We start from the raw sequence: 144,179 nt of genomic DNA, 5'->3' as shown, positions 1-144,179 counted from the left end.
GCTGCTCCCCTCAGCAGTGTCCTTCGGTCCTTCTGCCTGCTCTGCTCCCCGCTCTGGCTCTGGTGAATTCTCTCACCCTCCCGCGCTTCTGACTGTACCCAGTGCATGTATAAACAAAACAAACAAACAAAAAACCAGCAAACAAATAAATAAAGCATGCCTCTATTAAAAAAAAAAAAAAAGGAAAGATACATTTTGTAATTACTCCTATAAATCCCCATTATTGGGGTCTTGGTTCGAAGAGGGACATTTTACCTCCTGAAATGAATCTAGATATTGGACCAAAAAAAAACCCAAAAAACAAAACCCAAAACCCTATGTATTTTGACTTTACTTGACCAACAAGAATCTTAACATGCTTTCCAACCAGGACCAGGAGGCTGTTTCAAATGTCTATTTTTATTGAAGGCAAAGAATGGAAACACAGGCATCTTCTGCCTTCCCTTTCTCTTTTCCCCCAAAGATGGGTGACTTGTGCAAACTTAAAAAAAAATGTTGTCTTTAGCAGCTTTCCTATATGAGAATAGTACTTGCATGGACAATCCCCAGAATTCTTGTGTCCCTTCTTTAGGCTATGGTTTCCTAATTGGTGTGCTTGGTTTCCTCACATCTCTCTCTCTCTCTTTTTTTTTTTTTTTTTAAGATTTAGTTATTTATGCATACAAGAACTGGGTTACAGGCCAGAGGTGTGGGGGGGTGAGAGGATTCACCAGAGACAGCGGGGAACAGAACAGGCAGACTGACTGAAATGCACTGTGGAGGGGAGCAGCGGGCAAGACTGGAAAAGTCTGCTGCACCATGTGGGCAGCAACATGGTAGGGGTTTGAACTCACACTGCAGTGGCTGCAGAGTGCTTCATAGGTTGTGTCTTACCCCCTTGTGTCCCGAGGACGCCCTTCCTCACATCTCTTATATAATACATTACTGCTGACACAAAATTGTAAGTTGAACTTTTCAAGACCCTGTGCTACCTGGACTCTGTTGCTGACTCACTTATTAACTATTTTGTTCTTTCAGGCACAGAACAAGGATTCTTTCCTCCATAACAGCACAGACTCGAATTGAAGAGGCCTGTGATTGATCTTGGGATCCAATAAAAATGAAGATTCTGATTCAAGACCTGGTTGAGGCCTGAAATTATGCATTTATCACTAGATTTTAGATGATGCTTGGCACTGACCATTTGGACCACATTTTGAGTGTCAAATCACTATAAGGATTTATTAAAAGTCTCTAATGCAATTTAACCTCATTTCTCCAGATTATGCAAATTAAGGTTTGCAAAATTGTCTTTGGTTGTCTGTTCTTAACACAGTCCACTCATTTGAACTTGTTTTCTAGTGTTATAATTTATTTATTTATTTTTTAAAACATTTACTTATTTATTTTTAAAGATTCATTTATTTATTTATACAAGCGTTGGGTACAGTCAGAAGAACTGGAGGGTGAGAGAATTCACCAGAGCCAGAGCAGGGAGCAGAACAGGCAGAAGGACCGAAGTACACTGCTGAGGGGAGCAGCGTGCGGCAGGAGAGGTCTGCGTGCCATGTGGGACCCTCGCTAGTGGCCGGGGATCGAACTGGCACTGTGGAGGCTGCAGGCAGCTTCGCAACCCAGCACTCAACCGCTGCACCACTGGGGAGGCCCTTTAGTGTTATAATTTAAATGTTTTTTTCTCATATGCTGTCCTCCCAGTAGACAGAAAGCTTTTTTTTTTTTTTAACTTTTTAAAATTCTAATATCTCAAATAGTGATTAGTTTATTACAGAATATGATTTGGTGAATAATATTTTTGTTTTTGCTCTTGTCATGGATTTCTTTTTATTGTGGTAACATTAATTTATAAGAATGTCTGTGATTGACAGACATAGTTTCACATCTTTCAGGTGTGTATTACCATACCACATACCGTCAGGGCACCCAAGTTTTAAAGGATTTCAAAAGTTTGGCAACCTACAGAGTTAACATGCTTTGAAAAAGTGTTGGAAACTGCCCACAGATATTAGGATATAACAGTTCATAGAAAAACTGGGGAACATTTTAGAACAAAAAAGGTAATAAAAAAGGTCATAAATCCTGACTACAGACTTAGGATCTCAGTTTTCAAATGAATATATTGGCTGAGACGTCTCTTAACACTCCTGAAGGAAGTCAAGTGCTCCTGAGTACATTTTATGGATATATATGTTTCAACGTATGTGCTTTGCCAAGGGTTTGCATTTGCCTTCAATAGAACAAATATGTGTCTGTAGTAACTTTAAGCTTTTCCTCATGAAAATATCATCACTTCTTAAGGATTTCAGAGTCCAGGAAACAAATTGGAAGGATCATACATTTTCACATCATATACACATCATTCTCTATGAGATTTTTGTTCAATTTTGCTTCATTTTTAAATTAATGAAATGTTCTGACCAGCATTCAATTTCTATTTCTCCACTCATACCCTATTTGGTAGCACTGTTAAGAAAGAAATGTTCTTATCCAGATGTTCCTAGAGATAATAGTGAAATTCTTGTAGAAGATTTAATCATTTGTCTTCAGCAACACTTGGAGCCATTGTCATAACTGGATATTAAGTACAACTAAGAGTGGGAGAATTAAATTAAGGTTGATTCTCAAGTAGATTAAAAATAACTGATATTAATGTAGAAAATAGTTGTTTGGTAGGACTAGTAAGTGTCATCCTTTTAGGTAAGACTGCTGATTAAACTGGGAAAAAACTGGTTGCTTAAGTGCTTATGACTTCAAGCAGTTTATAAATTACTAAGAAAACCTCACTGGTGTGCAAAACATCAAGGAGTCAGACATTAGCATTTCACATCTGCTATCCTATGATAGTTATCACGGGAGCTGAGATTCGGCTCTGCATTTCATAGCACATGTTTCAGTCCCTACCCACCCTTTCAGAACCTCAGATTGCAGATTGTGACTTGACTCAAGTGGTTATGTAGAAGACTTATACAGTGAATAAAATGCCAGGGCTTTCCAAATGAAGTCTCTCTCATAAACAGAGCAAGGTCCTTAGTGAGCTAAATAATATACTCATTTTAAGAAACAGAAAATGTTTAAGATTTTTTTGAGAATAGGAAATCAAATTAAAGTCCTCATATAAATACACGCTTTTGATTCTATTTAAGTGCCAGTGAGGAAGCATTAAAATGGTAAATTTTATTTACTTATTTATTTTTAAATATTTATTTATGCATACAAGAGCTGGGATACAGGTCAGAGGTGTGGGGCTGAGAGGGTGAGAGGATTCACCAGAGACAGAATGGGGAACAGAATGGGCAGATTGACCAAAACACACTGCTGAGGGGAGCAGTGGGCATGACAAGAAAGGTCTGCTGTGCCATGTGGTTCACCTCCCTGGTGAGGAATTGAACTCGTGATGCAGTGGCTGGGGACAGCTTCATACTAGTGCTGACGCTTAACCCCTTCTGCCACGAGGGAGGCCCCTAAAATGGTATATTTTAAAGGACCACATATAAATTAGGAAATGTTAGTTCATTCTCGTTAAACATGCAAACTGGGGCCTCCCCTTGTGGCGCAGGCGGTTGAGCACAGCACTGTGAAGCTCTCCGCAGCCTCTGCAGCATGGGTTCAATCCCGGCCTGCCGCAAGCCTCTCACATGGCACAGCAGACCTCTCCTGCCTTGCCTGCTGCTCTCCTCAGCAGTGTATTTCAGTCAGTCTGCCTGTTCTGCTCCCCGCTCTGTCTCTGGTGAATCCTTTCACTCTCCCACGCATCTGGCCTGTACCCTGGTACTTCTGTGCATGAATAAATAAATCTTAAAAAAAAAAAGCTTTAAAAAAAATAAACATGTAACCTGAACATTTACATGTACATCCTAATATGTTAGGAGCTCTGAGGTAGAAAATGCTTTTTATGTCATAAATCAGACATTGTATAGATTCAAATACCTTTATAAATCTTTATCTACCACATATATACATACATACATACCAATATCTCTATATATAACAATTATATATCTTGATCTATGTTATATATATTGATCTCTCTATCTTGAGTGTTTTGGGCTTGTATGCAGTGATAACTAGCTTTAGATTAAATGGAGTCTTGGAAAAAAGCTGTCATCTTGCTATTTTTGACTAGTTGTTTTGTCTGAGGGCTTTGTCTGTTCTTGGTCCATTACGCACATTATTGCAATAAGTTGACTTTTCTGTGTTTGAATTTCTAACAGCTTTGGTTAAGGGGGCATTCTGTCGGTGGAATATTTAATAAACTGGTCTGTGCTTGTCTCTTAGTTCCTAAAGGCACCTTGCCAGGAAAAAGACTAATTATAATAAAGTAAAAATCAAAATCAACAAGCAACTATAAACCGGAGACACACTACAGGGCAGGGGTGAGGGTGGGGGTGGGGGTGGGGGTGGGGGTGGGGGTGGGGAGGCGGGAATGGCGTCAAAACAAGGGGGTTGGGAATTGTATGGGGACTATAACCAAGATGCAAATGCACACATTGTGCAAAAAAATGAAAAATGATGTAAAATATATAAAATTTTTAAAAAAAGCATTAAAAGAAACCAATAACCCATAGATGGAAGGCAATGAAATTTCTCCCTAAACTGGCCTCAGTCAATTCCTTGGTATGAGAAAAAGGTGCAGTTCTGTTACCAAGCTTGATGGAATAGAAATGAATAAAATTCATCTGATACCTATCCACCTTCAGTTACTTAACAGAGTCCAGGACTGTTCCTTGGCTCTCCTATTCCATGTAACTTCCAGTTCAGGATTTGGAACTTTGAATACATAGAAATAAACTGAATTCCCTTTTGGGGAGATACAAGATCTTTTACAAGACCTGTTGATTTGAGGAGCAAAACTCTGATGTTTCTGAACTTTTTACATATTCAATTAGACTGTCTCCGGGGGGTGAATAACTAAGGAGTGACACTAGCTTTCCATTTATGACTTAATCTACTTATTGGGTATCCCTTGAGAATGTGGCTTTGTGTTCACTTTAAGAACAATTGAATATGTAATTCCTGTCTATTTATTTAACTACTCAAATAGAAATTCCCTTACCTGATTCTCTATTTCTGAAAGGAGAACATTCTTTTGGTGCCTCTACCTAGCAGGCACATCTTGGATTTTGAGTTGTGCAGTCAGAGTGTGGCAGAAGCGATTAACTTGTTCTGATTTTCTTTTTTCTATACCTTTTGGTTTGTGCAAAAAAATTTACTCCATTCCATTATATTTTCAAGTTAGCTAATTCTTCCACTTTAGCTTGTCTTCCCCAAACGACAAGAAATATATGCAAGTAAAGTTTGACTGAGTATTGGAAATCAAAATCTTTTTTTTCTCCCCACCACTGAGAAAATTAGGATAGTTCTAACAGAAACAGGGCCATTTCCTTGAAGAAACTGAATACACCTGACTTATTTGTATTTAATTCTTGTTGACTTTTTATGGGATGTGTGTCTGCTGGGGAATTCTAAGTCTTAGAGCTTAAGGGAGACACCTACTTCCTTTTATTTTGTGATCTGGATATGATTAGGGGAAAGGATTGGTTGTTGCAGAGATTTTTTTTTTTAAAGATTTATTTATTTAGGCATACAAGAGCTAGGGTACAGGCCAGAGATGCGGGGGCTGAGAGGACTCACCAGAGACAGTGGGGAGCAGAACAGGTAGACTGATTGAAACATACTGCTGAGGGGAGCAGTGTGTGAAACAGGAGAGGTTTACTTCGCCATGTGGGTTGTTCCCTGGCCAGCCTGGGATCAAACTCGTGCTGCAGAGGCTGCGATTGCTTCATAGTGCGGTGCTTAACCCCTTGCCCCACCACGGAGGCCCTGTTGCAGAGATTTTAAAGGAAGCCTTTACCATGGTCAGTGAGATTAGTATCCATGTAAATTTCTCATAAGGAAGGACAGTTTTTACGGATCAAAAAAAGTTCATAAAAACAACAGGTAAAGGTGATTTAATGCTAGAAAAATTAATAATCAAGATATGCCATGGTTTAAAGGGTTCTATGCACTCTACATTTTCTAGAGGCTTATAATTGTACTGTCATAGCTGGTATAACAAAGAAAAGTACAAATCTGCTGCTACTGGTATTCAACTCAGTACTTCTAAGGAGCTCACACAACTACTTATATCTCCTAAACGTGTCCTTTTAGAAGGTCTTTGGTGCTTCTGTACTTCAGACCAACAATAAAAGTTGTCATGATGTGCAATTTGCAGCAACATGGATGGCGCTGGAAGGGATCATGCTCAGCGAAATAAGCCAAAAAGAAAAAGAAAAATACCGGATGGTCTCACTCATAGCAGGAATCTAGAAAACTTAAATAAGGGATCAGGAAAATGAATAACTATAAGAAAGTGAAAATCAAAATCAACAAAAAACTATGAACAGAGACACTTTTTGGGGGGTGGGGGCCGGGAGGGGAGGGATTGGGGTCAGAATGGGGCATGTGCAGTTGTATGGGGGAATATAAAAATAAAATTTATAAAAAAAAAAAAAGTTGTCATGATGCCTTTGGGATAGAGAGATGGGAATTTGGACAGTGATGATCACAGAAGTGCAGGACTCACTGCTGCCTAGTCTTGCTCATTTTCTTCTGGTTACCAAGGCTATAAAGAAGGGGGAACAGGAATGACTTGAAAATCAATTTGCGGAATATTAAAAAGGTCACCATGTATAGAATAGCTGCTGCATTACATGCAACAGAGATGAGTCATACCGCTAATGTCCATTGTGATGCAAGAGAGAAACATGTCACCAATGTGCTGTTAATTGTTTCAGAGCAGACAGCAGTCCCACTTTCAAGACCCTCATTTTAAGCTTTTCTTACATTTTGCCTATAACTTTGTTGTAATCTTATTAATCTCTTCTTTTAAAAATTAACTTAGTATTTTATTTTTTGAAAAATTTAATCCTGGAAAAAAGTTATGATTCTCCAAATACTTTTTTCATTAACATTTGACATTCTCTTTCTCTATATATTTATATGTATATGGAGACATTTATTCTCATTTAAGAATGAGAAACAAACACATTCTGATTCTGTAACAGCATTTTTTGGTAGTCATTTCAGTGTAAGTTCAGCTGAAATCTCAGAACGGGGATGGATATTCTCTTAGGTAACCTCAGTGCTATTTTCAAATTCAGGAAGTAATCTATTTTTACGAGACCTCTGATTAGAAAATTTAGCTTTTTATTATTTTTTTCAAGGAGATAATTCATAATAAAACAACCTCAGATGTCTGTCTATAACCAACACTCTCCAAATGAAGGATCCCTGAGCACTCATGGCAGCTCTCTTCAATTTTTCTTATTCGCCCTTTCTTTTCATTTTTATGTACTTTTTGGCCCTCTTGCATTTTCCCTTTACAACTGCTATTTTTAAAGGCCACTTAGTGCTGATCTCTATTCACCTAAGCAACTTAATTACATTTCTTGGAGCTGCATTGCTTATTTAAGTGTATATGCCTAAAAAAAGAAATCCAGGTGACATTTTATATTTTGGTGGTGACTGTTACTCCTCCAACTTGGTAGAAGGAGACTTCACTTGAATTTAAGACCTTTGCAGACTAAGAAGTTATGTAGCTGATGTAGTAATTACATTGTGGCTATTTGAAAAACCACAGGTAAACAAACACAGGCTGATCGATACTCTTAGAAGCTTTTTCTCTTGTCGGCAAATCGGCACCTGATGTTTTGGCTAGTAACTCAGAGCTCTTTTAGGATCTTCTCCTTGGAGCTCTCATCTGTTAAAGTGGAGAAATGCCATTGATCCTAAAGAAGTCTCAGAAAGAAAATGCAGTTTAACAGTCTATTTCAGAACTTTTCGAAAGCAATTGCCAAGTAGAGACTGGGTCTCATACTATGAAAAAAGAACTTATCCCTGAAAGATCCTCCCTCAAGGATCCAGGTTAGTAGCCTGAAATCAATTCAAGCAGCTAAAAGGATGAAAGCAGATTTCATGGTTTGGGGTGTCTTCTTTTGAGTGCAGTGGTCAGGGGGTTTGTTTGGATGCCTGACTAGAGGCAAAGATTAATGCCACAGTGCTTACTTTCAGTGATCCGGGCTTCAGTGCTTTTTCCCTGGCAGGGATCCGGGCCTGCGAGAACCAGAGTTTCTTTTAATGTCTTTAGGTTAGGATGGACAGGGTTTACGTACCTACATTCACACCAAGGCACCAAGAAGAACCACATCTGCATTTTGAGAATCACCAGGTTTTTATTTCTTACATTAACTACAGGAAGAGAATAGTAATGGCAAGCTTTTCATCAGCTCTTGTCTTTTTTTTTTTTTTTTTGGGAAAGATTTATTTATTTATGCATACAAGAGCTGGGGTATAGGCCAGAGGTGGGGGAGGGGGAGAGGATTCACCAGAGACAGTGGGGAACAGAACGGCAGAATGACTGAAGTACACTGCTGAGGGGAGCAGCGGGCGAGTCAGGAGAGGTCTGCTGTGCCATGTGGGTTGCTCCCTGGCTGGCTGGGGATGGAACTCGTGCTGCAGATGCTGTGGATTGCTTCACAGTGTGGTGCTTAACCTGTTGCGCCACCAGGGAGGCCCCTCACAGCCCTTTTCTTATGCTCAAGAGCTGGTGGTTCTTGCAAGGAAGATGGGTGATTTTTTTTCTTCTAAGATTTTTCCAAAAGCTAGTTCAGTGAAGGAACTCTTTACAAGTAAAGAGTAGGCATTAGATCTGAATGGCAATGGTGGTTTTTTGTTTTTTTTTTTTTGGATCAAGTATGTCCAAGTAGGTAAAAAAGTATATTACATACAACCCATCCTTAACTTTAGGGAACTAGGTAAAAGAATTTTTTTTAGGTACAGGCCAGAAGTCAGAGGTGTAGCGGGTGAGAGGATTCATGAGAGTGGGGAACAGAACAGGCAGATTGACTGAAGTACACTGCTGAGGAGATCAGCGGGCAAGTCAGAAGAGGTCTGCTGTGCCATGTGGGTCACCTCCCTGGCCAGGGATCGAACTCGTGCTGCAGTGGCTGCTGATAGCTTCATAGGTTGCGTCTTAACCCTTTGTGCCACCAGAGAGGCCCGGTAAAAGAATTTTTTTTGAACTATTTTCTTGATGGGGTCACAGCATAATGGTTTTATTTGGAGATATGTTTATTTTTGGAAACAAAAAATAAGTCATCTGAAAATTCTTAATACTTCACTTTCAGGACCTGGAACATGATACGACAATGGTTGTAAAACTGTGATTTCTATAGCGTCAGTATCACCTGGAACTTGTTGCAAATGATTGCCAGAACCATGTAGCAGGAATTCAGCAGATGTTTCTTAGAGATAATGCTGATTTCTTAATTCCGAAGAATGATGCCACTAACATCGTGCTGTATAGTTGTGATTCCCAAGTGTTAGTGCATATCAGAAGATCATGAAGACTTACTGAAATACAGATTGCTGGGCCCACCACCAATGTTTCTGATTCAGTTGATCTGGTAAGATCTAAGAGGGAGTGAGAATTTGTATTTTTTTTTTAAAGATTTTTTTTTTTAAGAGGCATGTATTTTTTTATTTGTTTGTTTGTACATGCACTGGGTACAGTTAGAAGCGCGGGAGGGTGAGAGAATTCGCCAGAGCCAGAGCGGGGAGCAGAGCAGGCAGAAGGACCGAAGTACACTGCTGAGGGGAGCAGCGGGCGGCAGGAGAGGTCTGCGCGCCATGTGGGACCCTCCTCCGGTGGCCGGGGAGCAGCCGGGGATCGAACCAGTGCTACAGAGGCTGCAGAGGCTTCACAACCCAGTGTTCAACCACTGCGCCACCTGGGAGGCCTGAGAATTTGTATTTTTAACAAGCTTCCTGCTCTTGGTTTAAATGGTGACTCTCAGGGCCTCCCTGATGGTGCAAGGGGTTAAAACGCAACCTACGAGAAGCTATCCGCAGCCTCTGCTGCACAAGTTCAAATCCCAGCAAGGGGTGTAGGGGCAGGAAGGACACTGAGCAGTTTTCCTGATCCAGCAGACGGGGTAAAGGAGGAGTCCTAGTCCTGGAGCCCATGGTGGCTTTTGCAGGCTTTTATTTGGATTACCAAGTACACAGCTGGCAGGCCTCCCAGCCCCCAGCAAGTCTTCACTCTATCTGGGCTCTCTGGCGTTTTCTTGTGGCCTTGCTTCTCTGCTCTCTCATGGTTCTCTCTCTCTCAGCTTCTCTTTTACGGTTCTGCTGGCGTCCCTGTGATGCCACCCTTAAAAGCCTTGTCTTAGCCCAGGTGAATCCCATCTACCTATGCCCACACCATACTCCAGGTGCCCGCCATCAGACATGCATTCTGGACCACAGGGTTCCGTCATCTATCCTAATGGTGGGAGGGCAGAAAAGCCTGATACTTTTTACCTTACCCTACAGGGAGCTACCCACATGGTGCAGCAGACCTCTCCTGACTTGCCTGCTGCTCCCCTCAGCGGTATATTTCATTCTATATGCCTGTTCTGTTCCCCAATCTGTCTCTGGTGAATCCCCTCACCCTCCCCCCGCACCTCTGGCCTGTACCCCAGTTCTTGTATGCATAAATAAATAAATCTTTAAAAAAATAAAATGGTGATTCTCAGCCCAGACCCAATGTTAGAATCACCTGTGGTATCTTTTCAAACTAGAAGGGACTTAGCCCATCACAGACCAAATAACACAGAACTCTGCAGGTGCACGTGGGCAGGGTAGCCGTTAAAATTTCCCAGGTGGGCCTCCCTGGTGGTTCAAGGGGTTAAGCACCACACTATGAAGCAATCCACAGCCTCTGCAGCATGAGTTCAATCTCCGGGCTGGCCAGGGAGAAACCCACATGGCACAGCAGACCTCTCCTGTCTCGCCCACTGCTCCCCTTAGCGGAGTATTTCAGTCCATCTATCTGCCTGTTCTGCTCCCCACTCTGTCTCTGGTGAATCCTCTCACCACCCGCACCTCTGGAATGTACCCCAGTTCTTGTATGCATAAATAAAAAAATCTTTAAAAAAAAATTTCCCAGGTGATTCTAATGAGCAGCCCCCTTTGAATTCCACAGCCCATAGTCTCAGAAGAAGGGCCCTTGAGTCTGGTTCTCATTGGAATTATCTGGTAGGCCTTAAAAACACAGATTCCTAGACGCTGATTCTAGATGTTCTGATATCATTGGTTTTAAGTGCAACATGGACTTTGTGATTTTGAGATTTTGTAGGGGCAGGAAGGCACAGAGCAGGATCTCTATGATCCAGGCAGACAGGTAAAGGAGAGTCCTGGAGCCCTTGGTGGCTTTTCAGGCTTTTAGTGAGTGCTTTTTACACGATTTGTAGTGCGGCAACCAGGTACATGGCAGGCAGGGATAGCTGGGGGGCCAGGAGGCTGGCAGGCTTCCTAGCCCCTGGCAAATCTTCACTCTTTCTGGCGTTCTCTCATGGTCTCTGCTTCTCCCTTGCTGCTCTGCTGGTTCTGCTCTCATTCTGTTGCTCTCCCTCATTCTACTTCTCTCTGCTTCTACTGTTTTGGCATTCCCGTGACACTGCCCTTATAAGCCCATTCTTAGCCCAGTTGTGCCCACCTATGCATGCCCACACCCTACTCCAGGTGCCCACCATCAGGCATGCACATAGGACCGCAGGTATCCATCATTAATGCTAATGGCAGGGCGGTGGAAAACGCCAGATAATTTTTCACTTACCCTACAGCTCTCCAAAAAGTGATTCTAATATATAACAAAAGTTAACTGCTGCCCTGAAGAGACACTCTAGCTACACACTCTAGCTATGTTGTTTTTAACATAATCCCCTGTAAAGAATACAACATGCAAGAAAAACAAACCTTCCTATAGAGAAATACCTATTCTAGAGTCATTATAGGGTTTCCATGTGTAAAGGCAGGAATGGACACAGTGCAGGTTTTCTGATCCCATGCAGACCGGGTAAAGGAGGAGTCAGAGTCCTCAGTGGCTTTTTTGCAGGTCTTTTATTGGGGTTCAGTGGGTACGTGGCAGGCAGGGGTGCTGGGGGCCTGAGAGGCTGACAGGCCTCCCAGCCCCCAGCAAATCTTCACTCTATCTGGGCTCTCTGGCGTTCTCTGCTTCTGCTTCAGGATTCTTCTCTTTCGGCTTCTACTGGCGTCCCTGTGACACCGCCCTTAAAAAACACAGTCTTAGCACAGGTGTACCCACTTCAGGTGCCCGCCATCAGGCATGCATTCAGGATCACAGGGTTCCCTCATCTATCCTGGTGGCGGGAGGGCAGAAAAGCCTGATTTTTTACCTTACCTTACACACCATGTTTATATGAGCTGCTTTCATAGGCAGAGTGGGTCTATTTACATCAAATTAACTAAATTTTGAATTGAAGTGATCCCAAATGTCCCTGTAGGGTAAATGCTATTAAGCTTTTCTGCCCTCCTACCATTAGGATTGATGATGGATCCCTGTGCCCCTGATTGCATGCCTGATGGCCCGGGTACCTGGAGCCAGGTATGGGCATATGTAGATGGGATTCACCTGGGCTGAGATACTGGGCTTATAAGGGCGGTGTCATGAGGAATGGAGCTACCAGAAGGAGAACAAGCGAGAGACGGGAAGAGAAGCAGCAGAGAAGCAGAGGCCACAAGAGAACATCAGAGAGCCTAGAAAGAGTAAAGATTTGCTGGGGGCTGGGAGGCCTGGCAGCCTCCTGTCCCCCACATTCCTGCTTGCTGTGCACCTGGAAAACTCAATAAAACCCTGGAAAGGACACCAAGGGCTCCAGAACTCCTTCTTCACCCAACTCCTCGGATCATAGAGATCCTGCTCTGTCTCATCCTGCCCCTACAGTCCCTAAAATCCAGGAACTTCCAAAAAGATTCACTTTCATTCAAAAACATAGCTATTTCTGTTTGGACACAAATCCACAGGGAGAACAAATAATGTTATTTATCATGCTTTTAATTTATTCACACGTGTTCTTGCCTCTTTTTTTTTTTTTGTGCTGTGGCTCATGTCTTTTTTAAAAATTTTATTTCACATATTTTTTACATCATTATTCATTTTTGTACAATGTATGCATTTTCATCTTGGTTATAGTCCCCCTCCATACAATTCCTACCCCCCCTTGGCTCGATCCCACTCCCCTCTCCCCCCTTCTTCCTGTTTGTTTTGATAAAATGTCTAGAGGAAATAATAGACAAAGGAAGGATTCTTGGTTCTATTATTATAACGATGTTGATGTGTCTTGTTTGGTTGATTGGGTTACATACTGATATAATATTGGGAAATTGGTACATTGGTAGAGTAGAACTGGACAGAGATGACACTCGGCGTCCAGAGAAGCCCACTGCACACCAGAGGACTATTGAGTCGGGGAGGCATCAGGACCTCTCAGAGGTCCCTTTCCCAGCCTGTGAGTCTGACCCCCAGCTGGAAGGGACAGGGGCCTGAGAAATCAAGTGACATTTATTAATGTAACAAAATTCTGGTGAATATTAACAGAAAATATGCAAAACTTATAAGTGTGGAAAACAGGCTTTGTGGTTCATCTAGTAAAGAATATCCTCCTTAGCTCTACAATAACCAGCCAACAGCTGTGTGATACCGAGCAAGCGGCTTCACTTTTTTTCATGCCTTAGATTTCTCACATGCCATGTAATACTTATCTTGCAGGGTTTCTTTGAGAAATAGATAAGGTAAAATTGTCTTTGTCTTTTCGGACTGCTCTAACAGAATACCAGAGGCTGGGTGGCTTCAACAACAAATATTTATTTCTCATAGGTTTGGAGTCTGGGAACTTCAAGATCAAGGTGTCTGCAGATTTGATATATGGTGAGGACAAGTTTCCTGATTCAGACACGATCATCTTCTCACCGTGTCCTCACCGGCCTCACATGGCAGAAGGGGGCTAGTAGCTCTCTGGGGGATCTTTTACAAGGGTGCTAAATCTCATCTATGCATGTTATACCTTCATGACCTAATCACCTCCCAAAGGCCCCACATTCACACACCATCACTCTGGGGATTAGATTTCAAAATAGATTTTTTTTTTTGGTGGGGGGAGGCACATTCATTCTAGAGTAGTCACAAAGCATTCAATCCAATATCTGATATATCCTGGGAGTATAGAAATAACAGCTTCCTTTTCTTCTTCTGTCTTTGCTGATAGTATTACTGCTTCTCTTATGTCTCTCCTTTGTCTTTGGTCATCATCACCTCATCAGCTACGAAAAATATCTCTTCTCCCTCTCCTCACCCCCTCCACATTTACTGAGCTATAACTTCTCAGCCAATGTGCTAGGTGTTTGGGGGATACAGGGGTAAATAAAACACAGTCCCTGCCCTTAGCACGCCCAGTATAGAGAGTAGAAAATGACAAATGGAGAACTCTGGAAGGATTTTAGATAAGATGATGATGATGATTTTTATTGTTTTGTAGACTTACTTTGGAAGCAAGGTAAAAGACAATGCAAGATGGATTCATAGAGCAGGTGTGAGAACTGGAGGTAAGTCTGTAGGGAGAAGTGTGGGAGAAATTTAAGATGAGTTAGAATGTGGTATCCTTTCTTCTTGGGCAGGGTTCATAAAAATATATAAGGTCCAAGATGGAGGTAATACATGGCTTCTGCCCACAAGGTGCTGATAATCTAGACGCTGATTTTTTCTGAGAATACTTCTGGCAACCTAATAGAGGACCATCTACATTTATGATCTACTACTCCATGCATGAGTGATAATTTGGCTTGGTTCATCTAGCTACACAAAACCACAGGGAAAGTCCCCTTACTGCCTCCCCAAACCAACCCCCCACGAAAATTTGAGTTGAACCAGTAACCACGAAAAGGCTGTTTAGGATATAAAGGTGTGAAAGGTGATGGTTAAAATGGCACCATGCTACATTATTGGATCATAATTTCTTGCACTCCGAATAAATACATGGTGGCATTAAACCATGTAAATTTATAAGCACATTCTGTTTGGGCTGTATGCTGGGAACAGCACACATCTGAGCCTTATTTGCAATAATAAAAACTGGTTTTCAGCTAGCGATGGAAAAGCGCCAGACCGAATGCTTCTTTCTGCTCAATTCCTTCTTACTCTCCGCATCACAAGCAGGCTTGCATTCATAGCTGTGTCGAAAAGGTGCCAGTGGTGGGAGAAGCGTAGGGGGGGCTGTGATCTGTCCGACACCGCTGGACGACAGGTTGGACTATACCTTCAAGCCTGTTCTCCAGAGCTGAGAGGGCAGAGAAAACGAGCTGATTCCTTGACAGTGGAAGCAGAGAAAAAGATTTTCCCAGCTACTTGACAGCTGTATCTTCCCGCCACCACCTTCCCTCCAAGCCCATGTCTACTTCTTTCTGACCGCAGGCGAGGAGCGAACCCCCATTTGTCTCACTGTGCTTTCAATGAAAAAAAAAAAAAAAGTCGGCGTCCAAGGACAGAAACGAGAGCGGCTGAAAATAGGTGCACGACTTGTTGAGCATACAAATCATTTCCCCCTCGTCTCCTAGGGAGGGAAAAAAAATCCCTCTTACTCTCTCCTTGCAGCCAGGGATCTGCACGCGGGAGAGGACGCTGGGGCTGGTCTGCACGCGCTCTTCCCGCGGGGCCTCCCCAGGAAACTTTCTCGCGGGGCCCGCTCGGTGCATGCGGTGCAGCCGGGGGCCGGGGGGCGTCCAGCGCGCGCCCCTCGCCGGCCAGGGCCCCAGAGCCGGGCGCGTCTGTCTCTTTAAATCCAGCTGCTGCGCAGCTGGGAAACAGCGCCGCTCGCCGCCCAGGCCGGCTGGCGGCGGCGGCGAGCTCGCCCGCGCTCTCGCTGCCGGCTGCGCGCCGCGGAGGGCTCGCTCGGCCCGCGGGCTGCTCGGCGGCGGCGGCGCGGGGCGGGGAGGCGCGGAGGCGCGGCCCGGCCGGGGAGGGAAGAAAGAGCGAGCCGGGCCGGGAGAGGCGCCGCGCCCGGTCCCGCGCCCGCGCTCGCAGCGCCAGCACTTTGCTTGGGGGTGGCGAGGATGTGCCTGGCTTGCGCTTTTGCATTTGCATCCCCTGAATGTCCTTAAGAAGATTTCCATAGTAACCTGCTCAAGTGGCTCAGGATCGCAAACCTGAGGATTTGCGCGGCGCGTCGCCTTGACCTCGGTCAGGTAAGGCTGCGAGCACGTTCTTTGCCCGTGCACACACCGCCGCGCTCCGTGCAAACTTCCTTTTGTGGAAAATCGCCCAAGGCAGCCTCGGGTATTTTGCAACAGCGAGTTCTTTTTCGTGCCACGGCTCCCCTCCCCTGCTGCGCCCCCACCCCCCCAGGACCCGTTGTCACGTTTATTAAATTTTTTTTTTTTTTTTTTTTTTTTTTTGGTTCTACTCCCTCACCTCCTTTTTTGCTGGTTTCCCCAGCTGTGCGCTCTTCTGGCTTTTTCGCGGAGACTAGGATGGGGGCGCGGGGAGAAGTCGGGGGCAGGGTGGCGAGCGCGGTCCAGGGAGTGGCGGGCTGCTTGGACTGGCTGCTGTGGGCTACTTTGGGCTTATCCGCTTTGACTGCGTGGGTCTGGGGTTTTCTGGGGGGGGGGGGTGGGCTGTCTGCGCCAGGGTGGCGGCACCCGAGAGAGCCCCGCGTCTCTAGATGAGCGAGCAAAGGATGCAGGTTTGGGGGTGATGGAGCGGTCGGCTGGGTGGCTGGCGAGTCCATACATCATTGCTTCCCTCCTTCTCCCCCCGCCCTCTTGGGTTTCTCTCTTTCCCGGTTCTCATTTCTTTCTTCCTTCCCTCATCACCAGCTCCATTCAATTTTCTTCCTTTATTTTGCTCCACATCGTTTCCTTTTCCTTATAAATAAAGGGGGGGGGGTCGTTTGTAACCCTTTCATTCAGCCAACATGGGAAATGCTGTCAGACCTGCAGCGAGGCCACCTCAACCTGGTCGTTTCCAGACGCGTCTTCATCCATCAACAGATTTGTTTCCTGAGTCTATTGATTTCCCTCGATTCTGCAGAAATGCATTCTAGGCTGGGCGTCTGTGTCAGAATCAGAGTTCCGCAGCTCGCTTCCTGGCTCCAAGTATGACATGTATTGTAAGGGCTGCATATGTTTTAAATCCACATGAGCCATGGGTATAAATATATCCGTCTTGAAAAAATTTAGTCTTGTTCTAGAGAAATTTCCCCCTTAAATTATTGATATACTCTTCCCCCTCTTTGATAATTAATTTTAGGGGACCTGGGAGACAGGTTCTTTCTTTTTCTTCTGCCAGTTTGTGAGGAACATGCAACTTCTATTGCCTTAACTATCTCCTCTGCACCTTGCTCAGTTTTGCACTTTCCAGTCGCTGGAATGAGTAGATCATAATTGAGGTGCAGAAGCCTGCTTTCCAAAGTCCAAACTGGCTAAGTGGCAACCTCTGGTGGAAGGTGCTAGGAGAAAGGGGGGGGTGGGGGGCAGACCTCACCAAAGAATAGAAAAGACATAGCAACTCTGTGAAATGCATAACTCCATTCAGAGTATAATCCTGAAGACATGAAAATACTATAAAATCAGACTTTTGGTTTTTGGCATTCCTGTAACTATACTAAGGAGCTGTAAGTTAATACTTAGTTAAAACTGAGTCGTTCTAGTGTAAAGCCTTTTCTGTCTTATTTGTATTGAGGCTTTTTCTCACTGTGGTTTTATTTTTCTTTGAAATGTAAGATATCTGTATCATGTGAAAACAAAAGGAAAACACAGAGGATGACTTCTATTTAACCTGAAATAGGATTTATATGGATTTTTTTCTTTCTCAAAATATCTGGTGGTTATGCGCTCAAGTTTTTAAGACAAAATATTTCATAGATGGAAATTATACTCATCAGTGATTTTCCTCCACTCTTTCAGAGGTGTACATAGTTTGTATTGAAAAAGGTCTCCAGTTTAGAATGCTTCCCTTGTTGTCTTTCCTTTGTCTGCACATGTTTTTAAATTAACTATTAATATAAAAATAAAGGTTCTTGGAACAGAGAATGGATCAGGAAGAAGAGAAACTACAGATATAATGGAAGATATACCCAGACCAATAAAAGATAGTTATTGTCATACTCCTCCACACTGTTATCTTTGTTTTTAGAAATATGAAGCTATAGATTTTAGTTGTATTTTCATCTTCTTCATGCTATAGCTAATACTTTTCATACCAGAGGTCATCCTTATCCAGTTCAGATGAATCTTTACACAAAATTCAAACAGCGTGTTTTTCCAGCATTTTCTTCTTGCCTTTGAACAGTGTGAGTAGTAATGTTCCTATATAATTGTTTTCACCTGACTTCTGATTTCTGGTGTTTCCTGCTTGGGTGGGTTTCTCCTGACACATTTATAAGACACTCCTGGAAGGCTGCATAATTGAATGTACAATTAATTGTTAATGCAATAAAATGTTCATTTTTCGGATTTGTTGTCTAAGAAATGTCATGCCCTTCTAGATATTTGCTATTGATATTTTGGTGTGACTGCTTCTTTTTGTCTGTGTTATAGGAAGTGTTTTATCATAAAGTCTGTTATATTTAAGCCTTCTATGATTTGAGGTTAAGACATGAATTAGTGACAAACGATGAATTACTCTTATTTATAGTACATTGATACTGAAATTATTTTCCTTTCTTATGACTACATTCATCTATGGCTCATTTAATGAAAGGTCGACAATGATGAATTATTTGTTTTATAATAGAAAAACATTCCTCAAGTTTACTTACCTCAGGGATTAGCAAATGTTTTTCCATGCATAGGGATTAGCAAATGTTTTTGATCTGATATTTTAATAGACTGTATTGCTGCACACTGCTGATCTTCAGGAATTTATTTTGTTAGTTTTGAAATTGATACAAGGTAAGGTGTCTCTCAAGTTGTCTGGAGACTCCCAGCGTCTCATTCTTGTAACCCCTGCAACAGGAAATGGTTGTCCTAAGTACAAGTCAAAGTGAGAACATAGATCCACACTTTGCGATCACCCAGGCACTTGATATGAAAAAAAATTAGTATGCCTGCTCCTTTGTATAGGTTAACTTTTTGACTTTAGAGAGAGCAGCAGTATACAGGCCTCATTTTCCAATTTCCCTTAGCTTATTTACTTGAATGTTATAAAATTCTCAGAAGACACATGTTGAAGGTTACTTTTTTTAAAAAAAAGAGTTGATGGAGAAGTGTGCATGTGTGTCTGATTATATGTGACTGAGATAATTAGCATGAGAATATCACTAAGTCAAACATGAGAGTCTATGTCAGTTTCAGAAATGTTGGAGGGTCAGGTAGTTGTGTAGAGAGTCAGAGGCCAAGGTTAGATACCTACTTTTTACTTCATCACAGAGTTATTCTTGTGCCCTTCTTAGTTGCAGATGTCGCAGATGTTACTTAGCTTTTTTTTCTCCCAGAAGAAAATGGGCATAGTAATCTTTTTCCGGTTTTTGATTTCTTATGAGTATATGTATCTAATGTATATATATGTACATGTGTAGCAGTAGTGGATACTAAAACACACACATACACAGAGGCAACCATCAGGACTTATAAATAGAGAAAGGAAATCTTTCCTGTACCATTGGTGGATGGGTAATGATGCCGATTTATTCCTTCCATTCTGGAAAAATCAAATATATCACTTTTTGTATTCTGCATAAGTACTAAATGCTCAGTGACTAGTCATATAACATAATATGTAGAATTGAATAATCCCAGCAGGTATCACCTTTTTTTATGTGAATGCAATTCAGGAATAATTTTCCTCCACTTTCTTTTTTAACCATTTAAGATCACCTCTACCTCCTCCCCCATTTTGTAAGGAAAAGTAATTTTCTGGAAGGTTAAGTGGACCTCAGGGTATGAAAAATCCCCCAGAGCAATCTTTCTGCTCAGACTTCATTTTTCCTCCCAAGTCTGACTGTCAACAATAATATCTTATATGAGCCTCTGGTGGTGATGTTTCCATAGGTCGTCATTATTCTCTGTCCCAGATGTAGTCTCAGGACAAGAATTTCAGTAGTATAGATTCTCAATGCAATACTCAAGTCTATTTTGTAACAAAGTGATATTGTGTGTGTGTGGGTGTGTGTGGGTGTGTGTGTATGTGTGTGTTTAAAGCCCCAGTTCTTTAAGATTAGATATATTTTTAATATATTTTATAATGTTCTCAGAATATAAGCCTGGTCACTATAATATACATTATAGCTGCTTGTTTTTGTTCATTACATTATACATTGTTTACACAAAGATGCTTTTGTTCCTAATCTGTGGTGCATTTTCATAAGAGTGATAGATTGAACAATTGTTAGTTGTGCTTGTTTGGTAAGTACTTGAGCTAACAGGGACCAAGAGATTTCAAGGTCTGGAAACACTACCAGTGACAGAGAGTCATAATTTTCTCGAGAATAGAAGGGAAAATCAGTGTTTTGAGAAGAAGTGATTTATAGTAGTTCAGGTAGTCAGGAAGATTTTAAAAACTTGGGTATTATATTTCTTTGTCCATGTTTTATATATATTTGTATTCAGCACTGTGGACTTTATATATCCATCTTTGTTTCTCTACTGGGAAAAATGCAAAGTTCTTAAGTATGTCTCACAGTAAATCCCCAGTTTTACTTGGTGGTTTTGGTAGGTTTGTCGGCAAAGCGTTGAGGAAGGAATGGTACCTTTTATATGCTAACCATGAAAATACAAATGTGGTCACACAATCATACCTCTCGGGAGCTTCCCCCCCCCCTCAAACAAAAGAGGTATTTATTTTATTGAACATTTTCTTACTCTACCTTATTAAAATGGCAACATCCATTAAAATCCAACATCATATCCATCCTTTTTTAAGGCAGTATTGCTTAGCATTGAAAAGATGTAACTTCTGAAGTAGAATATCTAAGTATGAATCCCAGTGCAGCCACTTGCTCAGTTTCCTCATCTGTAAAATAATTGGTAAGAAGGATTTTTTGTGATGATTAAATGATAGAATACATTTATATAATATTTAGGAGAACTTCTGGAATGTAGTAAATATTCATTGCATATTAACTGGCTCTTATTGCTGTTGTGTTGCTGTTCATGAAATATATCAGAAGGTCAGTTATTTTTCCATTTAGATCTTCTAATTCTCAGTGTGAACCATAGGAGTTATATCAATTCCTTCCTCCCTCCACACACACTCATACTTTAGTTTTCTCCTATATTCTCAAACTGAAATGATGACCAGGTGCTTGGCATATAAGAATACACCTTTATGGCAGGTGGCTTCTCTGTTAAATCTTAAAAAAAATACAAAAAAAGCTTATCTTAACCTCTTTAATATCTTAACCTCTTTAATATGTATGAAGATTGTTTATGAATTTTCCATTCAAAAATTGAAACTCAAAATTAGCACTAGCCCCAGTAATATGTCACTTAAAAAAAAAACCCTGACAAAATTCTATCTTCAGTGTTATAGTGCTGTTGATGCACAAGCTATAAGCTGCCCTATTACCTGCCCTAATGTAGTCTAAAACTACAAGTTTTTGCAAAAGAAGGTTGATGAATACTTTGAAGTCTCATGGATGAGAGGATGCCATTTGGTTTAAGATATGCTGCTTCATTCTTGGGTTTTTTTGGTGAGTTCAAATACTAAGATCTATATTAGATACCTTTATTTACATGTTGAGGGGCTATTCTATGCACAATCAATGTATTGGACTAGTACTTGTTGTTATCACTTTTTTAAATTATGGGAAGTTTCAAATAAACACAAAAATGGTGTAATGGATGCCCAAGGAAACTTCAACCAGCCTTGATAACTTAAATAATGTCTCAAAATCCTTCCTGATTCTGTGATTCTCTGACCAGGGAAATCCTTTCACTCTGGTTTTAGGATCTAAAATACCTCATTTTATTTTTTTTTAAAGATTTATTTATTTATGCATACAAGAACTGGAGTGTAAGCCAGACATGCGGGAGGTGAGAGGGTTCACTGAGACAGAGTGGGAAGCAGAACAGACAGATGTACTGAATTATACTGCTGAGAGGGAGCAGCGGGTGAGACAGGAGAGGTCTGCTGCGCCATGCCATGTGGGTTGCTCCCTGGCCGGCCCGGGGATCGAACTCATGCTGCTGTGGCTGGTGATAGCTTGATAGCTCTGTCTTTAATCCCTGCGCCATCAGGGAGGCCCTAAAATACCAGCATTTTAAATAATATTGATGATACTATCATGTCACTGATGATAATACCATCAATATTGAACTAAAATGATATAGTTACTAAAGTGTAACACTGAACATTTAATGGCAAGTTGATAAAATAATACAAAATGATACATGAGAAGTGTGTTAGAAGTGAGCAAATGTAATAGTTAAAATCTGGGTAGGTTCAGTTCAACAGACATTTATGAAATGCCTTCCTGAAAGAGTTATCAGACCATCTAGTAGCCTGATTGATACTATATGATCATAATTAAAAATCATTCTCAATAAATTAAATACAACAAATAGTTTTAAAACTATGTTGAACATTAATCTTTCTTTCATTTGTAAACTTATTTCAAGAACCTAATAGCCAGGTACCTCAAGATGTTCCCAGGTGATCCTTGCTTGTTGCTATTCATGTCATTGTGAAGTCCCCTCCCACATTGAATCAGCATTGTTCTGTGTTGTCAGTAGAATATGGTAGTTGTGATGGTATATGACTTCTGAGAATGTATGACTTTTGAGGCTGTTATAAAAACTTTACTTCTTTTGTCTTGCTGTCTTGGATGGTTCATTTTGGGAGAAGCCAACGGCCATGTTGTGACTACATTAAGAAATTCATAAGAGATTCATGTGGCAAGAATATGAAACCTCCTCCTAAAGTCCAGTTCCAATTTACCAGTCATATGAAGGAGCCACCTTGGAGGAGAGACTGCTAGCCCTGGTAAAAATCTTCAGATGACTGTAATCCTGGGTAACACACTATGCACCTAGATGGTCCACAGCAGGACGGTCTAGCTAAGATGCTCCTGAATTCCTAACCTACAGCAATTATGTAAATTATTAAATGTTTGAAACTGCTAAATTTTGGAGTAATTTTTTATGCAACAGCATTACAAGAACCTTAAATTATATCAGAGTTGTTGTAAATATAAGCCACTGCTGTATAGGTAGGTAGAAGTGCCAGTTAACCAAGTTCTTTTTGTTGGACAAAATGCTACTTAAATCTGCATTTACTGTAGTAAATTACTGGCATCCTAGCTGCCTTTTATTCTTCTGACTCCTCAAAGTGAATCTTTTGTGGACATAATAATTAAATGAGGGCACAAGACACAATGTTTCTTCTTTCATTACTTACTAAACTGGAACTTAGTTCCTACCTTTTTTGGAAATGTACATGTTTAATTTATTTGGAATTTTGAAGGAAAGGAAGTACGGGGGATATGAGCTGCTTGCTTGAATTGATATTTGGATAAACTTTGAGATAATGTATACTTTACCCTCAAAATGCCCACTCCCCATAAAGAACTTTCCCCAAACCCCCAAACATTCTTAGTGAATTTACGCTTCCATCTTTTGTGTATATTGCTTGGTTTCCCTTCTTAAGCATGATTCTGGATTGTACATATCAATCTGTTTTTCTCTTAAGGAAACCTAAGAATTGAATATTATCTTAGAATAGATTCTGTATGAGTACAAAGGTTTCCTTTGCATATAAAATAGTGTGGATCAGAAAACCTTAAAAAGACAATAACTTCAGGAATCTGTTCAATTTTATCTAAGTAAGTTATCACCTGATAAAAATGTGTAAGGGTCATGATCAAATTCTTCAGGTGTATGTGATCCAATACCTCTAAATCATATACAATGTTGTAGACCAATGTTACCTCAATTAAAAAAAGAATTGGGAATCTAGTAGGAAAAAAATGAATAAAGGGACTGAACCTTTAATGTATTTAGGTAGGTGCTAGGAACCTTAAAGAATATTTATTATTGGGTCCTCCCTTGTGGCCTATGGGGTTAAGTCTCAGTGCTATCACCTTTACAGCCTGAGTTAAATCCATGGCTAGGCAGCTAACCTCATCTGTCTTGCCTGCTGCTCCCCTGAGCGGTGTATTTCAGTAAATCTGCCTATTCTGTTCCCCATTCTGTTTCTGGTAAATCCTCTCACCCCCTGCACCTCTGGCCTATACCCCAGTTCTATGCAAAAACAAATTAATTAAACAAAAAAGAATACTTACTAAGAAGTAAATTTTTCGAATCTTTACGTATGTGAATGCTAGGTTATTTTCTTAAATTCGTCACCAGTCTTGTTTGGTTTGGAATGTAAGTTGTTAGTACTTTTGCTATTTAATTTGTTAGGTTGGATAACTAATAGGGATTCTTGCCCTAGCGAATTTTTTTGGAAACAAGGTTATTTTGGTATAAAACAGTGATCATGTTCAGTGACCTGTGCCAAAATCATGTTCTTTGGGAATTAAAATGGATTTTTTTTTTGGGGGGGTTTCTGGTATATACATTTGCTATTTGAACAATCATCCCTTGGGAGGACTCCGGAAAACCAAAAAACAGTCATTCAGAAATTATTTTTTGGGGCATCACGAATGAGTTGCAACACAAGCCTCAGGAGAAAGTTAATGAAGTCACTAGTTCTTCTTGATACTTTTATGTTAAAGCACAATGTTTAATAAGAACTACCTTTAAAATTGAGACTAAACAACACAGATCCAAGTTTGCAGTTCTACATGAAATATGTAGACATTAAACTGCTCCTAGTTACTGGTGAAAATAATATTTATGACAGTTGTGTACAAAGTCTAGGAGTGTTATCTTAGATTTCTTTTGATAAGCATGCTTTGGTTTATTTGCTGGATAATTTGTCCCATATTGTGTGATTTGCACATTTGGCATTGCATCAATGTATCCCATGAAGTAAGCATGATGTTTAAGTGAAAATACAGTTTATACAAATATAGTGGTGATGAGGATAACAGAGGTATAGTAGTAAGACAGGTACCTTTCCCTGGAGGAAGTTGGAATGTATCTAATTAAAACTAAAAAAAAAATTTTCAGAGTGTTTTTAGCTGCTTATTTATAGCTATACTTTATAATTTATTATGGCCAGTTTGTGCTCAACACAAGGTTGGATTGAATTATGGTACCATAATTGAGAGTTATCCTGAGTTCTACACCGCTAATGAATGCTAATGCTCTTTTGAAGGTCTACAATATATGGCTTCAATGATCACAAGGATTTTCTGCCTACTAAATGAAGTCATAGGGAGTTGCATTAGAAATTAAGCCATCACCTATAGTTTTTTCCCTTTTTTGCCAACAGACTGCTCAGGGTATTCCCTAATGGGCACATGGTTTGTGTCATACTTTAGAAATATATATATATATTTTAATCTTTCAGAGTAGAAATACATCTCACAAACTTTTAAATAAACTCTTAGAGTTTTCTAATTGCATATTTTAAAAATGGAGGTGGGGTTTTGATAATTGTATGTTAGGGTACCAGGAATACCTGAATCTGCCCTGTTAATTACTTTTATCTAGGTTCCAGGCAGGAACCCCAGGGAAGATGTTGCATGCAATGGCTGCCAAATGGTAATCAGAATACCACTTTATTAATAGTTTTGAGGTGGTGCCAGTTTCTCTTGATGCAGGGCTCTTTGGAAGAAGGTGGTTTGGAGTACTTATTTTAGGCTTGTGTCCAAATATATATATGCCTTCAGCCTTAATATGCTCTGGTCTAGCCACAGTTTAGGAAGTTAAAAAAATGGTCACACCCCAAGAGGGGTCCAAATTTCAGTTTAACAGTCTTATAAAACTAGAAAATTAAACAAGATTGAGGGGTAGACAGACCTTAACTTTGTGCTCTTTAAACTATAATTCACCCTGCCCATTAATCATTGTTTTTGGACTTGATCTATTTAGAAAAGCAAAGCAATTCCTCCTCGAAGGGAAGCGACAGCGGTAGCTCTGGATCCAGAGAAGGCAGAGATCTAACAGTGGGTAAATCATGGCAGGGGTCACAATCTCTTCTCTGAAAGTCTAGGGGGTAAGAAGTATTTCATGGCCTCCCGGCAAGGGGTTAAGACACAACCCATGAAGCTGTCCGCAGCCTCTGCAGCATGAATTTGATCCCTGCTTTGCCGGGGAGGAACCCACATGGTGCAGCAGACCTTTCCTGACTCACCCCCTGCTCCCCTCAGCAGTGTATTTCAGTCAGTCTGCCATTCTGCTCCCCACTCTGTCTCTGGTGAATCTTCTCACCCTCCATATCTCTGGCTTGTACCCCAGCAGTTGTATGCATAAATGAATACATCTTTAAAAAAAAGGAAGTATTTCAGAAGTTGGAATTTTCCATATTTTTAGAATGATGAAAGTGTGTGCGTGTGTGCTACATGCATGTGCACATCCACCCAAATCCTATTGTGGCCCAGGGCAAAAGCTGTTGATTAAATGTGATCTTGATTAAAAATATAGCTATGTAAGAAAATATATGAATATTCAGAAAAAAGTGGTAGTAGTAGACAGAATAATGCTTCCCTTCCAAAATGTTTACATCCCAGAACCTGTGAATATGTCACCTTCGATGGCAAAAGGGACTTTGTTTTATCTTTTTTAAAGATTTATTTGTGCATACAAAACTGGGGTACAGGCCACAGGTATGGGGGGGTGAGCGGATTCACCAGAGACAGAGTGGGGAACAGAACAGGCAGATTGACTGAAACACACTGCTGAGGGGAGCAGGGGGCGAGTCAGGAGAGGTCTGCTACGCCATGTGGGTTAGCTCCCTGGTGGGGGATTGAACTCCTGCTGCAGTGGCTGCGGACAGCTTCATAGATTGCGTCTTAACCCCTTGTGCCACCGCCACCAGTGAGGCCCCCACAAAAGGGACTTTGACTTGGGATTAGTTCAGGCATAAGGACTTTGAAATAGGGCCATTACCCTGGATTATCTGAATCTAGATACCCTAGATTATCTAGAGAATTTTTATCACTGGTGGTCAGAGGAGATGTAACAATGAAAGCAGAATCAGAGACATGATAGATAACTAGCAGTTTTTAAAAATGGAGGAAGGAGATCATGGGTGAAGAAATCCAGCTGGTCTGTAGAAGCTGAGCAAAGGCAAGGATGAAGATTCTCCCTTTGAGTCTCCAGAAAGGAATGCAGCCCTGCTAACATTTTGATGTTAGTCCAGTAGGACCCTTGTCAGACTTCTTACTTCCAGAACAGTAAGAAAATCAATTTGTGTTGGTTTGGGCCACTAAATTTGTGGTAATTTATTGCAGCAGCAATAGAAAACTGTTACAGTGAGATAAAGGCTGTAACCTGTACTTCAGGTCTGGTTATGAGAAATATTTGGATTTTTGAAAGTTTCTGGATTATAAATTACATTTGAGAATTGTGGACCTGTAAAAGGAATCGGGAATTTTGAAGTTTTATGTGGATGACCATATTTCATTTAATTTTTTTAATTAAATACTTTACCATGCTTTCAAATGTTTGTTTATTTATTTATTTATTTATACAAGCACTGGGTACAGTCAGAAGCATGGGAGGGTGAGAGAATTCACCAGAGCCAGAGCGGGGAACAGAACAGGCAGACTGATGAAATACACTACTGAGGGGAGCAGCGGGCGCGGCAGGAGAGGTCTGCTCACCATGTGGGACCCTTGCCGGTGGCCGGGATCGAACTGGTGCTGCAGAGGCTGCGGGCAGCTTTGCAGCCCAGCGCTCAACCACTGCATCTGCAGGGGAGGCCCTTTGTTTAAATTTTTAACCACAGAAGAAAGAGCTCCTTCGAAGAAAAACATTTAGTTTTCATCCTAATACTTGAGCCTTTGCTGATTTCTTTGCATTGTTTACCATTGCCTTTTTGGATCTTACACTGGTTGATGATGGTCTGGCCAACTTGGCTGACAATGCACCTTAGTTCATTCTAAGTCAGATTAAGGTAATGTATATGAAGGAGCTCAAGCTATTAAATATTATGCAAATGTTCATTGCTCCTTATCAATTGTGTTTATTATTGAGCATTTGCCTTCTGCCCCTCCTTCCTTCTAGTGTGGTGGTTGGGGCTGGATGATTTTGTGAATGTGGTAGCAGTACAGCCTTTTCGTTCTGGCTGCCACAAAAGGCTTTTTCTATACTCCGGTACTGTACAGTATGTGTTATGCCAAGGGAGGTGGCATCTGGAATGGCTGTCTCAGCACAGAAAGGCTATATACCTTTGGGTTCATCATCTCACTGTCAACTATTTAATTACATTAAAATTTTAAGGGAGAAACAAGTATTCATGTTCTATTCTTTGTCAAGGCAGAATCCAGGGAAAATTCTACATGTGGAAATTTTTTCCAGAAAATATCCCATAAAGCATAAACTGTATTTTAAGATACAGGGCAATGGTTCACATGAAAAAATGTGGTACTTGTTTTTCTTGTCATGCTGTGCCATTATAGTATATTCTATTGTTATGAACTGATTGTAGTTATCTGATTCATATTGGGAGGTTATATTTCAATGAAATATTACAGAGTGACAATACTAGCTCTGATTCAAATTACAGTGCTAACTCTGAGCATGCACCTTGCATTGCCCTTGATCTGTAGCTGAATCTTCAGGAACATCAATTGTCTTATTGATTCTTTTGATGTCCAGATTCTGGGAGAATGAGTCTTACTCTGCTTGGGAACTGTGTGTGTGTATTTTTGTGTGATTGTGTTATTGGTTTTCCTTTTTTGTCGAGATAATTGGTAGGTTTTGATCTTTAGGTTATGATCGAAGTTGTGAACGTAGACATTTTTCCTCACTGAAGACATATTTCCTCTTTGCCTAATACCCACGTTGCTGTTACCATAACATAGTGCCTTTCTTCATTAACATTTTCAGTATGATACAGTTGAGGTCTCTTCTTAGTTTTTGTCAAAAGTGATTATGATTTAAAGACAATTTTACAACTTGTTCTAGATAAGTGACTGTTTTGAGACCTCATCTCTGTGTTCTAAGAAACGAGGTGGCTATTTATGCAATGTTTCAAATTATTTTCTCTAGAGCAGGAACCCAAGTGAAAAATCTAGTTTGTTGGGCTGTCAGTAGAGAAATTTTATCACTTGAAATCTAAAATCTGTCTTGGAGTTGCTATGGTATATAATCATAAATTTGTTTTAATGCTTATTGATACTGCTGAATTTTAAGTATATGTTTATAATAGTTCCAGAACCTAGAGATGAATTTTTCTTCATAGTGCAGTGTTACTGGGTCCTGGGCTAGGTTCTTGGGTTGAATAGGATGAGAGAGAAGGAATGTATATTTTGACCTTAATGAGTTTATGTCCAGCTGGTAAGACTTTTGCAAAGGAAAATGTGGCAAGTTCTAGAGACATTACAGCATCTATATGGAGGAACAGATAAGAGGGAAGGCTGCTTCTGTGAGGGTTAAATATAGAATTCTTGGTGGAGAAAGTAACATCTGAACCATGAAGGTTAACATTTGGGCCTGTAGAGATAGAAGGACAGATGTTTTAACTGGGAAATGGGATAGAAAAGTATCAAGCAAAATTCAGTCTGTTTCCTGGCAAATGGACCTCTAGGATTTGTCCCTGCCTCTTTCTGCATCTGGCAATCTTCACCTTACAATTCAGCTGTGCTGCGGTATCTGTGGTGTCTTAGAGGTGTCATGCTCTTTTCAGTTTGGACTTGTGCTAACAGGTATAGTTTCTGTACAATGAGATTTCCATGTTGAGTATTTAAAATTCATTTTAAGTTGTAGAAATTGCTCTCTGTAAGTCACACATTCATAGTTGTTCAGTTTGCCTGCCTCAAAGTCCTAGAATTCCAGAGCTTGTTGGAATGTATTTTGGGGATATTTGTTATTTGTTGTTCAGCTCCACTTATGTCACTCAAACATTTGTTCCTTTCCTTGCTTATTTTTGAAACATGTTTGTTGCTGAAAGGAAAAGGAGGGCAGAAAGAATAGCTGCTTTTAAGGAGCTTAATGCTGGGGAGAGATGGACAAATTGTTTTAGTATGAAACTTTCATAATGGTACATGGTGTAGGAGAAGGTACTTGGGAAAGCAGAGGTGGGAGTGACCGTTCTGCCTGCTGGTTGGGCAGTGGGGGAGAATGCCCAGAGAGGAGATGCCTGATGTGAGTCATGAAAGATGAGTGGGAATCAGCCAGATGGACAAAATGGAGGAGGGCGTTCTAGGCTGTGATCTGCAAGTGTGCGAAGGCATAAGGGAACATGAAAAGTTTAGGAACAGTCAGTCCTGAGGAGCAAAAACATATGTGTGGGGCAGGTGCAGTATGAAAAAGCTGGAAGGGTAGTCAGCCCAGAGAGCTCCTACATTTTAGATGAGGAGATTATACTTTATTCTGGAGGTAGCAGTGATCATCGAATAATGTTCAACTGGGATGTCATTTATATATCTATAAATATAGATATGTATCTGTTGTCTGTCCATCTATCCATCCAATTATATGATTCCCTTTGGGAGCAGATATAATTTCATGATTATAACATCTTAATATGAAATTGGTCAATGTAGAAGCACACCATGTGTCAGCTAAGGGCCAGGTCTGCATAATATGTAATACTTCTTATCAGCTGTGTGAAAGTGGACAAATTATATAATTTCTCCAAATCTCAGTCCCTTCATCTGAAAATTTGGGGTGATAATAGCACTTACCTTAGAATTGACAAGTTGTTGCCAAAGAACTTGACTATTACAGTAAATGCACAATAATTAAGTACCTTTGCTATGCATTTTAATTTTATTAAGATTAATGAATAGGTGTATCTAATGAGAAGTTGGCAATGTGAGAGCTGAAAGGGTCCTTAAAAGTCAGTTGCAGTATGCATTGTTTTAATTTTGTCATGAACGGCCAAAACTATAAGCTGAATTTTAAATATTTCTGACAAATGGATTGTCTTGTTTACCTTCATGAGAAAGGATCATTAGAAAATGGGATATGGTAGACATTAAAAGTATGTGAGACCCTGTTTTTCATTAGTCAAATTTGGATGTGGTTAAGTTCTCCACAATAGTTAGCACTTTGTCTTGCTATCAGCAAAGGGAGAATCATCACATGAAGCAGTCTACCAAAAGCAGCACAATAAGGGATTAAAAGTTTCCTCTTCCATGACTCAGTGGGTCCAGAACAATGTGATCTGAAGCCTGGGGCAGCACAATATGTCAGATGTTGCTGTGGCTTCTGTTGGTCTTTTAAGGCTGAATAATTACCAGTGATATGTGGATAACTATGAAACTGTGTTTGGTTGACTATTTACTAGAAAATTACTAATGCAACATACACAGATATTGTGGTTCAGCTGATAGTAGCCACTTAAAAGTAATTTAAAAAATTTTTTCAGGAAAGAATGAGACACAGATATTATGGTTCAGCTGATTCTAACTACTTAAAAGTAATTAAAAAAATTTCAGGAAAGAATGGAGGCAGATATATATTTGTATGGTAAAAATGCATTAGTCACTGAGTGCAAATATTTCACAGAGAAAGAACATTTCAACAATATCACAACCCTTGCATACCAAGAGGTATTATACATATCACTGGCCTTTCCTTTAGGAAAAATTCCATCTATAAGATGGGAAGACTGATATTTCATAGCATAGCTATGGTTTTACTAATTGATAATTATACTTTCTTTAATATTTTTAAACCAGTTATTTGTATTACCTTCCTATTACTAGCAGGAATTGAAGTAATAACCATAATAATATTTGTGGTTTTGGAGTGATTTTATCCCACTGACTTTCCAGTTAATATTGAAACATTGCATTTCATCAGATCTAAACAGCAGAGCTTTTAAATATTTGTAACTTCACGAATAATCTCTTAAATGAAATGGAGGGTGAAATCAGACCTTTGTCCTTTTTGCTGAGTGGTTACATAGAGATTGAATGATGAGTAATTGTTAGTCCTCTAGTTATGTGAACCACAAGTAGCAAAGGAAGAGAAGTTTTTAATGATGAGCTGGTGCTGTTAATGAAAAGAAGTGGGTGGTAAATTATAGATCCAAGCCCTCGAAAATTAACCTCTAGCACATGTTATTCATTTCATTTTTTGCTTAGAGTTACAGTTTAATTTTTTGATAATGCAGTTTATAGCCCTCTAAAAGGTATTTAAATTAGAAAAATGCTTCTTTTTGTGTTATTTATCCAAAAGAAGCAATTTACCAGTGGTCATGTTATGGTTTTTTATTTGCATTTCAAACCTTGTCTTAGGTTTCCTATGAGGACATTGAGTAGGTATATTTCCAGAGGAAGAGACATTGAATTGGACCTTAGGTTTCAGTGATTCGCATGAATTAGAAGGATGACCTTGTATACAGAAAAAATATATTTTTTGAAATATTTATTTATTTATACAAGCACTAGGTACGTTCAGAAGTGCGGGAGGGTGAGAGAATTCACTAGAGCCAGAACGGGTAACAGAGCAGGCAGACTGACGAAATACACTGCTGAGGGGAGCAGTGGGTGTGGCAGGAGAGGTCTGCGCGCCATGTGGCCCTCGCTGGCGGCCGGTGATTGAACTGACACTGCAGAGGCTGTGGGCAGCTTCGCAGCCCAGAGCTCAACGCTGTGCCACCAGGGGAGGCCCCAGAAAAAATATTTTGTTACGTTTTCCCTTCTATCAGTGTGAGAGAATTTGTGTTTGTCACATGTTCAGCCTCTTTTTTTGTGCATGGCATGTGTGAGTTATAGAGGGAGAATGTATTGAAATTCACACCCAGGCAGCAGAAAATAAACTGCTTGAGTTCTAATTTTGAGGATTTTAGTGTTGTATTTTATTTTCCTTCCTGTCATGCTAAGCAAGTACATATTTGCCCTTTACATTTTAACCTCTAAAGATGATTGCACCTTTGTTTGGGCACCATTTTGGTATATGGTGTATACCATTTTGGCAAATAGCTTTATGGTCAGAATTCTAGTTATATGCAGTTTTATTTCTTGTGTGTGTAGCCAGATATTGTAATATCTAGTATTTTGTGCAGCCTTGCTGGACTGAGAGAGGATAAAATAGAGAGGGAAGAAAGACTTGAGCTGCCAATGTCTGTGGAAACACAGTTCACAGCTGTATGTGCGAGGGGAAGGCTTTGAAACTTTCAAAATGATCAAGCCAAATGGCAAAGTTCTAATGATTCAGTGATTCACTGCTAATTGATTAGTTTTATGTGTAAAGAGGTGCAATTACATGCTATTCCAGCCAACTGTTTTTTTTTTTTTTGTAAGTTTAACTGACTTTTAAAGCAGACTCATTCACTGCCTGTTCAAAGTGGTTTTATTCTGCACAAGGGCCTGATTGATTTGACCAAGGACTGAGTCTCCATGATAGCTAGCTGAGACGATGGGGGGTAAATTAAAATAGCCCATGGCCATGGTCAGACAATCTCTGAGAGGTAATAGAAGAGTCCCTAAGGCCTGGTGACAGAAAGTGCTCAAATTCTATTTTCTACTCTAGTTAAAAACAATTTTAAAAATGGTAGCATTTAGAGTACATGAGATACAATAAATCATTTCCTCCTTCTACAAATTGGTTGAGAGAAAATCTCTAGGGGGACTATAAAAGTATATTTTGCTGTTCCTATGGCAATTTAATGTTAATAGGAAATACCTACTTGGTATTCATTGCATGGTTGCATTTATATAATTATTTTGCTTTTTTCTGAACTGCTTTAGTTTATGGTAGTTTTAAGCTTAGAAGGTACATAGTATATGTATTTACCCCCAATACATAGGTAAATAAACTGAGGCTTGGAGTAAAGGTTGTGGTTGATTTGAATTTGGTATAGTACAATATGAATCCAATTCCACTGATGTCTTAGTTTGCCTCTGCAACACTGAGCAAAGGTAGGGAGGAACATGGTTCATTGAAGAGGTAGGGAGAAAACATGGTCCATATCTTTATTAGGAAGGCTCTATCCATCTGCAAAATACTTCTTTTCCATTTGTACATTGGGGTCCCTGTTTCTCATCTTTTTATATAAGCTTCTGCAGAGTCAATAGAGATGCATTACAGTTACACTTAGTTTCCTTCTATAAGTCATAAATGGATCAAGTATAATTTTTGTTTCCATTCTCATTGTGTATCATTTGCTCATTTTCCTCAGGAGCCTATGATTTAAAGTATCATTTTTTCATTCTTGAAAGGGATTAATAAAACCTGCCTCTGGAATGAGTAAATACATTATTGTAGGTATTGCACTTGTTTAAATAGGAATGTTTATCTCCTCCTTGAGTAAAAATATATTATCCCAAACACAAACATTGTCAATCGAAGGGTTTGAATGTGTCCTTCAATCAGTTCAAGTTCACTTTGTATAGCTAGGGTTCAATCAAATACCACTTTTAATCAGCTAATTGTGTAAAGCCGACCAGGTTTTCCTGCCAAATGAATGACTGGGGAGGAATAATTCTGTAAGCATACAGCCCCGAATGTTTTTTTTCCCCAACAAAACAGTCCTTTGAGAAAATCTTTAACAAGGTTAAAGTTGTGTGTGCCTTTTGTTTTGAAAGAGTTTCTCATTACTTTAGGGGGAATATGGAAACATTTGATTGTGTTTAGGAAAGAAATTAATTTGACATTTCCTTTTCCCACCCTACACCCTGCCATTAAATTCTCTAATTGCCCCCTTTTCCATTTTTGCATTGACCATTTGTCTCCAAGCCTTGCAGGTGTCCCTAAGCGCAGAAAGCTAAGAGCACAACCTGTTTCCTCAGTGTCATCATTGGTTTGACATAGAGACAGTTTCCTGGTGCTCTTAGAAAAGAGCATTCAGCCTTCCTTCTGTCCTTCTTTAAAGCCATATACTTTTAGATGTGTCTGAAATACCCGAACTTCCATTATCCTACAAAGTTAATAATATACATGTTCACCTCTTTGTGGCCTAGTGAGGCTTAGGGATTTGCATAAGCAGGTTAGTGTTAGAGCAGAGATACAAATGTAGGTCTGTTTCCTTCTAGATCTTTATACTTAACTGGGAAATTCACAAGTAAGGCAATTTTCAAGGTAAAATAATCTATTCATCTTCCTACTTACAGTACAGTCTCAGTTACAATAGGAAGTCATATCTCAGTTAGGCATCTATTACACTGAGCGCATGCAATAAATACTTTTTAAAGCTGCAAGAGTTGAGAATATAACATATTGTTCCAGTCCAGGACAACGGTGGTAGGTTTTCTCATCACTCTTCCATTGTTTATTGCTTACTTCTTGTATTTTGTTTTCCTTCTGCTATCAGTAGGGTTTGATTTTACTATTAGGAAAATGTCAGAGATTGGCAAGATTTTCTCATGTCAGCATCTTAGCATATTGCAGGGAACTTGGGTGCTACAATATTGGTAGCATACTGATAAGGATCTTGCCATAATCTTTGTTCTTTTCTCACTTCATTTGCATTTTCTGTACAGGCCTCTGGATGAGGAGGCAGCAGGCTATGCTGAAGTGATGTGCCTAGGTCAGCATTTGTAGGGCAAGAGAGAGTCTCCTTTAGTGAATTTCAGAAATTTAGCTGCAAGAAGTTCTGCACGGATGTTAATAGCTCAAGTGGTACTTGGTGCTAAGAGTTGTGGAAAAGGCAGTATCTGTTTAAGGGAGGTGCAAAATCAGGAAGGTTCCATAAACAGAATTCTCTGTATATCCTTCTGAAAGGCAATGGCAGGCCATCACAGGTGGGGTCATCAGACATAAAGACTTGTCAAGGAACTCCTATAGTAATGTTTATCAATTTTCAGTTCTGCTCTCTTAAAGATGGGAGAAGACTGTAAATACATGCCTAAGGCTCTTAGGGCAGGTTTAGGAAATAAGCTGGAAATTTCTCTTATATTTCATATGTCATACTAAAAATGAATGCATATTTTGTATTCAACTTTTTAATTTTTGTGTTAGTTTCTATATTAATCAAAAGACAAGTAAAGTCAAAAATATAGAAAGGATGACTCTTTATCTTAGGAATTCTCACATAGTCTGGTACATATCTCTGGGTCATTTTCAGAAGGTTTTTACACTTCAAGAGTTATGACTTTACATATTAAAAAAAATCCAACCATGTTATATATAACTTTTCAAAAGGTTGATACAAACAGACTCGTTGGCATTTGATTAATATTAAAGGTATAGGAATTGGTATAGTATAAAATACGGAAATATGTGAACATCTAGATTTTTCTCATAACTTTTGTTAGGTTGTGGAATTCTTTCCTCTGTTGATCAAACAGAAAAAACAGAAAGGAAATAAGCAAAACATAAGAGAATAGTACATAAGTGCATAGTAGAAAGAATTTTATAGGATGCCCTCTGGTACTATATTATGAATGTGGACCTCAGGGCATATTTTTAACATCTGTAACTGAGGTGACTACTAATTTGTTGTAACTTTTTAGAGATGCTCCACAAAAATACACTGGGTCATCAGACATAAACCCAGACTGTCCTGGGCAATCTGGTTACCCTTTCTTCAGTTTTTCATATTTGTTGTTGAAATATGGTTGAATCAGATTAGATGTTTTTAAGCATTGGTTTCTTCAAGAAGAAATGTGAAAAAAAGTTCAGTTTGAAGTCTGGATTAGGGCAGGATTCCAGTTCCCTACCCTCCCGTCTATCACATTCCACCCCAAGATTCTGAGGGATCCCTGGAACACACTGACATTCTGCAAATGTTTTCTACCCATCTTTTGCCCTCTTCTGGAATCCCATGCCACTTCTTCATATACAGAAGTTATTGGGGATATACACTTAATACGTATTTTGCAAATGCAAATCTTAGTAGGAGTAAAAGGATTTGATCTCACTGAAGATAACCTGGTGTTCTTTTTGAGCTTTACTTTCTTGTTTGTGTCTTTCCGTTTGAACTCATATGTTGGTTCTACCCAGAGTATGACCTTAGTGTATTTTATTTATTCTAACATTTTTACTATTTCTGTTTTTGAAAGACTGGAACATACATACTATAAATTTAGAGGGTGGAAACATAAATGTAGTCTTTAAAAACAAGTATCACATCAGAAATTCTTCTGTGTGTGCAGGAAAGTGATCATGTTGTTTCCTCCACAGTCATCAAGAAGAACATCCCAGTGTCAAGACTTCAGGTCTTATAGGATATAAAGTAAGGCTATTTTTGGGAAGGAATATAAAGCTACACAAGAGAGGAGCACCCCTGACTTGCCCATGTATTTCTGCGCGAATATCCAAGTAGCCCTTCATCTGTGCTCTGTCTCCTTGTTTCCCTGCTGTATTGCTTTCCTGTCCCAGACTCATTTATAGATGCTTGTCTTTTGCACATTATCTGGACTGTGTTCCTAAAACATCTAACCACTGTGTCTATGCAGTTCTCTCAGTTAAAGCTGCTTCTCCTCTTTTTTTTTTTTTTTTTTTAAGATTTATTTATTTATTTATACAAGCACTGGGTACAGTCAGAAGCGCGGGAGGGTGAGAGATCACCAGAGCCAGAGCGGGGAGCAGAGCAGGCAGAAGGACCGAAGTCCACTGCTAAGGGGAGTAGCGGGCGGCAGGAGAGGTCTGCGCGCTATGTTGGACCCTCGCCCGGAGGTCTGGGAGCAGCCGGGGATCGAACCAGCGCTGCAGGGGCTGCGGGCAGCTTCGTAATCCAGTGCTCCACCGCTGCACCACTGGGGAGGCTCTGCTTTTCCTCTTGATCTTTAACAACCAGGTAGGTTGTTAAAGAAGACATCCAGGCTTCTTGCAGAGGGAATCGAAAGAAGCCAACACTGCCCACCCATCTCAGTCATGTACCAGCAGATGTGAAAATCATCTTTTATGATTTGCCCAGTATTGTGTTTTCCCTCATTATTGACTGGGTAGGTTGACTCTTGAAATTTTGCATCTCATCCCTTTTCAATGACCATCTTGATGCTCTTCCTCATGGATAGCATCAGATTTGTAAGCTCAATAGTCTTTGACCTGACGTGAGGCATGTGGACATGCTTTTAGTTATTTCTTTTTTAACTATTTTTTTTTCCTTTCAGTTACAAGATTGTCTTGGGCTAATAATATTCCTGTCTGGTTTTCCTCATCTTTGGAATTTAACTGCTTCTTGGTTAATCGCACGTCCCTTTTTGGTTCATTTAGTTATCTGGGCTGTTTCAGGTGCAATTATCTGAGAATAAAAGGGTAAAGGGTAATATCTGTAAGTAACTGTTTGATATGTGGTAGGAGGCATACAATGGCTACAGGTAACAGATGTTTGCTGTAATGGATTCCTAGTGGACTGAGGTTTCTCTACGTGGAATGAAGTCTCCTTAGTCACTGTCATCTCTGAGATATAATTCAATATCCATCATTTATTCAGCGCTTACTATGTACCATGCATTTTTGATACTTTACCACTTAATATATTGTAAAATTAGTATCCTAATGTTGTGGTAACAGGTTACTGCCATTATGCTAGCTTAAAACAGCATAATACATTTGTTATAGTTGTAAATTAAAAATATATAGCAGGGCCTCCCCTCATGGTGCAGGCAGTTGAGCACCGCGCTGTGAAGCTGTCCGCAGCCTCTGCAGTGGCGGTTTGATCCTGGCCGGCCGGCCAGCAGACCTCTCCTGTCTCTCCCGCTGCTCCCCTCAGCAGTGTGTTTCGGTCCTTCTGCCTGTTCTGTTCCCCGCTCTGTCTCTGGTGAATACTATCACCCTCCCGCACATCTGGCCTATACCCTGGTTCTTGTATAAAATAAATAAATAAATCTTAAAAAAAAATTAAAAAATATATAACACATTTCTTGTATTTCTAGAGGTCCAAGTCCTAACATCAAAATTTTAGCAGCTGTGTTCCCTCAGCAGGTTCTGTGAAGGTATCTGTTTTTTTGCCTTTTCCAATTTTAAAGGCTGTCCACCTTCTTTGGCTTATGGTCACCTCCATCATCGGCATGATATCTTCAAATGTCTCTGACTTCTGCATTTGTTGTCATGTCTCTTCTCGACTCTCTCTTGCCTACCTCTTATCCTGATAAGAACCCTGGTGATTATGTCAATTCCAAGTTCCAGGATAGATGCAGCATCTTTTATATAATCACATCTGCAAAGTCTCTTTTGACATGTGAGGGTAATAGTCATAGGGATTAGGGATTAGGATGTGACTACTCGTGGGGTGCATTATACTGTATACCACTGATAGTAATAGCTCCCACCATCAGAACTGTAGCAATGGCCAACTGTACAAAATTCCTACTATTTTTCCAGTCAGGAGAAAGATCTTATTTAACCTTCAGAGCCTCTGTGAGATGTTAAGTAACTTGCCTGAAGTCAGGCAATTTAGGTGACTTGCAGACAAAGGGTTACTATCCAGGCTCTTGCTGCCAGTGCCTACAGTCTTAGCCAGTGCACAATTCCACGGTTATAACAGGCAGGCTTACGTGAAAGAGGGCACTTTCTCCTAGTCACACAGGTAGAGTCTGTAATACAGTCAATATTCAAACCAAAGCTCTTTGACTCCAAAGCCTCCATCTGAAATGCTTTTTGCAAAAAGTTGAGATCAAGTCCCTGTTCTACTCCCAATTTTTGCTTTCAGCTGTGATTTTTTGACCTTTGTTATATTTCCTTTTCTGAATAGTGTTTATTTGCCCGTGAAGTCAGGAGGACAACGTTGCCATTTAGGTCCTGGTGTCTGGGGCTGTGCATGAATAGGTGAAGACCTTTGACCTGGAGCAACTTTGCCACCTGCTCTGTGGCTGCTATTCTGCTCAGGTGGAGTTTAACCTTAGCATGGCTGGTGGTCGGTTGAGGTGATCACTGCTGCCTCCTTTGGAGCAGAGACCCTGACTCACACTGAATTTTAAACACAGTCCCTGCGATTGAAAACTAATGTTTTATGGAACCAGCTACAATTTAGTTACCATAACAACTTGGAAATACTCATTCAGTCTTGGCTTACTGCCTCAGAGTGTGAAGTACAGCAGTCATTCTGGCTAACTGAAATAGGCTCTCACCTTATTCTTGTCAGGCATATTGATAAATAGCTCTGTTTCATGACACACATTTCAAAGTCATCACTTTTTTTTTTTTTAATGCTGCTGACCTTCCCTTAAGCTGCAGGTTGTATAAAGAGAACAGCCAGAGTAACACTGCGACTGTGCTGCTTTTTTGATTCTGAGCTATTTTATCAGGAAATTATATATCTCTGTGTGTGTGTGTGTGTGTGTGTAAGTATGTGGGGGAGAGAAGATGATAAAAGACAGACATAAATAGACGATAAATCCATATTCTTGAAGCAGAATATTATTGTATCATAGTAGTATTCTTAGGTGATCCCATAAAAATGCTTGAAATAATTTTAAATTTAATCACATTCTTTATGTAGTAAATTTGACATAATCAGAAAGAGGTGTGGGGAATACAAGCAAAGAGGGAATTCCTTTCTTTCATTGAAACATTTTATATGCACTAATATAAATGGCTAATATTTCCTTAATGATAAATATCTTGCAGTAGAATTTAAGTTTGCATGTTGGGAAATGGTGATATGGGTTTTTGGGAATTTGAGGGAAGGCCAACATAAGGAATTTGTTTTGTATTTAGTAGCTAGGAGTGTGTTTTTCTCTGTTTCAGGAAGAGCCAGAAAAGGCAGGGTAATGATGCATTCTTTTTTTTTTTTTTTAATCTTAAAGAGGCATGTATTTTTATTTATTTATTTATTTGTTTATTTGTTTGTTTGTTTATACATGCACTGGGTAGTCAGAAGCGCGGGAGGGTGAGAGAATTCACCAGAGCCAGAGCGGGGAGCAGAGCAGGCAGAGGGACCGAAGTACACTGCTGAGGGGAGCAGCGGGTGGCAGGAGAGGTCTGCGCGCCATGTGGGACCCTCCTCCGGTGGCTGGGGAGCAGCCGGGGATCAAACCGGCGCGGCAGAGGCCGTGGGGAGCTTCGCAACCCAGCGCTCAACCACTGCGCCACCGGGGAGGCCCTAATGATGCATTCTTTATTCCACTCTAGAAGATACAGAATCTATATTCATATTCCAAGACTCTTGAAAAGTCCAGCAGCAGACTGTTTTATTTAGTCATTGGTGGTGGAGTGGGGTTTCAGTGGGGCATCTGTGAATATCCCGTAGAATGCTATTTAGGAATCGGTGCTTTAGAGCAATAATAATGAAGAAGAAAATGAAGTCAGGGTTACACCTTCTGTTCCCGTGTAGGTAGAGATTGAATTATGGGGTAGGCTCAATACTTTTATTATTTTTTGTGAGTTGGTGAATTTTCTCTGCTTCCCTCTCCAAATGTTAAAATGGCATTTTAAAAATTATTTATTTATTTATGCTTACAAGAGCTGGGGTACAGGCCAGAGATGCAGGGGGTGAGAGGATTCCCCAGAGACAGAGTAGGGAACGGAACAGACAGACTGACTGAAATACACCGCTGAGAGGAGCAGCGGATGAGACAGGAGTGGTCTGCCTCACCATGAGGGTTGCTCCCTAGCTGGCTGGATATCGAACTCATGCCGCAGAGTCTGCAAATTGCTTCTTAGTGTGGTGCTCAATCCCTTGCACCACCAGGGAGGCCCTAAAGTGGTGTTTTGAGAGATAGAGAGGGCAGGAGAAGGGGAAATTGGAGGAAGGTGGTAAAAAGGTATAAATTTCATTAATACGTACTGGGGATTTGCTCTTAGATGACTATACTTGCATTGCTCTACATGGTATATGCAAAAGCGAAGACTATATCCGAAGAGTTCTCTTAACAAGGAGACATCTTTCTTTTTATTTTATCTATATGAGAAGATGGATGTTCTCATGTTACAATAGCTGAACCTATTGTAATCATTTCACAATATATGTAAATCAAACCATCGTGCTATATGCCTTAAACTTAGAGTGATGTATGTCAATTACTTCTCAATAAAACTGGAAAGTGGCATTTCTTATGGTTTGTGCTATCCAAGATTTCATCTGTGCATTGGTTTTGAGCAATTTATGCAGCATTTTATTCAGCCTTTTTTCCTTCTTTAAATATGAATTTATTACTAAGGAAGATTATGAATTCTAAGGAAAAGTAATGACCATCATTTTTGTGGAGTGGCTAGAGCTCAGCCTTCCAGGGCAGAGGACATTTTTAAATCCCAATTATTTAATTTAAAAAATGTGGAGTCTAGTTCTTAATAATAAAGGATCTCTAAGCTCTTTATATATGTTGGAGAGAGTCTTAGACTGTTATACCCTCTTAAGGCTGAAGAGACTCCAGAAGTGAGTTACCCAAGGACAAAACTGGCTATAGAACCTGGGTCTTCTGACTCCTTATGAATACATTTCCTTGTTTTGTTTTCAGTAATTTAAAGATATTGATGTAAGCAAGAATATTTAGGAAAGGGATATTTAACCACCCTTGATGGCATCCCTGCTTTTGGCTTTCTAATATATTGACTATTTAAGTTACATACCTCTTACCTGGTGCTTTGGTGGTGTGTATCTTGCAGTGTCATACATTGCTGAAGAGTTATGAACTTGTACTCCTAAAACATATATAGTATTATTAATCATTGTTACCCCCACCAAAGAATACCAAATAAGATATATCTTATTGAAGAATGGAATTTGTAGGATGATTCCTACCATATATGCCTATTCAAAATTGTATACAGTGTTACACTATTTTCTTTCGATCCAAAAAGTTGAAAGAAAGCATATTTGAGTAACTGGGTATGCAGGAACAAAGTCCTGCTGTGGGTATGCGAGAACTAAGTTGACTACTGTTTACTTTGTAGACATTTTGAGACCCATTCCTGGCCCAGCTGGCTTACTGGATGTTTGACCACAATCCCTTAAGTGCCAGTGGTCAGTGTATTGTATGTAATTTAACGGAGTCAGTAACTTTTCTAATTCAGAACAGCCTTTGTATATTGTGCCATCTACTCATGGTTAGCATTATCCAAATAACAATACCACTTTATGATTTTTGAAACAATTGTTAATCTGTCCGATGAAACTTACTCAAATCCCATTTGTTAGAATTTAATATGTCTCTTTATTTTTTTTATTTTTTTCCCCTACAGCAGCATTGTCTGAAATTTTGAAGTAATTGATTTTTGTATTTACATTTTGGGTTTTTTTTTTAAGATTTATTTATTTTTATTTATACAAGCACTGGTTACAGTCAGAAGTGCAGGAGGGTGAGAGAATTCACCAGAGCCAGAGCGGGGAGCAGAGCAGGCAGAAGGACTGAAGTACACTGCTGAGGGGAGCAGCAGGCGGCAGGAGAGGTCTGCGCGCCATGTGGGACCCTCCTCCGGTGGCCAGGGAGCAGCCGGGGATTGAACCGGTGCTGCAGAGGCTGCGGGCAGCTTTGCAACCCAGCGCTCAACCGCTGCGCCACTGGGGATGCCCTGTATTTACATTTTGGCTAGAGAAATGGTGTGGTTCTAAGCAAGGGGGTTGGTTCATCCGGCATTGTCTGTATTGTTAGTCAGAAGAATTGTATGCAAATTTGAAAATGGAGCACCCAAATGTATGCTTTCATGTAAAATATTCGAGTGATTTCTCTTTTTGGGGCATAAAATGAGAGCTAATGTCAATCAACAGATAATAACCCAGAGTGTTAACCCAGGATGTTATTGAAATATTTGGATATTACTCACAGTTCAGGGAAAAGCCAGAGATACTCACGTGTATGGCTGCCGGAATGTTGAATTTATTTTCAATAAACATAATAACTAGTTTCATATGAGTACATAATTTCTTGGAAGAAATTGGAAGAGCTGGAGTAAAGTGGATCATATATAAGACATAGCTATTTACCCACTAAGAACCTTCTTCCTGCTATACACTAACTCATTTTCTGTTTTTAGAGGGAAATCAGATAAAGACAATGTGTTAAGAATCTTTCTCAGCTTCAGAAACATTAGTACTTTGCATATTTTCTTAGGTACTGTTATCATGGTTACTCATTTCCTGGCATGATGTGGTGAAAGTAGGTCTTTATGATGATTTAAATGAAAGGAGAAAGAGATATAAGGATTGGTCTGTTTGGAAATTATCTCCCAAGGCAGGACAGACAAAGCAATCATCTTCATCGCTTTAGTGATGCTGTAAAATTAAGACATGCTGCAGGCTTGACTAGGATCAGAACCCAGTGAAAATCAGTTAGATATAAAAAAGACAAGAAGAAATTTGTTGACACTGTAATTTCTCTCTCTCTCTCTCTCTCTCTCTCTCTCTCTCTCTCTCTCTCTCTCTCACACACACACACACACACACACACACACACACACAGAGCCCTGAGCCCTGATTAGGTATTAGGTGGTGGCCTACAGACTTCCTCTTTATGTCATTTAGTCTTTGGATAGTGAGGGTGAATTAGCTTCACTAGTGTGGTCTTCTTTACCAGTGCTGGAATTGAGCTATACAAGGAGCATATCTGAATTTTGGCATAATTCATTGGACTGAAACCAGGCCCTTTTCCTCTCTTGTTCAACATCCCAGTCTTTGACTGACTTCCTTGCACTGTGGGAGCATGAAGAGGAAATGCTTAAGTTTGGGTTGTCATTTCTTGATAGACAATGGTCAATGGGGCATGGATGATGGTTTATATCCTATAAGTCTTCACAGAGGAGAGGTTTGAGTTGAATCTTATAGGATCTGTAGAGTTTGCAGGAGGCATGGAGATGTGAAGCAGTATAGCATGTGTGAGGTACTACAAATATGCTTGTTGTACTACATGGTTGGAGCCTAGAACACTTGGTTGGCTGGGGCATTTGCTGGCTCTCCAAGGGCAGATGGGGACCCTACCATGATGGCCTCACATTGTAGGCTTAGAACCTGTGGCTCTGGAGAGATAATGATAAATTTGCATTTTGTGAAAGTAAGTACCGGAGCATGGGGGAGTGAGTCAGAAGAGGACTGAGGCTTGACAGGAGGGTTTTAGTAAGGAAATAACAATCAGCAACTTATGTTAAAGGAGGTGAGAGCTTAAATTACTATAGTGACCGTGGGGATGGAGAGAGGGAATGGTAAGGAGAAATTTAGGTACTAGGATTCTCAAGACGTGATAATGTAAAATGGGGAGTGAAGGAGTGAAAAGATTCTAGTGAGAATTAAATGAGATAATTTTATTCTCTAGTAGAATAAAATGAGAATTAAATATGATAATATAAAATGTTTTACACAATACATAGTAAGCAGTAGGAAATAGGAACTTCCAGTCTGTTGTTCCCCATGTTGACAATAGGAAACATCTGGGAGATTTCTGTTTGTAATAACAGTAGCATGAAACTTCACCTATGTTTAACCCTATTGCAAATGTACACCTTCCCAGATTTAATACACTTAGATTTTGTTTGTTATGAAGAATGTGGCCATCTATATTCACTTTAGGTGATCCTAATAGTACACTGATATATTTTATAGTTAACAGTGCTTAATTTTTGCATGCTTCATCCCATGTTCTGGCATGTGTTTTTTTTTTATTTATTATTTTTTATTTTTTATAGAGACATGTTTTATTTATTTATTTGTTTGTTTGTTTGTTTGTTTGTTTTTGTTTATACATGCACTGGGTATAGTCAGAAGCGCGGGAGGGTGAGAGAATTCACCAGAGCCAGAGCGAGGAGCAGAGCAGGCAGGAGGACCGAAGTACACTGCTGAGGGGAGCAGCGGGCGGCAGGAGAGTTCTGCCCTCCATGTGGGACCCTCCTCCAGTGGCAGGGGAGCAGCAGGGGATCGAACGGCGCCACAGAGGCTGCGGGCAGCTTCGCAACCCGGCGCTCAACTCTGCGCCACTGGGGAGGCCCTGGCATGTGTTTTAAATACAACTCAGATTGTATTTATTTTATCATCTATTTTGTGCTATCATTAAGGGAGAAATGCTCAACCTCCAACCCATATTTGATTATGTGTATATATATATATATATATATATATATAGGGTTTGATTGATTATATATATATATATATATATATGCTTGTTGTGCTCTCTCTCTCTCTCTCTTTCTCTCTCTCTCTATATATATATGATTTTATTCTCCAAGTATTTCCTTTCCTTCTTTGTCTTTAGAGCTGTATTTTAATTCTTGTTTCAGATAGTGTTTTTAACAATTTAGTAAGTTTGGCGATCAGGCTATTTATAACTCTCTTGTTGATACCTGCAAACCCTCTAACTTTTACATGAGTTTAAATTACATAGTTATTGAGGAAAATCCTTTCTCTTTGTATTTTCTAACGCTCTATATGGAATATAGTAGTTTTGTCTTCAGACTAGTAGGAGGATGGCTGAAATGACATGCATAGACTCCTGACCTCTTCCAGTTACTGTCTTCCCAGTTCCCCAGCTGGGATGCCTTAGCTCTTGTTGGAGGCTTATCTTCACCCCCGTTTCAGAGGATACTCTTTCTCAGTCAGGGGGAATATCAGAAAACCATATTATTAGCTTGATTGGCTTAGCATGCAATGAGCATGATTCTGGTCCTGTTCTTTACAATGTCTGAGTTCTGTTAACCTGGTTCTGTTGTGAATACACTTTGCACCTAGTATTACGAGCGGTGTTTGTGTTATCTTACTATGCCAGAGCCTCTATCATGTTTACTTGTTTTCCAGATCCCAGGCCTGCTGTCTTAATTCCCCACAATAGGACCTATATGTCCTCTATCTATACTTGCTCTCTGATGCTAGACGTTTGGATCCATGTCCTACCTTTCTTTGGGGACTTTGTTAGTTATCCCCACTGGTATTACCTGGCCCTGCCTGTTGCATAAGGGGTCTGGATCATGTTTGTGCTCTCAGTTCTCTGTTTCACTCTGGACTATGATTCAGACATTAGACACCTGTACTTGAACACTACCCTGCTCAGCCGTAGCCTGGCATTCAAACTCTCCAAAATTTGCTTCTAACTTTTCTTTCCAACAATTTTGCACTAACCAATACTATCAAACTTTCCATCTTATATGGTAAATTTCTTAAAAATCATATGATTTCTGTACTTGTGTATTTGTCTAATTTTCCCTAGTGTTCCCTGAGTCCTTAACCTTGGGACTGTGACTTTATTTTTATATTCCTTCATAGTACCTTACCCATAATAAACAGAAAGAATGGATGATCAAGTTAGCACCAATTTAAGTACTCAGGGGTTACTGATGATTAAGGATTCAAAGAGAAAAACACGCACAGGAAATGGTCCCTGATTATATGACCTGCACTTTGGAACAATGTTCTTTGGCTTTTGGTTATTTAACTTTCTGACACATCTATTGTGTGATACATCCATTAACATTTTGTTGAATTTTGTTTTTTCAGCTTCTAGGGTCATATTTAACATAAAATTTATACATAAGGGGCCTCTTTGGTGGCGAAGGGGTTAAGTGTCAGCACCAGGAACCAATCCTCAGCTACTGTAGCACGAGTTGGATTCCTGGCCAGGGAGGTGACCCACATGGCAAGGCAGACCTCTCCTATCTTGCCTGCTGCTCCCCTCAGCAGTGTATTTCAGTCAATCTGCCTGTTCTGCTCCCCACTCTGTCTCTGGTGAATCCTCTCACCACCCAGCACCTCTGGCCTACACCCCAGCTCTTGTATGTATAAATAAATAAATCTTTAAAAAAGTTTATACATGAAATACACACACACATATACATTGTATAGATTTTCAACATAATTTCATGTTAATAATTGTTTAAATTTTTCAATTTTAAGTATGTTCGAACTATGCAAATATGTTATTAGAATACTAGCTCAGGAGGGAGACTGGATATCTTTGTTTATGTACACTGGTTCCTAGAATGATGCATAGTGCATAGTGTGGGAATTCAATAAATGTTGAATAAATGAATAATTATAGTACTCTGCTTTTCTGGGGAGAGGGGAAAAATCAGTATTTCAAAATTTTCATATTTGGAGTATTGCTTACAATTTGGTTTAGCTTTACTTTCCAAATTGCAAGAATTTAGAGGCTCTTAGATTTGGAAGGGAATTTAAAGCTATATTGACCAGTTTCTCTACCACAAAACAACTAAGGAGTAAATATCATAGACACCAGTAAGAAGAATATTATTTCAGAAATTGTCACAGGGAGCATATGATTGTGAAACACCAGGGAGAAAAGATTGATTCCTCAAGCATGTTCCCCCTTAGCCTACCACTTAAGGGATTGTTTATATGGGAACTGCAGAAAATTACATTATAGTAAAGTGATTTGTGATGTCAGCTGAAGGGGCACAAAAGTGGCTTCTTGTTGATTCGAGGGATCAGAACCAATTCCTCTGTTGTGTTTATTCAGTCTGTTTCTATTCCATCTTCTCTGCCAGTGGAAAATGGCCTTGGGATTAGGAGAAGGAAAGGGAAATGAAATATTTTTGCTGTGTTTGGTGCCATATTGAAGGCTTACAACATTTTCTTGGTTCATTTGCTTAGATCTATTTTGATTAAAACCATACTTGTAGAAAAGGAAATAAATATCAATAATTTAAATTTTGTAGCGGACCATTTGGCATTGGCAGCAAGTAATGGGTGGTTAATTAGTCTTCAGAGTGTTTCAGGGGAAAGTATATAATTTTTATATTCTTGGTTAAGAACATTTCCAGTGATCAAATATCATAAGTTTTTTTGGTCTAGAAGGACCTGCAAAGTTATGGAGTTATTTTTTCTCAAGCTTGAATTTGTTCTGTTACTTTCCCAAGTGTTCTTTTTAGATAAACTTTACACATTAAATTACATAGCTCTTTCCATCTTTAAATAATGCTGATTTTTCAAAATAAAAATTTCCCCTTGTATTGATTATCATCTGTTTGCCTATAACTCTTACTCATTGTTTCTAGTTTGATATTTGGTAGCATCAAGAGGTCTTGTAATTTCCCCACATATGTATCCCTTCTTCAGCTGAGTCAGTTTCCCTAGGCTGAAGCACAGACTTTGAGCTGCTTCTCAGGTTCTGTGGCTGCATTTCTTTATTATCCTGATGTCTTTGGACTAGATGTATCTTGTTTGGTACCTGCTTTTTAAAAAAAAAATTTTGGACATGAGAACAGAGTAAGTTATATTCATGGGCATAATCATATATACAGTTATAATCTTATATATAACCTTATTGAAATAGTGAAGTTTTGTGCACTGTGAAGTAAAAATTTTACTTGAAATAAACCTCATTTCAATTTATAGTGTATTTGCAAATATGGTTACCATGTCTCTGTATCTGATATTGTCATCTTTGCAACAAACTCAATGTATTTGGGGATTTTCCTCAAATACAAACATTTACAAGGAGAAAGGATATAGATCTGTAATTGCTTTGCTGAGACTCAGTGCTAGAAAGATTGTTTAATAATGTATTTAGCATACATACATGAGATTAAAAATGAAAAGCTGTATCATGTGCACTTGCTTCAGCCCAATTCTTGTTCATGAAAATGAAAGACAGTTCATTCTGTTTTGGAGCATTGCCATTATAAAAATAAATGTCAATATGTTTCGTACTCGTAGAATTTTAGCACTTGTCTACAAAATGCCAAAGGATGACTACACCAGTCCTTCTGGATGTGGGCAGTGTATTCACAGTAGAATTACATCAATCGCTAAAATGTAAGAATGTGTTCTGTTTTAGAGAAATTTCCCAGTTGCAATGGTTATTTAATTAAATAAAATGCCTACTTGATAGGTATGAATGGTTTTAGGTGTAGAAGTATTTGGTGGTTTTCTATCTGCCACTTGCTCTCACCCAGTTCCTATTCTTTTTCCATTTTGCCAGTGGCTTTTCTAACTTTTTCTCTCTTCAATCATTTTCCCTCCTGGCCTTGTACAGAGCAGTGTGGGTATTACTTTGTCCCAATGGTGGCATAGGGATTTAATAAGATTGCTGACCTCTGGGCAAGAATGACTCTTGCTGGGCTGACAGTTGTTAACTCCTAGAGGGCCATGTAAGTAAGAAAAGTGAAATGATAAGAATTCACAGGAGCTGCTGAAACAGAAGGTGTTGAAGAAAGGAGACCTCTGTCAACACTTTTTTTTCTAGCTTTGGGTCTGGACGGGTGGTGATCTAATTGGTTCAGAATTAGGTGACAGGAAGGGGTTGATAGATTTGCATTTCATTTTCTTTTAATCACCTGTCTTCACTATTTTGAAAGCCATAGTGGGGCAGGGAGGAAAGAGAACAGATAAAAACACGCTGTCAGAACCATTGCATTTTCCTTCTGCTCCCCTGAGACAGTGGGTTCTGGTTGTGATGTGGAGGTGGAACCACTGTGTATTAGTGCTGAGGTTAGAACCTGGAAAAAGGTTTTCGATGACCACATTCTGGGAACATTGGGACTGATGCCATAGCTTCAAGGACATCAGCAGTCTAGAGACATGTTAAAAATACTAGTTCACTGCTAGCATAATAAGGTCAGCCACCCTTGCAAATTATGTGTTTGCCTTGTTTATTCCTGTTCACAGAACTGCTATAAGGCATATAAAAATTCCTTCTGTCTTTGGGACTTAATATCAGTACATGAATATAATTTTTTAAAGTAAAGAAATATATTCTGAGACTTTTTAAAACCTTCTTATATGATTTCCCTCTTTGTGTATCTGATTCCAAATAAAATATTAATCCCAGACTGGTCTCGTGTGAGGTGAATATCTGTACATTTCTACATGTGGGGACGCACAGATCAGATTCAATTAAATAGCCTGTTCTGCTTATTGATATGTAACCATTTGCTATGAAGAGCTGGGGGTGGGGAGCATAGTGAAGAGGTGGAGAGTTTTTTTTAATCTGATGGGTTTTCTTTACCTTGTACAAAATCATATATTATAGCTCGTCTAAAAGCAATGAATTTTTCCTTTCTGCCCCTCCCCCAAGCAACAACAACAGCAATGCAATTAGACTGGGGTATATGATTTGAAATTTGAAAATAGTTTCTGAAACTATTTTCAGAAAATATGTTTACTCATTATTTGAAAGTGAGAGATCTTTTTGACTTATTTGATCTTCTCCTCCTCCCACATCTAGCAATAACACAAACTAAGACTTACTATCAAGTAAATGTTTGGTTAAGTCAGCAATGATTTATGGGGAGCCCATTAAAGCATTGCACGGACAGGAATTGTACAGATTTGATGAATCAACAAAGCAGAAAATGGAAAATAGATTCCCACCTCTGGGTTTTGAGAGTCTGGAAGAGCATATCCCTAGCCATGGTTATGTTTTAATATCAATCCTGCAAAAGACAATGTAAACTGGTTTCATTTGTGCTGATCTGTTATGCTGTGAAAATCCTGTGTGTGTTTTTGTCCTTAAAAAATATTTCTGCAAATAGAACTCTAAGAACTGAACATAAATGATTGTGGAGATTGTTTTATTTATCCTAAAAGCAATATCCTTCCTGTCAAAGCAAGGGATTTAGATGGCTGAATCAATAACTTGGTTGCCGCTTGGGACTTGATAATACACAAATTAGTGCATGGTGTTTATGAGCTTGATAAGCCTGAAAGGCTATATTCTCTCAGTATTTATTGCCATGCTGTCAAATGAGAGAATAAAGAGAAACAATGTAAGGGAATGAAAAGATGTATGTCATAATCTTTCTAGGATCCTAATTCACGTGTGCATTGGCAACTGCTGACATCAATGTACTACCTAGTTGAGTGACAGGCTCTCTGTGACAAATCACTGGTATTGTGTGGGGTGTGTTTTCCTAAAGCAAAAATCAGATAAGGCCTGGTAATTTTTTTTTTTAATAAGAATTCAACATCCTTTGGCATGTATTACTAGAAGGCATTGGCAAATGGATACCTAATGATGAGATTTATTTCCTGAAATGCTCTTTTTAGAATTCCGTGTACAAATGTTAGCTGTGTCAGTTAGTTGAGATGAAATGACATAATATATTGACCGGTGGTGATAACTTTCTAAATACATTGAACATTTGGTACCGCCTAACTAAATGCCTTCCTAATTGCTCAGATGCATGCCTGCTTTTGTAATCAATGTGATACTAGGGCTAGCCTCAGCAGAATTTATTGCCTCATTTTCAATTTCAGACTGCTTAACTATTCACTGGGTGGCATCTCTGAAAATGACAGTCCCTAAGGAGAAGAATCCCTGTGTCACAGGGCAAAGGTCTCCCTTTTTCATGGCTTTGGAATCACTCTTTCATATTCCAAAAGGAAGGCAAATCTGGCAATTTGCATTTAAAGCATTGCTCTCCAAGGTTACATTGTGTTGAGTATGTCTTTCAGATAGTGGACATTTATCATATTGTAGCTCTCAAATCTGCAATAGCTGCTGAAGGTATAGCCAAAGAACCGTCACAGCCCTGAGGAACAAGGTAATAAATCAGAACCTGCCACATGATCACTATGGTAACCGTCAGGTCCTGTCACAGTGCAAGCATTGTTGAAGGGTAGGTACAGTGTTCAGCTCATCAAGTGTTTGTGATCATAAACCTGTTGACACTATAGATTTAATATGACCATATGATTGTCTTTGTGAATTGAAAGGGACTGCTATCAGAGCCAATTTATCAGGAAAACAATGTTGTATTTAAGGGAACATTTATGATTGTAGATTTGAACTTGTTAATGTCAGTTGGCATAATACAAGAGTGTAGCTTTTTTTTTTAAAGGTAATATGTAGTTTTTCAACACTAACACTAAACATTTTTTTCTAGTGACGCATTTTCTGTAGATGTGCAATTGTGTATCTGTATTGATTAAAGCCACTTAGTTATGATATCTTAACATTGTAACACTTAATTTTTTTTAAAGATTTATTTATTTTTATACAAGAACCGGGGTACAGGCCCTATGCGCGGGAGGGTGAGAGAGTTCACCAGAGACAGAGCGGGGAACAGAACAGGCAGACTGACGAAATACATTGCTGAGGGGAGCAGCGGGTGAGACAGGAGAGGTCTGCTGCGCCATGTGGGATTCTTGCCTGCTGGCCGGGATCAAACCAGCACTGCAGAGGCTGCAGACAGCTTCACAGAGCAGTGCTCAACCACCTGCGCCACCAGGGAGGGCCTGTAACACTTAATATTTAACACAACTTTTTGCATGATTTTCAGAAATAACAAATGAGTGATCTTGAAATGCTTTTTCCCCTATACATTTAAATACATGCATGTAATTGTGTTTTGAAACTTTATAACATGACATTTAGAATTAGTTATAAGTAGCATTTAGTGAAATTGTTGATGAATTATTGTGAAGCAATAGGCATATAAGCTAAGATTATGAGAGGTAATATATTTGATTATTAGAACTAACTGTGCATTGCCAAAGATACAATCACAACTGTAGCTAAGAAGAGTATATGCTACTTATGAACAAAAAACATGTGTGGTAGTATTTTTGCTATTTACTTTATTTACTATAAGTGTAAATTACATTTGCTCATAATAGAAGGTGGTTTAGCATATAATTATTTAGCATTTTATTAAAGCACATATTTAGAACTAATCAGCAGAAGAGAAAACTCTGCATTTATTATTGTAATAAAATTGTTAGTATTTTCATAATTATTATTGCATTTTAACATCTTTCTTCCAAATGACTGAAAGGACATTACTATCAATGGTGGTAACTATGGTAATCCTCTTGCATGAGAGGTATTAAACTCATTAAGAGCATAATAGTGTGTGTGTGTTGTGTGTGTGTGTAAAGATTGTAATGGAGGAGTCACTTCTATAAATTCTTTATACGGATTTGAATTTTCTTTCTTTTCCTCTCTTATTAAAAGAATGGTCCAACATTAAATTAGTAAGCAGATATCCATCATTATATCTTAAAATATCCAACTCTAGGCAGAGTTAATACAGTGTGAGGTTGCACTGAGCATAATATTGTGCTCTCAAGTGTTGAAGGCAGGAAAGAGTGAAGGATAGAGGGAAAGAGGAGAGTCCTTGAGCATTCCCTGTCTCCTTTCATGTACATTACATGAATTGATAATTAGCACTTTCAGTGACTAGCAGAGGAAGAAGCACAGCAAATATTTAGTAATCTTCAAAAAAAAAAAAAACAAAAACCTTCTTGTCTATCATCCTTCCTTTCGTTTGAATGACAGCCTCCAGCAGACTTTTACTGCTGAAATGTAGTGGAACTCAGTGATATGACTTGTGCAGTAGAGTCTGAACTGGATTGTGAGTGTTGCTGTTTCATGTAGGATGCTGAACAGATGTAAGATATGGAACTACTTTGCACCATTTTATGGACTAGAGTTAGAGCAGCAGGCTAGAGAGCAGCTAGCTCTGATTATTTTTAAAGCAAGTTAAATGTTACTTGCTACCTGCACTCAGTTTATTTTTGCTAGTCTCAGTTTCCATTATTCTTATTACATTAGATTCTTATACAGAGGCACTTACTCTAGTATCTTTATAAACTATGAAGAAGTTCAGGAAATTTGTATACTGTAATAAAGGGAGGGTACCAGTGTTTATTGCCCACTTTGTATAGGTTCTTTGGAAGGTATTTGCATGCATATATTAATCCTGAGCACAGTCCTAAGAAGTCCTGATAAGGGGGGTATGACTAAGGAATATTTGAATATCTAGGTAGCATCTGAGCTGGGTTTTCAGCTCTATTTTCTTTGACAGCAAATCTATGTTCCTTCTATTTTTTTCTCTACTTTTGTATGAATTTTTAAGAAGGCCTAACTTCTTCCAGTTTTCCTTTTTCTTTTTGTTGTGGTAAAAATACTTAACATGAGAGTTACCTCTTAACAAAGTTTTAAGTATATAATATGCTGTTGTTACCTAAGACATAATGTTGTATCTGATTAGCTTAGATCTAGCTTATCTCTTGAATTTATTCACCTTGTGTAATTGAAAAGTTATACCCACTAAGTAGCAATTCCCAATTTTTTCCTCCTCACAGTCCCTGGCAACCACTGTTTTGCTCTCTGCTTCTATGAGTTTGACTACTTTAAATAATTTGAAAAGAGGAATTTTGCAATATTTCTCCTTCTTTGACTGGCTTATTTCACTCAACATGGAGGCCTCCAGGTCCAGCTGTGTTGTGAGGTATGTAAGTAAGAATGTTCTTTTTTAAAGCTGGATAATAGTCCATTATATGTATATGCCATGTTTTCTTTGCCTATTCATCTATTAGTGGATACTTAGGTTGCTTCCATTCTTGACTTCTGTGAGTAATGCTCCAGTGAACACAGGAATGGAGGTATCTCAAGATCCTGATTTAAGTTCCTGTGAATATATACCAAGAAATGGGATTGCTTGGTTGTATGGTAGTTCTAATTTTAAGTTTTTGAGAATTCTCCATGCTGGTTTATAATGTCTATACCAGTTTACATTCCCACCAACATTACACAAGGGTTCCAGAATTATATCCTTACAAACACTTGTTTTCTCTTTTTTCCCCTTAATGTATTAACCATCCTAACAGGTATAAGAAGAGATCTAATTTTAATTTTGATTTGTATTTGCTGGGTGATTAGTGATGTTAAGCATCTTTTCATAAACCAGTTTGTCATTTGTATGACTTCTTTGGAAACATGTCTGTTCAAGTTCTTTGTCCATTTTCAATGACTTTGTTCCCCCTTTGCTTATGGGAGTTGTAGGAGCTGTTTTTATATTGTGGATATTAACCTTATCTATTCTCCATTTCTGTAGGTTGTTGTTTTACTATGCTAATTATTTGCATTGCTATGCAGAAATTTTAAATTTTGATGTAGTCTACACATCTGTTTTCACTTTATTGCTGCGCTTTTGGTATCATTGTCTAGACCAGTGTCATAAAATTTTCTCCCTGTCTTTCTTTAGGAGGTTTACAGTTTCATGTCTTATGTTTAAATCTTTAATCCAATCTAAAATTTAACATTTTGTGTATGGTTTGAAATAAGGATCAAATTTCATGCTTTTGTTTGTGGATATCCGGGTTTCTCAGCATCACTGTTGAAAAGACTAACCTTTCCTCATTTTGTATTGGTCGACTTATATGCCTGGTTTTAGTTTCAGGCATTCTTTTATGTTTCATTTGTCTCTGTGGTCATTCTGTTCTAATTACTGTAGCTTAGTAATATAGTTTGAAACTGAGAGGTTTGATGCCTAAAAATTTGTTCTTAAGATTTTTTTTATTTGGGGTCTTTTGTGGTTCTATATGTATTTTGGCAAATTTTTTTCTATTTTTATAACAAATACCTTTGGGATTTCGGGATTACATTGACTCTGTTGATCACTTTGGGTGGTATGAACATCATAACAATATTAAGTCTTCTAATCCATGAACATGGGAGATATAAAGGACATCCAAATTGAAAAGGGAGAGGTAAAATGATTTCTGTTTATAGATCACGTAATCTTATATATTGGAAACCCTAAGATTTCACAAAATTTGAGAATAATGAATTCAGTAATTACAGATACAAAACCAACATTAAAAAAATCTGTTTTTTTCCTCTAGACTAAAGATACATTTTTCAAAAAAGGAAAATAAGGAACAAGCTCATTTAAATAGTATTGAAAAGAATAAAATACTGAAGAGTATTATCCAATGATGTAAAAGACTCATACATTGTAAATGATATAACTTGGATGAAATTAAAGAAAGCATGACTAAATAGAAAACTTTTCAGTTCAATGGGTGTGTGTTTGGATGTTCTGTGCAGTTCATCATTTCCAAAAATTGCATGCAGACTCTGCATTTGGTGCTTGACAGATCTATTCAAGTTCAGGCCTTTGGAATTCCATTTGCTGTTACTGTAAAGAAAATTAAGGAAAAGTAACCTGTTTTCCTAAGAATGATAGGAAAGAAAGGAACCTATATTCTTAGTGCTAACAGAGGCAGATTAGAGTAAGAAAATCATATTCTAGTAATCATATTTGAGGTTTAATCTTAGACATTATCCTGTACTAACCCTCAAATTTTGTGCAAACAACTTGACTTTGGTCCAGTTTCCTTATCTGTGGGGGAGAGAGAATAGCACCTACTTGAGGCAATGAATGACAAGGACCTGGTGAAGAGTGGGTACAGTTTATCCCATTTTTACTTGCTGAAACTTCATTTATAGAACAACTAAAGGTGTTAGGATAGAGCAAGCCAGAAAATTTTAGGTCATGGTTTCTATTCAATTCCACACTTTTCAACTGTATGTAATTTATTCATTGATAGTGTATGTGACATTCATACTAAGGGTATTATATTTATTTTCTTACTTCTTACAGAGATTAATTTCTCTCTTGGTTTATACATTTGAATCTATTATCTTGACCACTGGAAGCAAATGTGGAGGAGAAAATGAGAAATACTATTCTCCCCAAATCTAATTCTGCAATGGAGCCCTGAGGGTCTATCTCTATAGACCCTGGAGCCTATGCAGAAGAGAATCCTGGTGATTAGGATCAGGAAGGCAAATGCTACTATGCTAATCCCTAGCATTTCTCCAGGAAGCTGCTCATACCTCCCTATCCGCTTCTGTTGATATGCCTGCCTTTGTTATCCTGTCATTCTCACTCCTCTGAGCAACATCCTAGGATTTCACCTTTTCTTACAGGGCAGTATAAACTTTGCTATGCAAGGGCAGCTGAGATGTTCATTTCATCTGGTTTGTTATTGTTGTGTTGCCTTTTAAATGGTAGGTCCTGATTCTGCACATCCTGGTGTCTGGGCACATCCAGGCAAAATGTAAATAAAGGTTCAGCCGTCCCTTGGTGGGAAGAGACAGCCAGTATGCTGCCGAGGGCCAGTACTTGGAGGTGGTGTGCAGCTTCATGTCCTTGCTGGACTGATGAGACTTCTTTTGCAATAATGACAATATGTGATTACCTGAAAAATATTTCTCATAAGAAAGGATTAGGTTTTTTTTTTAAAAGTTTAAATTTGTAATAATTTCTATTTGTTCAATACTGTCAATTGACTGTGATCTTCTGTGTTGTGGAGGTTTGTGTGCGTGTGTGTGTGTGTGTGTGTGCTTTTTATTTCAAAAGGTTATGGCGCTGTGTAGAAAGCAGATAAAATTCATAGGTTTTGTTATCTCAGGTAATGCTGAAAAGCACATTTGCCATGGTAAAGTGTGTTTGGGTAGAAATTCTGATGACATGACTTTTCCTCTATCATTCCTATTGATTCTGAACAATAGGCTGTAGTTTGATAGTCTTGTTTCTTCTGGATGAAAACTCACCCTTTACTGAAATGTTTTATTATCTTGGTTTTGCCTTTCCTGTGATAAAAACAAACAAACATTACTGTTTGCAGAGTCACACTAAAACAGGTCCTTTTATTTAGATGTCTTGATCTTAGCCAGATAGGCACATATATTTTGTTTTACTGCTTCCTAAGAACTTGAAATGGAAATATGCACAATTGATGAACCAGGGAATCTGAGGATTAAGTGCTAGATGTGTGTATGTGTGTGTGTGCGCGCGCGTGTGTGTGTGCGTGTATGTATGTGTGCATGTGCACTGCTTATTGGTTTTTTCATTTCATAAGTGATTGCTACATTTTCGTAGAAGATTTTGGAGAACTGTAACTGAATAAAAGACAGCAGGAAACTTATTGGACCTATAAAAGTTTTGTAGATAGCATATGGTTGGTTCTTTTTTTGTTGTCTCCTCTCTCACTTTATCTTTTAATTTGTGTCTATACCGTTTGTATTTGATGTAATTATTGGTATAACTAAATTTAGGTCTGTCATTTATTTTCTGTTTACATCTTGATTTTTCCTTTTTCTGGTAACCCTTCCTTTTTGTGTTATTTGAAATTTTAGTATCTTATCAATTGTATTTATGCCTATCTCTCTTTATATTATTCTATTAGTTGTTTTTGGAGGAGGGGCATAACAATATATGCAGCTGACTTTTTCAGTCTTTTAGAATATTTATACCATACAGTTCTTTATCCTCTTGAAATAGTGTTAGAATTTCTGCTTTTAGGTATCATGCATATTTTTAAAAATTTTGAGGAGAAAAATAACCCATTTTACTTTTCATTATTTCTAGTTATTTTATTATTCTAATTATATCTAATAATAGCTTTGATGATATTTCCCTTCAGTACAAAGAACTTTCTTTGAGCATTTCTTCCATTCCCAGTCTGCTGGTGGCAAATTCTGCTTGCTTTCCTTTATCTGAAAATGTCTCTATTTTGATTTAATTCTTAAGTATGTTTTTGCTGACTATGTAATACTGGGTTGATAATTCTTTTCCTTTAGTACTTGAAAAAGGTTTTTCTATTGTCTTCTCCCCCAGTTGTAACATTTTTTTTGTACTCTGGTTGCTTTTAGACATGTGTCTATAATGTATCTGGGGTTGAGTTTGTTATATTTGAGGTTCGCTAGGATAATTGAATTCATAAATTAATGTGTTTCATCAAATTTGGGATATTGTCAAGAAGAATTCCTCATACATGTTTTCTGTACCATTGTTATTCTCCTCTCTTTCTGGGAATGCAGTGACAGAAATATTTGCTTTTTATGGGACACCCATTAGACTGAAGTATAATAAAAATAGTCATAATAAGTCAACACATCCGAATGTAACCATTTAAGGCTTTTTTTTAGTATACTTTCCGTATTCAACATCTTTTACAAACACAAGGTCCCATTTGCTTTACCCCTAAATACTCCCTACAATGAATGTTCTGGCTAATACTTTTTATAAGTAGGGAAGAAAAATATGTATCATATCTTTTATCCACAGATATTTTACTTACCATATTTAATGGAATTGAATGTTCAGAAGACAAATTGATAGGGTTATCCTTTGCAAAAACTCAAATTCATTCATCATCATTTCACAGAAAAAACTGAAAGACATATTTATCTTTATTTTTCTTTTAAATTCAATTACCAATTACTCTGAAATGATCTTCAAAACATTTAATTTTTAATTTTTAATTAATGTTACATTGGTTTATAGCACTTTCTGATTTAGGGATATAAGTTCACACTTGTTCATATATATGTTACCACATTATTCCCTACACCAAGGTACCCAGAATCCTCCTCCTCAGTCCATTGGGTTCCCTTCTCACCTTTACTCCTTCACCCTTTTGGTAGCCTTGACTCTACAGTCAGATTTCTATGGTTTGTTTTGGTTTAGTTTTATTGCCTTTCTGATGCTGTCTCACATGTTCCTGAGATTTTGTTTACTTCACTGTCCTGTCTGTTGTTCAGATTGGATAATTTTTGTTGATCTATCTTCAAATATACAGACATCTCAATTGTCTATTGAGATAATCCACTGAATTTTTAAATTTCAGAATTTTTAATTTCAAGGATTTTGGGGGTGCATGTGTGTGTTTGTTTTTATTTTATATATTTTATTTTATTCTTAGGTTAAAATAAGGAAAAGAAGAAGAAAAATAAAACTAGTAAACTATAGTGGGCTTTCTCTTTTCATTCATTTCAAGAGCATGTTCATATTTACCACAGTTATAACTGCTTTTTAAAAATATTAATTTTAAGATCTGGGTCATCATGGGCTGCTCCCTCCCACCATTTTTTTGGCTTTCCTTGTGAATTGATCCCTTTGTGTGTGTGTGTTTGTGTGAGTTTGAATTATATCCTTTTTGGGTTTTTTAAAATGAGACTCTGAGTCTTGTTAAAATCCTCTTGAGAATACTGATTTCTTTTGTTTGTGTTTTAATGGACAACCAACCCATTTAGGATTGGATCATTACATTGTGTTGTTTGCCCAGTGTTGAGTTCTTTCCAAAGCTTTGCTGCCTTGGGTTTGGTTTGTAAATTCCCCATTCTGGAGTTCATTTGGGACTTCAGTGGTGGTTTGGATCAAAGCTTAGTTCTCAAAACTTTTTCTGGTTTTTTGAGTGTGTATCATGCCAGTGCAAGTCAAGGTGTTGTTTTATCCACAGCTTTAATGGGTCCTTTCTTCAGCTCTTTCCTCATTGAACTTTTCCTTAATACTTTTCTGACTCAGAAGTCTGTTTTACTGTTTCTCTGGCTTAAAAGACTGGTGGTTCTCTCAACTTAGCACCCTGCATTATTGTACACTTATGCCCATCTGAGGATGCCCTTGGGATGGAATGACAGGGTGGGGTTGATTTGGGGGAGAGACAAGGGCAGAGAGAGAAATGCTTAATTTTTCAGATTCTTTAGATCACTTGGGTTCCTTTGCCTGTTTCTTTCAATCAGGAGATGGTTTTCACTGAAGAATTTAAATGTCTTTGGCACAGCTGTGGCAGCAGTGCCACTGTGTGATTCCAAGTGGCCTATCAGCAAATGTGTAAAAAGAAAAGTTTTGCAAGTTCTTCCTCTGGAGGGAAGAAAAGGGGCTTTTCTCTAGAGTTTTCTCTGCTGTTTGTACCCACTATGTAGTTATGGGACTCAGGCACAATCTTGGGTCAAAGAAGGGGGATTAAAGGGGGGAACTTAAGAAACCACCATTGTACCAAAACTTACTTGTTAAGTTTTGACTTCTCTCCCTAAATCATATACTTTGGCTTATTTTTCAGAGTACTTGCATTTTTTGTTCTGTCTAGAATTTGTAATTATAATCAGTGGATTTACTCCATTTTAGCATTGGGAGCCTGAAATAATATTTTTGAAATTAAATATTATGCATTTGCTAATAAAAAGGACATATTATGGAAAATCTGGGAAATGCAAAATTATGAAAGAGCTATCCATATTCTTACCACTTATTGATAAAATGAAACGCTCATTGAATTTTTATGTATACCCAGTTTGCTCACTTTTTAATGTACAGGTAATAGCTGTTTTTTTGAGGTGATTATATTATATGCAACTTAGTATCTTTTGTCACTTATTTCCAAGAAAGTTCTTTTTAAGTGTTGTTAAAATTATACTTACAATGAGTATATAATGAGTGTGTAATAGTTCATTGAATAAATCCATTGTCATTTATTCAATTATTTCCCTATTGTTGGATTTCCCCCCCCCAAATACCATAAAATTGCTGTGATCAAAATCTTTGTGTATAAACATTTCTATAAATTTAGATGATTCCTTAGGCTATTTTTCCAGATGTATAATTAATCACTAAGTCAAAGGGTATGAATGTTTTTTAAGGGATCTGTTTGCATATTCTAAATCATATTATTACTGTCATCTTACCAACATGCCATCCTACTACTGGCATTGTGTCAGAGTGCCTTATTCTTGGCAATTGAGGTTGCTCCACACATCTTTTAAGGATTAGGAACCCTTATCTAATCAGGACTCTGTCTCTTCCCCTGGGACTCATGGATCTAATTAGGTCTCTTCTTACTACCCAAATCATTCACATTCAGAATGCAGTCTTGCTGCACTTCATGAGCTTTATCCCATGTTGACCTAGTGCTGTGACTTGTGTAAGAGTTGTCTTAGTCAAGCCATTCCACTTGAGAATTACAATTCTGATGCCTGCCTTCCACATTTAAAACTTCTTGCTAGCCCACTATTGCCTATGGGGAAAAAGTCCAAATTTCTAAACCTGACACATTAATGGCCCTTCATTATCAGCCTCATTCATTTGTAATGTTCGATTTATTTACCCTCTTGTCTCAATTTCTCCTTTCATCATACTCACTGTTTGTTTATATCATGCTGTTATGCACCTTCAGATCTTTATTCATGCCTTCCTTCCCTTTCCTCTGCCACATAATTCTCATCCCACCAAACAGAAGCAGACATATATACACAGTTGTGAGTGTGTATCCCTCCACTCATTGCGATAGTGTATGTGTTTGTTTTAGTTGTAACTCATAACAAAATTATTTGTTTGTAGTGTTTTCTTCTCTTCCGTAGATTATAAACCCTGAAAACTCAAAGTGTTTTCTATCCCCACAACCCAAAATAATGCTTGATGCATGCTACAATTTAAGAGACAGTGATTATTTGACTGAATGCCTATATTTATGAATGAATGAATATCTGTGAAGAGTCCTTACTTCTGTTCGATTTTAATGTGCTAGTGTCTTAGAGGAACATGTCATTTCTTTGTTTCCCAAGTGCAATTATTTGTTAGGGTGATGGCAGATGGCTTTTTAGCACTGCTACATAACAATAGTTCTTGATTTATAAGGTTAAAATGGATGTAGATTCATGTAGTTTGAGCGGTTATTTCCAGCTCTGGAATATGACGACAGGACACAAATCTTTGTACATTTCGTGTTAACTGATGGTGTGTGCCATGGAATAAATGCTATGTTTTTTTTTCTATACTTGTTTTTTCCTATTCTTTTAAGTTCTGCATTTTGTGAAAATGTAGAAAGCTATGAAAACTTCAGTTTGTATGCTTGGAATAATTTTACAGCTGGTCAGTTAAAGAACTCTGAGTACCATTTGGCTTTGCTCTTGTAAAGTAAAAACAGATTAAAAATGATAAAATACATAAGTGGTCATTTGGGGAATGGAATTTAAGACAGTAAAATTGTTCAGCAATAAAAAATATTGCCTAAGCTTCTGCTTTTTACCCCTAGTTTACTAGGGCATGCCCAAACTCAGTTAAATCCAGATTTCAATGATTTCCAAATAGTATGAAGTTTATGGTAAAGGCCATGGAATAAAATGTGGGCACATAAGTAAAGCAGAATATAAAGCAGAAATAAAGTGAGTCAAAATATTACATGATTATCTAGTTACACATATTCTCTTTGAATATTAACTCGATATTATCAACTAAAGGTGGTGAGGTTTGTCATCATCACTGTTCACCTTTTTTTCTGGCATTTCCTCTTTTTCCCTTATTATTATTCATTCTTCCATATTTTTCCACAAATGCCATCATGGGGCAAACATCCATCTTGTTTTTCCTCCCATTTCATAAGATATTTGTACTAATGTGGAATTGCCTGTAGGTGCTCAGAATTCTTTAGTAGTTGACTCCAGCTTATATTATCTTCGGAGCTCTAGATCCAAAGATCTTAGATTTATCATCTGCCAGTTGGTTTGATCTATATTATTCAGTAACTCAGAAAAAAAAAAAGAATCAAGTGCTCATTATGTGCCAGATACAGTACAGGCTTGGAAGATACATGGCTATAAATCACAGTCCAGTGTCTGTTCTTTGAGAGCTCACTAAGCAGCGGAGTGATAAAGTGACCAGACAGTTGTAGATTTTACTAATGTAAAATGTACCAGCATAAGGGTGAATGAAAGATTCTTTGAGACCACCAAGGATAAACTTGGTGGATCAGGAATAATTTCTTGGAGCCAGTAAGAGCTTACTATTGAGTTATTGATTATAATTTGGGATAGAAAAATCCTGTGATTTTGGATGTGGGTATTTAAGCTCTTACCACTAAGTTTCCAAGTATGTCCTTACTACTTTGTACTCGCTACTCAAACAATCTGTCCTTTCCTTTCCTGGCATTGCTTTTGTAGCACTATGAAGCATCCAAATGACTCTTTTTGGAATCTGTGATGAAATCCATAAGGCAGATTTATTCAGGGTACCTAGATTTTCCCCCTCCCCCCACACCAATATTCTTAGGCCAAGTGGGAACAGGGAACGATATTACCATCAATGTTTACCAGGAGAAATTGCCAAAAAGGCTATTATAGGAGGCAGATTGTTCAGGTGAGGTGAAGTGTGACCCAGCTAACTCTGGCTATTGACAAGTTTTAATTTAAATTACTTGAGGGGCAAAAGAAGGAACTTTTGTCAGCACTTCTGAAGAGAGGGAAATGTGTTGTCTCTAGAGAAATTATAATTTAAAACATGCTGTTTTCCATTTTGGAGCTGGTCCTAGTAGCTGTGTATATTTTCTCTTCCTAGCTGGGTGAATGGCACTCTGTAGCACTCCAGCAAATTGGGGTGAGTCTCTTGGATCCAGTCCCATGGTTGTAGCTGAGTAACTGCAAGTGCCATCTTGGCTCCCCTTGAACCAAACATGTGCAGTAGGAAGTCTCTTCATGAAACAAACAAAGGGGGGCTGTTGGTCCTGTGCATTACTTCTAAACTAGATTTTTAAATATATCCTTGGAGGTAAGGTGTATTTAAACAATTAAAATCTCTTTATTGTTGGCATAATCATTGTTATTGTAGACATTAGACATGGATTGCTTTAGTTCAAATTCTTGCTCTGTACATACTTGCTGTCAGTTGAACTCTCTTTGCTCCAGTTTTCTTTTATGTGAAGTAGGAAAAGTAATAACCATTGTCTATAAGAATTAAATTAGTTAACATTCATATATATATATAAAGTTTTTAAAGCAATATGGCATGGAAAATTGCTCAGCTGTATTAGAAACTATAAAAGTTAAAAAATACTAAATATATAATATTAGAGAATAAAATAAATAGGAATGATTAAGGTTTTTGATCGAGAACTGCCTAGCCATGGAAGATGACTTTGTGTTGGGGATTGTATATATATGAATTGAAAAGACGTGATTCTGATTAGCAATTTCCTTACCCAGTTTTTTTGTTCAATTTTTATCTGTACTCTTCTTGTTCCATTTACAAAGGTGCATTTTTGTCCCCTCAGAAATATCACATTTCTTTATCACAATCGGTAATCATATAAGTTGACTTAAATTACCCTTAATGTTGCATAGCCCACCAGTAGCCTGTAGTACCAGTTTTGAAAGCATCTAAGTTTAAGCAGTTATTATGAGTAAAACTTGTAGAATCTTGGTTTGTTTGTTCCTTCATGTTACTTTCTTGCTGTCCTTTCTTTGGAGTACCTTATTCTTTTTTCTTGAACTTTCTATGTTTTTTGAATTTGAGGTTCTTCCTTTGTACATTGCTTTGTGATGCTATTTGTCCTTCTCTGCTTTTTTCGTTTCATTTCTTACCAACTGGAGGAACATTAATTTTTCACTTACTAATGAAATGAAAGACTAAAAGTGAACTTTATTCAGTTTCTGTATTGTCTTGTTCTTGTGTTCACATGTGAGCAGTGAGTGAATCTTGGATTCAAGGACAATTGATGCATTGCTTACATTTTGCGTCTGTTAACGGTAGTAAAAGGGTAATTTTCATTTGGTGAAATTGACTGTAGTTCTCATCTCTACAAAAGTTCTTTAAAGCCACTAGGTTATGTTCTTTTCTGAGTGCTTTTCTATATATGTGGATTTTGAATCTATGATAAAGCTTTAAACATCTGCCTGTCTTATTGTATATATATAGATTGCCCAAACTAAAAGGAACTTTTTATTATGTCTTATTTTAGTCTCCAGGGAAGACCAGAAAATATACCCTGTGGTTGACTTAAATGTACCTCATGTCACAGTTAGTAAGCCTTCCCTGAAATGTGCTTCTAACAACATATATGGAAATTCTTACTTAAAACACAAAAAAATGCTTAGTAAGGGGAAAACATTATGTAGCAGCTTTTCTGAAACTCTTGGCAAATGGTTACTGTGTAGGTACAATGCAGTCTCCTTCTTTCATCATGTATAAAACACATTTTCCCGGTGTTTTCAGATATTTCCTTCTCCCCGCATATAAATATAATATTCTTATCTTTATCCTTTGGTGTGGACTTTTTCTGTTGAGTACCTTACCTTTACAAACCTCTTATTGACCTGGCATCTTGGGCACACAGATGCTTGATTTGTTGCTGGTGGTATGTGCAAAAGTTATGTTTTTTGAAAATTTACACTCAGGTAGTCACTTTTTGAATCTGTGTTTAGCGTTTAAAATTAAAATGGGCTTAAGGGGAATTAGGTGTTCTTTTCAATCATCTATTTAGAAAAATATTAGATTTTACCTATCTCTTATTTGATCATTTCATCATAATAGGTAGATGCTAATGTTTCCTGAACTTATAATATAATGTCACAGTGTTACATTTTTTACGTAGAGTATCTCTTTTCATCCTCATAATAGCCCTAGGAAGAAGATTTATTATTATCATTTTACACATAAGGCAACTGAGACTCAGAAAGTGAGGAGGTGACTTGTCCAAGGTCATATAGATTCCTGTTCAAGGTCACATGGTAAGAGTGTCCATAAAACCCTGGGGAGTTATTTCAGATTCTATTATAGGTATCTTGAGTTTGTATTGGTAAGAGTGAAGGATCCTGATATTTGGATAGTTTTCAAATGAGATCTGCCAGCAACTTAGTTTCTATACTTACGTACGAAAGTGTATCATTTTGTCACATAATATGTTGAACATTCATTCAGAATATTTTAATACTATTTGGAGAGAAATCTGCCAAATTTCCCATTCACATTTTTGTTAGCCTCTTTTTGTACTTAGCTAAACTTGGCTTATAGTGCTATCATAAATGGGGAAGGGGAAACAGACTTTTCCCAGTTTATACAGTCCTTAATGGTTATAGATTTCTCCCATCTATCTGTGAATAAAGTCCTAATATACATGTAGGGATGAGGGTGGAGACATACATGCAAGATAACTGAGAAATGTGCTCAGTAATTAAACTTGAGAGTTCATGACTGTAAATAAGTCAACTATGGGGTTTTATGTCTACAAGCAAACTAATAAATATGGAAATTGAAGATGAGGAAGTTTCACTGACATCTCATGGAGCTCACAAAGGCTGGTTCTGATGTTTAGTGCCCATGCTTCCTCTGGTGGCACCTGGTAATGAAGAATTATAACACAGATGAGGCCATTATGATGTGCTTGCTACTAATCACACCTGTGTTTCTAACCAAATGTTTGGCCCTTAACAATTAGAGATGGATGAAATTCGTTATTAAGCTTAATGGGTAACCTTGACAGATTATAGTGCTCTTCCATATGTATTATTTTATTTATTATATTTTTGTGAGGTAGGCAGAGAAACTATTATTTTCATTTAATAGGTGAGGAAATGGAGATTCTGAGAGGGTTAATTGACTTACCCAGGGTCACAACCAGTAAGTGATAAAGCTGTGACTTGAAATACAATCTTTTGTGTTCTAATCCAGGGTATTTTCCTGCTCTCCTGTCTTCTTCATAATGTATGAGACTGTTTCGTGTGCAGGCAGAAGCTGTTTCATCAGACAACTGCTTCTGCAGCCTGTTTTCTTTATTATTTTTTGTATTTCGATGCTGCTCATCATTCTCTCTCTGACTAAAGGTGTATAATCTTAGAACCTTGAATTCCTGTCCATTAGACCCTAGACCTATTTTCTCTAGAGGTTGGATGAATAGAAAATGGCAAGTCCTTTTATAGAATCTTTGGTATTTACCATCAAATGGTCTTTAGGAGAAGAGAGAGCCCTTTTTGTCTGAGATGGGTTTTATTTTGATTTTTAACAGCAGAGGACTCAGCACGTAATTAAGCTCTGCTTCATACTGTGCCTAGTTAAAGGGAATCAGAATCTCTTGAACAGAGAGGAAGCTATGGCCCTCTAGACTTCAAGGGTTGGTTGGAATCTGGTGATAGATTCTTATTCTGGGATTCTCTATCTCCACTTGCTTTCTAGTTTTCTGAGATCAAAGCACCTGCCTGTCTTCTTTGTTGCTTTGTCCTGAACTCACAGGAAACATTCAGATAATTAAGTGACACATTGAAGGAATGTTGTTTTTTCCTTTCTTTTGGATCAATCCTATAAATAATCAGGAAGTTTGTATGGCATAGGGGTTAAAGTTGGACTCTGGAGTCAGGCATACTTAGGTTTGATTCCAATATTTGGCTCTTTCTAATGATTTCTTTATCTCTGAGTTTCAATTTTCTTAACTGTAAAATGGATAATTTACAGTGGACCCCTGATGTGCATGTAGAGACTTTAGTGTACATTGGTCATGTATTTGCTATTATTATAATCATCATCACTGTTGTCATCATCTGGAGTCATTTGAACTTCCACCATTTTTATGGTTTGGGTCCAACTTCCCAAGGTTATAGTGTTTGCTTTTGTTTCATTATTAAATATGAATGCAGTTCATCAAGATTTTGGTATCTCCCAAGCCATTCCTCCATTTTATCAAATTACATTTTGTATTTGGGTGCCAATACACTGACTTTTGCTCATAACTTTGATCAGTTGGGAATGAAGCCTTGAATATCAACTAGACCCTTATTTTCATACTGGTACCCACACTGGTTTTAAAATTTGGAGAAAACATAGGTCTGATTCAGGGCTGCACAGATCAGCATAAACCAAGTGAAATCTTCTTTGAGGAACAATTTTGTACCTGGTTAGAGAGCTTTGCTTGACTTTTTCTGCAGTCATTTTTAATACTTTACAGAATTTTAGACTAGAGTTTCTGAACTTTAACACTACTGGCATTCTGGGCTGGATAACTGTTTGTTGTGGGGCTTGTCTGCGCACTGTAGGATGTGTAGCAGCATCCTTGGCCCCATCCACTGATGCTGGAAACATTCCTCCCCTCCTAGTTGTGACAATCAAAAGTTTATCTAATTTTCTCATATATCCCCTTGGGGAGAGGGCAAACTCACCCCTGATTGAGCCACTGTTGGAAACATTCCTAGGTTGTTTACTGCTGAACACTGCCTCCTTTCAATTAATCACTGATTTTTCTCATTTCCTTCTTTTTTGATACCTTTTCTTAACTCACTTTCTCTCTCTGAGAATACACATGTGCATAGATAGAAGGAATTGCTAAAGTGCTTGATGTGAATGCAAAGATTTAGAGTTTAACTATTTTAAAAGTTTGTCATGATTATGGGCCACAATTCTTAGAAAATAAAAACTGTTTATGTTCTTTCTAGCTAAGGAAATCCTTCTTTCTCAAAGTTTGATTGGATTTCCTCAACATTATGAGGCAAGTGGTATTTGTCTTGTTTTTAACTTTCTTTTATTATGTCCTTTTGTCTCATAATGCTGCCTTTCCAAAAACTTCAAACTTATTCCTTATTTTCCCTCTATAATGCAAACCATTTTTGCTGTCAGTCCTCACTTTATAAGAAGTCCCATATGCACTGACTCACAGTTAATAATTAGAAGAGCCAGATGATCAAATTTATTTGAAATTGGAAGTAATTCACAGTATCATTGTATTGCTCCTCTTAGCATTTGCATCTTGTTAAAAGTAAAACTTTTCCAATGTAATGAAAAAAAGCCTTGTGCTTTCTGTTACAGTGAAATGAAGGATTTTTAGTAGCTGAGCGTGATAGTTGTAGATGTAAGAGTCTTTGCTATTCTTAAGTTATGTTTCCCTTAGAACCACTTTTTTTATATTGTGAAAAACCAATATCCATTTCAGGAGCTTTTGGATAGAGGTTGCCCTATCTATTTGCTATCCTTGCAGCTTTTTGGCGTCTTCCCCTATTGAGCATAATCATTTATTCTAATTATACCAATTTTGTTGTTATTAGTATTGATGTGGTTTTTCCATATTCATGGTCTGTGAGTGGATAAGGAAACTGAACAAAGGGACCAGTTGTGCACTGATGCAAGTTCCTGGAAGATGGAAACTAAGTTTAAAAATTGTGTATAAACCATGGAAGAGGTTTTATAGGGGGTGGTAGTATGATTTTGGTTATGGGAAAAGTTAATTTATTCTGAAGATTTAAATAACTTTAGAGGGAAAAAAGGCAGCTGAAAAAAAGTTTATACATGGCAGAAGTAAGGACATTTATGAAGAAGATTGCAGGAAGATGAGTGAGACTGTAGAAACACATTTGATACTTTGCATATAAGAAGAGAGCTATGAAGATTTATTTGTTATCTGTAGAATGAGAGCATTGGCTTGCTTCCCTCCAAGTCTAATATTATGTTAGTACTAGATGAAACTAGTACTAGTGCAAAAATGCACTAAGAAGACTCTCCTTTCTGTGCATGCTTACAGTGAACATCAAGTAAAAAAGAAAAACAACTGCAGAACATGAGAGTTGCTTTATAGCAAGACTTGGGCATGGTTCCTCTTTTCCTTTGAAGCTTGACTATAGTCTATGTTCATAGGCCTATGACTCACAGGTATCTGAGTTGGATTACAAAATGAATGTCATTTTATTCATAGTGTTAATTGAGTTTCCTTAGGCCTTGCCTTCTTTCTTCATGCTATAAAGTATCAGAAACAATATAGCCAAATTTAGAAGATCAATACTTCCCCTTATTTTTTTTCCAGAATGCGTATGGGATAATAATTTAGGAATATGTCAACATAGCCAGTACAGATGCAGTCCAACAGGGCCTACAATCAGAAATAGAACATACCATAAAAAAAACAAACATAATTTTCAACAAGCCTTTATTAGATGGCTACAATATGTGAGGCATTTTGCTCTCTATTGGAGCTGTAAAAAAGGAAACAAACAATCAAACGAATACAACAGCAATGATTTCCAAATTGCAGTTTGCTTTTTCTCAGTTTGCAAAAGCCTGGAGATTAGAATGGAACCAATACACAATACTGGAGGCCTGGAATACAAATGGTATGAGAAGGCCCTTTACTCCAGACATCTCTCACCAGGGGTCAGTTGCAAAGGAAATTTTTGAAGGCAGGAGGAGAAGCAGACCTCCTACCACTTTGGGAAAATGGTATCTCCATGAGGGGGAGTGGCCCAGAGTCCTTGAGATTAATTTTATGTTGTTCTGGTTTGATTCTTAGAACACCCTGCTCCATTCAAGCTTTTCTGAAAGACTGAGTCTGGGTTCAGGTTACGTTTAGAGGTGGTGCAGTTCTTGTATCTTTTCTGTGGTATGGATTTGGTTAAAAAAAATAAAATTCTAAGACAGGCTTTACTTTCATAGAGGCTCCTCTTAACTGCAAGTAGTTCACTTGTATACTTGTGCTTTTGTTTGTTCTTCAGGGTAAACCCCACAATTCTCAATCTTCTCCAGGGAAATTCTGGCTGTCCCAAATGGCTCAAGGTTGAGAGGAAACATTCCGGAAAGGAAGATAAGAGTAGGTTGTTAACGGTGGTTTAATGGAATTATTCCTTATTCTAGAAGTGAATTGTCTATCTGCTGGTAGACAGATTGAATTCTACTCTGGCTTCCAGCTCCTGCTGTGACTTTGGGCAAGTCCTGTTTCTTTTCTGGGATTCCTGCTTCATTTCTATAAAGTGTGGCAACAGAAATTGTCTCTTTGTCTTTTGCTGTTTCTTTTTCAAGTTTACTTTTTTAAGAAAAAGAGAATTGATTCTGAAGCCATCTGATAGGATACTAATATTGTTCATAAAATTCTTACTTCTTTGCCTTAAAGCAGGAAACCTTTTGAGGATGAGAGTAAGCACCCATATTTCTTCTTCCAAGTATGACACCCCAATTAGTTGTACTCAAAGACCAACATGGATTCCTGAGTTTGCCTATAGCATCATAGAAAAGCAGCAATGGAATGAAATGGGAGAGAATGAGTTATTATTGTGACTTGAACAGACACAGGAGCAGGCACTTAAGAGTCGCTGGCTGCTATGTATTCCTATCTGTCATTCTTGCCACAGTTATAAGTAAAAAGCAACCAAGATAGGTGATGGAATCCCACATTAGAGTGGGATTACTCATACAATGAGTAACTTTCAAACAGGTATTATATTTGTGTAGACATGCAAGAGCAAAAATGGCGGATGATATCCAACTTCAGAAAAAACAAGATTGTTTTGAGATTAAAGCATCATGATGTCCAGAAAAATGATTATGTGTAAATGGCACATTCTGTGTGAATTTGTCATCAGCCAGTGTTTGATTCACACCTACTTCTTTTACAGAAAGAATAAAAGATAAGTACATATTGCTGTTAGCATCAAAGAAGCAATCCAAATTTGAGGAAAGAGTTGAGATTCCTTTTTGCATTATCTGTATAGCTGTCAGTGATGTAAATTATGATTGCAGAACTTTTATTTTGTGGCAGTATTACAAGCAGGAAGAATATAGCAGTATTTTCAGATCCCAGGTGGAATATATCTGACTGGCACCCACATACCAGATTTTGATTTATAAAGCAAGAACAAAATTATGAAGGGAGTATAAATGTTGCCACACCTAATCTGTCATTTTGTTGAGTTACATCCAATTTTGTAACTTCTTTCAGTAAAGTTTTTTCTCCTCTTTTATTTAGATGATTAAATGCAATGCTATCATTTATAGAAAGAAGATTCCAGATTTTATTGTATTTAGAAAGGATCACGAATGACTTATTTATATTAAATATGAGAGTTTCCAGAACAATGATTAAAAATGTTTCAAAATTCCATATTAGAAATGTGGACATTTCTTTTGGGCTAAATACTCTAAAAAGTTGCAATTATACAACCTAATAGAATACAATTAAAATTAGGTCATTTGTATTTATTCTCCTATTTGCAGAATGAACTTTACATGTTGTAATAATTTTTCTTACTGACAATCAAAATTCCAAACAGTTATGCTATTTACATTTGCTAATTCTTCCTGACTTAATATAGTTTATTTCGTTCCTGAGAGACATATCTCTATCCCCTGATTAAACTCAATTTTACTTCTATCTTTTTCAGACAGCTAAGTCACAAGTAGGAACGTTTAAATAGGAATGTGGTGTACAATGATCATGAGTAATCCTTTAATATTTTTTGCTGGAAACATCTGGAACATAACTAATGGTTTGGAAAATAGCCCATGTGAGTAAAAGTTCACAGAAATTGAAAAATTTCTAATGCAGATATTGATTTAAATGCAAATTTTAAGTTCATGAGGAACATGTTGGAAGGAGGACAGTAAGTGTCATTTATTCTTCTAAATACTAAAGAAGATCAGATGTAACAACAGGGAAAATTTGTGTTAGGAACAAGGATTCAACTTTGGGGTCCTCCCTGGTGGTGCAGGGGTTAAAGACAGCACTATCAAGCTTTCCCCAGCCACTAAAGCATGAGTTCAATTGCTCAATCCCTGGCCAGCCTGGGAGCTACCCACATGGCACAGCAGACCTCTCCTGTCTTGCCCGCTGCTCCCTTCAGCAGTGTATTTCAGTAGATCTGCCTGTTCTCCCTACTCTTTCTGGTGAATCCTCTTACCCTCTGCATCTCTGGCTTGCACCCCAGTTCTTGTATGCATAAATAAATCAATAAAAAATAAAGATTAGACTTGGGGGAGCAGCCCAAAGAGACTGCAAATTCTAGTGAATTAGAGAAAAGGAATAACAAGTTAACTATATATAAATATAAGGATTTTTGGCCCAGGTCAAATTTATTTCCAAGGTTGGATGCAATTTGATTTTCACCTATCATTGAAGTGGTAACTATACGCCTATATTCTTACCTCTTATACACATTATTCTGCAAATATGTGATGAGGACTAGATTTCTTGGATGCACAACTAAGATACATAACCTTGATTGTTTCAGACTCCAAATACCAGGAGCGAGACTCTGCTGGACTTTTTGCTGAGTATGTTGGCTAGAAGCAAACCCACAATTAATTGTTAATAATAGGAGTCACTAATGTCATGTGACATGGAAAAATGTGACTATATCATATTGTGATATGATATAGAAGTGTTGTGGGCAAAAAGAACTCCAAATATCATTGGATTTTTTGTTGTTGTGATCAGACTTCTAATGCTGAAAGTAAGGTCCATGTTAGGGTCTGAAAATGTAGCCAGAACAATGTGTTAGACACAATTTTCATATATTTTTGAGAAAGTGTTAAATATGTTAAATTCAGTAATTCTTGATTCAATTGCATTCTTTGTCTTTTTCTTGGAATGATATTTTATGATGCATTCTTTTACTTCATAAGCACCTCTTTTCTTCCTCTTGCTTTTGTCTGGGATTGAAATAAAATAAAAAATTTAGAGCTATACAGTGCTGTCAGGTCCATAATGAAATCTAGCTTTATTTATGTGTGCTTGGAGGGTTTCACACAGTCTGAGCTGCTAACTCTGGTGTTAAACATTGTTTGACACTCTCCTCCCTTAAATTCTTTGAAAAGAGCTGATTTTTTATGTTCATGCAAAATTGCCCTGAGGGGGATAGTGAAGGAGGTATGTGGCCTGCTTATACCTGGGATTATTTTATTACTGTGTAACCTGTGTGATTATTGAAGGAAGAAGCAGTGGTGGGGTAATACTGAGCTGCTTCCTATAGTGGGAAGCCCAGGTGCACTGCAACCTAGGAACTGTATTTGAAACCTTGATCATGCCTAGGGACTTCAGTGATGTGAATGCCTGACCAATGTATTATGACATAAATTAGATCATAGTATGAGAATGAGACCTGGATTATGTCTCTCAGTTTGTATATCTAACACAAATTATTTTAAATTAAATGACTGGGCAGTTTTATATTTTCAAATAGTTCTACCATAGATGATTAAGTTAATAATTCTTTTATGGGATTTCATGACCTAAAATATCTGAACTGACTTTTCTTTTGGTTTGCATCAGGATGTTGTTTCTAACTGCATGGGAAGGACCAGCGTGCCCTACATTTAGCAATGGGAATATCCATACTAAGAGCAAGTGAGGACTGATAACTAGTAATGATAAGATCCAGGAAACTAAGAGGATTTTAATAGCAATGAACTTTAAATTAAGCAGCACCTGGGAGTGTTCAAAATGCAATCGGGGGCATCATCCTTTACTTGCTGATTCAAAAACTCCATTTTTAGTGCATGCGCTATTGAAGTGAACACATAAAATCTGCATTTTCAAAAAGCTCCTGAGATTATTAGTGAAGATCAGCATCCCCAAGATGTTCAAAACAGGATTCCCCTAGATATTCAGAGTTGACCAAGATGTGGCACTTTGGCATGTGGATTATTTTAAACTGAATTCAAGCAAGGTTTTGCAATTTCATGAGAAGGTTTTACCACACACTTAACTACCTTGAAAAATGACTATTTGGGGGTGTTTACAGGAATTTAGGTTTCTTTGATGAAAAGGTTATTTTTGGCAAAAACCCTATCTCTATAACAAGGCAAACTTCTAATTACAGAGTATCTGGTCTCCATCATATCAATCATCCTTGCCTCCTAATATGTTTCCCTTCTCTCTTCTTTAAACCAGGCCCCTGTCCTAGCCCTTAGCCTGGGAAATATATTTCCTCATTTCTTGCCTCCCCCCCTACCCACCCATTGGCTTTAGAATGTACATGGGTATGGACACTCCATATGTATGTAATTAAAGTTGTTATTTTCTTCTACCAATCTGTCTGATGTTAATTTGATTGTTAACCAGCCCAGGAAGAACCTGTGGAGGTAGAGAGGAATTTTCTCTTACCCCTACATTGGTACATGGTAATGGTACATTACATAGTAATTGGTACATGGTACATGGAATGGTGTGTTTCATCCCTAAAGTATGTATGTTGAAGTTTACCCCACAATTTGATGGTGCTTGGAGATTGGCTTTTTTTTTTTTTTAAGATTTATTTTACTTATTTATGCATACAAGAGCTGTGGTATAGGCCAGAGGAGTAGGGGTTGGGGTGAGAGGATTCACCAGAGACAGAGTGGGGAGCAGAACACTGCTGAGGGGAGCAGTGAGGGAAACAGGAGAGGTCTGTTGCATCATATGGGTCAGCTCCCTGACCGGGGATTGAACTCAGGCCGCAGTGATGATAGTGCTGAACTTAACCACTAGGCCACCAGTTAGGCCCTGGAAGTTGGCTTTTAGAAGGTGATTCAGTCATGAGGCTGGGACCCTCATGAATGGGATTAGTGTCCTTTTAAAAGGGATCCCAGTGAGTTTCTTCACCTCTTCCTCCAAGTGAGAACTCAGTAAGAAAACAGCCATCTCTGACTAATTAGCTCTCACTAGTCACTGAATCTGCTGGTGCCTTGTTCTTAGACTTCCCAACCTACAGTACTGTGAGAAACAAATTTCTGTTGTTTATAAGCAACAGAGTCTATGATATTTTATCATAGAAACCTGACCTAAGATGATGTGCATATTAAAGGTTAAGAAACTAATCTTTAGAGTCCCTTGAATGGAATGGGCCAGAAATTGAAATATATGTGCACAGAGTAAGGGATCTTGAGGCTTGGAAACTTAAATAAATGAAGGGAGTCAGGATTAAAGGAGTTTTGGTTTGTTTGTTTTATTGATAGGAGGGTGAGATAAGGGAAATTGATTAGTATCTTGAGTGATTGCCATAGTTGAGGCCACCATTATTAGTTGGAGTTTGGTTTAATGGAATGTGTGTGAGATGACCTTGTTTTTCAAGTGAGGAGTGAAACACACATTGGATGACTAAGGAACCTGGCAGCTGTTAAATGTTGGAATAGATAAGAAATTTGGAAGACTGCTAAGAGTGAAAAACTCTGGCAGAGTTAAGTTTGGGAATATACTGGTTATTGATGGAAGGTGAATCTGCTTCCTGGAGGTGGAAAACCAATCAAATCCCAATTCCAAGAGGAAGAGCATTTTATTGGTGGGATGTTTGCTGAATTTGCTTTAGCTGTGTTCATTTCTCAGTGTGATGAGTGACTATTATGTGCCTGTTTTCTCCACAGACCTGAAATTTTGAGGGCAACCCTAAAGATGGAAACACTAGTGAAAAATAGGTTTTGCCCAGTTGAGATTTAAGATGCAGTTAGACATGTATTCTCTGTTAGAAATAACAGGAAGTCACCCATTTCTCAGTTGGAGAAATGTCAGTAATTATTTTTTATTAATTAAAAAATATTATTTTGTCATTAGTTCTTGTTAACTTTTATTTTTGTCTTATTTTTTGATGCAAGATTTTATTAAAAGGTCAATTTTATGTAACCCATTGCATTGCCTTGAAATTAACAAAACATCTAATTACCTTTAAACATATACTATATGCATGCTCATATACAAAATTCAAGGGAAAATCTGCATTATTATCAAACTTAAAAAGACTAAGTTTTTAATTTTTTCCCTCAATTGCCCTTCATACAAAGGCTATGGGTGTCTAATAGTTCAGATTAACAATGCACATATAAAATATAAAGAATTAAAAGAATATAGTGTAAAAATTTAAATCAATTTATATTATAGTATATGGATATTCAGAAGGCTGCACTTCATATATATGTGTGTGTGTGTATATATATATATATATATATATATATATATACATGTGTATCTCCACCTAATTTCATTTTATTTTCTTCTCCATTGTACCATATTTAAAGCTTGCTGTGTAGCTTTAGCTTTCCATATTTTAGGAGGGGAATAAAAGACTCCTTTTCATAATAATAGCACTTGAAATTTTAAGAGAACAAAGCATATTTTAGTAACAACAGATTTTCTGAATAAAAATTGTATAGCACTTTTTAAGACTATAAATAAAAACTGAAAGACAAGATCTTTCTTTGAACTACTAGCATTGTAGGCAGGAAATGATGAGATGGGTTGTAGTATATTTTGGTCTGTGCCAATTATGTCAATGAGATCAGAGGTATATATAAAATATATTTTTAGTGGTTGTACAGCACTTAAGCTGCGGCAGTCCTCATCCTACACTCTTGTGGTTTAGCTTGGCAGATCTGAGAAGGGACATAAGCCACAAAGTGCTTTGGGTCTTAAGACATAATGAAGTCATGCATTACAGTAAAGGGTAAGGAGAGGGAAAATCAACATTAGACAGTAGCCATACTTTTTGCACGTAGATGATTCAGATGTATTTTGCTATTTCTGTGTTTATAGCCTATTAAAACTTGCAAAAATTGCCTTAGTTTATCCACACACAAATTTATGGGACTCATTGACTTGCATGTTCATGGGGTCACTCAGTGCCATGTGGAGCCCTAAAAAGTATGATCTTAGAGTCTTCCCTATACTGTGGTTGTTGCATGTTAAATCCTTTGGTGAGTGTTTGATTGGGCACCCATAGTAGAACTTCTTGACATTGTTGCTAGTGAGGAATTACTGGAATCATTCAGTTGACTGAGTGTTAAGACTGACTTGAGAGGTAAATGCGGAAGAGTGAAGAGACAAAATACATCATTTGTGACCAGGCAGCCAATGACACAACCTCCCATTCCTCACTACTTGTGATGCTTCAACTGGGACAGGACAGCAGGTTCCCTGACCTATGAATATCTAGGAGACCTTTGCTCTAAGGAAATATTTCAAATTGGAAATTGCTACCAGGTGTAATCATCTCTGGTAAAAGGATACTTTGTTGAAATAAACTAATCTTGTGTGCTAGATATGTATCTAAATACAAGTGTTAAATTGAGAATACATGTAATAATATAAACACATAAGGAGATTTTCATCATCGGGTTGCTTCCTTTGCGTTTTCTGTTCATGATCATATTTATGTCTCGTGTCTGACATTCACCTATATTAAAAAAGGTCATAATTTGATCTCCTGTAGAAAATTGGCTACTTTTAATCATTTTTAAAAGATGTTAGAGCATATTATAACTTTTTAAAAGGGATAGTTTGACTGGCATAGAAAATGGCCATTTCATTTGAGATCTTTTTCTCCTTGAATATTTCTTGTTATTTTAGCTTCATTTTGACCCAGTTACCTGTGCTCTGTGTATTTATGTATTATTCCTTCTTACTTGGGATGTACTTCTAGGCCTAAATCAATCTCCATTGTACACATGAATTATGGACTCAGGAAGGAGAACTGGAAACTATCCACTGAGTAATCTTGAGTTTCTTTTGTTGCTTTTTTCCTAAGCCACTAAAGCATTTCCTGTATTATCTCCACTATGATCGATTTTGTTTTTAAATGTTCATAGGTAATTGCAAAGTAATTCAATTATTATTTAAAGATGGTTTAAGATTCACCTGGGGATGCATTTCAAGGAGAAAAAAAAAGTCAGCATTAAAATTTGCTGTTCAAGTAGCTATCATAAGATTCTACTGCATTATCAACTACTAAAATATATGTGTGTGTTAAAAATTTATAAAGTAAACTTGTATAAATGCTTAGTGGATGTACTATTATTTTATATTAACACCTCTGATTATTTTTGTTAATGTCAGAACACTTTTAAGTTAGTGAAATGTGTATTTGTTTTTTAGAGACAGATTTTTCATGGGAAGAGAGGTAGCCTTTTGTCTTTTGTTAGTAAATTATAGAATGCATGTTAGAAGTAGATTTTCTGTGGCAAGACTTTATTCCACACATTGTTGAAACTTTTATTAGTCAGGTTTTATCAAATTTACAATTAGTACTTTCCCCCCTCCATTTAAACAACAGGACATGAAGAGAATTTAATTAGCTTAGAAAATTTACATGTAGCTATGGAATCAGAATACTTTTTTTGAAACTTTTTACTTTGGCTCTGTAATGAAAATTATGTGGTAAAAGGTGATACTTGTTATTAGACAATGTGGAGTTATAGAACTATAAGACGCTGGTGCCTGGTAAAAAGAATAACAACGTGGATTTATATTTTGGAGGGGTAGTATTTAAGGTCCCATTTTAAAAATTGGCTTGACACTAGCTCTTAATTCAATTATATTTCTGCCTAAAAGCTCTTTGTGTGGTGTGATAATCAGTTTGCAAGCCATGCTGAAAGAAACTTCACTGTGTGTAAATACAAAGAGCTTGTGCCTGTATGGGTGTTGGTTTGCAAGTAAGGCTGAGGAGCGTGTGTGCATATGTGTTGCCAGTGTGTATTGTGTGTATGTGTGTGTTGTGGGGGGAGACGTAAGGTCTTTGCTCCTGAAGATGCTTTGTAAATGTCTTTTGTTTTCATGTATTTCTTTCCCCTTTGTCTGCAGTCAGTTGGATTCTCCTCTACACCAGTGCCCTAACTGACAGCCCCTGGCAGTAATGAGGCTGCACGCTCCACTGTAATTGAACCCTGTCAGCGCTACCCATTAAAGCTGTGGTGTGTATGCCAGCTCATTAATCCAAAGCCCATTTCTTCTCCTCCATCATTTCCCTTTTACATCATGGTACTGTTAGAAGTCCCGTTTCCCTCATTGTGCATGTGGAGGTTCAGGAAGGGAGAGTAATTTGTGTTGTTGCATCTGTCTTGAGGAATAACCCTTTTAAGAAAGACACGTTCACATCTGCAAACCAAGATCATTGTGTCATGATTGCACATTGTTTGGGGTTCTTGGATAGTCTATTTGCGGCCATCTTGCATCTCAAATTCTCACAGTTCCGTGATGAAAAGATAGGTCTTTATGATGAAAGACACACATGTTATATAATTTATTTTTATAATAAAACTAATTATGTTGTGATATTTCATTACAACATAAAAGTGCTAGTGAGTTTTAAACTTCTCCTATGTACCAGCACAGATACTTGTTTTAATTATTGTATTCTTGGTTAGTCAAAATTTAAGAGAAAAACTTCCTTTCTTCATATATTTTTAAGTGTAATGATATTAAAATAAAAATAATAGATTGATATTTAGCATGTTTTTCTTAATGCATTCAATTTTATAATTGTTTTCATTTTTTGTTCTGTGCACACATGAACCTTTTGCATGTACAAATTCTGTGTGTGATAGTATAAGCAACTCTGACTTAATTAACACATGGTAAAACCTTGCTAACATTATTATGTGTAACTATGCTTAGAGCCCTTCTTTCATCTCTTCATGCTAAATACACCCCTTTTTACACTCAAAAATGTAATTAAATGAAATCCTTTTTGAATAATTTTGAATCTGCAATCTAATTGACCTTATCTTTTAATGTGTCTTCTAAGTAGGAATCAAAGGAAATATACTTTTGACTTTAGTAGGAAGGCAGTTCAACTCAAGGTATCACCTAATTGTACTGCAGATATGTGAGAAAGTTTCTTCCCATAGCTAGTGGATGAGGGGGTGTGCAGGAGGGCATAGGGAATATTGACAAAAAAGGTTTAAAATTTGGGTCAGTCCCTAGAAATTAACAGCTCTAAATGAGCCAGTTTATCAATATCTTCATTTGCTTCTAGATAACTTTGAAGATTACAGTAATGAGGTGAGAACACTGTTTGAAAAACCCGAATGAATGGTAATTCTTGATCTTTGGTACTTAAATTATCTATTAAGGTATTTTGTTAGGCAGACTAATTTGGATTTAAATATTCTATGGTGCACAAATATAATAAAATTACAAGATTTTTATAAAAATCTTATAAGCAAGATTTATAAAAATCTTAAAAAACAAGAAAAATAAAGTTAGGAAAAAATGAGTGAACTGCAATTTCTTACTCATTGTCATATATTTGCTGTTTAGTACAATATTTGAATCCAGTAAGTTTTCAAACAAAATTTGATCCAAAGATGAAATTTCATGATGGCAGAGATATTTGGTTTCCAGATCCCCTCATTGTGCATGTGGAGGTTCAGGAATAGAGAATAATTTGTGTTGTGTTCTTCTACTACAGAAGTAGTACTCAATGAATATTTGAATCCATTAATTGATTCATTTTATAATCCAGAGAAAAAGATTACTGAAAACAGGGGTTTTCAACTTAACTTCTCAATGAAATTTAGGATGAAAACAAAAAGGAGGCTCTGGTGCAATAATCAAGTAAAATCTTTCAGTGTCAAGAAAAATATGTATTCAGGTTGATACTAAATCTTCAAAGTAATCTCTTAAACTTTTCTTAATGGTAGACTTTGTCATTCAGTTTCTCCTTATAATCCGTTGTCAAATTTATTTGATTTAAACTCTAAATTTTTTTGTTGCACTAAATGTTGTCAGGTAAAGTTTAAAAAACATCAGTGATATGAAATGAAAATCTAGTATTGTACTTTCTATGAAAGGCAATATAATACATTATCTTGATTTCTTTTCTTTTTAATATTTAAAGAAAAAGTTCAGAAAAGGCTCTTTGTGTTATGAAATTAGTTTGAGTTATATGAAATTGACATGTTCTTGGACCAAACCTATCAATTTATTTTTATTTTCAGGTTATAGGGTCAGAAGATACTTGAGTTTTTGAGTTTTTTCTCTTTTATTTCTCTCTGTGTCGGGGCTGTTGGAACATGGATAGAGAGCACATGCCATGTAGATCTGAGATAAACCCACCAAGAAACTAGAGTGCTTAATGCTGCCTTTATCCTGAAGATAAAGCGTTAAGGTGGGTGTTGGAGTCAAGTGGTCAAGTGGACCCCACCCTTTCATTTCAGGACTCTCATTGATTGTTGTGTCATTAACAATAGATCCTTGATCATAACCATATGACTGGGAATTTTCACTGATAAGTTGATCCACATTTTTAAAAAAAGTCCAATTATAGTGTAAGGAATATAAACATATGTTAGATGTCTTGAAAAATGCCAAAGAACTTATTATCATGGCAGTTTATGTAGTGTTTAAATGAAAATTCAGCATTTAAATTAGTTGGTGGTATTTTGAATATGTATGTGAAAGAGGACATCAGCAGATTATTTTCCTGATATTCCTTCTCCTTCACATTTCCACCAAATGTTTGAAATCAGCCACTATTGTACTTCCTGCAGATGTCACAGTTATACAAGTGTCTTCAAGTAAGTGGTGTTCAGACTGAGCCTGGGAGACATTGATCTCGTAAGAGTGGGTGTAGTCTGTGATGGGCAGAGGCCATGGCTCTTTCAGAAAGCATAATTGGGCTTTCAAACAACAACAAATATATTACCACCTTCCTCCTTTTCCCGCCATTCAGACACAAGCAGACTAATACCACCACTTTTATTGAATTCTGGATCCTAAACCTAACACATTCCTGTTAGACCCTCTTTAGACCTCCAAATTTGGTGGCCTAAAAATCAGTTAATGGTTGTATTTTTTAGCAAGTGTGTGGCCAGGTCTTGGATCTGTTAGAATGATTTTATAAATCAGAACATAATTGCTTGCAAGCAACTTAGCTGGAGGGGGTAGATTGAAAGCTAATGATAACTCTCCTAGAAGGTGACCGACGTTAGGTGCAATGGAGACCAATCGACAGATTTATGGATAGATGGAAATGTGTATATCATGCCCTAAAGAAGCATGATATATATATTGATACACATGTGTATATGGGTATATATATGCGTGTGTATATATTTGTGTGTGTATTGTGTAAATTTAATATTTAAAAACAGTTCAGAAAAGGCTCATACATACATACATACATACATACATACATACATACATACATAAGTATATATTTTAAATCCTTTCTGGAAAATTCGTACTGTCAGTTGATACACAATTGATATTGAGTATCTCTTGTTTCTTTGCCCCCTTGGTCCTGTTTCCATGACCATTTATCTTTTTCACTTGTTGGCAATTTATAACCTAAATCCACTTCAAGAAAATGATTACGTAGGTCTTGCATTCTAGAAATTGTTTTCTCAAATTTGATGAGAGGGTTAGTAAATTCAAAGCAATTGACCAAATAAATTATAAATCATAGCACTTTTCTGTATAATGTGGGACCACTTTGATTTACAATATTTTTGATTCCTGGCATCCAGGAAATACAGAACCTTGTTGTTCTTGGACAACAAAATAAAACTGCTACAGGATGCTGAGGTAATGCTGTACCTACCTAGATTTCACTCTCATAGATTGGAAAAGTTTGGTAGTTAAGACAGTTTCATAGCACGGAAGTGCAAAGGGCAAGTACTTAGAAGTTATTTTCTTCTAAGAGTGGTGATTTGGTTTTTTTAAAAATCAAGACAACATAAAAATATTTCCTGTACCATCTTGTAACTTAACCCCCACTGCTTCAACTCCTATGTTTAAGGTTAATCAAGTAAAAACTTTTATTCTAAGTATCTCTAAATAGAAAATCTTGAAGCTATCTATTGTTGTTCTCAGTCATCTACTGCTTGCCTTGTTTAGTGAAACCTCCCAACACAGCTGGTAGGGCAAATTCCAGAACTTTAATTAAGAACACATAGTATCTTGACTTAATGGGAATATAGTGGAATGAAAAACCATTGAACTGGGAAACCCAGGTTTTAACACTGGTTTTGTCTTAACCCAACTTCTATAAATTTCAGTTTCCTTATTTTTAAAAATAAGGATAATTTTAAACACCTAAGATTGTGTTAAGAAGAGTAAATGAAACAACATGTTTTAAGATACTTACGTTAAGTTGGGCCAATAACAACAAAAAAAATAATTACCCATCCTTTTCCCTGAGTAAGCCTATAGGGAAATTGAATTTTCACATAATGAGGCACAGAGCTTTAATCAGCACAAACTTATAGAAGGCAGTTAGACAATCTCCTAATCCAGCAGTACTGCCATTCCTGTGCTTGTGTAAGCAAAGGATAAATACCTAGAACTTATGAGCAAAGGTACTAAGGATAACATTGTTTGGTAAAACCTGAAGCTGAAGACACTGAGCTGCTCATCAACTAGGAACTGATTAAATTACGGTGATACATGCAGTGAGAGGTACAGACTTTATGAAGAATGACATAGATACCTTTGGGAAAATATCCAAGACAGATTAAGTGGGAAGAAAATTGCAAGAGGCTCTTCTTTGTACAGAAAATGTATAAAAGAATATGCAATAAATTAGGTTGGTCACCTTGAGAAGTGGAATTGGGGTCTGGAAAGAGGAGGATTTTCATTTTTCTCTCTTCTGTGTCATTTTCTGTCTGTAATTTTCATTATGATCAGGTATTACTTTTCCAAAGTATTTATATCAGTATTAAAATGGAGACTATTGCCTTCTAGTTAATTATTCTAGTTTTAAACAAAAAAAAATCAACTATAAAATCTACTCAAAAGTCTGCATACTCTGTTGCATTGGACTCAGTGTGTTAAGTATGGCCTAGAAGTTGATTGTTTTGGTACTTTTATCTTAAATTAAACAGTGTAGTCTTCTACATTGGGATTCAAACATTTTTATAATAAGTTAGTTTGATATTTTGCAATCAAAAGATTAAAATGAATATGAAAAATGCAGCCTTAAGAAAGTCACAATTATTTAGCTTCTTCCCCACCTATCAGTTTAATATAAACTAATTAGTTCTGATGTAATCTTTCTTCAGGGAAGTCAGTTTCTAACTCATTTTATTTGTAATGAATAAAAGAAAAATATGAAAGACAAAATAAATTCAAATTGATTTATTACAGGAGGGGCATATCCTGAATGAATTTAGCTAAGTCGTTACTAAAACAAATGGAGGTTCTAAAAAAAAAAAAGATAATGTAAGGATTTTTCTTAATACTGATTAGATTTTAAATTGTCCCTTCAGTAGTTTGCATAATTATAAGATTCTGCCATAGAGTGAATTACAATAGAAAATAACTCATTAATGCCTGTTTCTCTTTGGCGTGGTTCCAGGGCATGTGGCTTTATGTTTGCAGAGGAGACAGTCTGTAACATTTCCTTGTCTGATAGGGAACATCAAGGATTACTTGGATTTTTCTGTATTAAGACATTGCTGATTTTGTTTGAAGTGATCCTGAACAACAGCATGAAATACAATACAGCATGAAATTTGAAGTATTTTGGCATTTCCTATTTTTTGTTTTATTTTAAAATGCAAAAAAAAAAATAAAATGCAGTGATATTAGAGAAGTAGGTTGGAAATCTTGGCTTCTAAATAATGTGAACTCTTACAAAGTCTAGTTTTTGAAAGAGCCCAAGGTTATAAGGTCATTACAATGCTGGTGACCAAACTGATTGACTTCCAGAGCTAGGTTTTAAATGTCCACCACTAATAAGCCACAGCATTTGTGTCATTAATGGTAGTGCATTTTCAGTGTGGTACTGAGACATTAGATATGCATCCCAAATTAATAAATAATGAGCTGTTGACTCTAGAGTATTGGAATTTTGTTCTTCACTGTGAAATGTTTTTCAGTGCAGGTTGTGCCCAGCCATACAGTATCAGGAAGCTGATGACTTGAAAGTACATGCAGAGCATAGCAGTTCCTATATTAACATGATTAATTGATTAACTCTATGGATTTAGACTGATAAGTTTCACTTATAAAGAGAGGAACCCTTTGATATTTGGATGTGAATCTAAATGGAGATCCTGAAATATATATTCATTTTGGAGTAGACACTGTGGAACCAATAAAAACACTCCTAGTGGTTCATTACAAAGATATACCCTAGTACCCTCATTTTAACCCTAATTACAAATAATTTCACATTCTGATATATTGTGATTAAGACTTCAGCATATCTTCTTTCAAGGATGTAATTCCCCCCATAATACGGCCTAATGTGGAAATGTGGAAGATGTTTATTCATTTATATATTTACTTAGGAAAGATTTACGGAGGTCAAATTATGGGATATAGACAAATAGCTACAGAGTTGCATGCAAATCTCTTATCAATATTCATTACTTATTCAGTTGTTCAAAAAAATATAGAGACATCTCATGGGGTAAGGCAGCAGCACAATTAGAAGTGTGTGGTGTTTTAGGAACACTGGTGTCATGGGCAGTAATCATATGAGAACAGGTATCAGATGAGAAAAGGTTTCTGTGGCTCATAAATGTACAAAATGCTGTTCTTTGGGGGTTCTTTGCTACCAGACTTCTCAGAGCCTTGACTATATTGTACTTTGAGAATATCCACAGGAGGCCCCACAACTCACAACTTAAAGATAATCTCAAGGAGTTTTGTTCCAAGGAAAACATGAAATTAATTTTGTGTCAAACCATATGATCATATTTAAAATATTACTACAGAGTTACAGCAATCTAATGGTTATGAAGATAATTCATGACTTTTGGTAGTAGACCAAAAGTTTTCAGAAATTTATAAACTTCTCATATAGACTTTAGTAAAGCCTTCTCAAGAGAATGCAGTTTTCTTTCATGAGAGATGCCATAAGATATTTATAATGGATTGAATTTTATATTTCATCCAGAAAATTTGATTTATTTCAAAATGTAGTTAAAAGCAAATTGCCTGCTGTTGAAATAAAGCAAAGTAGCACATTTATTTTGCTTTATTAGTACATTATTTATTGCTATATTTGAGACACAGTAAGCATTTTACATGAGCAATACTAAATTCTGACACTCCCTGAGGAATCTTAAAGGATATTTTACTATTTATTTTTTGTTAATGTAATATTGCATTATAATGTATAAATTTTAGGTGGGTGTCATTAAAAATCAGTATCTGCTTATAGTATATTAAGTTCATTGCTAGAAGTTCTATATACAATTTCCCCCTTTACCTGATATCCCTAACCCCTCTTCTTCCTTACCTTGTGGTGATCACTAATTGGTCTTACAGTTGAAAATTTTATTTTATTTATTGGTTTTTCTATATAACACATAGGAGTGGAATCATATGATGTTTGTCTTTTTCCATCTGACTTATTTCACTAGTTCCATCCATTGTTACAAATGATGAAATTTCATCTTTTTTATTTAATAGATGAGTCTATATTCCATTGTGTATACATGTGGCATCTTTAACCATCTGTTAAAGGATACTTAGGTTGTTTCCAGCTCTTGACTATTGTAACTAATACTGCAATAAAAATTGGGTGCATATGCCCCTTCAAATTAGTGTTTTTGCTTTTTGGGGTTAACTACCCTGAGGAATTTTATCCCTTCCCCCATATGACTATGGTTAGAAGAATATGATATGATATGCAGATATTATTCTGCAGGTATACATGAGAACATGTATATCTTGCATACATTTTCAAAAATTAATAATTATGTCAATTTGAGTTGACATGAAGCCGTGTGCCAAATTATATTAAGGAAATCTTACAGTGAATCTGCTTGTGTTAGCAATTTAGGGCTGAAAAAGTATTTGAGCCTATCTTCACTATGAGAATACTGGAAAATGAGGTGGCTGAGTGGTAGTCTTAATAGAATTAAGAACACAGATAAGCTGAGAGATACTTCTTAAATAAGAAGTCTAGTGGGGCACCACTTAATTTGGATGGGATATGGGTTTGGGGAAGTTCTAACTCTTGTTGACAGGAACAGTATTTTTTTGTAAAGATTTATTTATTCATGCATACAAGAACCGGGGTACAGGCCAGATGCGTGGGAGGATGAGAGGACTCACCAGAGACAGAGTGGGGGAACTGAACAGGCAGACTGATTGAAATACATTGCTGAGGGAAGCAGAAGGCGAGACAAGCGAGGTCTGCAGCGCCATGTGGGTATCTTCCTGGCTGGCCAGGATCGAATCTGTGCTGCAGAGGCTGCAGACAGCTTCACAGCGCTGTGCTCAACTACCTGTGCCACCTGGGAGGCCCTGTTTTTGTTTTTTTTTTTTAAATAATCATTTGCCCTGCCTTTTGGAAACCATTTTGAGTCATAAAGTTATGGTCAATCTGAGGAGTTGTAGAGGCTCTTAAATCTGTACAAACTCTCCCAAAATATGGAAGTGGAAATCAAGATTTCCCACTGCTACCCAATGTTAGAATCCCCGGAGTCTCTAAATTTCACTGTAAATAGTGTCTTAATCTTAGTTTTATGCCCTGCCTAATTCTTTACCTTCAGTTTTCCATACCTACTGTAGGGTAAATAAAGTTTCTGCTCTCCCGCCATTAGGATTGATGATGGATCCTTGCGGTCCTGCGGTCCTGCATGCATGCCTGATGGTGGGCACCTGGAGTAGGGTGTGGGCATGCGTAAGTGGGTACACCTGGGCTAAGGCTGGGCTTGTAAGGGTGGCATCATGGGGATGCCAGTAGAGCAGAGAAACAGAATGAGGGCAAGAGAGAGCAAAAGAGAAGCAGAAAGAGTGAAGACTTGCTGGGGCCTGGGAGGCCTGCCAGCCTCTTGGCCCCTCAGCACCTTTGCCTGCCGTGTACCTGGTAAATCCCAATAAATGCTTGCAAAAGCCACTGAGGGCTCCAGGACTCTCTCTTCCTTTACCCCATCTGCTCGGGTCATAGAGAACCTCCACTGTGTCCATTCCTGCCCATTACAATTGGCATAATCGGCAGGATGATCTGAAGCAGATGGGTATGGAGCCCTCCGAAGACCTCTGGAGGGACTGAGGAGTAGCAGACCGAGAGCCTGTGACAATGCTGGAGGCATTGTCATGGCAGCACAGGAGATGGACAACGTTCGGGAGCTGTGGGACGAGACCTCGTCTGGAGGAGGGGATGCCCGAGAGGACCAGCCCAAGACCCCTGAGGCAGCAGAATTATCGGGGAAGAAAGGACCACGATTTGGAGCTCGCCAGTGCTGACAAAGGGAAAAGCCAGTGGATTTGGACTAATGGACTGTAGGGTAAGGTAAAAGTATCAGGCTTTTCTGCCCTCCCGCCATCAGGATAGATGAGGGAACCCTGTGGTCCTGAATGCATGCCTGATGGTGGGCACCTGAAGTGGGTACACCTGGGCTGAGAGACTGAGTTTATAAGGGCGGCATCACGGGAACGCCAGCAGAAGCCAAGAACGGACAGAAGCTGAGAGAAGCAGAGAGAATGCCAGAGAGCCCAGACAGAGTGAGGCTTTGCTGGGACCAGGAAATTCTGCCAGCCTCCGGCCCCCCAGCACCCCTGCCTGCCACATGCCTGGTAAATCTAAATAAAAGCCTGCCAAAACCACTGAGGACTCTGACTCCTCCTTTACCTGCTCTGCTGGATCAGAAAACCTGCCCTGTGGTCCTTCCTGCCCCTACATGGACTGACAATGCCGCCAGAAGGTGGAGGAAACTTGGCAGGTTGTTACATTTTGGGGACCCTGGGGTGGATGGTATGTTTTGTAAACTCCAGGAGATAAAAAATCAAGGCATGGCCAGTGGGCCTTGGTAGAAGAGCCCAAAATTGGCTAAGGGAGGAAGCCCTCACCAAGTTCTCTGCCGCCAGGTAGAGAAAAAGCCAACTTAAAAAGGCAAAAGCTGGTGCTGAGATTGGGAAGCCCTAAGCAGCTGTAAAGCAGCTTGAATATGTTGAAAAAGGCCAATGAGCCTCTTAAAATCACCTGTGGGTGATGCCCTGCTCATCGTTGTGTGAGAATGAGGAGCTGAGGAACTTGTCCTTGGGGCCGGGTGGGGAATGTGGCTTGTTGGGGAGCTCACAGCCAAAGAGGGGACCCAAGAGTGGCTGCATCTGGAGCTTGTATCCACGGATCCCTGACCCATATGCTTGTGCAATGGGTTGGCCTGAGTGCAGGAGTCTGCATGTCGCATTGGTGGCTATGAAGGCTGAGTGTTGGAGTGACCACAGACAGAAACCCTGAGGGTTGGGCAATTATCGCCAACAGTATAGAATCGCCAATCCAAGAGTGAGTTTATCCTGGGGGTGGATGCGGTGTGGCTTGTGTATTGTAGGGTAAGTAAATGATATCAGGCTTTTCTGCCCTCCTGCCTTTAGGATAAATGATGGATCCTTGTGGCCCTGCATGCATGCCTGATGGCGGACACCTGGAGTAGGGTGTGGGCACGCGTAAGTGGGTACACCTGGGCTAAGGTTGGGCTTATAAGGGTGGTGTCACGGGGACACCGTGAGAGCAGAGAACCACAAGAACAGCAGAGAACAAGGCCACCAGAGAACGCCGGAGAGCCCAAGTAGAGTGAAGACTTGCTGGGGGCTTGGAGGCTGGCAGGGAGGCTGGATCCCAGCACCCCCACCTGCCGTGTACCTGGTAAATCCCAATAGAAGCTTGAAAAGCCACTGAGGGTTCCAGGACGCTCTCCTCCTTTACCCTCTCTGCTCGGGTCATAGAAAACCTGCACTGTGCCCATTTCTGCTACTGCACTTACTCATGTAGCTTAGTGATGCCTCTCCACTCAGTGGTTCTTCAGAGGAGATGGCATTTCTTCTGTGTAAACATGGGTCAAATATGCAGGATTAAACATGAATTTTTTTGACTTCTAAGTCCTAGAATAATGATTTTCCAGACTCAAATATCTCATTAAATGTGTCTGTTTTGAGTTTTGTGAATGTTGTTGCTATTAAATAAAACAGGAGGATCGGCTCTCACTGACATTTGTTTTGCAGTTAACAGCATTATGCCGCAAATATTCAACGTGTCTGGCGCAGCTTTGGTTGAATTGAATGAAAAGTTCCTGATATAGAGATTCATAGGAAGCTAACTGAGTGCTCTGTGAATCCAGTAAATAGTTTGAAAAGTTGCAATGTTCTTTAAAACTTGAAAACCACAGCACTAGACAATAATTTTCAGTTTTCTACTTTGGGCCTCTGTTGAGTCATCCAGTTTGTGATAGTCTTTGCTTGCAGTGAATATGGAGACTTAATCAGTTCTTTTGTTCTACTTAATAATGGTTCCAAAATGGATGTCTCCTGGGTTTCTTCACAATACTTTAGTTTCTTCAGATAAACAGCAGAATAGAAATGTAAAGCATTGTATTATTGATTATCATCTACTTGAGGCTACTCCCAGCGAAGAGAGAAAGCCAGGAACTTTTTATTCAGTTAGGCTTATTAGGAAAAAAGCAGAATATTGGACAGCAGGAGATCTCTGGGATGGTTGCAAACTTCCCTTTGCAGTCGCCAACCTATGTTTCCCCTCAACTCAGCTCAACCGGCAGATGTTCTTAATATCTGGCTGAGAAATGGAAATGCAACTCTTCATTTCAAAAATGAACATTATAGACCATGTACAAGCAATAGTGTCTGGGTGGAACATTTTTATGGATTACAGGCATTTTATGACATTTTGGCAATGGTTAAAAAGAAGATTTAAAGGCTATACCATAAAGAATACTATTGTATTGTACATTCAACTTCTGGAGAAGTTAATTCATATAGTTGATTCAGTCCCAAGTATGAATTTGCAAGACACTATTGTTTTTATTGAGATCATATGCAAATGCTTTTGTTTACTTAAGTTATCCTTGTTTAATTGGAGCAGCTGTGGAAATGTGTTTAGTTCACTCATCTAAGCTTAGAACAAACGTTTCATTAGAAATCCCATTGAGGAATGAAATTGTACCTTTTTCCTTGATTAGGATTTGGAATTTTAAATATAAATAATTAAACTGATTTTTCAGAGTTTCAGGTCTCTTGTTTTATAGATGTAACTCACTTCTACCCAAGTTTCTTTAAGCAGCTGATGCAAGTGCTTATTATGAAGATCCTGATACACCTTGTGCCCAATTCAGAATGGTTTGAAGCATACCAGAATTACTTACGGTATAGGGTAGCAATCACAGTCATACCATATTGTGATGTAGCATTTTTTGTTTGGCAGAATTAAAACCATTTATATAATGTATTAAATGTAAATTTTATAAATTTATTAAATGGACAGGAGGCCTTGACATGACATTGAAATAATTTGTTTTCACTTCTGGTCTGTGAATTCCTCAATGGAGGACTGAGATGCCCCTAGCCAGCTGGTATTCAGACCTTAAACATCAGCCTCAGCAATTTTGAGGTGCTTTTTCAGTAATCAATGAAGTGAAGTTGTGTATCTGATTTATTACAGCCTTTAAACCTTACTTACAGATTTACAGAATATGAATATAATTTGATATCTGTTACAACTGTGTGAAGTTGGAAAGACATTTCCTCTTTTTTAAATCTATTTTGTAAGCAAAGATATTGCCTTTTTAAAAAAAAAGATTTATGCATATAAGAGCTGGGGTGCAGGCCAGAGGTGGGAGGGGTGAGAGGATTCACAAGAGACAGAGTAGGGAGCAGAACAGGCAGACTGACACTGCTGAGGGAAGGAGCGGGCAAGACAGGAGAGGTCTGCTGCACCGTGTGGGTGGCTCTCTGGCCAGGGCTCAAACTCATGCTGCAGTGGCTGTGGAGAGCTTCACAAGTTGTTTCTTAACCCCTTCCACCACCAGGGAAGCCCTCCTCTTTTTTTTTTTTTAAATAAGAGGAAAGAAACAGGAACAAAGAGGGTACAAGAATAGTCTAAAAGCTACAACTAGGATTTACTTATAAGGAGGAGGAATCTAAGATTCTGACTGATCATACACTGTCACAAATTTTCCAACAGCCTTTAATTTTTTAGAATTACATGTGAATTTTGGGAAGAAATGAATTCTGTTTCACTTTTAAATTTTAAGTGCACTAAATGATGAAAAGTGAGATAAGGTCTCACTCATAGCAGGAATCTAGAAAACTTAAATAAGGGACCAGGAAAATGAATAACTATAAGATAGTGAAAATCAAAATCAACAAAAAACTATGAACCAGAGACACTTTTAGGGGGGCGGGAGGGGAGGGATTGGGGTCAGAATGGGGGGGCTGCAATTGTATGGGGAATATAACAATAAAATTTATTTAAAAAAAAAAAAAAAAAAAGAAAAGTGAGATATGAATTCTATAGAATTTCATACAAATAGTTTAATTTTTATGTTTGCTTAATTTTATATGAATTTAGTTAATTGTCTTTATTTCTTCCTGCTTCTACTTATGAAATATTTGAATGATAATACAAATACTTCCTTTACAGAATTGAAGGAGATGAGATATAATGTATATGAAAATACAAAAATCAAAGACATGTTAACATGCCTTTTTTCCTGGGCGATCGGCATAGTGATGTCTCTTATTAGCTTTGTACTTCTTCGGATTTAAATATTATGCCTATTTTTTGTATAGCCTGAGAGCTAAGAAAGTTTTTTTTACAGATTTTGTCATAAAAATTAAATGGATTTCAAATTTTATTGGAACATAACAAACTTTCATTGGAATATAACAATAGGTATAGCCATGTAAGGCATTATTATTCTTATAAAAACGCATTTAGGTACACTCTACATGCTCTAAAACTCAGCTATTGCAGTGGTCAATGATTTTTAGTAAACTTAAAGAGCTGTGATATGATTATCACAATTCAGTTTTCAAAAATTTCCACTAACCTCCTAATTCCTCAGAGCTTTTTGCAGTCTCTCTCAGTTTAGGAAACACTGATATTCTTTTTTGTCTCTATAAATTTGCATTTCCTGGATATAATACAGATGTTACCATAGAGTATGTAGCTTTTTATGCCTTTTTTTCACTTAGCATAACATTGTTAAGGTTTATCCATGTTGTAGCACATAAGTATAGTTCATTTGTGTTTTATTGTTTAGGAGTGTTGTATCGGAAAACCATATTCACTTCTGTATAAACTTTAGTATTGTCTCCAAACTTTGGCCATTGTGAGTAATGTTGTTAGAGCATTCATGCAGGGGTCTTTGTGTGAATGTATGTTTTCATTCCTGTTAGGTTCCTGAAAGTGGAATTGCTGGGCCCTATGGTATGTTCATATTTAATCTTTAAGGAACTACCAGGCCAAACAAAGTGTTAAGACTGCTTCATGCAGAATGTGTAGATAACTGGGTTTCTCCATGTTCTCACCAATAATTAGCCTAGTCTATCTTTGTTTTAGCCATTCTAATGGATGTATAGTAAGTAGTATTTCATTGTGGGTTTCTCCATGTTTTCATATGTCTTTTTAGCCCCCTTTTGGTAAAATATCAAAGATTTTGCTAGTTTTTAAATTGGTTGTGTTTCTACTTATTATACATTTCACATACAATTTCTTTACCAGATTTATGATTTACAAATAATTTCTCACAGTCTGTGGTTTCTCTTTTCATTTTCTTATTGGTGTCTTTTGAGGTGGAAAGATTTTTAGCTTTAAGCTCAGTTTTTCAATTTTTTATTATATAACTTGTAATTTTGTTGTCAGGGTATTACTAAGTGGTGTTGTTACTATAGTTTTTTAATTCAGCATCCTCACTATCTTTTGTTTAGACAAATGAAAAATTAATAAACCAGGGTATGAAAATATCCTGGGAGACACTGCTTTATAGAAAATACTAATGTGAAGAAACTTGAACTGATTGTTAAAGTACATGACAAACTGTGTTGATACGTAGGATTAGTGGGCAACTTGTCAACAGTGGTGGTGACCAAGGACAATCTTGGCTTTTTGTAATGACTGAGTCCTTTTGTTAATTTTGGCTTATATGAGGAAAATAAAACTTCTGAGGGAGCAACTCTTCTATATATAGTTACTCATAGTATTAAACTCATGATTTACCTCTAACACATTTCAACTCACCTTCATAAAGAATATGGGGAATATAACCAAAATGAAAATGCATAAATTGTGCAAAGATGAAAAAGATGTAAGAATTATATAAAATTAAAAAAAAGTCTTTAAAAAATAAAAAAAAAAAGAATGAATACGGAGTTTAACACTCTGCATAGATGATTCTGGTAAGAATGCATTTGCAAGGAGTCTAAATTTTAAAAGTATTTAGGTTTTGTATTGTTTGCTAACTTATTTAAAAAAGGAGCAAAAGGGCCTCCCCGGTGGCACAGCAGTTGAGCGCTGGGTTGCGAAGCTGCCCGCAGCCTCTGCAGCGCCGGTTTGATCCCTAGCTGCTCCCTGGCCACCGGAGGAGGGTCCCACATGGCGCGCAGACCTCTCCTGCCACCCGCTGCTCCCCTCAGCAGTGTACTTCAGTCCTTCTGCCTGCTCTTCTCCCTGCTCTGGCTCTGGTGAATTCTCTCACCCTCCTGCGCTTCTGACTGTACCCAGTGCTTGTATAAATAAATAAATAAATCTTTAAAAAAAATTAAAAAGGAGCAAGATATCAAATGATCCCTGAAATAGGGTCTCATATAATTTAACTTTATTCTTGTACCAAGTGACTCTACATTGTAGATATTTTTCTCTTGCTTTTAAAGAGCACTCTCGTATTCATGCCAGGATTGACTGAAGCATAGAGCAGTCATGTTCATATAACTATTCAGTGTGCTATAGAGAATGCTGCTGCTGAAGAGAGTAGCATCAGGAAAGAGAAAACATCTGTCTTCTCATCACATCTTCTATTCCTTCCAGGATGCCTGTATCACACCTTGTTTAACTCCTTGGTTGTTAGGTGAGGACTTTGAACTAACTTTGATTTTATTTCTAGCTCTTCAAGTTACTAACTGAATGACTTTGGACAGGCTATTGAACCTTGCTAAGCCTAAGATTTCATTGCTTATAAATTAAGGCATTCAATATATAACTATACTGGCTTGTTCAAAGGACAGAAAATATGCACAAATCACCTAATATCTTGCTTAGCATGTTGTTGGTACTTTATTGGAGATTACTTTATTATTTTTATTGTTTAATTTTTAGCTTATTATCCAAAGAAAGGTGCATAGACAAAGGAAAAAATGATCATACTGAAGGTAGAACAGAGAGATTGTGTCAATAACAGACGTGAAACTTAACTTTGGCAATACCGCCTTGGCAATGCTGCTTTCTGGCTGACAGAGGGACCTGAGGTAGTGTTCGCTTCCACCAACCGAAAGAACTACAAATCTAATGCAATCTTAACAGAAAGGTGCAAGGTCCATGGAAAGCGCATGCGCAGAAAGTAAAAAAGGGGAGCTGGCAATAACCAAAGCGCATGCGCAGACCGAAGCATATGCGCAAGCCACCTAAAGCGCATGCGCAGACCAAAGCGCATGCGCAGACTTTCATATATATATATATATATATATATATATATATATATATATATATATATATATCCCTGCCCCCTCGGAAATAAAGCGTGAGTTCCTGCAGCCATCCATGTGAGTAGAAGCGTTTTTCATCCCCAGCCCCTCTGCTGTGTTCCTGAACCCCGTCGGCCTGCGGGACTGACGGACAAGATTGAGCTCTGTAATGAAAGTTCAGTTTGAAAAATTAAGCATGTTGTTATTTTTCCCCCTAATGTACCAGACAGGAATTCATGTCTTTATCTTCTCAAGGTATATGTTTTATTTACTTTTGTATCCTCAAAAATACAATCTCTAAAAAGTTTAGTTGGAGGAAAAAAGAGTTGCATAAGCATGACTATAGCCTGTACCTTTGAGAGATTTGAGCCACTTGTAAAAGCTGTGGGAGTTTTTTGAGGTGTATTACCATAATTGAGTCATTTATTTTTTCTACATAAGGATACTTAAAACTTTTTTTAAAAAAAAGATTTATTTATGCATACAAGAGCTGGGGTACAGGCCAGATGTGCGGGGGGGGGGTAAGAGCATTCACCAGAGACAGAGTGGGGGACAGAACAGGTGGATTGACTGAAATCCGCTGCAGAGGGGAGCAGTGGGTAAGACAGGAGAGGTCTGCTGCACTATGTGGGTCACCTCCTTGGTCGGGGATTGAACTTGTGCCGTAGTAGCTGTGGATTGTTTCATAGCGCTGACGCTTAACCCCTTGCACCACCAGGTAAGCCCCCTCAAAACTTTTAAGGTTAGAAAGCCAAACTCTTTTTTGAAATAACCACTTAATTTGTAATATTTAGAATTCCTTAAAATTTGGTATGCAGCATTTTTAAGCCTAGACATGAAATTCTTTCTTCCAGTACATTATTAAATAATGCTAAGATCTTGCAGCTTTAATAGAAAATCAAGTTAAGATGCTATTATATTGTAACAGTTAAGTTTAAATGTCATTAGATAACCTAGACATGAAGTGAATAATTACTGTCTTGATATACACATATCATTCATTATTAAAGCAATTTAATTATTAACAGCTGCTAAAAGATTGGTTTTTCTGTCTTTTTTATTTTAGTAAAACTGTACAAAACTAAGATGAAATGTCCTGTGTGTTCTCATATTTAAAATTCTTAATTTCCCTCAAATATATATTTTTCCCTCATAATTACACATCTAAATTTCTGAGCTTAAGGACAAATTAATTCATGATAATAGAAATAAGATTCTCTCCATCTGAATTAATTGCCTCTTATTAAATATTATAAGGCATTTAATTAGTCCTCATATCTGCCATTAAGAATGCTGCTAAGAATTCTTGACAACTAAGCCAAATTATGTCTTAAAAATATTCACAATTTGTGTGAATTAATATGTGTCCTAGTCTTAAGTATTAAAATTAGAAATTTCAGCATGTCATCCATATAAGCAGGATCAGATCTTGTATGGGTATCACCCTATAATAGGGTAAGCATGTTATTTACCTGGTCTGCTCCCTAGAGGCACAGAATCTACACTGTAATTTTTACTTGGCTCCATCTGACTCAGATAGTTTTCCTTAACAATATCAAAAAGAGTTACTTTAGTATTGAAAAGCAGGTGCTCAAACATGTATTAACTACCTACAATATACAATAGATATACTCAATGGTGTATTTTTTTTCTTATTTTATTCCCAAGCATGGTTAATTAGCCCATTTGGTATGAAATGATAAAGATGCAGACTAAATAGCTGAAATGTGAAAACATTGTTAGAAAATTAAAATGAAAAATGTAGTATTTTTACATGGATTTATCTCCTCCCTTTCCCTAAGTGATCTCTCATTTTCCAGCCTCATTTGGGCTCATCCAGTTGTGATAATTTTTGTCCTTATTCATCTGCTTTGTATTTTTCTCTCTTCTGCACCATGTTATTCTAGACTTTCAGTGCCTAATATGGTAGCCACTACTCCATGAAACTTTAGTTAGCATTACATAAAATCCAAAAAATTAAAATTTATATCCTCACTTGGAGTTGTCACATATCGAGTTTTCCATAGCCATGTGAGCTAGTGGCTACGTAGTAGATAAAGTGAAACTAGAAACTTTTCATCATCATCTTAGAAAGTCCTATTGGACAGTACTGCTTTAAGTCATTTGTATATTTGTTCGAACTAACATACCAGTTGAGGATATTTTAAGTTTCTTTCTGAAATGGATCAAAGTTTAGACACTGGTCTTCCATAATTGTTATTTTATTGTCTTAGCTGCTACACTAAGTATTTTTCTATTGTGCTGCCCCAAAGAATACTAGAAGTAAGGTTCTTCAATCTTCTTTATAATTGTTGCCATATAACCTGCTCTTTCTCTTTCAGCGGATCAAATCTTTGCTTATTCCCTGTGACCCAAGTCAGCTTATCTTGACATTTGAGTTTCTTTAAGTTAATATTTTAAATTTTTAGGATTCTAGACAAAAGAACCAGGATTTCATGTCTTACGTATTTTGCTTGTAATTTAAATGGAGACAAAGCCAGGAGAGGTGTTTGCTTTTGTCAGTGAGATGGTGCACAATGTTCTTTCTTAATGTCTCATTTGTTGCAGTTATAACAAATTTTTAATGCATCCATTAATATACTGAAGACATGAATAGTGTAACATGTCTATTTAAACACCACTGGGGGGGGGTCTAGACCAGCAGTAATCTATTGACCATATTTTGATAGTCACTACTTTAGAACTTCAAATGCCTTAGAAATGATACAAATACTTTTATTTTGAATTAAAACTATTATAATGATATATCTATATATCTATCTCTCTCTATATACACACACATATGCATGTATGTGGTATACATGCACCTATGTGCTATATTTCCATTGCTTTCTGGATTTTAACAAGAACAGGACAGTCATTCTCATTGCATGTTCTTCAAATTTTTTTCTGAAGGATCCTATGTGTTTACTTTCTTCCATTTGTTCAATACTGGGTAGGATAAGTTCTTTTAAATTGACTCCTGAAAAAATTCCAATGAGCTAAGCTTTTTAATGGGAACAGGAAACCAAGAAAATAGTGCAGTAAATAACATTTAAGACATAACAAAATGGCACCAAAAATGACTGTAAATGCTTTCTATCTATTTGTCTCTATATAACTGAGATTGAAATAGATCAAGCTGAATGCTACTTTAGTCATTAAACTTCAACATGCTGATGCTGCTTTATTAAGTGTCCTTTCAGGAGGAGACATCCAGGCAATTTTTGTACTATCAGGCAATTTTCAGACATATAGAAGAAAGAGAGAACTTGAACATATTTTTAAGATTAAGGTACTTTATTAAAAGTGGCCTTCATGGAGCAAACCCATAACTCGACAAATTTAGATTCACAAAAAGAAGACTAGGAGAGTAAAATAATGTCCTATGTTGAAAACTCTCTAGTATTATAGGGCAACAATATTGTAGCCAGGTAAATATAGCCTTTGGGGTCCTCAAGAAAAAAACAGTAGGGAAGTAACAGAATTTAATATAAAATGAGGTTCATGACTTAGTAAGCAGTAATATTCCTACCTTGCTTTTGGAAGCTGAGCCATAAGTTATTTTGAATTTGTTTACTATATTAAAATGCTTTCCAGAGGTATTTCCTAAATTTCTTTAAGTGATTTTTTTTTTTGGAGGGAGGAGAATGCCAATATGCCAGTGTTTTCCTGAAAAGAAGACACCACTTGTATAGGGATGGTACTTAACATCAGGTTTGCAGGATGATCCTTCTTCCAGTAAACATTCCTCTCAAGACTGTGTACTTGAAGAGAAACTTAACAAAAAATTCCCCAGGCACCATAAAGTATGCTTTACCAAAGTTAGCCCTTCCTTCCTCTTTTCCCAAGTATGAATTCCTACCAGTTATAGATTTTTGAAACAAGCAGTCTTATAACACTTGAAGCACAGTCTACTCTCCCAAAGAAATAAAACCTTATAAATGGTGTTGTGTTTATAAACAAGAACTATGTAGTTATAGTTGTAATAAACAGAAAGGTATTACTATGAAAAGTTTCACTAAAAATATTTTTTTGCCTTCTAAAATAGTAAAATTATGTTTTAAGCCTTTATATTGAATCTATAAATATCGTATTTTTATTAATTAAAATAGGGGTTTTTGCATTATAAGTTAAGTAACTGCAAATTTGACATACTTAAAATAAAATGGCAGGTATGGTTATGATAAATATTTGATTACCAGTAAATTTCTTGCCTGATAATTTAGAATGTTTAGGAGTATTTGAGTTGCTCTTCTGAAATTTCCTTTAAAATTGATCATTCCCATGTTGCACATATTCACATTACACGAATCTCACAAAAACCAAGTGAGGATGTTTTACAGCAGTCTACAGCTCAAGAGACCCATGTTCAGGGGGTAATTCACTTAGAGCACATATGTTTTAATCAAGATATTTTTGATTGCAAGTTTATTTTAAAGTCCTCCCTATCTTGCATAAGTAAGAGATGCATGTTAGACTATAATATCATAGATTGAAGACTTGAAAATGAAGTCCATTTGGACCATATGGTACCTGGCCTTGCCAATTGGGAGTGCGCTAGTTGTCTGAAATTTAGTTTAAAGACAAAACTTTCAAACATACAGAAAATATCCCTGCTCTTAAGGAGCTTATAGTCTAAAATATTTTTTTTTCTTATTTTTTAGAGAAGTTGAAGGTTTTCAGCAAAATTAAGTGGAATGTACTCTGTGATCCCATGCATGTATAGTTTCCCCCATTATCAACATTCTCCACCAGTGTGGTATATTTATTACAATTGATGAGCCAATGCTGCCATGTCACAATCACCTAAAATCCATAGTTTACATTAGCATTCACTCTTCGTGTACATTTTATGAGTTTAGAAAAATTTATAATGACACATATAAATTGTTATATCATAAAGAGTAATTTCACTGCCGTAAAAATCTATCCTTTGCTTATTTATCCCTCCCTCTCCTTATCCTTTTATAGCTACTGATCTTTTACTATTGCCATAGGTTTGATTTTTTTCAGAATGTTATACAGTTGGAATTATAAACAGTGTCTCAATTAATAATGGACCACATGTGTGACAGGGTTCCAATAGGTATACCCTGTAGCCTTGGTGTGTAGTAGGCTATACCATTTAGGTTTGTGTAATTACACTCTGTGATGTTCAGACAATGACAAAATCACCTAATAATGCATTTCTCAAAGTGTGTCCCATTGTTAAGGAACATATGACTGAATGAATCATTTTCAGACTGTATACTTAGCAATATGGTGTTCATTTCCTTATGTCTTTGCATGACTGGATGGCTCATTTATTCTTTGCCCCAAATGTTGTTCCATTGTCTTATTCATTCACCCACTGAGACTTCTTAGTCACTTCTAATTTATAAGAGTTAACAAGAAAGCTGCAATGAACATCTTTATGCAGATTTTGTGTAGGCAAATCCATTTTTGGTAAATACCAAGAAGAATAATTGCCAGATCATATGATTAAGGCATCTTTAATTTTATAAGACACTACCAAACTGTCTTCCAAATGGCTTTTTTACCAAAAATGCTATTTTTGTTTGATATTTTCTGCATAGGACTGAAGAAATATCTTTTGTGCCATACCAGAGCCATTGTTTTCCAGAAAACAGAGGGAAAGCAAGTATTATTAAATGGCAACTTTGTATTAGTCATTATACTAGATGGTTCATATGTATAAATAATACAAACTGTGAGTTAGATATTGATATACCTGTACAAGACAGGACATTTCAGGCAAAGTTTAAGTACTGCTTCTAACTGAAATAATATATTACAATGAGAAATATTATATATAACAGGAAAGAACATATGTTCTGTGTTTAAATCAGAGCCTTGCCACTGTGTGACCTTTGTGAGGTTATGCGACTCTGTTGCAATTTCTCTCAGTATAATATGGGTATTAATCATGTCTACCTTACAGGATTTCTGTGAGAATTAATGCATGCAAGAAATGTTTACTGCTAGACCTGGTGTAAGTAATTAATCAATCAATTAATGTTATCTATCATTCAAATCCAAACACATCAGTTCTTTCCTTCTGATAGATGAGGTTGGTCTTATGAAGTGAAACAGCAGTGATTTAGCTTTGGTCGTATAACTACAGCAATGAAATTTGAGAAGAGAATCTCTCCATGTTAGATCACAGGAGATGTTATTAAAGGCTTTTTCACATAGAGGCATAAAGTAATAGAAATGGTAGAAGCTGTAGTATAATACTTAGAAAGCATATGTTGCTATAATGAAATGATGAGGAAGAAACAGTGAAAAATGCAAATGGAAAATTAAAGTTCAATGTCAACATAAGACACATCTGACAAGATTGAAGCAAAACATTGATTAGACTATTTATCATAAATGAAAATGAACCCTTACATGCGAGGGATTGTCTGTATTAATAAATCATTTCACTGAAGCATTTTGTTTTATAATAAACTAATTGAAGGATGTCTTAATCCATTTTCTTGTCTAGGAACTTTTTTGTTTTTTTGAAATATGGATATCACTGTAGTGGTTTTATTTGTGATTGGGTCTAGAGACTTTTAGGGATCTGTTGTGTTCCAATAGTAATTACGGTAGCTCATCTGTAATGGAGAACTCAGTAGGTGCTGGATTATTAGGTATTGACACAGCTAATTCTCACAACATTCCTGTGACATTGTCCTGCTATCACCTCTGTGTTATAGATAATGAAACAGATACATAGAAGTTGAGAAACACCCAAGTTCATCTATGTAACTGATAAGCAATTGTGGCTGAAATGAGATTCATATAAAGATGATTCTGGTCCCAGAACCTGTGGTTAGCACACTCTTTAATGGAGTGCGTCAGTTTTAAAATAAAATATTTCAAAATATTTGTCATTATTTATTTAAATTGCCCTTTAGTTTGGGATGACTTAATGAGTTCTAAGGGGCGACGGTGACAAATGTGAAGTCCTAGGAAGGAAACTATGAGCTTAGATTAATATTTAAAGCAGGGGTTAGCAATTAAAACGCACACATGGGCTGAATTTAGAATATAAAGGTGTTAGTTTGTGTCAAACATGTTTTTAAAAAAACTTCAAGTGTGGATATCTTTGGTTAAAATGTGTCTCATGGGCCTCCCCGGTGGCGTGCAGCGCTTGAGCGCTGGGTTGCGAAGCTGCCCGCAGCCTCTTCAGTGCCGGTTTGATCCCCGGCTGCTCCCCGGCCACAGGAGGAGGGTCCCACATGGAGGGCAGACCTCTCCTGCCACCCGCTGCTCCCCTCAGCAGTGTACTTCGGTCCCTCTGCCTGCTCTGCTCCCCGCTCTGGCTCTGGTGAATTCTCTCACCCTCCCGCGCTTCTGACTGTACCCAGTGCTTGTATGTATGCATAAATAAATAAATAAATAAATAAATAAATCTTTAAAAAAAAAAAAATAAAATGTGTCTCAGTACCCCTCAGTTCCTGTCCTTGCTTTCTTCCCTTCCTCATTGAGTGTGTTGTCCTGGGTCTAAAGAAGGCTTCAAATTAGTTGCCTGAAATTTCTGTTGCTCTTTTTATTTCACTGAAAATACAATATTTCTTGTTTTATTTTTCATTTACTAAATTTCCTGAAACAGCATTGCTTTATTTTATTTTATTTTTTTAAATAAATTTTATTTTTATATTCCCCATACAATTGCACCCCCCTTATTTTGACCCCAATCCCTCCCCTCCCTGCCCCCCACCCCCCCCAGAGTGTCTCTGGTTCATAGTTTTTTGTTGATTTTGATTTTCACTTTCTTATATTCATTTTCCTGGTCCCTTATTTAAGTTTTCTAGATACCTGCTATGAGTGAGACCATCTGGTATTTTTCTTTTTCTTTCCGGCTTATTTCGCTGAGCATGATCCCTTCCAGCGCCATCCATGTTGCTGCAAATTGCATGTGTTTATCTTTTTTGAATGCTGAGTAATATTCCATGGTGTATATGCACCACATCTTCTTGATCCAGTCATCTATTTTTGGGCATTTGGGCTGTTTCCAAAGCTAAGCTATTGTAAATAGTGCTGCTATAAACATAGGGGTGCAGGTGCTCTTTGGAATTGATGTTTCTGTGTCCTTTGGGAAAATACCTAGGAGTGGAATTGCTGGATCATATGGAAGCTCTATGTTTAGTAGGTCCAGAAATCTCCACACAGCTCTCCATAGTGGTTGGAGCAGTTTGCACTCCCACCAACATTGCAGGAGAGCTCCTTTTTCTCCACATCCTCGCCTACATTTGTTGTTGCTAGTTTTTTTAATTTGTGCCATTCTGACTGGTGTAAGATGGTATCTCATGGTAGTTTTGATTTGCATTTCCCTGATTACAAGTGATATTGAACATTTTTTTTTTTTAAATTTTTTTTATTTATTTATACAAGTACTGGGTACAGTCAGAAGCGTGGGAGGGTGAGAGAATTCACAGAGCCAGAGCGGGGAGCAGAGCAGGCAGAAGGACCGAAGTACACTGCTGAGGGGAGCAGCGGGCGGCAGGAGAGGTCTGCGCACCACGTGGTACCCTCCTCAGGTGGCCAGGGAGCAGCCGGGGATTGAACCGGCGCTGCAGAGGCTGGGGGCAGCTTTGCAATCCAGCGCTCAACCGCTGCGCCACCGGGGAGGCCCGATATTGAACATTTTTTTATATGCCTGTTGGCCATTTGCATTTCCTCTTCAGAGAAGTTTCTTTTTAGCTCTTCTGCCCATTTTTTGACTGGATTATTTTCTTTGTTGTTGTTGAGTCTCATCAGCTCTTTGCAGATTTTTGTGATCAATCTATTTTTGGGCATTTGGGCTGTTTCCAAAGCTAAGCTATTGTAAATAGTGCTGCTATAAACATAGGGGTGCAGGTGCTCTTTGGAATTGATGTTTCTGTGTCCTTTGGGAAAATACCTAGGAGTGGAATTGCTGGATCATATGGAAGCTCTATGTTTAGTAGGTCCAGAAATCTCCACACAGCTCTCCATAGTGGTTGGAGCAGTTTGCACTCCCACCAACATTGCAGGAGAGCTCCTTTTTCTCCACATCCTCGCCTACATTTGTTGTTGCTAGTTTTTTTAATTTGTGCCATTCTGACTGGTGTAAGATGGTATCTCATGGTAGTTTTGATTTGCATTTCCCTGATTACAAGTGATATTGAACATTTTTTTATATGCCTGTTGGCCATTTGCATTTCCTCTTCAGAGAAGTTTCTTTTTAGCTCTTCTGCCCATTTTTTGACTGGATTATTTTCTTTGTTGTTGTTGAGTCTCATCAGCTCTTTGCAGATTTTTGTGATCAGTCCTTTATCATTAGTGTTGTGTGCAAAAATGTTCTCCCAGTCGGTGGGGTTTCTCTTTGTTTTTGTTATTGTCTCTTTTGCTGTGCAGAAGCTCTTTAATTTGATGTAGTCCCAGCTGTTTATCTTTGCCTTCACTATCATTGCTTTGGGTGATGTGTCTGTAAAGACGTCTTAGATGTGTGTATTATGTAGTAAAACAGCATTGCTTTAAATACTATATAATATTTGGTCCCTGAGGTTAGTAAGTTAGGGTCATTGTATCAGTTTCACAAATAATGTGATGAGCCTATTATTGTCATAACCAGTTGACACGTATCAGTTTCACAAATAATGTGATGAGCCTATTATTGTCATAACCAGTTGACACGTGCAGTAATGGTTGGTCTTGGGTTTTATAAACAAGATATCTGATGGAAGGGTGCTAGAACTTTTCCATTTTATACTTAGTTTTTAAAAAATATTCATGCAACATTGCTATGTAACATTGCTTTGTAACATTATATAGGTTTCAAATAAACAATTACAATTTAACATCCTTATGTGCTGCATTATCCCACCAAAAGTCTGGTTTCCATCCACCAAAGTACAATCAACCCCCTTTACTTGACTTGCCTACTGCCATCCTCTTTACCCACTAGTGACCACAATTGTTCTTATAATCTGAGATTTTCTTTTTGTTTGCTTGTTTGTTTCTTTAAAGAAAAGGTTTTTTGGTGTACAGCTTCCTATTTTGACATCTGTATGTAATACATTATGGTCACCATAGAGTGTAGTTTCTCTCCAGCACCATGGTTTTCATCTCCTTGACCCAATTTATCTGCCTTCCTTCTAGCTTCCCCTGTGTTAAACACCACTGTGTTGTCAGAATTGTGAGAGTTTGTTTTTGTTTTGTTTGCTGTCTTTCTTTATAAAAGAAGTTTTTGTTTTGTGATTGTGATGAGGTTCAGAGAGAATGTCTTTTTTTTTTTTTTTAAATTAGGCATACAAGAACTGGCATACAGGCCAGAGGTGCAGGGGGTTGGGTAAGAGGATTCACTAGAGTGGGGAGCAGAACAGAAGTAGTGAATGAAATACACTGTTGAGGGGAGCAGTGAGCGAGACAGGAGAGGTCTGTTGTGCCATGTGGTTCACCTCCTTAGCCGGTGATTGAACTTGGGTATTGAACTTGTGGTGCAGTAGCTGTGGATTGCTTCATTGCATTCTTGCACCACCAAGGAAATCCCTGGATAGAACTTTTTTTTTTGTTAACATTTATTTATTTATTTATTTATGCATACAAGAACTGGGATACAGGCCAAAGGTGTGGGGGTATGTGTGAGAGGATTCGCCAGAGACAGAGTAGGGAGCAGAACAGGCAGATTGACTGAAATACACTGCTGAGGGGAGCAGCGGGCGAGTCAGGAGAGGTCTGCTGCACCATGTGGATAGTTCCCTGGCTGGGGATCGAAGTCGTGTTGCAGTGGCTGTGGAAAACTTCATAGGTTGTGTCTTGACCCCTTGAGCCACCAGGAAGGCTCTCTCCAGATAGAACTTTCTATATTTGTGACAATCTGTTTTGGGTTGATAGTTACTTAAATTTGAACACATTTCAAAATTTTACATTTTTTTGCTTCCCAACTCCCACACTTTATATTTTTGATATGTTGTTTTACATTTTTATCTTACCTGTATCCTTAAACTAATTCTTACACCTTTAGTTACTGTTATTACTATTTTCTTTTAATCTTCCCATTTCCTTTATAAATGAGTGATCCATTACTTTTACTATATATTTATATTTTCCAGTCAGATTTTTGTTTGTTTCCTTGATGTTGCAGTTTAGAAAACTTCCTTAAACATTTCTTGTAAGGTTCATTTAGTGTTGATAAATTCCTTTAGCTTTGACTTGTTTGGAAATTCTTAATCACTTCTTCAATCTGAATGTTAATCTTTCTAGGTTCTAACAGTTGCAGTTGGATAATTCTTACATAATGTCAAGGAAATGCTCCTTCCTTCTGGACCTTGGTCATTAATAATGTATTTTAGTAGAATGTAATTACTGCATTAAAATTGATAAACACAAATGAGATATTTACCATTACATTGTTCTTGACATGTCCTTTGCTTTTATGTAAAAGTTCAAGAGACATCAACAGCATTTATATCTTTAGTCAGGAAGCATTTTGAATGGTTTTTTCCATTGAATCTGTTACGGCTCTCTGAGGGGAGGTAAGATTATAGTTGTCTATATGAAATGTGTGTCTCATTGCCACAAGTCTAATACATGAAAAGAAAACTGAAAAATTTGTAATTTTGATTATAAGTTATTTGTGGTTCTTCAAAGAAAGGTTGAGAATATTGAACATTTAGTGGGGGAGGACTGTAGGAGCCTTGGTGGTGTGGTATAGTGACTTTTTTTAAAAAGACTTATTTATTTATTTATTTATTTATTTATTTATACAAGCACTGGGTACAGTCAGAAGCGCGGGAGGGTGAGAGAATTCACCAGAGCCAGAGTGAGGAGCAGAACAGACAGACTGACAAAATACACTACTGAGGGGAGCAGCGGGCGCTGCAGTAGAGGCCTGCACGCCATGTGGGACCCTCGCTGGGTGGCTGGGATCGAACTGGCACTGCAGAGGCCACAGGCAGCTTCATAGCCCAGCGCTCAACAGCTACACCAGCAGGGACTTTTATATCTGAATATAGTGACTTTTATATCTGAAGAATTATGATCCTATAACTCTGAATCACATATAGTGGTGTAAACCACCTCAATAAAATTTACAAAAAAATGGGAAAGTTCTATAATGTGTTTTTATGTGATTCTTTAATTGAGTAACATTATGTAGTATAGGGTTGGTATTTAGGGTGCATTTGGGTTAAGGCACAGATTTTCAACTCAGGTTGCCTGTGATTAAATGCTAGCTTGGCCATCTTCTTTTTATTAGCCCCTGTGCCTGAGTTTCTTTAACTCTATATTAAGGAAAATAACAGCACTAATAACCGTTGTAGTGAAGTTAACTTGAGTTAATGTATGGAACATGTTTAGAGCAGTGCCAGTAACTCACATGAGTATTTATCATTAATATTATTCTCACTGAGAGTATTTTGATTTTTCAGTATACCTGAGGAAAATATAAACAACATAAGTAGCCATAGAATAGAAAATAATTTATTTTCAAATTCCTCATACTGAAGAGTCTTTTGGGAAATTATCTCTGCAGTCTTTAAGAGGGAGCTTGCATTTTGAAAACCCCAGTTATCCATGATGAAGTTAGAGCCTCTCCATATGTGGTCAAGGTTTTTTTGCTTTGAAAGCATTCCTATCCATCACATTCAAGGAGTGCTTACTACCTTGAATGCTACAGAAATGAATCTTCTTAATTTTTCACCATATTTACCCCTTCAGAGGTAACATTTGATGGCAAAATACTCTATAGTTGTTTTTGATAAATGAATGAAAATGTAAATATTTTCATACCTCACACATTCTGGAGGACTGACCATATTAATTGTTCCATTCACACTGGTAAAAGGAATTAGTGTCATGAGTAAGAGCTGAGAATAGGTCTAAAAGGAATTAAGCCTTCAAACAATTTTCACTTTTTAATGGTAATCATTGCCTAATGTTACTGCAATCAGTACTCTGGAGCTGGTGGTTGTATTTCCTTACAAAATTTGTGATTTTGGATCTTAAGACACTGAGAAGGGATACATCTTGACTCCACCCTCTGATGATTGACAGTAACCAGCACACAACTATGCAAAGTCCCTGCCTCCTGTATAACTGTAGTTGCTCTTGGGCTTCAGCAACGCACTGTAGTTTTCTCTAGTTGGGAACTCTCTATTTGACATTTACCCTGGATAGGAGAAATCTGTGAGTCTGTTTATCTTTGGGTCCAGGAGACAAGATGTTAAATAAGAAATAGAAAATAAGTGGGAATTTTCTGGTTGGTGTACTCAATGGGGGAAGTAAAACTTTTCATGCAGAAATTAATTTTTCTCCTATAGCAAAATTCTAAGCAGTCTGCATGGTGTAAAGAAAATAAGGAATTCTATTTTCACCACCTCCTCCAGTTCCTTGCAAAGTCCTTATATAGAAAGAAGGAGCTCATTAAAATTATAGCTACTGGCCTTTGTGCTTCCCACCTGCACCTTTGGGCAGAGGAGGTGAGAAAAGTCAGGAAATCATTGAAAATCACCACTGTTTATTATCTCAAATCTTGAGTTAGTAAACATTTAAAATGAACATAGAATGTTCTTTTTCTGTTTATTCCTATGGGTGGAATTTTCTGTGATGGACTATAAACATTTGTTTCAAGTAGATTTTTTAGTATCTTAGTGTGGTTCATGTGGGGACTTGTTAATTGCAGATAGATAAATGTAAACTTTAACAATTTTGCAGTGCTCTCTGAAAGTAGAAATTAGATTTTTAAAGAGTAGTTACTGTTTATGCTGCAATTATTTGCACTCCATTACCTATGAGCTAATTCTTCAACTCTTTCTGGCCTAGTTTCTTCTTGCATCTAGCAAGATACTTAGAAAACACCTAATCATCTCACTTTTTGACTTTTATTTGGGGAAGAGGGATAAAGAGGGTAGATTTAATTCTCAAAGAATTTATTATTTCCTAAGGTGCCTCATTTTAAAGGTTTATTTATTTATTTATTTATTCATTTATTTATTTATTTATGCAAGCACTGGGTATAGTCAGAAGCACAGGAGGGTGAGAGAATTCACCAGAGTCAGAGCCAGGAACAGAACAGGCTGACTGACAAAACACATTGCTGAGGGGAGTAGTGGGCACGGCAGGAGAGGTCTGTTGCGCCATGTGGGACCCTCCCTGGTGGCCGAGGATTGAACTGGTGCTGAAGAAACTGTGGGCAGCTTTGCAGCCCAGCTCTCAATTGCTGCGCCACTAGGGGAGGCCTAAGGTGCCTCATTTTAATTGGGGTCCCCATCTGCATTTGTTGTTTGATGCAATGATTGCTAGTATTTTTAATTGAGAAAGGATTGGCCTCTGTTCTTGCATTACAGCTATTTGCTTGCTTGGGTCAGTGGAGACGCAGTGACTAAGACTAGGGTATAATCCTGCTTCTGCTACTTATTAGCAGTGTGACATTAGGGGTTGTAATAGTTTCTGCTTATTAATGTTAAATAGATATAAATAAATTGGATAGAACCTGGTACTTGCTAATGGCCATATTAGTATTAACTATTTTTTGTAGCTATCTTTAAAATATGAGTTGGTGAAAGTCCTTTCTTTTTATTATCACAAACTATGTAACCATTTCACAAACTGCGGAATTTGATAAGCTGTCTGGAAGTGCAATAACTTATTTAGACTAGTTTGAACCTTCTATATTGGGTGTAGTTATCTTTGGATTCTTTTTTTCATCATAAACCTTTTTTCTTAAAAATTTTACTGCCAGAAAAAACAATAATCTTTAGATCTAAAGGAGATAGGATAAATTAGAGAGGATATTCCTTATTTTCATCAGGTATTTGCAACAGTGTAGTGAATAAAGATAGTCTCTAATAGGTTGATACAACCTTTGATAATTCTAATGGGGAGCCTATATAGATTTGAAGGTTTTTTTTTTTTCATGAAGAAGGAGTTTTTTTTTTTTTTTAAGATTTATCTATTTATACATACAACAGCTGGGGTACAGGCCAGAAATGTGGGATGGGGGCGGTGAGAGGACTCACCAGAGGTAGAGTGGGAAACAGAAAAGGCAGACTGACTGAAACACACTGCTGAGGGGAGCATCTGGGGAGACAGGAGAGGTCTACCTCACCAAGTGGGTTGTTCCCTAGCTGGCCTGGGATCAAACTTGTGCTGCAGAGGCTGTGGATTGCTTCACAGTGTGTGGTGCTTAACACCTTGTGCCACCAGGGAGGTGCTGTTTTTTTTTTTTTTTTTTTTTTTAGCTGAAACTATTTTATATAAGAAGAGAACTTTTCCTTGTCAGACTATTAGATTTTTCTTAATTTTTGAAATTATGGTGTCTTGAAAGAATTCTTCTGGTGTTAGCAAATGTGATCATGTTGACCCAAGCACATTAAACATTATCTTAGAGTCTGTATAGATCATTAGTTAAATATTTTAAAAATTGATCTCATATGTTGAAAAATAAACTTTCACCCAATATTGAATCTATACAGATTTTAATGACTTGGTTCTCATATCCTGATATTTTTGAAATATATTTATTTAGATCCATTATGAGCAGTAGAGTTTGTTAGGTCTCTCTCTTTAACTCCATGGAAATGCTCTAACTTTACAACTCATCTACAATTCCAGTTCATCAATTAGCTGTCAAGTTTGCTGCTTTAGAAATCAAATAGCCTCTAAAACCTAACTCTAAATCTCAATAGATTTCATTCCAACCACATCTGAATCATGGTGCACTGTTGTAAAGTGCTGAATTAAATCAACCAGATGCTATTTCTGACTCTACTCCTCACTGTCAAAATGAAACTTCTAGTGGATCAATTAGGAAACATTGATTTTTTTTTTAAAGGCTCTTATCCCAGATAGAACTTATAAACCTCAAGAATATCTCTTTATAGTTATGTACAGACTTGATCAGTAACTCAGTTGGTCTCCCACCTTTGCCAATATGATGCTGGAGTACAATTTTCAGTGCACTGTGATCTGTTTTATAAATGGGTGACCCATGAGTATTCATTGCTTAATGTGAGCAAGAAACAGATGCACTGTATTTAAAGTTTGCCTTTTGTTTTTGAAAGATGTATTTTAATATTAGAGATGGTAGAGATTTAAAATAAATTTGCTTTACTTATAATAATTGGTATTGGTCATTCTCTATTTTGAGTAAATTAACTCAATAGGAATTTTAGGTACCTCATAGTCTAAATTAGAAAAATAGGTACTATGTTATGTGTTAGTATTTACTAAAAAACAAAAAAAACAAAGCTCCTCCCAATGTATTATTAATCTAATTGGATTCAAAAGTCTTTAAATAAAATATGATTTATAAACATTCTATCATATAAGATTCAGAATACAGCTGTATTGATCATTTTGTTTCTATTTCAAATGTGGTAGATATAACTAGTTGCTTTTATGAACTGTCAAAGATAAAAGATACAAACAAATATTGCTCTAAAATATTTTGTACACTATGGAAATATTTTAGGCTTGTGGAATTGAGGACTGTAGGAAGATAAAGAATCTGAAGATTAATTACCTTTTCATGAGGTGGCTGTATGATTAAAGAGTTAAGCTAATTATTAATTGCCAAATTGCCCTGGTCACCCTTGGGAATTTGTAACCTGCGAATCCTATTTGTGTTCATAAGGTGAAGACTTGACAGAAATTTGAACATGTAAGTAGCAGTACAAGAGCTAGATATTAAGAACTTTGAAAGGAGAAGGAACAGAAGACACTTCATGACTTAATACTAGCTTACATTTTTTAGTATTTTAATTGTCACAGTACTTCTATGTACATCACCATACTTGTGTCTCACAATAATCAGGTACACAAAGTTGGTGGTACTGTCTCAAATACAGGTAGAAAGGCTAGAGATTAGGGGTCATAGAGATTTTGAGGTCATAGTTGTTAAATTTAGTACTAGAGTTAAATATAGTACCAAGACTTTAAAAAACAAACACTGGGACTCAAAATGACGTGTCCAGAAAAAAATTTTAGGACTCGGAACATAAAGCAGATATTAAAGAAGATATAGGTAGGACATTCATTCTTGAAAAATAAGCAGATGAGAAAGTACAGGAAACTTTCTAGCCTACAATTAAATATTTCACTAATCAGAAACTCTCTCTCTCTCTCTCTCTTTCTCTGTGTGTGTGTGTGTTTGTGTGTAGGGAGTAGAGGTGGGGAAGGGCTGTTGGTAGAAAATTCCTGGAAATGTAGTTTGTGCCTAGATCAGTGACTTTCCACAGGCGGTGACATTTGCCTATGTCTGTGGACATTTTTGGTGACATGACTAGAGATATGATGTGGTGCTTCTGGCATCGACTTGATATAGGCCAGGAGTCTCCTAAACATTACACAATTGACAGGATATTCCCACAAAACAAAAAATGTCCTTGTATAAAAGGTTAACAGTGCATAGGTTGAGAAATCCTGGACTACATTATGGAGGGTGGAAAATGGCCATACAAAGAGTTTGAACTTTATCTTATATACATGATGAAGCCATTGAATGTTTTGCTCAGCTTTCAGAAGGCAGTGGCTCTCTATACCCAGTAGAAATAGGTCAGAGTTGGTAATCTATAAAAATAGATTTGATTTTCCAACTTCTTTGACAGAAATAAAACTTCAAGCTGTTGCCTTGTGCATACAGAAAACTACAAAATCACTTTGTAATATTTTTCAGGAGCTTCTTGTAAGAAAAGAGGTGGGTCTTGAAAGGTGCTGAAACCTTAACCCTTGAAGCTTTGTTAGGTGTGTGAAATAATGAGAATTCAACCCCAGAAATGTGGAATTCAACAGCCAATGCATGCTTCTTTCACTTAAATGACTTGGGAGGCTCCTGTTGTGCCCAACAGAGCTGAAAGGGCACAACTGGGCTGCTGATGCCTATAAATCACTGCCATTGGGCTGATGTGATCTATGCTCTTCAAAGCATCAGTAGGACATTCCTCACTATGATGAGCTGTGAATGCTGCCAGGGGTCATGAGTATCTTGTATTTATCTGGTTATCCTCTTGCAAACAGCTTTAGCAAATAAGAATTTTCACAGCCCCAAGTCCCATTTTTTTTAAAAGGTTTATTTATGCATACAAGAGCTGGGGTGCCATCCAGAGGTGGGGGGCAGGGATAGGGGTGGTGAGAAGATTCCCCAGAGAGAGATGGGAAGCAGAACAGGCTGACCAAAATACTTTGCTGAGGGGAGCAGCAGGCTAGACTGGAGAGGTCCTCTGCACCATGTGGGTCAACTCCTTAGCTGTGGCTCAAACCAATGCCTCAGGAACTGCTGACAGCCTCACAGTGCTGAGATCCAACACACCACTCCACCAGACAGGCCCTACTAGGCCCCATTAATAACCTTCAGGTGTGTGGTGTGTGATTTTCAAGTCTATGCACTACAAACTACACATGATGAAGTTTAGAGGCAAATATCTACTACTTTCTTAATCATTTTCCATTTGCTTTTCTAGGATTTTACTTTTCTCTTATGTAATGCTAGTTTTCATTCTCTCATTGAGCTTCATGTGATAAAATGCTGATTCCTGTCTTTGATGTTACATATATTTCTTTGTAAGGCATTCTCATATGAGAAAAATTATCCACTAACAATTTAAGTTGCCTGTTGCTTTAATGGGGTAGTGAGAAATGAAAGATAAATGCCAGGTTGTCATTTGCTAGCGTGCTCCATACCAGGCTTAATGAATGTGTTGCTGTATCTAAGCAACTCCTGTTTGGCCTGCTATCTGGAAAGAATATGATTAACATGATGCAGACTTCTCTCAATCTAAAACTTGTACGTTTGCAGTCATCTGGGATAGGCTACCAAATAGCTTTAAGCAAAAGTGCACATTTGCTATGGCTGTAAGCCACCTTGAGGGCCAAGAAAATATCAAACGTTATAGATTACTTTACACTAATTCAATCCTGGAAAAAGGTCAGTCTGCAAAGATTTTATTTTTCAAAATCATGTGGCAGAGAATGTCTGTGTCCCAAGGCAAATCCATTTGCTCCAAGCCTGGCAAGTGGAGGGGAGACTCATCATCTTTTATTAATACCCTCAGTTTTCTGTGCTTTTTCAGATCTGGCCAGATTCATCCTATAGCCCAATGATCATTTTCAGAAGGATCTAAACACATTTTTAGTTGTGTTTACACAGTCTTTAAGGGAAAAAGGTGTTATTATTTCTTAGGATGATATTTTAAACCTTTTAGGTTGCAACTTATTTTTTTAAAGACTTATTTATGCATACAAAAACTGGGGTACAGGCCAGAGATGTGGGGGGCGAGAGGATTCACCAGAGACAGAGTGGGGAACAGAACAGGCAGTCTGACTGAAATACACTGCTGAGGGGAGCAGTGGGCAAGGCAGGAGCGGTCTGCTTCGTCATGTGGGTTGCTCCCTGGCCGGCTGGGGATGGAACTTGTGCTGCAGAGGCTGCACGGATTGCTTCATAATGTGGTGCTTAACCCCTTGTGCCAGCAGGGAGGCCCCTAGGTTGGAACTTAATTCAACTAAACCACAAATTCATTTTGGAAAGATGGAAGGTGGTGAGTGGTGACCAGTTTTGCTGCATCAGCTAAGAATATATATATATATATATATATATATATATATATATATATATAGTGAATAGCAAACATTAACTCTGAGATAATACAGGGTTAAATTTAGCTATTAGAGTAAGACTGCTACCTTAGTTTTATCCATTATGTTTTTGTGTTTAATATATAGTGATAGTTATGAAACACCCTCTGAATGTCAGTATATATTCCTGGTTGAATGTTTTTTTTTAGTAGTGTGGGTATAGCATATCTCTTTTATTCTGTATATATATGTATTACATTTTAATAATACACTCAAAATTTTATGGTTTGGTTTAAACTTTATTTTGCTTATCTCAGATTATTTTTTAATTTTCTAGTTCAATTGATTTAAGCTAATGGATTAAATAAAAAAAACAAATGGAACTAGTCAGAAATTTATAGGCATAGCTCTTGGTACAATTAAGGGGAGTTAAGCATTTTGCAGTCAGTTTTGGGAAGATGATTCCTATTCTGAATATGCTTGAAAAAGTGTACAATTTGATTTAAAATGTAGGTTTGCTATAAGGAAATTTATGAAAAAGAGAAAATAAAATATACCTAGGGAAGGTCTTAAGCAATTATCAAGAGGCCTGTATTCATTTTGATGAAATTTGTCAAGAGACAGCTTAAGAATCCTTCCTGAATTTTATGATACCATGCATGATGAGAAAACAATAGCTCAGGTTGTATGAATATATAGCACCTAGGTCATATTAATATATATGATATATAATTTTTCATATATGTATGATTAGTTACTGAATTCCTTGACTCTGAACAATGAAATTTTTTCTGCTACATAGCCATGAAAATGATTAAATATAGTATTTATGGCCATTTCCATAAAATGTTAGGCATTTGAATTGTGAACTTGAGTGTATAATAAGGTAATATTCATCTTCTTAATCTATACTTCTTTAGAAAGGCAGTTAGCCCAAGCAGTGTATACTGTGGAATTTTTCTTTTGAGTTTGGTTTTGTATTTCAAAGGTCTGGAATCAAGGGCAATCAATATACCTAATGTATGTTGGCTGTATAGTTTAAACTTATGAATCCTAAGCTATAGTTTGTCTTAAACTATACTATATTCCAGTTTACCCTCTATACTATATATAGTACTTCCTATATACTGTTGTTTAGTTTATACTATAGTATAGGTCTTAAACTATAGTATAAAACTACGTAATAGCTAAATAGCTCTCAGGATATGAAATAATAGATAAATGTTTACATGATCCCCTGTGTACCTTTTATGATTCATTAAATGAAAATAAAATTTAGATCTTCATGCCTGTTAAGCCTTGTTAACTTACACACTGAAGTCCAAATTATTCTCAATATATCCTTAAATAATATCCCATCCTTCATACATAATTGACTTTCATATCTAATTATTTGCTAAATGATATTTGAATGTATATTAAATTGTCACTCTGGATGGCAAGTTTTGCCTGTAGCTTAATTTGGTTCATCTTTGATATGTACATACTGTTTTTCACCAAAGGATCATTTTTTTCCCATGTATTCAATTTTTAAAACCTGTTTGTGTAAAGGATCATGGTATTATAGTTCCAATTGATGGTAATGCCATAGATATTACAAAAGTGGAACTTTGACCATGAGTAGTAAAAATAACTATTTACATAAATTTCAACACACACTCTGTCAACATATAGTAGATACTCAGTAAAATATATTTGGTATATTCGAGTTGTGCTTTACTGAAGCAAGGCTTAATCATCCCTGTTGCCTCTTTCTGTTTCATTTCACTATGAGCTCATATTTGTAGTGCTACTCCTCTTACAGCTAACCTCCAGGATGGATGTGTTAGTTTTCTATTGCTGTCATAATCAATCACCATATATTTAGGTTTTTTTTTTAACATAATATCCCTATTTCTCAGTTCTTTGGGTCAGAAATCCAGGTAGTGTGACTCAGCTAGTTTCTTTGTTTAATCTCACAAGGCAGATATCAGGTGGTAAGTGAGTTATATTCCTTTTTGGGGATGAATCTACTTCCGAGATCATTCTTGCTCTTAAGTTAAATTTGGTCCCTTGAAAATGTAGTTCAAAGATTATAGTTTCCTTGCTGGTTGTTGCCCAGAGGCCAGTCTTTGCTGTTAAGGTTCTGTTTTCTTACACCTGATTTCTGCTTTCCAGGTATCTCTCTTGCTTTACCAGCAGACAGTGAGTCAAGTCCCTCTCACACTTCAAATCTCTCTGAGAACAACCAGAGAAACTGCTCTGCTTTTAAGGATTTACATAGTTATATTTGGTTCACCTGAATAATGCGGGTATTAATGTCCCTATTTTAAAGTTAGCAACCTTAACCACATTTGCCAGGTAACATTCACACATTTTACAATTAGGGTGTGGATGTCTTTTGAGTGTCATTCTGCCTACAAGAATGGCAATAAAAACAAACAAAAGAACTAACTGAGTCATCTTTAGTCTTCCCCACTAGCTAGTAATGTGACCTTGGTCTTTGATTTTTGCATATGTTGGATCATGAAATTTTAAGTTTCTTCTAGCTGTTTACACCAAGAAAGCTTAAATATACTCCTTTACTTTCTTGCTCTTTCTTCATATCATTTCTTCATTTCATTTTCACTCAACCCTTCACATTTCTGTTATTTCTGTTCTCATTTTCTTTGTTTTTTTTTTTTTTTTTCTGCAGTGTTTGCATGCAACTTAAGTGAATTTTGACTGGTAAGAGAATTTTAACAACTATCCCGAACTGATGTTACGCTATTTTACAGTCTTGTTGCAGTTAACATATGTTGTGTGTTTGATTACAGCTCAATCCTTTAGCCCCTTAGAACACAATCATGTAATAGATGGAATATTAATCACCATATTAACTTTTTTAAAATCTGAGCAATTCTGAGTTCTGCAACAACCTGATCTCAGTTGTTTTGAATAATGACAGCTTCTTGGGTGTTGTAATCCTGCATTCCTGTGATATACTGCATGGCTCCATTGACCTTCTCTCTCTCTTCCTGAGCTCAGTTTCAAATATTTGTTTAAAATTAAAATGAATCATATTTGACTTCATTTTTGTTTGAAGTACTTTTTAAAATTGCCCACCCATTGTGCTAATAACACACATCACTTTTGAGAACTGATGACACAGAGCCAGGCTAGAGCAATACAGACTCTAAGAATGTATTGCCAAAACTATTGAGAAGGAAAATGTGCATTAACCATGGAGGGAGGAGACCTCTTTCTTTCAGGGATATGCTTGGTTTTCAGCTAACAAAAAATTCTGGGCACTGTTCCAGAATTTAAATTTAGAGTGTTGATAACAACACATGAATTTGAAAGTTGGAGGATTATGTTAATAACGGTGTATTCCCATAAGATACACTGGACCTCTCCTATGCTAGATAGAATCCGTGATGGGAAATTTTACTGTGTATATCTAGCAGCCTTACTACCTTACTAATTTGTTTAATTCATGATGCTAAAAATAATTCTTTGCTTTATCTTGAATTTAGCTGCTGCTAACACTTCCTCTAGTTAATTTCTTCACTTGATTTTTAAAAGGCTAAAGAAAGCTTACTCAAAAATAAACCTATGGCTGACTTTTAAATTGTTAATTTGTAGAAAAGTAATTGCATTTATTTTTTGGCAGGATTACACAATTAGTATTTTAACTAAGAATCTCATATGTTGGAACTGTGAGTGTGTGGACAGAAAGTTAAATATCTCCCAGAACAAAGGTATACTGATAGGTGAAATTTCCCTGTCCCCACTCCTGTCCCTTCTGGAGTTAGATGAGCTCCAGGTTAGTTATGGCAATAGGTCTCAGGCTCTTGTATTTTTATCTGGAGTGGTTAGGATCTGGCCCAGAAAATGTTGCTTGGGTATTTTGAGGTATCTGCTAAGAGGATGAAATGGGTTCTAAGCTTGGAGCTGTTCTTTATTTATGGTTTTTGTCCTTTGCTTATGGTTGTCCATGTACACTCCAATATACCAAGGTGGTGGCAGTGGTGTGTGGTTGCTGTTGCTACTGGTTTTCATGTAACCTCATTGAATGATGATGTCTCTAGACTGCAATACCATACATACATACATACATACATATATATATACACACACACACGCACACATATGCCATATATATTATATAATATATAATGCCATATAGATAATATATAACTGTTGTGTAAATTATTGTCAAAAATAATGACTGGGCCTCCCTTGGTGGTGCAGGCGGTTGAGCACAGCGCTGTGAAGCTGTCCCACAGCCTCTGCAGTGCCGGTTCGATCCCGGCCAGCCGGCAAGAATCCCACATGGCATGGCAGACTTCTCCTGTCTTACCCGCTGCTCCCCTCAGTGGTGCATTTCAGTAGCTCTGCCTGTTCTGCTCCCTGCTCTGTCTCTGGTGAATCCTCTCACCCTCCCCTGCATCTGACCTGTACCCTGGTTCTTGTATGCTTGAATAAATAAATCTTTAAAAAAAATGACTAATTCAATCTTATAAAGTTCTATAATAGCATTGGAGATAATTTGGTACTCTGATTTTCCTTTTCTTCACTGATTTTTATTTTCTATAAAAGGGAAATTTGTAGGTAGATTGAAGGGATAAACATTTCATTTTACTTGTCCAGCACATGCTCACTTCATGTGGGTGGTGCAGGATTTCAAAATACAGAGATCAAACTCTGAAATCAACCGTTCCCTAATAGGTACCAGTTCAGCCCAACAGGCAACGCTGAGCTGAACTACCTAGACCCCAAAGCAAAGCTGCCAGGAGAACAAATCCAGGGTGCCACCAGGCAGGAACAGCAAGCCAGGGACTAGGCAGGTGTCTGAGAGTGGGGAGGAGTCAACTGTACAAGCTGAATCTCCCAGAGGGCCAAGACAGTGACTACCACAGTCTTTGCACATCCCTGCAAAGAAGACTACAAGAACCCCGCCAGTGTGTTTTCCATTTGTCTCCCTGTTCCACCACTGTCTCTTCCTTCAACCTTTCCAGAACTTAACTCCACCCCCTCATGACTCCCTGACATCCCCCTCCCCCATTCTGGAAGTCTGGTTTATGGTTTGCTGGGATTCATAGCAAGGCATCTGAGATGTTGGAGGCTGGGAGATGGAGGTAGAGTTTGCAGTTTCAATGGCTGGCTCACAGATTCTCAGTGCCAGCCTACCACTAACACTAGTATTTCAAAGTTCTTTGAATCAAGATTATCAATTTTCTTGGAAATGTTCATTTTCTTTTTACCTACTGTTTGTTCAAGTTTATCACCTGATGACATAAGTAGCACTTGCTTGTTTTTGTCCAGACAACTTTATATTTAAGCTTTATGATGAGTATGTGGGGTGGGTTGGAAATTATAGTTCTGGTGTTTGATAATTTTGATTAGTCTTCAGATTGACAGATAATTTTTATTAAATACTTCTCAGTTTTAATTAATAGGTAAATATTGATAGATATAACCCACATCCATAAAAGATTTAATAATTTTTAAGGCTTTAAAATCTTCTTTAGGGCCTCCCTGGTGGCGCAAGGGGTTAAGACGCAGCACTATGAAGCTACCTGCAGCCACCACAGCATGAGTTCGATCCCTGGCCAGGGAAGTGACCCACATGGCACAGCAGACCACTCCTGTCTTGCCCGCTGCTCCCCTCAGCAGCGTTTTCAGTCAGTCCGCCTGTTCTGTTCCCCACTCTGTCTCTGATGAATCCTCTTACCCTTCCACACCTCTGGCCTATACTGCAGTTCTTGTGTGCATAAATAAATAAATCTTAAAAAAAGAATCCCTTAACCTACTTCACTCCCTACATTAAAAAAATAAAAAATAAAACCTCTGCTTTATGTACCGTTCATAAGGACTCTTAAGTTTGCATTTCCTTGAATTCTGTTCTATGAATTTTATGAGTGCCTGGACATAGCTGGTTTTATATGTACTTCTGTTTAGTTTCTGACACAGGAACATTTGACTAGTTCAGGGAGTGGTGGTAGGAGGTGGGGAGGTTTCAACAAAATATTGGTCCAAAATTATTGAAGTCATCAATGGGTAAAGGAAAAACAGTGATGAACAGTTGCATATTCACTAGCGTTACCAAATCTCAACACTTATCCTTTCTTGCTCTCTTTGGCTGTGATCTTCCTCACTTCCTCTTCTAAGGAACCTTGTGAATACATTAGACTCACCTGGATGATCTTCCCCATTTCAAATCCTTATCAAAATATGCAAAATCCCTTTTGTCATGCAATGTAATGTATTAACAGGTTTTAGGGATTAAGAGGTAGACATTTTGGGGGCAACCATTATTCTGCCTGTATTATTATGCATTTCTTCAACTTTACTAGTTCTTAACACATTGCTATTCAAAGTTGTTTTACTAAGATTTTCTTCCACTAGCAGCAAAGAAAGTGGTTGTCAGTCTTGTCAATACCTGGTATTGTTAGACTTACGTATTTTTAATGATTTTAGATACAAAAACTTAATATTTTCCTTATTGTTAGCAATATTATCTTTACATTGGTATATTGCCCTTTTTGCATAATCGTTGTCTTCTTGCATTGTAGATCACCATTACATAAGTGTAGTTTGGTTATTTTGGCTAAGAATATTTGCTCACATTTCTGCCCACTCACTTAACTTTTCTGCAATTTATTTCTGTGAGTGACATTTTACTAGTCAGAAATACTTAGCATCATCTGCAAACTGTAATGTTTTTATCAAGATGTAAAATAAAACCAACTTTAGTCTTAATGTTATTTGCAATTAATCTAGAGATTTACTAGAAAAATAATTTTGTATGTAATCTTTTTTGTAAGTGTATGTTTGATTGTTAAAAATGTGTACATATTCATACACCCATTATGGTTAAATATAACTATAGCAAGGACTTTGTTACATGTTTGTAACAAACATGTTACTTGATTTGAGTGTTGTCTGTATCCTTTCTAGCTTACCTGATTTTCTTTTAATATCATGTGTGGTCTACCCAATGGTTCTGAAGCCAGATTCATCTCCCCAAAAGTATTCCTGGAGGAAATTTCCCTCTATAGATACTCCCAACAGTTCAATAACCTTTCTTCATTCATGGACCCCTTTAGAACTTAAAGCGTTATATATACTCTTCCTATATGCATGTACACCCCCCCCCCCGCCGCCAAGAGAGAAATCATAGTCCCAGAATGTTCATTGATTACATCTATGGTCTGTATTTTTCAAAGTAAACATGTGACATACAAGATAAAGAAGAAACTGACTTACCTGCGTTTCAAATTATGATGCCATTTCTTTTTTTTTTTTTTTAAGATTTATTTATTTATTTATACAAGCACTGGGTACAGTCAGAACTGCGGGAGGGTGAGAGAATTCACCAGAGCCAGAGCGGGGAACAGAACAGGCAGACTGACGAAATACACTGCTGAGGGGAGCAGCGGGCGCTGCAGGAGAGTTCTGTTGCGCCATGTGGGACCCTCACCGGTGGCCGGGGATTTGCAGCCCAGCGCTCAACCACTGCGCCACCAGGGGAGGCCCAAATTATGATGCCATTTCTGATCTGGTTACTAGATACCTGCTTTTCTGGATAATTTTCCTCTACTATACCCTATATAAACATTCCATTACTTAAAATTATTCAGACATTCCGTACTATTATCAGTTGGTGCTAACTCTGAGATTCTGGCCTATGGATGTTGCTATCTATTTCTTGATGTTTGATGACCATTATTAATAGGTGAAAGACTGCTCATGCCTTTGCCTATGCCTTTCATTTAATTTTTTTTCCTTCTTTGCTCTTACGTAGTTATTTATTATTATATTAAGTTTGAATAGCTTTCATGTTATAGACATGTACAAGGGAAGACTTTTTTCATAACACTTTAAAAACTTTGTGATAGTAATTTTTTATTCATTATTTCCTTAAAAAAATCTTTGAGGTGTCCCATATAGCCTTTTCAGTGTCTAGTCAGAGAAAAATGAGTCGCAATAGTTTGATGGATATGAAGTTTGAAACTATAGCCTGATGCACTTTATATAAATCAGCCACCTGGCTGTTGCCAGTTTTAGAAAATGCATTGCAGATTGATTTAATTGAGGGTATTTTTTGACATGTGTAACCAAAAGTCCTGGAATATATTCTCTTCAGGTATGGTTTGATCTGGTCTACTGCATTTAATATTATATTGGCCATGTTCTTCCTTTTGAGTTGTCTTGCCTTTAGAATACTTCCTCCCATAGGCAAATGACTGCTCTATATCTAGGCATCCTCACACCATCCTAAAGTGTTGAGAATGCTCTTTCTCAACAGTAGAGCAGGAAGCTTAGGATTTACTTTATTTGGAACAACTTAGACCACATGACAACCCACATTGCTAAGAAAAACCTCATGTACTAGTTGGCTTGTAACTGAGTTAGTGCTCATCAGTAAAACAGTCGTTCTTAGGCCTCCCCGGGGGCGCACTGGGTTGAGTGCAGTGCTGTGAAGCTGTCCACAGCCTCTGCAGCGCCAGTTCGATTCCTGGTCACACAGGAAGATTCCCACATGGCACGACAGACCTCTCCTGTCTCGCCTGCTGCTCCCCTCAGCAGTGTACTTCGGTCCTTCTGCCTGTTCTGCTCCCTGTTCTGTCTCTGGTGAATTCTCACCCTCCCGCACCTCTGGCCTATACCCCAGTGCTTGTATAAATAAATAAGTCTTAAAAAAAAAGTCGTTCTTGAATAAATATATACCCATAGCATATTTAAAAAATGTGTCTGTGGGATAAGAATATTTGAGATCAATCTCACAGGGATAGATTCCCCATACATCACTCCTGGTATCATAATACTTAGATATAGCTTGACTGATCAAAAAATTAAATAAATAGAAGATATCATACTTCACCTGGTGAAACGTTATCCAAAAAAAAAAAAATTCTACCTCAGAGGGTTATGACTGTTAAGGAATAAAATGATATTTTATCCAACTTGAAAGCTAATAAATTAGTCTGCCACAATTCTTGTTTATTGGAAGAAGACACAAGAATCCAGATTTGGATACAAAGGGTTTTGTTACTTAAAACAATTGCAGTAGGAGGAATCATTTGTACCATTTCTCTCACCCCTATTTCCACAGTGTAATTCCAAAAGGGCCAGATAAGGTCTGTACATACAGTGGGTTGTGTCATAGAAAAGAAGAACGCTAGCCAAGATATAGAGCAAGCTGAATCTTTTATAATGTCCTGCAAGCAAACCTGCCTGACCTTTGCCTTGAACAGAGTCATTATCTTTATAATACTGGACAGTAAGCAAACCTGCCCTTTGCTTGAGAGAGATACCATTTGTATCTTGCAAGCTATTTTCTATACAAACATCCTCGAAATGACTGTCCAGAACAAAGGCTGTTAGTGCCTCTGCTTGCAAAACATGCATAAATGGGAGGGATCCATGGAACATTTTCTCCCAGTAATGTACAACTCTCATTTCTACTCCTTGACTTCTGCAGAATTTTCCTTCATTGGCTACTTCATTGGCCATTCTCATTTACTTGGCTGACAAGCTTCATCAAATCTATTTAATTTGTCTCCTACAGTATTAATACTACTATCAACAGGATACAAGCAGCACTAAAGCAACCAACTTTATCTTTCAGGGGTCCAACCATACCCTTTAGGTCTCTGAACTAACAATTGAACAAATCCCATAAAACATCATGGTCAATCTTAGAAAACCCAGTCACATTCTCCTTGTTTCTGCATTGACCTTTTCCATTTGGCTGAAGGCATCAATCCAGGCATGGCAGGTTGTATTAATAATTGTACATGCTTTGCCTTGACCCAAAATGAGTAAGTCTAGGGAACTTCTATCATTCATAATAGCCTTGACCAGTGAGCTGAGGTTGATGGGAATGCCTTCCAGTGCCTGTGTAGTGTCACTGATCACTTCAGCCAAAGTCAGGGGTAAACTTCACACTAATATTTCTAAACTAATGGCTCTTATTGTAGGGAAAACTGTGCAGCGGGTGTGCATAAATAAGTCAATAATATACCTGGAGCGCCTCCTCTCCCCCAACTAATAATGTAACCTATTTTACATCAATATCTGCCATTATCTTAGAGCCATGTGATCTATGGGTGGCATTTGTGTATCTGACAATAAACTGCTTGCTTTTCTACCTAACTCTGTTTAAATTCTTTCCTCATTGGGACAAGGACTGAGAATCTGCTTTGAGGACTGGTTCTTGGACCCCAGACCTGCTTCACCATGTGGCCTAGGGATGGAATTTCTGTAAGTGCTTGCAGGAAACTGTTATATGGCAGAAGGGAAACTTAGACACCAGGGATAACAAGAACAGGTTTATTGCACCAGTGCTGACTCAGCGGATTCAAAGGCTGAGCCTTATTTGTAGGGGGGGGCAGACCTCCAGGCTGCTTACCTCAGGTCACCGTGCTTCAGAAACCTTACGTGGTTTTCCATCTTTAATAGAATCTGCCAATCTGGTCTTTGGTAACCTTGCCAGCTTTATTTTTTACAACCTTCTTCTCACTCAATGCATTCTTTAATCCTCTTAGGCTTACCATATCCTCTCTTGTTTCATAGTTCATGCACAATTTCGGCTTTCAATATAAAATGTATTTCCCTCCAAACTGAACCTAATTAACTTTTACTAAGCCATTATTTTGTCTATCCTATTATATTCTCTTCATCCTGTTATACTATCTCTTGTATATTTGAGGTGTTCCATACTGCTTCGTAAAACTTACCAAAATTTTAGTTTACATCTATGAAGTGTTATTTAAATTACCATCTATTCCCTGTTAAACTGTATATATATATGTCCATTCTTTGGCAGTCATCCTTCATGCATCATTACGGCAGACCATATTTGGCGTAGCTCAGTTGACTAAGAAAGGAGCTCAAATAGTAAGATACCAAGCAAAATATAAGATGATGTGATTATCAAAGTAATCAGGAAGCACAGTGAACCAAAGAAACATTTGAAGCACTCAGGAAGCACACCTTGAGGTTAAAAAGCATAGCATTTATTTCCTTGAGTTCAGCAACAGTCCACCAAATGGACAGGAAACAATTAACAGGTGACTTGATTTATAACTAAATGTCAGGCAGCTTAGAAGGCTTTAGATGCTTTTAAAGAGTCAGGGGATAGGAAATGGATGTCAGAGGATTCGATTTTATTCCTCAGTTGGCTCCTCAAGGATTCAGAGTGGGGAAGGCCACAGGGTAATGCCTGTGATTTGGATTTGTTCATTCAAAGAAGAGTAGCAATAGTCTTCCTCTGATGCTGCTGTACCAGTTTTATTTGGAAGTTTTTATTTCACTTGCACTTTTTGTATTAGGATAATACATTAGCCTATCTTCAGTCATTTTCCAACTTGGCTTTAAACTGCTCAGAGTCATTTGTCTACTTATTCTCTGTGACCGATTTACATAGCACAGTGCCTTGAGTGTACTGTGTAGTACTCCATGAAGTTTTGTTCTGTGGACTCCTGAGAGAGACTGTTTACTATTTCAGTTTCAGTTTGCTTCTGGGCATAGCGAACCCTAAATGTATAGGAAACACATAAGGACATGCTGGTACATATTAATGCTTAGTGAATATTAATTTTCATTTTTAAAATATAGCATACCCTCCTATGTTTTGGTAAGAGCTTGGGAATCTTATAATCAGTCAGAACATTGATAGCTATGTAAGTATAACTAATTAGTGGAAATTTCAAGTTTTGAGGCTTACCAGGGCTGTTTTCCTTCAAGTGGTAACTTAAGGATCCAGAATACTTATCTCTTGTTATCATTACTGTGTCCGGAGCCTCATTGCAATTCCACCTGTGTCCTTCCATATAGCCCATCAATAAATGAAGAGAGTATGTTGGATCAAGAAGGTCATCTTAGGGATGGATTTTAGCAGTGAGTGATATAATTTCCTTCCAGCCATGTTTTGTTGGCTGAAAAAGTCAGGTCACTTTACATAAACCTAAGACAATTGGAAAATGTAGACTTTGATTGTGCCCAGGAAATGGATTTAGGGACTTGTGTTTCTACTGCAGAACATTTTAATGATTATCAAATACCCATGAAATAATGTTATTTTGACGGTATTTAATCTGCTTTATTTTCACTGTGTTCATTTTTACAAGTTACCTGTTATGGCATGGCCTGCCTATGGGTACGTTCAGTTTGGCAGCTGGAAGAACAGTAGGAAAGATGGCAAAAGCAAGGTACCTGCATGAAATTTAAGACACTGTTTCATATTTTGGATACCATAGAACTGTAGAGCTATTTCCTTGTGGTATATATTGATTTCTCATTTAACTTTTCTTTTATTTAATTTTAGATTTAAATACATCCAATTTTAGGCATTGATAAGATCTAGCAGCTTCATATTTGATTTTGAGTTATAGTTAACCCAAAGCTGTTTTTCTAGTGTGTATAATGCATTTTAGTTGTCAGCTATATGGCCAGTGTTTACCAATTATTTATCAAGAGACTCCTGCTACAGAGGTGGAGGTACTTAGTACTTAATTCTTACACTAAAGCAGTTGACCATAAAATTTGACATCCACTGGCTTTTTGGCATTATTTTTATTCATTCTTTATTATCTATATTCTTAATTTACTTGATGATGGGAATTTTAAAGGTCACAAACTAATAAACAAAAGTAATTGAGTGTCCTCTTTATTGCTTTTAAACTGGAGAGATTATCAAATGTATTACAACTCTGTTATGCTCAAGCCAGTTTAATAACTTGCATACTCCAAATCATAAGAATATATGAAACAACTAGGACAGTAACAGTTTAAGTAGGACATTTCCTTTCTAAACACTGAGAAGCAGCATCATTAGCCAGTCATAATGTAACTAAAACTCTACTGCTAGTCCTTGACCTCTGTAATCACTTAATGCTCTGTGGTTTCTTTGTAGCAACTAGCAAATTTACCTTTAAGTTTTGATTTTTTTGGGTACTTTTTTTGAGGTAACATTATTTGACAACACTGTTTATGATTATCTTTGAATGCTTCCAAGTGATTTTTAAAAAAATTATATATCATTCATTTTTACATTATTCATTTTTTATTGTATATCATCAGAAGTACATGGGATATGTTGATGGCTTGCGTGGGTGTGTGAGACTTAGATTTGGATCATGAGATTGTGTCAACATTGCTCCCTCTTAGGGACATATATGTTTTGTTAGTATTACTCCCTGTTGGGGGATTTTGCTGGGAGCAAGAGATATGAGTTGGGTGCAAACCTTAAGGCTTCTTGTTGATTTTGGAGAGTTCCAATGTAAATTGTAAAACTGCAATATGCCTAGTGGGTGTTCTTGTGTTGGGATTCATGATATCAGGGCTAAACATTGATATGATTGAATAATTTCCCCTAAGCCACATTCTTTCACATTTTTTGTCTTAAGAACTCCTAAAACAGGGTAAAGTTGAAGTTCCAATATTGCAGCTTTTCTGTCCTTGCTTCCAAGTTGCTCTTTATTCAGTTGTATTTAGTGACCACATCTAGGAGCTGTTTTCAATTGACTGTGTAACTAAGATAGTCTTAAAGGGATTTGTTTATCAGCATGAAACTTCTACTATGCGATAAGATGTCAAGGGTGTATCTTTGTGAGTGGGACTTTCCTGGATTTAGCATGAACTGGAGGGTTCAGAAAAAATGGCTATGTTATTTTTCATTGACTTATTTTTTTTTGACTGTTGTATTTTTGTGTTTTATGTGTGCTTAGCAGCACTGTGCACAGTTTTATTGACTTCTAAACTAAGCAAATAGAACAAACTTTGGTGGTATAAAGTGCTAAATGAGCGAGCCACAGGGAGCACATTATTCCAAGGCTCTTTTCTCACTTGGCTCTAGCTGCCAATTTGCTTTCAAGTGCAATTCAAAAAGCTGGTTATGGTCTATCAAGCCCTAAATAACCTAGGCCTTGTTCACCCAAGAAATTAGCTCTTTCTTTTTATACCAGCATCATCATTAATCATGACTCTTCTTCCTCATGTCATATGTGGGGAACTACTGCAAAAATTTCATGAGTTTTGTGTTCCCCTTGTTTGGAATGAGAAGCCATGTAGAAGAGTAGTTAGAAACTGGACTTTTTTGAGACTGGTTCAAACTTCATTTTTACAATTTAGTAGCTGTAGATGTTGACCAAAATGCTATAACCAATACACACACACATATACATGTATGTATACACATGTATATGCATATATACAGATATTTGCATATGTATATATGATATAATTAAGATTAATTAGAACATAGTTGAATAACATAGTTAAGATATATTTAATTTATATTAATTTATCAGAAGGAATTGGTTGATATGATTATGGAACTGGTTAAGATAAAAAAAATTTCAGGACAGGAGACTCAGAGGAAACCAATGTTGTGTTCAAAGGCTGTCAGGCAGGATCAGCCATGCAGAAGAAGTTAAAAGGCAGATAGCTAGAGAATTCTACAATATCTGGGAGGATGGTTCAACATTTTATTCAACATGTATCCCAGACATATTATTGTAGGCAACTGTTTCACTTCGCTGATTAAAATATTAACCTAAAGTAAAAGAGTCTTCCTATTTAAATTTTAATCTCATCCAAGAATATGTACCCATAAACACCCAGAGTAACGTTTGACAAAACATCTGGGCACCTGTAGCTCAGCCAGATTGACACAAAAAAATTAACCATCCCAGTAGTATATCTAGTATAGTAATTAATATGATAAATATATTTTTCTCTCTGAAGCTCTTAAGAGAATATCATTTTTAGTTTTGTTATTAGGGCTTAATTTTCACTTGAGAAATAGAAATGTATGTGTATAAATGTGTATTTGTTTTGAATCAAAATTATTCATTTAATCCATGTGGAAAAGGACATTGCTTTATTTGTTTAATTTGGGGAGGGAGTATACTTCTGAACTTCAAGATTCCTGGTGATTTGGGCATCCATGAAGAATTTTGAGCAGCAATTCTGTTTTGCTCCAGATGTGACTGCTCTCAGGTGGGGCTAGGCCCACCTGCATGAATATTTGTTCTGAGATCCAGGAGAGCATTCTTGTATCAAAAGTATATTTGACCAGGAGGTGATTTTGTAAGTTCTCAAAAGTATTTTGAAGAATTCAGTTGCAGTCAACACCTTTAATACTCTACTGCAGTTTAAGTCCTCTATTTTAATTGCTTTTAAAAAGGAGAGAAATGATACCTTCTATTTGTATTACTCTCCATATATTTGGATTTAGTTTTCACTGCAACAGCATCTGAATATTTTAAGGCTTTGAAATGGACCTGGGAAATTGTAATTTGATTGGCTTTGTGTACAAATGTGTAGCAGCCATAATGAAATCAGTGTTTTGTCTGGTTCTCTGTAATCACACATAACATGTATCTTTGTATGCAGTTGAAATAATTTGAAATTAAACACTATTTAATCAGAGGATATCTAATAATCATTTCCTATACCTTTATTTTCTCAACTACACTTATTTGCAATAACTAAGACTACTAAACATTCACACATTAACACTATTTGGTTTATTGTTTAGTAGCACATTTTCAATGCCAATGCTTTGCTTTGACTTGATCTCTGATTTAATAACTGTTAATTTTTCCTCCACATGATTTTTTGGACCTTCAGAATCATACTAGGCCTGTGATTGCTGATTCTAAGAGAGAAGTCAGAGGAAGGGATAAAATACTGAAAAATTGGTTCCATATAGCAGTTTAAACCTCCCTATTAGAAATAACAATAGATATGGTAAGTTGGGAGGTTGCTCTCTTACTTTATGGAAGTAAAGATACCTTTCTTCCAAGGTTGTACCTTCTGCCAAGGTAGAAGGAATAGAAGAGAAGGAATAAAAATACAGAACAAAACAAAACCCCACAAAATCTTAAAGGGCCAGTAATCCTGAAGTTCTGTCCTTATCTTATGCATTATGAATCTCACTAATCCTCCTTAAAAATCCTTCCAGTAAACAAGTTAAGTAAAAGAAAATGATAGATAGAATACTCTAATACTAAGGAAAGTATCTTTCTAACATGATTAGGTCCCAATTATTCTCAAAAGCAATATGGTACTCCTGTCACATTTTTTGTGTTATTTGATTCATATGTAAGAATTACCAGTTACATTCACTTTTGTTGGCCCAAAAGAATATTGCTTTCTTCATCTGAGACTCTGGTGAGATACATATTTAAAGACATAATACCTGATACCTCTCCTCTTGAGGTGGTGACCTACATCTTGGCTGGAAAGAATGTCGTTAGAGTTTATTGCTACCTCATTATGATCCCTTCATGATGGGAACCCTGTGTGCAGGTCCATAGTCTCAATTAAGGACTAGTCTGTCTTGTAAAAAAATTAACAAAGGGTAGATAGCATAGAATAAATTTTTATTCGTCCTTTTTTTGTTTGAACCATGTGTAGATACTGAAAGACCCTTCTAATAATTTAACAAGGTTGACTTCTGCTGTTGACATAAAAGTCTTCCTGACAAAGTCTAACAGTCGGCAGTGGGAAACACTAAATAGTTTCTGCCTCATTATTTGCTTGGATAAATTGTCAGCTCATCAGTTTTCTAAACTTAAATACTACAAGTTCATAGCTATGATGAGGGGAAAAAAAACCACAAAACATATCAGCATATTAGCTGGTGATATTGCTGTGGATATGTAAGAAGGAATAAATACTCAGATCACTCTGAATACACCACTTCAGTTGAGAATGGTTTTGCTAATTCATTTAAGTTCTTAATCATGACTTCTGGCTTTACCAACATCAACCAGAAGCAGGAACTTCTCCCTGAAAGTTCATGCTGCATATTAACAAAATAGCTTATATATTGCCACTCTCCTGCTACATTATTCTGAGAGAAAACTATTCCAAAGTCCCCTGAGGCTCCTTTCTGACTTCAGGTCTCTGAACTTAATATTACCTTTCCCAAAGGCTCTTGACCCAGATCTTCTATAGGCAGGTACCTTCTTGTTGTTTGGAAGTCAGCTTAAATGTTTACTTTTCAGACTCTTTTACTACCCCCAAATAAAAGCAGCACTCCTGGTCACCCTGTCACCTCAGCTGTTTCATCATAACACCATCATTCTTTTTGCTTGTGTGTTTGTTGTCAGTGTTTCTCTACCCTGCTACTCAGATGAAAGATTCAGGAGGAGGGAATCTGCCTTTCTATTGGGTATTGTATTCCATACACATACTTTTAAAGCACACACAGTACTTTAAGAATTGTTTTTGAATGAATTATTGACACATAAAAAATAGAACCAACCCATGACTCTTATTTACAGCTATTTATTAACAACAATAATAATTATTATTATAGCAGTAATAGCAATACTGAGGGCTTTGTCCAGGCACTATGCCTCAGCACAATGTTTCATGTACATATTCTCATGTCAACCTCATGATAATCTTAAAATAGAGGCACTAGCATTATTCCCATTTTATAGATGCAGAAAATAAGGTAGAAGGGCTCCTACCATTTGGCAAAGCTCATGTAGCTGGGAAGTGATAATATGATAATACTGTGATTAAAACATAGGTAATCTGCTCCTGACATCCTTGCAGCTAATGATGTATTTAAGGTGTAGGAGCATTTTTCTCTGAAACATGACACAGTTTCTGAGCTTTGCTTTTGTATGGATAGTTAGAAATACTTGATGCTTGCTAGTATGATGTGCTATGGTAGTTTTGGAATACCTTTCTCAATTACATTGAGGCAAAGTTGCTAAAGGTGACTTTTTTTTTAACTCCCATGGAGACTTTATAGTCTGTGTTCTTCACATTTTTTCAAACTACACAAATCGTATTTTTTGTTTGAGGCACATTATGAAGCAAATGTTTTCTATATTATCTATTGGCAAAATTTTTCTATGTATGTCTATCAACTATTTAGATAGCAATACGACCCTTGACATTTTGAGGTGTGTAGTTGTATTGAGTCATTAGCTTTCAGGTTTTTTCCCCAGTCATTATAATTCTCAAGTTTGGTTCAGTCAAGAGCTTTAGGAAGAGTTTTCCTGTGATGTTAACATACAACCAATCCAAAGGACTATATTCTGTTAGAAATCCCTCAAATCTCAATATTGTAACACTTTCCATGTTTGTGTCGCATATATGTAGTTGTCTTCTGAGGTGGTGATGCCATTTGAATGGTAATGTGAAATGAAAAATGATCCTACCATTGACCCACAAAATCGTCAATTGCCTTAATTGTTTGTGAAGGTAGGATGGTGAAAGAGCTCACTATGGCAAACATTGATTTTGATAGACTTTCAGAAAAATATCAAACCAAGTAGTTAGCCTGAATCATTGTCTGTTACCTTAAGTGTACTGGATATACTGCATTTCTTAGTATTCTCTGACAGAATTCCAGTTTGTGGAGTGGATGGGTGGTGGGAAACATAAGGTCATATTTTGTGTGTTCTCCTTCATTCAGACATTCCAGGTTTATGCATCCAAGTAAGATAAGGGTTTGAGCTCTGATGTCATTGGTCATCAGTGTGTGGTAGTGGTGACTTTGTGGGGCACCCTCACTTAAGGCCAGATGTTATGTTGGGATCCTCTGCCCATTAATTCAACTTTATTATTTGGGCTCAGAAATCTTAAGCAAAGTTGAGATCCAGAAATCATAGTAGTTAGGACCTCCTCTGTCTTTGTGTCTCACTCAACAGTTCACATACTGGACTGGGTCTTATCTCCTTCCCAATACCAACCAAGATGCCTGTCCCTAGGCCTCTGCCCTTTTCCTGTTTTTTTTTTTTTAATTTTTATTTTTAAAAAATTTATTTATTTATACAAGCACTGGGTACACTCAGGAGTGCAGGAGGATGAGAGAATTCACCAGAGCCAGAGGGGAGAGCAGAGCAGGCAGACTGACAAAGTACATTGCTGAGGGGAGCAGCGGGCGGCAGGAGAGGTCTGTGCAGCATGTGGGACCCTCGCCTGGCGGCCGGGGATGGAACCAGCGCTGCAGAGGCTGCGGATAGCTTTGCAGCCCAGCGCTCAACCCCTGCGCCCCTGGGAGGCCCCTTTCCTGCTCTTAAGAAAAAGTCATGTATATTTTATGCAGTCTCCTCTTAAGTTCTCCTTATCCTTCTCATTACAGTGGACCCATCCAAATATCCAAAATAAGAAATTAAAGGGAAATAATATTTTGGCAAATAATTTCAAGGTGATTTGAACACCTTTTTTAATCTTTGGAAGCCATATGACTTACCGCCATCTATTTTATAGATGCATTTATTTATGCAACAAAATAGCCAATTAAAGATAAGGACTAGGTCTAAGATATCTCTAGGTTGGAGATTATATTAAAATGCCTACTCAAAAGTCATTGATAGCCAGGTTCAAAATATCTTCTTGAAAGCTGCTATTGTCATCTGAACCCTAATCTGATCATATGAGAAGTTACTATATTAGATAGCATTAAAAAACAAACAAGAAAAGTGTGGGTCTTTTATCAAGAAGGTCTCCAGGGTTCCTGCACTACTTTGCTCAGTCCTTCTTCCCATGAATGAATAGATATCTACAGAACTCAAAGTGGTTAATATTCTTCACTAATAAATCAAAGAACTCAAGTATCTTAAAGGAGCTGGATGGTGAAGGCGATCCCACTATGCCTTCTGGTCTCCTCCAGAATAGCATTCTGTGCAGGAGCAATATCTTCTGCTTGCAAGGTTAAGGTTAAACTGATAGATGTTTGACCATAATAAAAACACCTGCTGGTCAGAGATAACTACGAAATAATTCTAAATAGTGGGCTTTCTAGAGGTGTTCAGTAATCCTCATCTTTTTTTTTTTTATTACTATAATTCTAAATGTACTCATATGTGTTCGGTGTTTGGATAAGAATAACTATGATTTACATAGTTTGTGGCAATACTCATGTCTTACTTCACTGTTATGCAAGCCTTATTTCTGTTTTCACTTTGAAAAGCACATAACAAAATTAATTTTGCTTTTTTTTTTTTTATAGAGGCATGTTTTTATTTATTTATTTATTTTTGTTTGTTTGTTTATACATGCACTGGGCACAGTCAGAAGCACGGGAGGGTGAGAGAATTCACCAGAGCCAGAGCAGGGAGCAGAGCAGGCAGAAGGACCGAAGTACACTGCTGAGGGGAGCAGCGGGCGGCAGGAGAGGTCTGCGCACCATGTGGGATCCTCCTCCGGTGGCCGGGGAGCAGCCGGGGATCGAACCGGCGCCGCGGAGGCCGCGGGCAGCTTCGCAACCCAGCGCTCAACCGCTGCGCCACCGGGGAGGCCCTTAATTTTGCTTTGATCTGGAGTCTTCTCTGATGACTAAATATTATAATTTACCCAACACACTGACTTTGATAAGTTTTTTCTTGCTTAAGCTTACATAGGTATTACATGTCACGATTGGTGGGGCTACAATAATTTTACTGTTCACTGAATGTCAAATTAAAAATGTTTATGAGATAGTTAAGGATGCTATGCCATTAATTATTCTCTTGGGTTTTCTGAATTCTGTGTTAATGAGCTGAGTCTTTCTGAAGCTCAAATGCTTGAGAGTTTTAAAAAGGAGATTGAAAAAACCTGCAAACTGGAAAATGCATGGGAAGGAGAATCAGATAAAAATAAATAAATGTGGTCTCATCATTTAACATTTTAAATGAGGCAGTTTCCCATTTCGGGGCGGGATGGACGCTTTTCTACTAATCATTATAATTTGTATGTCTGAGGCTAAAATGTCATGTACATTGATACAACCATCTTGCAAAAACAAAGCTCACTTCTTCATTGGAATTCAGTGCATGGTACCTCACAGCTGAATGAATGAAGGCATGAGCCAGTAAATTCTTATTTTATTCTGATTCTCTGACTCATTCTTTAACTAATTGAAACCTGTGATTTTAAGGAAAATTATAAGTTGTAATGTCAGAAATCTCAAATTCTTCTCATTTCCAAACTAGGGCAAGTCATTTGCTTTTCTGAACTACTATTTATTCATTCATAAAGTAAGGAAAGTAATTCCTACTTTCAAGATATTGAGGCCTGGGTAGGTTGATTTATGTATAATTGTTATGCACAATCTAAAGTTCCTTGCTATTCTGATTTCTTTTCATACCTTTCTATTTGAGTTATTTGAATATTATTGCAATTTTCCAGCAGTTCTTGACCATTCTGATTCAAAAGAAGGAGCTTTATATAGGGTGTGTTTGTTCTTTGTGTTTAATCCTCTGGTTCATGAAAGGATGATCTGATAGTTGCTTTCTCTATTTTGATATAAGAATCATTTATTGTGAAGTATAGCTTTAACAATTTATTTTTGGGGAGGAAAAAATAGGTTGGAGGAAAGAATATATCATAAGAATCCCAAAGATGTTATGGAAACTTTAAACAGTAGTCATGGTGATAAGATTTTGCTCTAAGCAACCAGGTGGTCCCATATGGCAAAGGACCATAATGAATCTTTATTTTTAAAATTGCAAAAAATTTCCTTTCTTAATCCTTCATTCATTTTATCATGTGAGTCCCCAAAAACTTTACCCAGAAATTTGTGAATACCTTTGCTTGACTGGATTTTTAAATTATACAGAATTTTGATAAGTGACTTTATTCTGAGAATAAGTATCACACAATGAGTTATAGGATGAAGCCTTTGTTTTCTGTTTCAGGAGCAATGATGTATTTCTTTTATCTCATTTTCATGAATGTTGGAAATTGGTAAAAGCAAAATGATAGCAGAAAAATTATATGGCCAGAAAGTGGTCAGGAGGAGCTTGGGGGTAAAGGCTGACAGAATCTTAGATACCCGTGGTTTCCTTAATGATTCTTTAAATAAGATATTTGAAAATTTAAAGAAACTTGAAGGCAGTTTTGATGTAGTCTGAATTACTCGGAAAGAGTTGCCATGAATTTCTTCAGAGTTCTTTTATATTACTCAATATCTATTAGGGAATATAGTCTGCATATGACCTAGGATGCCTTTCAATGATATTAAAAGGTACATATTTAGCTCCATTTTTGCCTCTACTCATCTTACCTTTTAACACATGCTAAACTATATGTAGCTTGGTATCCTATCTGACACTTAATCTTAATTTAAGAAATGTCTGTGGTTACCATGAAGTTTCTTTCTTCCTTCTTTTTAAAACTTGTCTATAAAATTGTCCATATTCTTATTTTCCACTGAAATTATACAGCAGTCTTGACCCATTTACCATGAAGCTACTGACACCTAAACTTCCAGAATCTCCTTTTGCAGGAACCCTTTCTAAGACTGTCGTAGTATCCTGCACAATTCTGTTCTTTTAAAGGGAACTTGAAGCTTGGTTAAATTTTATGTTCCCCCCCAATCTGTATTTACCCCAGTTTTTATCCCCATCACTACTGAAATGTTGCTGTTAAGAGTCAAATGATGTTGTTAAGGTCAAAATTATCAGTAATTACAGGAATTACAGTTTTGCCTGAACTTCCTTCTTCCTTGTATGTAATATTATTAATCTTGTTTCCAGGAAAATTTTTCCTGTTTTTATTTTTCAGTTTCTGTGGGTTTTTTTTTTTTTTTGATATGTTTTTGTCATCTCACTTGCAGGTTATTTTCCCATCATTTCTTTTTGTACTGGCCAGGGTTCCATTTGTAGTCTCTCTTGCTCATTTTACTTTAACTTTCTATGAAATACACCCATTATCAAGTCTTCCACTACCCCAGGTCTGCACTATACAATAAGTTAGTCTCTAACTGCATATGGCTACTTAGCACTTGAGACATGACTAGTGCCATGTGCAGAAAATATACTTCAGATACACTGACAAAGAAAAATAGAATTTTGGTTGTTTTTGGGCATTTGGGTTGTTTCCAAAGCTTAGCTATTGTAAATAGTACTGCTATAAACATAGGGGTGCAGGTGCTCTTTGGAATTGATTTTTCTGTGTCCTTTGGGTAAATACCTAGGAGTGGAATTGCTGGATCATATGGAAGCTCTATGTTTAGTAGGTCCAGAAATCTCCGTACAGCTCTTCATAGTGGTTGGAGCAGTTTGCACTCCCACCAACAGTGCAGGAGAGTTCCTTTTTCTCCACATCCTAGCCAACATTTGTTGTTGCTAGTTTTTTTAATATGTGCCATTCTCACTGGTGTAAGATGGTATCTCATGGTAGTTTTGATCTTTGTTTCCTTAAAAATGTAGCTACTATAAAATTTTAAATTTCATATGTGAATTGCATTGAATTTGTATTTGAAGGTAAAAGATGCTGATGCCTGATAAATTTCTATCACTAGTCCAGAGTCCTCACTGGAATTCCAAGCATGAATATCTTGCTGGATATCCATTTGGGCCTCTCAGGAGGCTTTGGATGAAATCAATTCCCTCCTTAGTCAATTGATTCCTTTGTCTTCTTTCTCTTGGAAGAATCCACTATTAATTCACCCAGGCTAGAGACCTGATATCAAACTTGGTCTACCCTCTTGCTCATGTACATATCTAATCAATCATAGATCTTAGTCAATTTAATCTCATAATTATTTTTCAAGTGTGTTTATTTTCTTTTTTTTTTTTTTTAAGATTATTTATGCAGACTAGAGCCGGGGTACAGGCCAGAGATACGGGAGGTGAGAGGATTCACCAGAGACAGAGCAGGGAACAGAACAGGCAGACTGACTGAAATACACTGCTGAGGGGAGCAGCAGGTGAGACAGGAGAGGACTGCTGTGCCATGTGGGTTGCTCCCTGGCTGGGGATCTAATCTGATCGAATTTGTGCTGCAGAGTCTGTGATTGCTTCATTAGTGTGGTGCTTAATCCTTTGCGCCACCAGGGAGGCCCACAAGTGTGTTTATTTTCTGCCCTGTTTTGAGTTTTCACAATTTACCTGAACTACTGTTTCAACCTATCAACTGTTTTTCTCATTTGGTATGCCTCAGATACATTCACTATGGCTGAAGGTTAAGAGGAACAATCATAAAGGCAGACTGCTTAAAAAGACAGACAAACCAGGATCGAGGGTTATCAGGAGACATTGTTGTAATTTTAGGAGTGAAGAAATGTAGTATTGGAGTATAAAAGCAAGTGCTTTATGTATGGGGAGTGAATGCTGTATCAAATAATCTCAGCTCGAAACTGCCAATCTCATCAAAAGATAAACAGGAAAATATGTTTCTTAAATTCTTAAATATGTATCTTAAATTATCACTTCATGTAAAGTGTCTGAATTTTCTCTGAGAATTTTTGTGAAGTCATAATGACCTTATAACATTTCCCCCCCTGTAGCAGAACTTATAAAAGTCGTTTCCCTAACTCTACTATTTACTTTGTCATGTTTGCAGTAAGTAGGCATCTTCTTAGGTGATAGTCATTGTTTTAACATTCCTAGATTATTAGTCTTCTTGTTTTAGTGACTATTTTAAATTGTATATGCCCAGAGTATAGGCCTTTTAACAACCTGGAAATTAATAAATGTATTTCAGTTATGATGATTATGTTCCCATATTAATATTTTTTAAGGCAAGTACTAAGCAAACTCAACATTGATCTTCGAATAGTGGAAGGGGGTTGGTGGGGAAAATTATATAACAAATAAGCTAAGTATCATCTTTCAGATGTTGATTATTTCACGTTAATATTCTCTCTCTCTTTTTTTAAAGATTTATTTATTTATTTATACAAGCACTGGGTACAGTTAGAAGCATGGAAGGGTGAGAGAATTCGCCAGAGCTGGGAGCAGAACAGGCAGACTGATGAAATACACTGCTGAGGGGAGCAACGGGCGTGGCAGGAGAGGTCTGTCGTGCCATGTGGGACCCTAGCTGACGGCCAGGGATCGAACCAGCGCTGCAGAAGTTGCCGGCAGCTTTGCAGCCCAGCGCTCAAACGCTGTGCCACCAGGGGAGGCCCTTATATTCTCTTCTTTGGCAATGCATGCATCCATCAGTGTCTTCACTGATTTTTCTCTTGATGGTCTGTACATTTACCAAACAAAACTGGTATGTGGTATTTAGTGATTCAGATTTATTGGAGGTAGAACCATAGAAATACTAAACTCATCTAAATCTGACTTGGAGAAGAATAATGTTGTTCATAGAGAATGCCTGGCATTAAAAAAAAGAGTAATTATCTTCAGATGAAAATAAGTGATCCTGGTTATATGTCAGGAAGGCAGTGGTACATAGTTGGAATCGTGTTTTGTCTTTCAGCGGTATAAAGGATCTCTGTTCTCCACTGATGGCCCTTTACTTTGATGTGATCCATTTCAATTTAAAACTTGGATAAAATATGCATTCAATTATTTAGATTTCAATACAATTTAATAAGTGTTCTTATTAACGTTTTCTAGCGTGAACCCTTCAATTTTATTTCTGTGTTGAACCAGGCTTGCTAGGATGATTGCATTAATAATACATTGCTATCCAAAATTAAAGTGCCAAGTAGAGAACATGCTAATAGGTTTCATTGATTTCAACTTGGAAATGGGTGCAGGCAATCAGAAAGCAGGTGCAAACCTGACTAGCAATGAACTACTGGGAGAATATTGAGCCAGGATCAGTGGCAAGATTCATAGCTGTGATCTGAGTTAGAAAAATGTTAAACCTAATGAAGTTGGAGCAATTAGAGCCTTCTGGGAGAAATGTGAATACTTCATTACTCTCTCAGATAGAGATTTTGAGTGAGAAGAGTTCTAAACTATGTCTGGGATGTTTCTTCTGTTTCCTTTGGTCTTAGCTGCAGGTAGTTTTACTCTCATTTTCATTTTCTGAAAACTTCAAAGATGAGTTTAAGGATACAGCTCCAAATGTTTTCAAACATTATGTTACCCCTATACTTTTCTATAAAATGAATTTGGGTTTCATTTCAACATCTGTAAAATTGCTGTGTTGTTAAGGCTAAAACTGTTATTGAGTTTATACTTTGTTATTTTTTGGCCTTACAATTTTAAATTCTAGATAAAAAGTGAATTTAGGGTTAGTTGGAGGGATATGTCTCTAAAGTGCAAAGCAGAAACATGGTGATGTTCTCATCTTCTTTTCTATAATCCTCAACTCTCTGTTCTGTCCTATTTGAAGTATGCCACTTAGTGCTTCATAAGAACGTTTTCAGATACTGTCCTATATAGTTAATAATTCAAATGATCATCATCAGAAATCATCAATAGCTATAGAAATTGCTTCATTCACTAGAAACTAAAAGGTTCATTTGGTTTCTTCAGACAGTGTACAAGGATGATGGCAGGAATAAACTATGAAGGTTTAGACCTCTATGTTCAAAAACAAAACATGACTGAGGGGCAGGTCTTGGAAATTTGGAGCACATACCTATACACTCCAAGGTATCTCAGTTGTAATGTCTGCTCCAACCACTTGCTAGCTAAGCGGCTGTGTCTCATTTAATAAATGGGCTAATATTGATACCTACCTATAGAGTTGTCGTGAGGATTAAATGAGTTAATTCCTTTAAAACTCTTATAGCAATGCCTGCCAGATGGTAAACAACCAAAAAGTGTTAAGTTTGGTAGCAGTTTTTATTGCTACTGCTGTTATTATTATTTGTAAAATCCCTCTATCTATTTTCCCAAGAGTGGCCTTATAGCAGATGTTGCTACACGCTGACGTGGTCCCATTGTCATTTATTTTAACAGAATCTTTTAAAATTGCTTTTGCATTCCTTCTGAGATACCACGTCACATCTACTTTGTTTTCATTGATGAGAATTTTGAAATAGACTTTCCACAAATCCTTAAGTGCATGTGGATAACACAAAGAATGCCTTTCCTTCATTTTAATGAATGGGGAGTCTACTCTTGCCTGAGCAATGGCAAAATCTTTCTCAGTAGTAGATCCTTGTACTGGACATAGATATCTCTAAAAAGAACAGGCGATATCTTTGGTTGTTCATGCCACTTGAAAGCTATATGATTTTAGTCAAGTTATTTAATCTTTCTGAGATTTTGCAAACCTAAAATAAGGATACATATAGCATCTACTTGATATAATTTCAGCTAGGATATACTGTTTCAGTGAGTATGATATGCTTGTACAATATATGATCCTAGTAAGGAGTTATTAATAACTCTGAGTTATTAATAACTCAGAAATATCCATTATAGATTTTTTAAGATTTATTTATTTATTTATTTATTTATTTATTTATTTATTTATTTATTTATACATACAAGCACTGGATACTGTCAGAAGCGTGGGAGGGTGAGAGAATTCACCAGAGCCAGAGTGGGGAACAGAACAGGCAGACTGACAAAATACACTGCTGAGGGTAGCAGTGGGGGAGACAGGAGAGGTCTCTCGCGTCATGTGGGACCCTCACCAGTGGCCTGGGATCGACCCGGCACTGCAGAGGCTGCGGGCAGCTTCGCAGCCCAGTGCTCAACCGCTGCGCCACCAGGGGAGGCCCCATTATAGATTCTTGACACGATTCAAACAAGTCCTTCAGGCTATAGCTCTGCTTCTGATTGTAGCACTGGTCAAGTGGCGTTAGAGCCACGCTTGGGAAATAGACTTAGATTATCCCAGACTGAAGTGATGCAATGCCTGCTTCATTGTCACTAAGTCAGTAACCAGTCTCCCCAACATTAAGAATGGCCATGATCCCTTCTGCTTTCTTTATACTTCATTATGAATTTTACTTTGTTAATCTGCCCAACTATGTTATCTGAATAAGCCTGGTGAGCCAATACTCAATCTTTGTTTTCTTTAGGAAAATAAGCAATAATATGAAATAACTGGAACAAGAAAAATGTGAAGAGTTAAAGTAAATGAAGTGGTAAAAGACAAGCATGATACATAGTTGCCACTAATCTCATTTGCTGCCTAGGCAACAAAGAAAAGTAGAGGAGCAGAATTCACAGATCCATACTCTTGATTAATGTCCAATTACAGACTAGAGACATCCTGGCAAAGCATTTCTTGTGATTCTCCTGCCTATTTT

This window comes from Talpa europaea, assembly GCF_964194135.1.
Source record: "Talpa europaea genome assembly, chromosome: 15".
Taxonomy (NCBI): domain Eukaryota; kingdom Metazoa; phylum Chordata; class Mammalia; order Eulipotyphla; family Talpidae; genus Talpa; species Talpa europaea.
The sequence above is the reverse complement of the archived record's forward strand: the minus strand, read 5'-3'. Positions refer to the sequence as shown.